At 39.9% G+C, this 130443-nt stretch overlaps 1 protein-coding gene, 1 non-coding gene and 1 pseudogene across 3 annotated transcripts; 2 read left to right on the forward strand and 1 right to left on the reverse strand.

The window, feature by feature from the left end:
* The first annotated feature begins 11256 nt into the window (after nucleotides 1–11256).
* Nucleotides 11257–91445, forward strand: IDE (insulin degrading enzyme). 2 transcript variants are annotated; one of them, XM_045567808.1, is made up of 25 exons: nucleotides 11257–11428; nucleotides 37219–37403; nucleotides 38405–38612; nucleotides 40678–40847; nucleotides 43993–44115; nucleotides 49900–50012; nucleotides 50533–50695; nucleotides 51373–51465; nucleotides 51905–51996; nucleotides 53054–53134; nucleotides 54726–54829; nucleotides 62534–62636; nucleotides 65652–65774; nucleotides 67949–68031; nucleotides 71809–71953; nucleotides 74722–74832; nucleotides 75727–75847; nucleotides 78236–78327; nucleotides 79408–79519; nucleotides 82093–82260; nucleotides 83673–83945; nucleotides 85260–85321; nucleotides 87622–87694; nucleotides 88397–88464; nucleotides 89137–91445. In XM_045567808.1, exons 1-25 carry the CDS (start codon nucleotides 11331–11333, stop codon nucleotides 89230–89232), a joined length of 3060 nt encoding a protein of 1019 aa, XP_045423764.1. In that variant the 5' UTR covers nucleotides 11257–11330; the 3' UTR covers nucleotides 89233–91445. The 2 variants fall into 2 exon arrangements, with proteins under 2 accessions (XP_045423764.1, XP_045423765.1); XM_045567809.1 differs by lacking the exon at nucleotides 71809–71953 and adding an exon at nucleotides 72423–72567 and having other exon boundaries at nucleotides 11279–11428.
* Nucleotides 17896–18299, forward strand: LOC123649648 (annotated as a pseudogene).
* Nucleotides 91446–118652: 27207 nt separating the features above from the next.
* On the reverse strand, nucleotides 118653–118793 carry LOC123650536. The gene has a single exon (XR_006739396.1). It is a non-coding gene; the product is annotated as a U4 spliceosomal RNA (small nuclear RNA).
* Between the last annotated feature and the right edge of the window lie 11650 nt (nucleotides 118794–130443).

Here is a 130443-nt window from a genome sequence, read left to right on the forward strand (position 1 = left end):
CTGGGAAGTATCTTTAAAAAATAATAATAATAATAAGATCATGTCCTTCATCTGCTTTTTAATCTTACATTAACTTCTCACTTGTACTTGGAATGAAATCCAAACTCTTTACCATGCCCTGTAAGGCCCTCATAATCTGGCCCATATCTATACCATCAACTACTGCCACTTTCTACATATCTCACTACCATGCTTCAGAGCTTCTAAGCTTTTTCCCGCGGCTGGGCATTTGTTTTCAATATACCCTCTTCCAGAACTCTCATTCTTTTCATGGCTTGCCCATTCTCATCCTTCAGATATCAGCTAACCTTTCTCTTTTTAAAAAGGCCTTTCCTGACCACCCTATCTAAAGCACATTCCTGTTATAATTTTCTATCTCAGAACTCTGTTTATTTCTTTCATAATACTGCAATCTATAATTACACTGTCAATGTGTTGTCTGTCTCCCTGAATAGAATGTAAGTTTCATTAGAGACCCTGTCTTTTTGTTCAGTATTGCTTTCCCAGTGTCTTGAACAGAGCATTACACAAATTAGTCGTTAAATAAATAAATATTTAATACCTGAAGGAAATTATTTAACCTCTCTCGGCTTTGGTTTTCTTATCTGTAAAATGGAGATAATAATAATTACAATTATTGCAAGGATTCAAATAATAACACATATAAAGTGCCTGGCACATAGTAGGCAAAAAAAAAATCTTTATTTCTTCTTTTCTTTCTCATTAGTAAATATCTAAACAATACTTACATTAACAGTCTTTTGGACTGATGCAAAAAATTCCAGAGTCTCCATTTGCTAATAAATATAGCTACCATTTATCTAGGGTTTACTTTGTGTCAGACTCTATGCTAAAGGCTTTGTGTACATCATCTCATTTAATCCTCAGAACAACTTTCTGAAGTATGAACTATTATTTTCCACTATTTTATTGGTAAACAGGCCATGTAGGTGTATTGTCTGTAGTCATACAGCTATTAAGTAGCAAGGAACTCAGAATTCTTTGTAATTCCAGTCTCAGGCTGTTAACTACTATCTTCTCCACCTAATTTTTTTGTTTGTTAAGTGTACATGCATCTACTTTTATCATCTCCTTATTGAGTGCTTACTGTGGGCCCAGCAATGAATACACAGGCTGAATTATCATACTTGCCCTCTTAGGTAAAGGAAAAGATTAATGGAATGGCCAGGGTCTTATGGACATTTATAAGAGTTTTGTTGCACCTAAGCAGGTGGCTATCTCTGAAATGTCATTTTACACTGCCTTTATAGAGCTCAAACTACTCAAGCTAATAAACAAAAGTCTTAAGAAGTCTGCCCACAATTAGAAATGACTTTTAATACTTTAGTAATAGTTAACCTGGATTCTACTAATGCAACATTGTTGCCTATGTGTTTGGTGTGGCATTTCTCTTTCAAGAGTGTACTTCTTGTACAAATTATTTTAAATAGATTTTTAGTTTTCTTCTTCCTTTTTTAAATGTAGAGATAGGGTCTCACTCTGTCACCTGGGCTGGAGTGCAGTGGCCCAATCATAGCTCATTGTAGCCTCGAACTCCTCAAGGGATCCTCCCGCCTTAGCCTCCTCAATAGCTAGGACTACAGACTGGAGTCACCACACCTGGCTAATATTTTTATTTTTATTTTTATTTATTTGTGGAGATGGGTTTTCACTATGTTGCCCAGGCTGGTCTCAAACCCCTGGGCTCAAGTGATCCTCCTGCTTCCTACCAAAGTGCTGGGATTATAGGCATGAGCCACTGTGCCAGGTGATTTTTATTTTTCTTAAAGTAAAACATAGACATCTTGTTTTAAGTTAAATAGTTCTAAAAGGCTTATAACAACAAAAAAGTATTTCTCTGCCTCATCCCGCCCCACACCAATGCCTCCAGACTTCCACCCCAGAAGCCCCACTTTCAACTCTTTTAGCTATTTTTTTCTAGCATTTACATGTTTCCATGTTTGTAAGGAATTTGTATGTACTGTTACCTTTTGATTAATCAATTTTAGACATTTATTGAATCTTATGGTAGATGAGGAATTAGTTCTCAAACTTTATCATCCTCTCTTTCCCTTCCCCATACACCCAATATTACAATTTTTGATTAAATTAACAATCTGTATTTAGGTTCTTTTTTTTCCTAATTTTATTTGATTTTTTTATTTTTTTGAGACCCTGTTGCCCAGGCTAGAGTGCCATGATGTCAGCCTAGCTCACAGCAACCTCACACTCCTGGGCGCAAGCAATCCTTCTGCCTCAGCCTCCCGAATAGCTGGGACTACAGGCATGCGCCACCATGCCCAGCTAATCTTTTTTCTATATATATTTTTAGCTGTCCAGATCATTTCTTTCTATTTTTAATAGAGACGGGGTCTTGCTCTTGCTCAGGCTGATCTCGAACTCCTGACCTTGAGCAATCCTCCTGCCTCTGCCTCCCAGAATGCTAGGATTACAGGCATGAGCCACTGCACCGGACCTGTATTTAGGTTCTTATGCCTATTTGTAGCTGGACATTTCATTCTAGTGACTAGACTAGAAATTTTGCAATGATGTGCTTTGGTGTGCATCTATTTTCATCTATTGGGCTAAGCATTCAGTGAATCCTTTCAGTCTGGCAAGTCATTTCCTTTAGTTCTGGGAAATGTTTTTGAATTATTCATTGAACATTTCACTCGTTTTCTCTGTTCTTTCTTTCTGGAACTCCTATATATAGATAGTAGATTTCCACCATCCAGTGATTACTACTATTAATATTTTGATGTATTTCTTTCCAGTTTTCTATTTATATATTCTTAATAATTGAGATCATAATCGAATATTTAGTTTTGCATCCTTAATTTTTATTTAACATATTAACATAATTTAACATAACACTAACCATTCTTCTAAGACCTTAAAAATTCTTTATAAGTATCATTTTTATTTGTATGATCTTTTAAGCTCTTGAGCAACACCTATGCTATTCTTTAGTAAACGGTAGAGGAGTATTTGACTTTAGTCATCTGTTTTCATAGCTGTCAGAATCACGTTAGGTTCTGTTACTGTATGTCTGTGGGTATAAAGAGAACAATAGTAAGCATGTTCGCATGTGCTTATAACCTGAGGAAAAAAACACAGTTCATGAATTTGTTAAAATAGTCCAAAGATGCTTAAGTATAGAGTTTCCCCAAATCCAGATTTTGGTTGTGATTTTTAGTATTCTGACAGTAGAATCTCAGTAACAAAGACTAATTGGGGGAGAACGGGAAGGAAGAGGTTTTCAGCTTAGGGAGCCTTCCATCAGCTACTGAAGTATGCCAGACTCTTTCTTGTCCCAAACCTTTGTGCCTGATCTTTCCACTGTCTGAAGTTTTCCCTAACCCGTTCTCATGTCCTTCCTTAAGAAGGAGCCGCAACTTAAATGTCACTTCCTCAGAGAGACCTTCCCCAACCACTCTATCTGAAGTAGCCCCTCAAACTCTCTCATAAAATCCCCTTTTTTCTATCTCCACATAGCAAAAGAAGATGTTAACATTTTACTCTCTGTGCTTTTCTTTCTTTTCTAAACCTCAGGAGCTTTCCCTAGAGACCAAAGGCATTGAGAGGAATTAGGGTCCTTATGGGAGGAATGCAAAGAGAAAAAACAATATTTAGTTTTGTAACTTTCAAACGAGCTTCTTAGGGAAGGTCCTGAGAGAAGCCCTAAGCAAGACAGAGATAGAGGGAGAAGCAGATGACTGCCCTTCCCCAGCTTTCAAACTTTAGGTGAGAAACTCCTGGCTGGGATACTGGGTAGAGAGACAGGAATGTGAGGGGAAGAAGCTGATGGAGGTCAGGGGCCGTGAAGAGAAAGAAGAGTAGGGAGGGGGCATCTGAGCAGAGGATCTGGTGGAAAGTTATTCCATGAGATGGGCCATAGAAGGTGGCTTTCCTATGACACTGCCTATGCCAGCCAAACACTGACCCCTATGCTCTGAAATTTTGCTGAGCTCGCACCTAAACTGTGCCATGTGCACACTCTCGTTGTCAACAGCCCAGGACAGCATAATGCCATTAATAGAGATGGTGAGATCCTTACTGCCTCCCCTGCCTGTGAAGGACAGTAGTGATGATGGAGGGAAAGTCCCAGAACCATTACTTGGGTAAAGTCGGACAACAGGAAAACCCACCCTGGCTACTCTAATACTATTTTAATCACATTATGAAATTATTTTATGTAAGCATTAATTTACTTATTTATCTCCCTCACTATTGTGTAAATCCACAAGAATAGAAACCTGATTGCTCTTTTCTCTGGTGTATCCTGAACATTGACAGCAAGTCCTGGGCCTATAATATTTGTTGAATGGATAAATTGAGTAGTCTTAATTGTGGAAAATATGCATTATAGATTTTATATTAATATTTCAGGTACTGTCCATAAAGTAACTCAAGCTTATCTTTAAGGACTAGCAAGTATGAGTCATTTAGGAAAACTCTTACAAATTTATAATTAATAAATCACTCATCTATAAACATTTTTAAAAATTCATGTGGCTTTTAGGTATTTTATTACCATAGTACTGTACTTAAAACAGATATACATTTTAAAACTTCTTATTATGGAGAAATTCAAACATTCAAAAGCAAAGAAAATAACATTATATAATAAAAATACCCTAGGCAAAGTATGATTTTATAATCCTGCAGCCCAACAATGTCAATAAATATTCTATGATTTGGGATAAAAGTATTTTGGAAAATGTGATTTTAGAATTCCACAGCCAAACAATGTTAATAAATAAATACCCCAGGGCATCCATTATCCAGGTTCAACAATTATCAGTTCATGGCCATTACTGTTCTATGTTCTTCCTCCTATGCCCTCATCTTCCACTAAATTATTCTGAACCAAATCCCAGCATCATATTATTTCATCTCTCTTTTTTTCTTTGGGAGACCAGGTCTCACTCTGTCACTTGGGCTAGAGTGCAGTGGTGTCATCATAGTTCACTGCAACCTCAAACTCCTGAACCTCAAACCCCTGGGCTCAAGTGATCCTCCTGCCTCTGTCTCCAAGTAGCTGGAACTACAGGTACACACGACCACACCTGGCTAAGTTTTGTAGAGACAGGGTCCCCCTACTTTGCTCAGGCTGGTCTCGAACTCCTGGCCTCAAGCAATCCTCCCCCTTCCACCATCCAAAGTGCTAGGATTACACGTGTGAGCCATTGTACCTAGTCTACTTAATCTCTTAATATTTTAGTATAGGCCGGGCGAGGTGGCTCACGCCTGTAATCCTAGCACTCTGGGAGGCCGCGGCAGGCGAATTGTTTGAGCTCAGGAGTTTGAGACCAGCCTGAGCAAGAGTGAGACCTCGTCTCTACTAAAAAAAACAGAAAGAAATCAGGTGGACAACTAAAAATATATATAGAAAAAATTAGCCGGGCATGGTGGCACATGCCTGTAATCCCAGCTACTCGGGAGGCTGAGGCAGAAGGATTGCTTGAGCCCAGGAGTTTGAGGTTGCTGTGAGCTAGGCTGACGTGAGGGCACTCTAGCCAGGGCAACAGAGTGAGACTCTGTCTCAAAAAAAAAAAAAAAAAAAAAAAATTTGGTATATATCTCAAAGGACTGAAAAAAACCCCACATCCCCTAACATACTTAAAACATTAACATAATTATTTAATATCATCAAATAACTATCTAGTCAATGTTCCTACTTTCCTGATTGTCTCATAAATGTTCCTTTTTCACAATGGGTTTGTTGAAATGAAGATCCAAACAAGAACAAGAACCAAACATTTCATTTGGTTAATATGTCTCTTTTTGCTGTTTCGTGTTTTTTGAAGATTATCTTTTTTTTTGAAGATTTTATTGAAGTATTGCAAACAGAAAAGTAAACAAATGAAGCTCAATGACTTTTCAAAAACTGGGCACACCCATGTAAAACACACTCCAGAAGCCCCTATTATTCTTCCTGTCAGTCACTGCCACCCAAGGGTAACTACTAACCTAAACTCTAGCACTAGAGATTAGTTTTGTATAAATGGACTCATATAGTATATACTCTTTTGGGTCTGGCTTTTTTTACCATCTGTGAGATTTATCCATATTTTTTAGTATAATTTTTATTTGTTCATTTTCATTACAGTACAATATTTCATTCTGTGAATATTTCAGTTTCTTTTTCCTGTGTATTTTATTTTACTATTAATAGGCATTTGGATTGTCTCTGGTTTGGAACTATTACTAATTATGCTACTATGAACATTCTAGTATATGTATTTTCATGGACATATGTTCACATTTCTGTTGGGTATATAGCTAGAAGTAGAATTGCTAGGTCATAGGGTTTGTACATCTGTAGCTTTAACAGATACTACCAAACTGATTTTTATGGCCTATCTATCTGCCCTGGTGTTAACATCATATCGTCTTCATTACTATAGCTTAATAATAATTCTTAATATTTTATAGTATAAGTTTTCCAGATTCTTCTCCAAGATTGGCTTGGCAGGTGTGGTGGTTCATGCTATAATCCCAGCACTTTGGGAGGCTGAGATGGGAGGATCACTTCAGGCCAGGAGTTCAAGACCAGCCTGGACAACATAGCAAGACCCTCTCTCAAAAATGTTTTTAAATTAGCCATATGTGATGATGCATGCCTATAGTCCCAGCTACTGGGGAGGGTGAGGCAGGAGGATTGCTTGAGCCCAAGAGTTTGAGGTTACAGTGAGTTTGAGGTTATAGCAAGTTACGACTGTGCCACTACACCCAGTCTAGGTGACAGAGCAAGACCCTGTCTTTAAAAAAAAAAAAAGACTGGCCTGGATCTTCCTGTGCCTTTGTATTTTCATGTAAAATTTTATAAAAAATGTGTCATAGTGTGTCAATTCTAAGTCCTCTTTAATCCATAGGTTTCTCCTTGGTCTTTTTTATTTTGCAATTTATTTGTCAAAGAAATTGAGTCAATTGTGCTGTAGTGTTCTGAACATTCTAAATTTTGCTGATTGCATTCTTATAATGTGATTTAAGATGTTTATACCTTATATCCCCTATATTTCCTGTAAATGGTAGTTACATCTAGAGGCTTGATAAGATTTAGCAAATATACATTTGGCAAACATTTACTAAGCACTGTGCTTGCTGCCAGGTGGGATAAAAAAAAGACTAAGGCATCATTCCTAATCTATTGCTTCTTACAAATACGGAAGGTTAAGATTCAAATAAGTGTCCTTAGAGAGTGGTAAACTACTCTGGCAGCTCAGATCAGGGAGTGGTTATTTCCAATGTGTGTGAAGAATGGAAATAAGGGAAAGTTTTGTGAAGGCAATGACATTTTAGCTGGGCTTAGAAATTGCTAGAGAACTGGCAATTTAGTATTGTCGCAAGCATCAATAGCTGTGACAACTGTGTGAACTGGAGTTAGTGGCAGGTGAGAATAGAGGCTGGAAATGTGGTATAGTGGGTTGAGTGGTGTCCTAATTTCAGGAGCCTGTGAATGTTACATTATTTGGAAGAAGTATCTTTGCAGATGTAATTAAGCTAAGGATGAGACGGGATCATCCTGGATTACCCAGCTGTGTCTTAAATCCAATGACAAATGTCCTTATAAGAGACAGAAGAGGAAAAGGCACATGAAGGAGAAGGTAAGGTGAAGATGGAGGCAGAGACTGGAGTTACATGGCCACAAGCCAAGGAAGCTGGCAACTACCAGAAGCTGGAAGAGGCAAAGAATGGATTCTCCCCTAGATCCTCTATGGGGTATGTGGCCCTGCCAACACCTTAATTTTGAACTTCTGGCCTCTAGACTATGACAGAATAAATTTGTTGTTTTAAGCCACTAAATTTGTGGTATTTGTTGTGGTAACCACAGGAAACTACTACAGGTGTGTTGGGTATAGAATGCAATATGGTGGAACTTTACCTCATACAGTACTAGGAGTCAAATTATAGATTTCTTTAATAAGTATGTTAGGCTCATGCAAGACTGTGGGGCAGTGGTAACTAGAAACACATTAGGAATGTCCCTTCTCTTTGGGAATTATCTTCCTCCCACTCCATCAAAAACTATTATAAAACTGACTTTAAATTTTTGTTCATTATTAATTACTTAGGTGTCCTTTCTCTTTAGCTATTACCATAAAATTTTTGAGCTGTTGGATCTAGAATTCAGATTTTGAATATATAACAAGACAGTAGATTAGATTAGTTCAAAAGACATTATTTTCCTGAACATTACCTATTAGGAAATAAGTGCCAATCTACCACAACCGGGCTTCCTTTTTTTCCCTTTATATATATATATATATATATATATATATATATATATACACACACACACACACACACACACACACACATATATATATTTCTTTCAATTCATTAGGAACTCCTGGCTCAGCTCTGTGGTAAACACTATTCTATCTGGGGTAATGGAAGGGACTTAGAGCACAGATAAATGAAAAAATAATTTATATTTGGCTTCAGGTATATTAGAATACTCATATTTGAATATGTATCTAATTTTCCCATCTTGAGCAAGGAATGATTTCAGTGCATTACTGTTTTCTGCTTCTAAACTAGTTCTCTAGGTGGTCTACACCTCATACTTGGGTTGTGTGAGGGTGGTCAAGGTTATGCCCCAGATCTTCACATTGCCCACTTTTTCTCTTCATTCTGGGCTCTGATTAAAAGTCATCTCTTCAAAGAGGCCTTTCCTGACCATCCCATTTAAAATAGCCCCCTACTATATTATTTCTTCTTCCCTTATTCTGTTTTTTTTTTCTTCATATCACTTATTTACTTACTTGTTTATTATCTGTGTTCTTCACACAGCTGGAATTTAAGCTCCACGAAGACAGAAACTTTTGTCTTTTTTATCTGCTGCTGTATCCCTAGCACCTTTATAACACCTAGTACTTAGAAGGTACTCAATAAATGTTTGTCAAGTCAACAAATCAGCATATGAAAGAATCACAGGGTTTGGAATCAGAAAGTCCTGGGTTCAAATTACAACTCCACTCTTTTTTTGCAGTTGTTGGTAAGTTACTTAACCTCTCTGAGCCACAGTTGTCTTATCTCTGGTAAGTGGGGAATATCCATTTCAGGGTGTGATTGTGAAGATTAATGAATGATCTATGTATAATGCAAGACACACAGTAGACCCTCAAAATTGTTAGTTTCTTTCCACCTCCTCTGTATTGAGACTATATTAATATTATCCTTTCATATCTAGTACATCCACTCCAACCAGAGGGAAATTTATCATGAAGCTAATGAAGTTTAAATTTCAGAGCCCCTCACTTGCACAGGCCCCAAACTGGGAGTTATAGAGGGGCAGCCAGTTGCACTCTGGAAGCACTTCTACATAAGCATTTCTAATAAATAGCCTAAAGGGATCTCAAAAGAAAGGGTCCCAAATCTCTAAGTCTTGAGTCATTTGTTGTGATTTATTTTCTCTACATTTTGTTGTTTTTGTTTTAGATAGTGTCTGGCTCTATTGCCAGAGCTAGAGTGCAGTGGCATCATCATAGCTCACTGCAACATCAAACTCTTGGGCTAAAGCAATTCTTCTGCCTCAATCTCCCCAGTAGCTGGGACTACAGGTACATGCCACCAAGCCTGGCTAATTTTTCTATTTTTTGTAGAAATGTGGTCTCACTATGTTCTTCAGGCTAGTCTTAAACTCCTGACCTTAAGTGATCCTCCAGCGTTGGTCCCCCAAAGTGCTGGGATTCCAGGTGTGAGCCACTGTGCCAGGCCTCTAAATATTAATTTTAATTTGATTGCTAATCTTGTATTCATAATTTGTATTCTATTTCTTAAAGAGGTCTCCCAAATTGTATGTTTAAGGCCCTACAAAATGGAATCCACCCTTGACCCATTTATAGATTACATTAATAAATGGAGCATAAATGTATTCAGAAATTCTGCATTAATACTCGGAGGAGCTGCTACAAGGTGATTGTCTAGTCTGCGTTGGGACCAGTAACTTAAAGGTTTTCAAAACTATGTATTTGCATATACCACCAGGAAGCCTGCAGTAATTATAAAAAAATTATTTTCTTAATAGATTTTATTACCAGATTTTTGTTGTTGTTGTTGTTAGGACAGTCTCGCTCTGTTGCCCAGGCTAGAGTGCCATGGCGTGGTGTCAGTCTAGTTGACAGCAATCTCAAACTCCTGGGCTTAAGCAACCCTCCTGGCTCGACCTCCCAGAGTGCTAGGATTACAAGTGCAAGCCAGCATGCCAGGCCCTAACTTGCAGTCATTTTTACCTCAGTTTCCATCCAAAGGTTTACCTTTAGGTGAAACTGCATTGTAAAAAAAAGGTCTCTGGGTACCTGTTTGATAAAGCATCAACTCGGTTAAGGGATTCTCCTACTGAATTTCCATTTGCATCAATAATAAGATTCAGGGCATTGTTTCTGGCTGCAGTCTTTGATCTGCCACTTGAGAAACCTAAAAGTACTTAAGCTGGGAAGTCATCATCGCTAATCACACTCTTCCTTAAAGACTCTATAAAATGCATGTTATGGCTCTAACTTTCCAACAACAATGAGGTTGTTCGTGGATGCAAAGCACCAAGGAGAAAACTCCTTGTCTTAGAAGTATGACTGAAGTAGGCTGACAATAGTAGCAGTACTAGTACAGAGTAGTAGTTTCTACTCCGGATTTGAATGTCCACGAAAGCCTTGTTTAGCTGTGGCGTGTCTCATCTCCACCTTCCTCTTAACTGTTGTTAGCTTCCCCAGTTTGGAAACTTCGTCCGGGTCCTGGCCTCCCCCTGGCAGACCCCAAGTCTGAATCACCCCCACCCCCCACCCCAGCCAGGTCCCTGGCGCCTTTGCCCTCGCGGTCCACGTCCCCACCGCGCTCTAGAGGGAGCCCGCGGGCCGCACGCTCGCCGCAGATTCGTTTCTGTGAGGCTGCTGAGATCAACGACCTCGTTTCAACACCTGCAGGGCCGGAGGCCCTAGCTAATAGGGGCACCTCAGAAAACCTGGCTCTGTGTGCCCTCTCCGTGTTCAAGAGCGCCACCCGACACCCTTAACAGCCAGATACACCCTGCGCCGGAGTGTGACCCAGGTGGCACCCTCCCCGCCTAGGAAAGGCTGGTTACTGGGCCCCTGGGGCTCCCCAGCCAACCCAGTCCCGCCCGCCGCGAGCTCAGGCCTGGGCCGCCCGTCGTCCCGCCGCCCCGCCGCCCCCTCCCTGTCCGGCTCCAGGCAAAACCCGGAGCGGCTACCTCTTGGCGGCTCCCAGGAGACGGCGCGGCGCGGTGGACTGGGCATGCGCAGTGCGCAGGGCCGGCTCTCTGCACAAGCAGGAAGCGTTCGCGGTGATCCTGGCGGCTGCGCTGGGGTATGCGGTACCGGCTAGCGTGGCTGCTGCAACCCGCACTGCCCAGCACCTTCCGCTCCGTCCTCGGCGCCCGCTTCCCGCCCCCGGAGCGCCTCTGTGGGTAAGCGGAGCGGAGCGCCCGGGCCCTCGGGGCCCGTAGGTCACGGTGGTTTGGCGCTCGGGTTGCAAAGTGGTGATTCAGCACTTAAAGCCGCCGCCGCCGCCGCCCCTCACGCCGCCGGTCCCGCCGGCCTGGGGCCCGGACGGCCGCGCTGAGGCCGCCCTAGCGCCGGGAAGCGCGGCTCGCCTGGCGGAAGCGAGGGTCCTGGCCCAGAGTGGGGGCGTCCCTCGGCCGGTGAGGACAGAAGGGGGCCGTGACCCAGGGTCACGGGGCGTGTGCCACAAGTGCGAGGGGCGCGGGGCGCGGACGGAGTCCCCTCGGCCTGCTCCCAGGGCCGCGCTGTGCCGCGCCACTGTCGGGGCGTCTGCCTGTGAGGGGCGGGGAGCTCGCGGCTGGCTCCCTGACCGCGGCGGAAAGGATTCGGGCGAGTCCTGGGACACCGTTTCTCACCTGGCTCTCAGCCCTGTCCTTGCGTATGGGCACCGAGCTTCCAGGACTGTGTGGAAATGCCCGCGTTGGGAATTGTAAAAGTTTGCCGGTCTCCGCTTAGTCGAGTAGATGAGTGTTGTGTTTCTTGTCGGGGGGGAATTTGGGAGCCGAAAGATAACTTGGGATCCTCCACAGCAGTTCCCTTGTTTTACACCTGAGTCAACTGAGCTTCAGAGATTGTGTGATTTCCCTACAGTTGCAGCGATTGTGGCAAAACCAGGATTAGGACGCAGGTTTTTTGCCGTTCGGTGGCGTGCTCCCTCCACTTTACCGCTGCTCTGTGTACTCGTATACTAGAAATTTGTACGAATACGTATGCTAGTCTTGTAGTGAACGCTAAATACCCTTTACTATGAATGCAGAAGGATTGGTAAAAACAGGCGGTATTATCTCGCCCTACTTGCACATTATTTGAACCCCTCCTGGTTTTAGTCAGTAATATCCAGGACCTACTAAGTGCAGGGCACTGTGATAGACCCTCTGTGTACGTATGTGGTCTGCCTTCCAAGAAATTTTGAGGAATGAGATAGCCAGCTAAAAGGGATGTGTTGAAGAGGGTCAGACGATGAGCAGTATGGGTGGTGTGTGCTTTAGGAGCACAGGTGGAGGGGCAGAAATAGAAGAGTGGGGCTAGGCTGGCCTTTGAAGGAAAAGGCAGAAGGAGTGGAGTGTGGCTACAGCGTGGGCGTAATCTGGCCTAAGTGTGCAGGCAGTTTGTGATGGGGGACAGTGAGCAGATTAGTCTGGTTGGAGCTTTAGAGAATTTCTCTGGGGGAATTATGAGGACACAAGTCCGGTATTATAAGAGTAGGATAATGCTAGCCTGGGCCTTGAATTTTAGTTGGGATTTTTCCAGTGAATAGTAGATAGGGAGCCATTAAGAGTTTTTAGCTAGGTGGGGGGATGATCTGATGAAACTGGTAGTTTAGGAAATTAGTTTGGTGCTGTGTGCAGGATGTAAGGGAGTGGAGAGCAACTTGAGGCAGAGAAACCTGTTGGAACTTTGTCTTTACTACCTGTGTTCTGATGGTAGCAAAGGTACTAAAAATGCAAATGAAGAATCTGTGGAACTTGTTTTCTCTCCTCTGTTTCCCACTAGAAAATCCACTACAACAGGCAAAAGGATCCCTGAACTTAGAAAAGTCAGAGTGGTGAGCATAGGCAGGGTTCCTCCTTTTGCCCTCTTTTGGCTCAGATCACTTTTGTTCATTGATAGGTTAGGCTTAGCTCCTTATTGTCCCCAGTGTACAGAATTTTTGATTTTTAAAGAAAGCATCAGTTTTAATAGTTTAATACAACTAAGCGGTTCGTATGTTTTAGTTACAGTTAGATTTTCTCTGTGTTCCCCATCCCCTCCAGCTATTCACTATGATTAAGTCCAAGGTGTAGGTTGACCAACAAGAGTTTCAAGATAAGGTTCTCAGAGGGGGAAGCTCTGGGGGATTCAAAGCATAATGAATGAGATAATCTCAATCATCTAGAATATTCTACCCTAAAAATGTTAAGGAAAATACACATCCAACTCAAGTGATCAGGGCATTGTTTTAGGAAGGAAAGTACTAACAGCTGAAGCTACCACATATTCAGATGTCAAGGAAGGTAATCAATCCTACTGTGCATAGTAGGAAGAATGTGTTCACAGAGATGGCCACACTTGCCTCATGCTACTGTCTTGCTTAGATACCACCAATGATTCTGTACTATTTCAAGATCAAGTCCAAATTTCTTGACCCGGCATTTAAACACCCTGTTGACTGGCCCTAGTCTAACTTTTCAATCTGCCTTTCCTCTTCTCCAGTCAGACTTACCAATATAATGTCTCCTATACATGACCTACTCATTCCCAATTTCGGAATACCCTTTCTCTCTTTTCTTCCTTTTGTATGACTAAATCCTTCTTTCTCTTGAGACTTTGTTTTACAGGTCAGTTATTGTTCCCTTTTCTGAACTTTTTTTTTTGAGACGGAGTCTCGCTCAGTTGCCCAGGCTAGAGTGCCGTGGCGTCAAGCTCACAGCAACCTCAAACTCCTGGGCTCAAGTGATCCTCCTGCCTCAGCCTCCCAAGTAGCTGGGACTACAGGCATGCGCCACCATGCCCGGCTAATTTTTTCTATATATATTTTTAGCTGTCCATATAATTTCTTTCTATTTTTAGTAGAGATGGGGTCTTGCTCTTGCTCAGGCTGGTCTCGAACTCCTGAGCTCAAACAATCCGCCCGCCTCAGCCTCCCAGAGTGCTAGGATTACAGACGTGAGCCACCATGCCCAACTTCTGAACTTAATAATTTTGAAACATCTATTTGACATTTAACCATATACTGCCTCTTATTTTTTTTTTACTTTTTTATATTTTTCAATTTTTTTTTTGAGACAGGGTCTTGAGCTGTCACCTGGGCTAGAGTGCAGTGGCGTGATTATAGCTCACTTTAGCCTCAAACTCCTGAGCTTGAGTGATTCTCCTGCCTCAGCCTCCCAGAGTGCTAGGATTACAGGTGTGAGCCACCGTGCCCCGCCTGGGTGGTTTATTTTTTTTCTTATCACAAATAATCCATGGTGTTGATATGCTTCAATAACCAATCTTTGGGTATTTTCTCTACCTACATGTGTTCATTTAGAGTTCTCATCCAATCATATTGCTTTCAGTGCTATCTATATATAGTTTCTCCAGCATGTAGCCACAAGCTGCATGTGCCTATTTAAATTAACTGAAATTAACAGTTCAGTTCCTCAGTTTCCCTGGCCACATTTCAGTCCAGGTGTGGCTAGGGGCTACCATATGGGGCAGTGCAGACTTGAACATGACTGTCATCACAGAAATTCTGTAAAATAGGCACGATCCATATTTTGACAACTCCCAAATGTATGTCTCTAGCCAGAACCTCACCCCTTAATTTCAGACTTAGGTAATAAACTTCCTACTCAACATTTTCCCTTGGATGTTCAATATATATTTTAAACTTATGTCCAAAGTGTATCTCAAGATCTTCTCCAAAACTACCTCCTCCCTCAGTGTTCGCCCCGTTTCAGTTAATGTCTGTCTCTACTATTTGTTTAAGCTAGTATCTTGGAGTCATTGTAACTTCTTTCTTGTTCTTATATCCCTCAGGCAGTTAGCATGTAGATGCAGATTCTTACCGCTTCTTACTGCCTCGCTGCCACCACCCTGGTCCATATTACTCACTTTCACCCAGATTAATATAATAGCCTCTTAACTAGTTTCTTTGCTTCTATACTTGCTTCTCTACATATAATCTGTTCTTGTCACCACTGGCAGCATGATCTTTTTGAAATCCAAGTCATGTCAGATCTTTACTACATAATGCTTGAAACCTTGCAGTTGATCCCCATTTTGCCCAGATTTAAAGACAAAGTCCTGACAGTGACCAAAGAGGCCCTGTGAGATCTAGCCTCTCATCACCTCTCTGATCTTGTTTCCAAAATAATCACTCACTCTACTCCAGTTACACTGGTCTCCTTGCTTGACTCACTCTTGCCTCAGATCATTGGCACTGTTTTCTCTCTGCTCAGAATACTCTTGTACCAGTGAGATCAGGGAGGGCTTCACAGAGAACATAGGATTTGAGCAAGTAAGTGTCTTTGAAGGAAATAAAAATTTGGATGAACAGAGAAGGGAAGTTGAGAGAATAGTTTAGATAGAAGCAATAGTATTAGCAAAAGGCTCAGAAGTAGGAAAATTCACTATATAATCAAAGGACAGTGAGATTTTATCCTGTAGGAAGTAGAGCGCCTCAGATACTTTTTGAACAATAGAATGACATATGAAAGCTGTGTTTTTGGGCAACTAATCTGGCTAGTTTTTGGAAGCACAGTTTGAAATACAGGCAGAAATTGATGCAGGACAAAGAAGTAGTACAAATGACAAGGAAAGGAGAGTGTCTGCAGGAGATATGTGAAAGAAGATTCAGCTGGCTTTGGTTACTGATTGAGTGGGAGGGAATGGGGGAATCAAAGAAGCCTAAGTAAGGTCTTGAGCCTGAGTGACTTTGAGATTACTGCTGAGGTGACCCTAAACTAGGAGGGGCCACCAGGGTAGGGAAGACTCTTGTGGGGAGATTCAGCTGCAAGCTGTAAGAAGAAGTTCAGCCAGGTGAGATGTTTGTCCTGCCTGGCAGGTGGCTGGCTTTCCAAAGGCATGCCAAGAGAACAGGTTGGTTGGGTACAGTGGTGGGGCACAGTGGCACGGTCTTGTAGGCGCTTTAGGACTGGCTGTTATTTTCAGGAAGTCATCCAACTTCCTGAGGATAGAGGACAGGACTGAGCAGTCCTTAAGCACTCAGAAAGGGAATGAACATGAGGATCTAGTTTGTAGGTTGGTAGCTCAGGGGAAGAGTTCAGTTAAAGTATCAGAACCATGTTGATGAATAAATACTGAGCTGCCACTAGGGTTTTTTTAATTTTCTCTGCTTAAGGATAGGAAGTGCATCCAGAGCCTAGAACAAGATTGACCTGTGGTAGAATCTAGGTAGATTCAGCTGTAAGGCTCTTCTTGCTGCTGCTACTATTAACCATAAAAGGTTTAGTACAGGGATGGGGAACCTTTTCATATTGGAAGGCTGCATTAATTTAGCTGTAATCACATTCCAGAAACTTCAATTAGATATACTTAAAAATGTACATTATTTTGTAAAAATCTAACTACTGTATACTTAATAATTTCAAAAAATGAAAACAATTTGCTAATTTTAAAGTTAACCAACCTTTTAATGACTTTGTTATGTCTGCTTTTTGTTGGAAAGTATTTGAATATTTGGTTGGAGCATGGAGGTCCAGCAGTTTCAGTTGATCCTCTAGATGGGTATCAATCATTTGTGACCTTAAGGGCGTCTTGATTTGGGTTAGGTAGATTTGCAGCAATAAGTGATTGAAAACAAGAAAGCATTTTTCAGGCATGATGCTAAAGGCATGGGTATTTTACTGCATTTTTCCATGTTTCAATTGGATCTTGTTTACTGTCAAACAGTGACTTTAAAATGTCATCTACTGAGAGCTCAATCAATTCCACCTGTAGTTCTTTAGGTGCCTTGGTGATTATCAACTAGGTGAGGCTGAAATGCTAATTTGGGTGTGATGTCATGAGTCTCAAAGTCAGTGAACCTTTCATTTATTCTCCAATTAATAGGTCTATAACAGCTGTGTATTCTTCAAGTGATTCCCATATATCATCCTGCTCATCAGTGACCTTTGCTAACTGGGGAAAATATTCACCTGAAATTTCCTTTTGAAGAAGAAGTGTTTTGAAAAAAGATAGCTTTTCTTGAAATGCTTGGATTTTTTGCCACATATCAGATATAGACTGAGTTTTACGTTGCAAAAAAATATTCAAGTCATTTGATTTGATGTGCTGCATTTCTGTGGAAATCTTCTTTCAATAATTCACCTGGCTGATTCTGTTCTTCGTGCAATTTAACTATCTATTCTCACAGAGATAAAATTTTGGCTAACACCTGTCCCTGCTGTAGCCAATGCACTTTAGAATGATAAAGCAAATCCACACTGAATACCTCATCATTCAACTTTAGCATGTTACCAAACTGACCATGCTGTGTTGCATTTGCAGGAATATAGTTAACAATAGTTATAACTTGTTGCAAAGTGCCACTTAAAATGGTAGCTTTAGCACAGAGATTTTGCTGATGCAAGATACAATGAAAAGAAATGAGAGCATCTGGATCTGTTAATACGTTTTTTATCTGTGCAATAAACCCTTCATGTTTTCCTGTCATGGAAGGTGCACCATCTGTATACTCAATAAATTTACCAAATTCAGTCCAACTTCACAACATTTATCTTGAAGGTTGTTGAGTGTATCTATTACCTGTGTTCTGTTTGCAAGAGTGCCCAAAGTGAGTAGCTCTTCGCAGCAAAGAAAATCTGTTATGACCCAAGTGAAGTATAAAACCTGTGTGGAGAGTTGGGGCTTGTTCTCCCTGAGGGGCTGCAAGAGGGGAGGATTGACCATGTCGTCCTTGATCAGAAAAGTGATCAGCCCCAGGGGCCATTAAGCTCCTACAGTCAAGCTGTATTAGTTGACAGGACCATTTATATTTCAGGACAGATAGGCATGGACCTGTCAAGTGGACAGCTTGTGCCAGGAGGGGTAGCAAAGGAGGTTAAACAAGCTCTTAAAAACATGGGTGAAATTCTGAAAGCTGCAGGCTGTAATTTCACTAATGTGGTAAAAACAACTGTTTTGCTGGCTGACATAAATGATTTCAATACTGTCAGTGACATGTACGAACAGTATTTCAAGAGTAATTTTCCTGCAAGAGCTGCTTATCAGATTGCTGCTTTGCCCAAAGGAGGCAGAATTGAAATTGAAGCAGTAGCTGTCCAAGGACTTTTCACAATAGCATTACTATAAAATTTTTATATATAAAAATTCCAGTTCCAATTTTTGATATCTTAATTTTTACAGTTGATATAACATTTTAATTAACCTCTTAATTTTTACAATTGATAAAAGCATAAGCTTGACTAAAATATCTGAAGTTATGGAAATACCGTATAATAGGGATAGTTAAGCATGAATTAAAGATTAGATAATGAATAAAATTGCTGGTGTAAGTTACACTTATGTACACCCATATGACTGAATGTAGGAAAGAGGTACTCATTATATAGTTACTCAGATAAGTAAAAGTAAAGGGAAATAACAGGTAGAAAAGAAGTTATTGTTTCTGAGAAATGATCAAAAGCACACCTAATCAAACTTACGATGTGAAATATTTAGTTCTCATGTCAGATTTGTGATTCTGCTTTTAGTTAAGTAAAATTAAAGTATTTAGATATGAATGGTAGAGGTCTAGGAAAAGGTAGTGGACCAAAATTTTATATAGATAATATTTTTCTAATGGAAATAAAATAGACATGCATATTTAAAAAAATAAAACCTGTGCTGAGTCAGTAGTATCAGTTGATTCATCTAAAGTGATTGAACAATATATATTTTCCTTTTGAAGTATTGCATGAAGTTGTTCTGTTCAATTGAAGGCTAAATCATGCTGCCGATCAGTTATGGTTCTCCTTGAAAAAGGCAGTTGTTTGTACTTTGAAACATTATTGGAGTCTAAGCATCCTATAACTTTGACAATGCATTCTTTCACAATTTCTACATCACTGAATGGCTTCACTTTTTTCCCAGGTATATAAGCTACTTTAAAAGTTGCTTTCAGTGGCATTATTTCCACATCTTATTGATGCTTGAAAGAACTGTCTTTGCTTTTGCTTTTCATCTTTTAATTTCTGCAATGTGACCTTTTGCGCCTCTCCCTCTAATTTAAAATATTTGTGGTCCTTACGAGTGTTATAATGCTGATGAGCATTGAATTTCTTTAATGTTGATATTGCAGTATCACAAAAAAAGCAAATTGTCTTATCTTTAGCAGAAACAAGATCATACTGCAATTCCCAATCCTCATTAAAAATCTGTTTTCTTCCTTCATCATTCTCTTGGTCTTCTTTGACACGGTGGGCTATTAAGCAGACAGAATTAAGAAATATTGTCAAGCTGTACAACTATTCACAAATTCCAGTTCAAACAGAAACCCAATGCACCTTTGTCAAAAGCTAATAACAGGCTGATGTACTCAACCCCCATAAACTCTCGCCAACCAGCCTCCTGTAGTAGTGGCACCAGTCAGATAGGAAGTTAGAACTAAATCCTGAGCATAGCAGCCATCAATTTAGCCCTTATGGCTTACTAATCTTCTAATTGTGCTGGTCAATCTGGAGGACAATTATTTTGTTGACACTTATTTTCTTTGGCATTTTAAATATGTTCATTTTAAAAATAAAAATATAAAAGACAAATAAAAATGTATTAATAAAAATAAAAGGATTTGTTCTGTAAGATTTGAAGTAAGTCAAAAGGCCACATTTAAGGACCTAGAAGGCCACAAGTGGCTTTAAGGCCACAGGTTCCCAACACTTAGTAGCTTAGTAGCTGATACTTATTGAATTCGTGTTATATGTTATGTGTTATATTAGGAGCTTTCCATGTGTTGTTTATAGCTACAGAAATTCTGTAAGAAAATGTTATTGTTGTTATCTGTTTTTTTTTCTTTCTGATAAGGAGATTGAGGCTCAAGGAGGTTAACTTGCTCAAGGATATGGGTACACAGCTAGTAAGTGGCTTAGCCAGATGTGAATTCATCTGGGCTAACTCAAGAACCTCAAGGGTTGACCATTATATTATCTACCTCCCTAGAGGTAGCTTGGCATCTCTAGTAGAGATGGGGAAGTCAGAACAGGGAGATAGTTTTGGGAAGAAAATACATGGTAGATGTTGGTGATAATGAGTCTGAAGTGATTGCTGGATAGCCAAGGGGAGATTTGCGGGAAGCATTTGAAATATATATAACTGGAACTTGGTAAAAAGATCTGAGCTGGTTTCTTAGATCTGAGTATAGAGTTGAAGACATGAATGGAAATACAAAAAATATGTACAGATGCAAGGGGTCCCCAACCCTGAGGAATGCTGACATTTAGAGATAAGGAGGAAACAGAGTTGGAGAGGTTAAGAGTTAGGTAGAAGATGATATCAGAAGTGAAATGGCCAGAGGTGTCCAGCCAGAGAGGTTTTGAGGAGAATGGGATCTTGAGAAAAGACGAAAGACCAGTAGAAATCTGCAAATAAAGGGGAGGAGACAAAAGCCAAATTTCATGGGGCCCTACAGAGTGATATTGAAAAAATAAAGTATTGAATTTGGAGAAATCAGATGGTAGCTAGGAAAGAGCAGACTTAAAAAAAAAACATAGGGGAAAATAGGGAATGTGGTGTGGATAGCTGAAGGGAAGAAGCTAGTGGAAGAGAACAGTGCCTAAGAGAAGGCCCCCAGAAAGTAGAGAGTAGATATGTGAGGGGTATGGGTGAAGAGATTAGCACTGGGAAAATAAATATTTATCAAGGTAGGTTTTGATTTGGAAGGAGCAGTTGCTTATAAAGAATTAGAAAAGGTAAATGACCCTTACCTTTGGGGCCTCACTATGAGCCTCAGTTTCCTTATTTGGGGAAAGGACCTTTCTAGTTGTAAGTTCTGCCATTTTCCTCCATGCTTTTATACCACCAGCAGCTGTTGCATATGCTGGATTTTTAGGGATGCTACCAAGGTCCAGCAGGGATTGTGGGTCCCCAGTTCAATTGACACTATGATCCTTTACCTAACTTTACAGGCTATTTATCTTAAGACGTGTGGAGTTATATTTGGGCCAGGAGCTCTGAAGGAGCAAGGGTCCCCTTATAATGGTATCTCTGACACCATTGCGCAGTGCTTGGTAGGGGTTCAGTAAGTATTTCTTGGATGCATTTGTCCATGGCCATGGGCTTCTGGGAGTAAGGAGCCCTCGCCATAAACACAATTCAATTTTTGTATACAATTTGCCATTTCCATATTCTAAATGTCATTGTAGCCAGTAATTAGTATTTGGGTGTGTGTTTCTCTTTTTTTTTATTTTTAAGTGAGCCTTTTTGTTCAGAATGTGTTTCTTCTTATAAAGAACTTAGAAGCCACATGTGATAGCTCATACCTATAATCCCAGCACTTTGGGAGGCTGAGGTAGGTGGATTACTTGAGGCCAGGTGTTCGAGACCAGCCTGGACAACATAGTGAGACTCCTTTTCTACAAAGATTTAAAGAATTGGCCAAGTGTGGTGGCACACACCTGTAGTCCTAGCTACTTGGGAGGCTGAGGCAGGAGATCACTTGAACCCGGGAGTTTGGGATTACAGTGAGCTATGATTGTGCCACTGCCCTCCAGCCTAGGCGACAAAGCGAGACCTGTCTCTCAAAAAAAAAAAAGAAAGAAAAGAAATTAGTAATTGGAGTATATTTTCAAGGGTTTTTGCAGTTCGGAGTTGTTCATGGGAATTAAGTTGGTTTGAAAAGGGTTGGGACAATGTGGTGGATAAGAGCTTTATATACAAATGCTCGATTTAACTGGATTCTAATCTTGGTTTTGCCATTGGCTGGCAGTAAGGTTGTGGGTGCCAGACCAGATCATCTTTAAAGTTCCTGGTAGCGCCATGAATCTGAGATGAAACATTTTTAACAATTCTAATTTTTGTTGGAACCTAAAAAGGATTTTTGCCTTGGTGTCTAGCATTACTGTGGTTCTGAGAATAGGCACAGTTTCTCATAATCAATTGAAGTCATGATGCTAGTATAATTGAATTTTTGGCAGCAGTTGATTACATAATTTGTTCATAAATTGAAGGGATGTATAATAAAGAATATTCCTTTGACATCTGATATCAATGTTTATAATCAATTGGTGCTCTTAACAGTTTTTATTTTCAAAATAGCTCTAGTTTCCTTTGTGATATAACAGCAAAGTTTCAGTAAAGATTAGTTTATGAGAAAGATAGTACTGCTTATTATGGAGCTTTTTGTCAAAAAGGATCCAAGTTTTCTTGCAATAGTGACTGGATAAAAAATATCCAGTGATGCAGTGACTAGCATGATGGGCCCTGCAATTCATCAATTGTTTTTTTTCCTACCCATACAAGAAAATGGCTTATGGGACAAACCTGATGCATAATTGACTTTCTGAAGGAATGAGATTCTGAATTGTGTTTGCATTGGTGATATTTTGAAGAACACATGACATCACATACACAATAAAAATCAAACATCTTGCCTTTTGAGGGAAAACATAAATGAATCTGTTTAACATATGGCTGATTTTTAAAATTCACTTTTTATGTTTATCAAAACAATACATTCAGCTGGGTGTGGTGGCTCACACCTGTAATCCTAGCACTCTGGGAGGCCAAGGCAGGAGCATCGCTCGAGGTCAGGGGTTCGAGACCAGCCTGAGCAAGAGTAAGACCCCGTCTCTACTGAAAATAGAAAGAAATTAGTCGGACAACTAAAAATATATAGAAAAAATTAGCCGGGCATGGTGGTGTATGCCTGTAGTCCCAGCTACTCAGGAGGCTGAGGCAGAAGAATTGCTTGAGCCCAGGAGTTTGAGGTTGCTGTGAGCTAGGCTGACGCCACAGCACTCTAGCCCGGGCAAGATAGTGAGAGTCTGTCTCAAAAAAAAAAAAAAAAAAATACGTGCAGAGTTTTATGAGTCAAAGAGTACTAAAAGATTTAAAGCAAAAAACAGCAGTTCTCTGCTCTTACTCTGTTTCTTAGTTCCTGTTCCCCAAAGGCAACCACATTCAATTCTTTATTTTGAAATTTATCTTAATTTTCCAAATAACATGCTATACTGTTATTTCTTAATTTCTCAATTTTAGAAGTTATCTGCTGATTTGTTTCTATAGTAGGTAAAAATTTAACTCTCATCTTTATTTCCCCATCTTATCAAAATCAGATTTTGAATGTAACAGTATTTGGTTTTTACCATATTATGATTTTATAAATATTGTTCACTGCTAAGTCACATAGTGTAATCTGATACATTTTTTATGTTCATCTTTTTGTTTTTGTCTTGTCATTTTCTTAATTTCCTATTTACATATATCTGATTCTTCCCACTTGATCCGACAGCCATTTAGTACAATTTCTTATGTGATCAAATGTATTAGATGATCTATTGGGTTCTATATTTTTTCCTTGGAGACTGTCCTTCAGGACACTTTTTCTCTCTTGTTGTAATTTGGACTAATTTTCTCCAGGCCTGCCACAAAGTCATTTTATGGAATTTCCCTTTGCTTCTCTCCTGTAATGGATCTCTTTCTTGGTTCTCAATTTTTTTTCTTTCTTGGTTGGCTTCTTCATTCAAGAGATACGTGGTATATTTAGAACACATCTTCTAGTATCTTCTTGAGGAAGAGCACATGAGAGAAAATCTTTTAAAGATTCTCTGATGATTTCCTGAACAGAAAAACGTAGATCTAGGTTTTAGTCTGAATCTATACATTTGTAGAATAAGTCTACAAAAGTGAGAGAGATGATCTGATGGTTTCTGCTACTCCTCCTTCCAGCTCTAGAATTCCAGGATTTTATGTACTTGAGAATTTAGTTGTTTTGCAGATTATCTAGGAGATAATTAAAGCAACAAACTTTCGAAGATATCCTTTACAGGACTTTGACCAAAAAAGACCTATGACTTTTTTTTTTATTGCAATAATACAGTCCACCCGCCTCTGCCTCCTAGAGTGCTAGGATTACAGGCATAAGCCATCACGCCTGGCCTTAGAAAATTTTTTTTAATATATTTTATTTAGGTTTCACTGAGCTTTTTTGATCTATAAGTTTTTGTATTTCAACAATTGTAGAAAACTCTTGGCATCTTTTCTTTATCTAAATTGGTTTTCTATTGTTGTTTTGCTGCAGTTCTTTATATATTCTGCATATTAACTCCTTATTAGGTATTTTCTCCTACTCCACAGGTTGCCTTCTTACGCTATCCTTTGCACAGAAAATTTTAATTTTGATGTAGTTCAATTTATTTTTCTTTTGTTGTCTGTGCTTTTAGTGTTATATTCAAGAAATTATTATCAAATCTAGTGTTATGAAACTTTTGTCCTGTTTTCTTCTAAGAGTTTTATAATTTTATCTCTTATATTTAGATTTTTGATCCATGCCCCTGCATTTTTTTCCTACACCAAAATTAAAGAGAAATTCAACCATCTTTTCTTCCAGTCTGTGTATGTTTTCATTATTTACATTTTGTTCCCTTACTTAAGAGTTTATTATTGGGGATGGTGTTAAATATAGATTTAGCACTATCTTTTTCCAATGGCTACTCAATTGCCCAAACATTATTTATTAATGTCAGATAAGTCTAATCCCGCACATATAGTTTTTCTTTTACAGTGTTTTTCTAGCTATTCTTGCATGTTTATTTTTTCCATATAAACTTTAATAGCAATTTGTCTAACTCCATAAAATAGCTTTTTGGTATTTTTATTGGGATTTCACATTAATTTTTAAACTGTACTTATCAGAGCCTTAGAGAATTTTTGTCAGTATCACTGCCACTGAGGATCCCTGAGATGGTGATGGTAGTGGGATATCTCTGACTTCCTCTTCCCTTCCTGAACCAGAGTAATTTTGTTTTATGAATTAGACTTCTATAAGATTTCAGTGGGAGGCTGGGTACAGTAGCTCATGCCTCTAATCCCAGTACATTGGGAGGCCAAGGCAGAAGGATTGATTGAGGCCAAGAGTTCTAGACCAGACTGGGCAACATAGTGGGACCCTGTCTCTACAAAAAAAATGAAAACAATTAGCCAGGCCTGGTGGCAGCATGTGCCTGTAGTTGTAGCTACTTGGGAGGCTGAGGTAGGAGAATCACTTGGGCCCAGGAGTTTATGGTAGTAGTGAGCTATGTTCGGGCCACTGCACCCCATCCTGGCCAACAGAGCGAAACTCTGTCTCTCTTTAAAAAAAAATTTCATTGGAAGAAAGCATAATTCTTCTTTAAAAAATATTTTGAAAACCATATCCTAGAGTAGCCTATTCTTGAATACTTGGTGGTATGTTGCTCCTGACATGACCTAGTCGGTGAAGTCTATTCTCATTGTTAGATTGGTTATATAAGCATCAGTTGCTGTTCTTATACCGTCCACCATTGAGCCTAGTTTTACCTGCTGTGGCAACACAAAGTGGGTTCACCTTTTTACCTAATAGTCTTGAATATTTGAACATTGCTTTTATGGCTTGGTCACAGTGTTGTGGAAGAGTCCATTTACAGATCTTTTTGGGGCTAGAGGAGCATGTAGGTTCTTTGGTTTGCGTTGCTACTAGGATTCTGGAGCAACAATGTTTGGACTTGAATCCTGGCTCTACCATTTGCCTATGTGTGACTTGGAACCCATTATTTTTCTTTTCAAGTCCGTGTTTCCTTATCAACAAAATGGGAACAATAATAATATCTACTCACAGGTGTATGGTGAGAATTCAATGAGGAAATGCATGTAATGTGTATGTCTCTATTGTATAGTAAACGTTCAATAAATGTGGACCAATAACAATGCCACCATTACTATGAAGAGGAGAAGAAGGTGTTACATATTTTATTTCTGGATGGAACAGCCAGGGTATAATTTCAAAGTTGTAGGCAGCTAGCTAGATGGGGTCTGAAGGAGTGACTTTTCTTAAATCAAAGTCTGTACCTAAATAAAGAAACGGAATAGCATTTGTTGTTTAAAAAAAAAAAAAGAAGAAGAAGAAGAATCTAGGCTGTTACTTTTTAAACTATCTGAAGTTATACTATGTGTGGAAAGAAGCAAAATGGAGCCTAAAATTGACAGCAACATTAGGCCAAACCACATTAGATTAGCAATTGAATGAGGAAGTAGGTTCTGGAATTGGCTGTGGGTTCTGTGCCCATTGTCTGCTTAAAGCTTTCACTCCACATCACAAACCATTTAAAAAATTCTTTTGGAAATTGCCTCAGATGTGAGCCAACAAGCTGGTTTCTTAAGGGAACCAACTTGTCAGCAACAACAGTGAATGGAAATGGAGTCCAGATTTTTTTCTCAGCCCTATTATATTGTGATGTACCTCATTCAAGTTTTAAAAAGTTTATTTTGGGTTTACAAGTTTAGTAAGGATAGCCTAGTGCATTTGAGTCCAGTAAGTTTATCTTTTCAAAGATTTTTTGTGTACTATACAGAAAAGTGCAAAGAATAAAGATTGCCTGATTGACTACTTAGGTAACCATCCTCAACATTTCTGTGAATATCCTTCCAGAAATTTATAATCTGTGGATATAAGGTAAACTTTTAACTTGGTGAAGTGGTTAAGAACATGGTGCTTTGGTGTCTAAAGACTTGGGTTTGAATCCTAGCTCTTCTATTTAATGCCTGTGTGATTCTAACCAAATAACTTTTCTGAGGTTTAATTTCCCCAGGCAGGACAAAATGGGAATAATAAGATCTACATAAGGGGTTCATTGAATATGTAATCCCTAAAAATGTGTATGTGCTATGCAAGATACTGAGTATTCAGTAAGGATCTATCCTGGCACACTGGCGTTGCTCCTTTCTAAGGCTGACCCCTTTACTTATGCACTAGATTGCTTACTCAAGGACAAGTTTCCTGCAAACCTCCCCTCTTTCTCCTTCACTATCAGTTTTTCCCCTTGCTTCCTTTAAACTTCTTCTGATTTAAATCTTTGTTTATTTATTTATTGATACATACATAGATAGGAGTTTCATACGGATAGCTTTCTGTATTTTGATAAAGCTGCCTCCTGGGTTTAAGTGGATAGAATTGGTTGCAATGAATGATTCTCATCCACTATTTTGGGGTGATAAAGTCAGAATTGTAAACCAGGGTCTTTCATCCTTGGTGCTATAGACATTTTGGGCTAGATAATTGTTTGTTGTAGGGGCTATCCTGTGCACTGTAGGATCCTTAGCAGCATCCCTGGCCTCTACTAACTGCATGTCAGTAGCACCCTTCAATTGTGACAATCAACAATGTCTCCAGACATTGCCAAATATCTCCTGAGGGGTGGGGAGGGTTAGTCACCTATTGAGAACTACTGACTCTGAACATTGGCTCACCTTGTGCAGTTACAAAGGGATAATTATTTACTTGTTTTCCTGATAGTCTTATAAAGTATCATCCTGTTACCAGCCTGCCCAGTGAATGTTTTTGACCTCTGGAAATGACAGTATACAACTGGAATTGACAAGAGTATGTGTCAAGAATGCTAGTAATAACATCAGTGTTATTGAGGTGGTCTATTTGCATCTCACCCCATAGGGCAATAATAATGGTGATGATTATAATAATACGGTTACCATTTGTGGATGCCTGCTATGTAGCAGGCACTGTGCCTTGGTGAAGTTTATTTAAACATATTTTACAGGGATAATCCTGTGAAGGCTGCCCAAGTCTGATGCAACCATAGATGCACCTGTTAATTTAATGGACCCATGTGTACTTTTCATCTGACTCTTGATTGGCAAAACTAGATGAGGCACCTCCAGTGGCATGTACTTAGTCCCAGCAACTTGGGAGGCCTAGGTGGGAGGATTTCTTGAACCCAGGAGTTTGAGTCCAGCCTGGGCAACATAGCAAGACCCTGTCTCCAAATCAAAACAAAACAACTAGATGAAGCCAAAAAGTCCAGTATGATCAGAGCAATCAGATAGTATCTAGAGCTGAGCACAGTGGCTCGAGCCTGTAATCCCAATGACTTGGGAGGCTAGGATGGGAGGATTGCTTGAACCCAGGAGTTTGAGTTTGAGGCTGCAGTAAGCACCACTGCACTCCAGTCTGGGCAACAGAGTGGGACTCTATCTCTAAAAAAGAAAAAAAACATATAGTATCTAGGATCTGAGTAGCAGAGAGGTCATTTGGTAAAAGTGAGGGTATGTCAGTACTAAACATGGTCTGGAAGTGGTCAGTGGATTGGTGTGGAACGTGAATAATCATACTAAGGCAGAGTATATGTTAAGTTTCCTAAACCAGCATTATCTGAGGTGGGCAGATTCTTATCTGTCAGAACCAGGGTATACATATGAATGGAACTGAACCATCAGGTGGAGATATACCCCTCTATAGAAATACAGGTTGAGCATCACAAATCTGAAAATTCTAAATCCAAAATGCTTCAGGGTTTGAAACCAACATGATGCTCAAAGGAGATGCTCAATTGGTAAGTGTAACGCAAATATTCCAAAATCTGAAAACAATCGAAATCTAAAACATTTCTGATCCAAAGTATTTCAGAGATATTCAACCTATATGAGTATTTATGATTTGCTTTCCTTGGAGGGCTATCTTGAGAGAATTAGTTACAGGTTGGTTGATAACTCTTTCCAGCCTTCTGTGGTTTGAATTAATCTTTAGAAACCATGGCAAGTTTTTATTTTATTTTTTTTTAAGTTTGGGGGTCTTGCTCTTTTGCCCAGTCTAGAGTGCAGTGGCACAGTCATAGCTTTTATCTGTGTAACATTTAGTTCTAAATTGGTTACTGGAAGTGTCAAGTTTTATTTTTAAATCTTAACTGGGGTCTAAAAGAAGTAATTATTAAAAGCTAGTTTTCAAATAAAATATAATAAGACCAAGTTAAAAGATCTAGCATACTTTTTAAAAAAAATTTTAATTTTTATTTATTTATTTGAGACAGAGTCTTGCTCTATTGCCCTAGCTAGAGTGCGGTGGCATCATCATAGCTCACTGCAACCTCAAACTCTTGGGCTTAAGTGATCCTCCTGCCTCAGCCTCCCTGGTAGCTGGAACTACAGGCACGTGCCACCATGCCCGGCTAATTTTTCTATTTTTTGTAGAGACGGAGTCTCACTTGTGCTCAGGCTGGTCTCAGACACCTGACCTCAAGTGATCCTCCTACCTTGGCCTCCCAGAGTACTAGGATTACAGGTGTGAGCCACCTCGCCTGAACTTCTTTCTTCTTTTTTTTTTTTTTCTTGTCTAAAAAAATTTTTTTTAAAGGCTAGTCAAGTGAAGCAGAAGGAACAGATGAACCTAACTGGTTGTGATCAATTAGTTGAAACACCACTGCACTCGGACCAGCCAGCATACTTTAATAACTTTGGTGACTCTTGCTGTCTTTAAATGGGCCTTCTATTTCCTGTGGCCAGGATTGCATCAACAGAAATAATTGTTTCAGGACACACCCAAGAAGGCAGCCTGTTTAGTTTAGCACGTGTTTGGTATGGATAGCTACTTCCCAGTATTCAAGTGGTAATATTTCTAGGATGACTTGTGGTGGTTGATATTTATAATATTAGCAATGCATATGTCTTCCTCCTCCTTCTATTTTACAGTGTTTCATGATCTTTTCACAACCTCTATTTTTAAGAACTTTTTATTGCAATATAATGTAAATGTTCAGCTTGATACAGTTTTACAAACTGAACATACCTGTATAACTAGCATGTGACCAGAAGCACCCTTCCATTCTCCCTTCTAATTACTACCCCTACCAAGGCCAAGGGTAATGACTATCCTGACATGAAGGCATAGCTTGATTTTATTTGTTCTTGTATTTTATATAAATGGAAGGGTACAGTATTTTTTCTTTTGTGTCTAACTTCTTTCACTCAACCTTGTATTACTGAGATTCTTCCTTATTGTTGTGCTTTATTCTATATTCCTTTTCACCGCTGTGCACTATTCCATTGTGTGAATATACAATTCATTTTTTCATTTAAAAAATTTTTTCTTTAGAGACAGGATATCACTTTGTCACCCGGGCCCAATCATAACTCACTGTGGCCTCGAACTCCTGGGCTCTGGTGGTCCTCCTTCCTCATCCTCTTGAGTAGCTAGGACTACTGTTACGTTCCACCACAACTGGCTGATTTTTTAATTTTTTTTGTAGAGACAGGGTCTCGCTATGTTGCACAGGCTGGTCTCAAACTCCTGGCCTCAAGGGATCCTCCCGCCTGGGCATTCCAAAGTTCTGGAATGGATTATGGAAAGGGCCACTGCACCTGGCCTCTTTTCACTGTTGATGGGCATTTGATCATTTCTAGTTTGGGTTATTTCAAAGTGTTGCTATGAGCATATAAATGCATTTGGGGTATATGTCTAATACTAGAATCATTAGGTCATATTGTGAGCTTTAGTGTATAGTGCCGGTTTTTTTAAAATGGTTGTATTTCTGCAGCAGTGTGTGAGAGTTTGAGCTCATGCCTGTAATCCCAGTGACTTGGAAGGCTGAGGTAGGAGGATGGTTGAGCCTAGGAGTTCGAATCTGCACAGAGCTGTGAACATGTCACTGCACTCCAGCTTGGGTAACAGAGTGAGACCCTGTCTCTTAAAAGAAAAAAGAGAGAGAGAGTTTGGATTGCCCTTTAACTTCTCTATCACTTGGTATTTGCCACTCTTCTCTCTCTTTCTTTTTTTTTTTCATTTTAGCTATTCTGGTGGACATGTAGTAGTATCTCAGAAAAATCTCCTGGGGGGGCGGGAGGGGGGAGGAAATTAGCTGAGAATTTGGAGCCTCTGGGGGCTTTTAATCTGTCACACCATTCTCATGCTGCCACCAAAGTATCAATAACTCTTCCCTTAGAGGCACTTAGTAGAGTTCCTCTGCTTGGGCCAAGCATGATCTTCAGTCTGCACTCAGAATTAGCAAATATTCCCAGAAAAGAAAATGGGTGATGACCATCAGCTCAACTCACAGGGCTCTCTCCTCTCTGGAATTCCAGTTTATCCAGTCCTCATTGCTTCCACAACTCTCCAGCATCTTTGACAATGTTGTAATTCTTTTAGTTGTTGAAGTTGGATCAGTTTGCCATGACCCTACTACATCCTACCCAGGAATGGAAGTTATCAGTAGATTCTTGAGATTGTCTGTGTACACAATCATATTGCCTGTGAGTCACGTTAGTTGTCTTCTTCCTTCCTTTCCCATCTTTATGTGTTTTGTTTCTTTTTCTTGCTTTATTGGATTGGTTAGAACTACCAGTGCAGTGTTGAATAGAATTGGTACTGGCATCCTGTTCATGGGGCAGTGGGGGTGTTTACATTATTTCGCTACCGAGTATGATACTTGCTATAGTTTTTGTAGATATTCTTTTTAAGATGAAGAAATTTCTTCCCTGTTGATTATAGTTTGCTGACTTTAAAAAAAAGACACAAATGGTTGTCGAATTTAAATACTTTCCTGCATCTACCAAGAGGATTATGATTTTTTTCCTTTTTTTCCTGTTTATGTGGTTTAATGTATATTTGAAAAATAAGTCCCCCTTAAAGCCACCATGTCTACTGTAGTAATTATTTTCATGTTCCCTTTCACACGAGATAGTTCTGTATAATCTCTCTCTCTTTATACCTATTATACATTTAATCCTGCCATATGTTTTCCTTTTTATGGACAATGTATAGTGAGATAATATGGTTCTCAGCTCAAGGACTCCTTTGGCAGATTAGAAGCATTCTTCCAGGTTCCTTCCACTACCACTATTTTATATGGGGAGGAAGGAGTAAAAAACTGAAAACTCTCCTTGGAGCATTTATTTTGACCTACTTTAATTTTTGTTTCCTGGGTTTTGTTACTTGGGATTGTAAGGGAAGATGAATGGGGTCAGGAAAGGACTGTGAGGGTGGTAACCAGGAGCTGGAAGAAAGCCACATGTGATTTCTTTCAGCGCCACCTCCTGCTCCTCCCCTTCCCACGCTTCCTCTTTCTGTAGTTCCAGCTTTGCCACACATCAGCTGTGTGGCTGTGCTTGGGCAAGTCATTTAGCCACTGAGCTTTTGTTTCTCATCTGGGGTTGAGAAGGATGACCATGAACAGCTGCTGTGACCCACCACTTAGGGAGAATGGAAAGATTAAATGAGCAGTTTATAAAGCATATGACACTTAAAAAAAAATGGGAATGATTGTTAGGATTAATTTTGTACAATGGCATCTATCCCACATTTTCTAACAGCCTAAAAACTCCATGTGAAACACCCTTGATCCCCCAGCTACAGCTGTAAGAAACTTTCTGTGATTCACTATGTGGCAAGAGGTATAAAATCGAGGTTTCATTCATTTGCGTAAACCTTAAAAAGTCTCTATAAAGTATTCTGTCTTAAGCTTGTCACTTTTGGAATTAACAACGATTGATATGTGTGCACCAAAACTAAAACAAAATTTGCAAAAGTAAAGGGATTCCTTTACATTGCCATCACTCTACTTCATTTAAAGGTTCATTTCTTGATCATAAATTTCCTTCCAGAGGTTTAGGACATAGAGTTGGAACTGCTGAGATTCTGCCTGAAACAAAGGCAAAGCATCTCTTCATGGGCAAATAAGAGTAACCTGACAGTATTTTATTTTATACCCACCTTTATGATATAGCTGGTGTATGAAAAGAAATGAGGTGTACCTGTTGCTATAACTAACTGAAGGGCCATGGTTAGATGGTTCCCTGAGACATTAATTAATAGTGCTTGGGAATATGTAGTCTTAAACGTTATTACTATATTAAGGCATCCTACGGCTTATACCACCACTACCTTGACACCTTTATTTACCTCTGCCTTCTACAGGGAAGTGGGGATGTTTTGTGGTGAGGTTCTGATTCCGAGTATTTTCTCTCTGGGTTCCTCCTCCACATGCAGGAGTGCCGTAGGCCTTGACTTCCACCTATGGTTTTTGAGAGTGGGTGTGTGGATTCCACACAAGGGAGGTTTTCATTTGTAATTCATTATTAGCATGATCACACACCTGTTCAGGTTTATAGGTTATCATTTCTAAATCAGGTCTAATTTTAAGTTTGTGAGGGGGATATGGGGGAGGGGAGGGAGAGAAAAGCAAGTAAAATTTTATAATCTGCTGTTACATAGGCTGTGAAACACTTAAAGAGATATGAGAAAAAGGCTGTAAAAGGTCATCTGAATAAAAGATTATTTGCATAATAAAATTTACTCTTGTTATGGAATTTGGAAATGACCTTCTATTTGGGAATTTGTTTTTGCAAACCTGATATGTAGGACTTTACGTGTCTTAGGCTGTACTCTTCAAGTGGAGGTTCTGATTGTAGTTCATTAACATCAAGATTCTTGTTTTTTCACTATATTCATCATGCTTTTTTCTAATTGCCAGGCCTTGCTCGGGTATTCCCTTCTACTTTGATTGTCCCCTTGCCTTTTAATTTGGCATGCTACTACTCATGCTACCTCTCCCCTCCTAGACAGGGTTAGGTACACCCCTTTTGTAACTCCTGTAGTGCCCCAGGGACATCTTTGTCACTACCCTTAAAATATAATGACCTGTTGTCATCTCTGACTCTGTCACTAGTCTAAGTTCCTTCACAACAAGGGCTCTGGTGTACTTAACTCTGTAGTCAACGTGCATAGTGCAGTGTCTGGACCTTAATGGGTCTCCTTAAATGTTTATTTGGATGTGGAGGGTGAGGCTGGACACAGGACTAGGAGTTATGACTTTATGTGGCATGATCTTGGAGGACTGATTTAAGCTCCCTGAGCTTCAGTTTCCTTGTAGGTAAGATAAGGGGACTAGCTCACCTGGGGGTCTTGTTAAGATGCGGATTATAGATAGATAGGTCTCTGGTGGGTTCTGATATTTTGCATTTATAGCAAGCTCCCAGGGGGAGCCAGTGCTGCCAGTCCATGAACTACAAAGGACTAGGTAACATAAAATGACTCTTCCAGCTTTTACTTTCTGAGATTATAGTTGTTTTACTTAACAAAATCACAAAGTATGTTGTAGGTTACTAAACATCTCTCCAGTTTATCAGAATGCTGAAAACAGACAATTCTGTGCTGCCTTATGAAGTTTCCAATGTATGATAATGTCCCTAAAATTGAAGATAATATTATTGCTCCTAAAATTTTGACTTTGACAGGTTAAAAATATCAAATAAATGTCTGGGAAAGCATTTGAGTTAGCACTAGCTTGTTATCTAAAATGTCAGAATGCTTGCTTATTGGAGAACATTTGCAATAAATAAAATTACTGAAGGATTTATGCTAATGAGGGAGCTGAGGTAGATAGACAAGTGATGTTATGAGTATAAATACAGAGACAGGCAAGCTGTTGATGAATTCATCAGAGGAGGAGGAGGTGGAGGAGGAGTTCCCAGTCATTTCCATCAGTTCTCCAGAAGGTGAGAAACAAATTGTTGTAGCAAGTGTTGGTGAATATGCTATAGGTAAAGCTGGACTGCCTGTGGATTGCTGAGAATGGGTCTTGTTTGAAAATGTTGCTACTGTTTCTTTTGGCATTTACTTCCTCAAGAAGTCATTTTTGATTTGGGAACATTGCCAGCTTGGAAATTTATAGCAGTTCTTGATCCCTTGTACAAATGTCTAAAAGTAGTTGGACCAATTTTTATGTGTGACTTATAGAATAAATTCATCTCTTTCAGCCACACCAGGGATATTAATCAGGTACAACTTTCGTGTCCAAATAAGTTGTTGTATATCCATGCCTGTGGTGGACTCTGGTCATTTATAAATGGTTCTTACTGGTCTGGAAATTCTCAATCTCTTGCTACTCTGTCTACCTACATCTTACTCTCTGTTTTACAATTCAATATTTTTTGTCTAAGAAAATTAAAATCTGGATAAAGGAAGTTGAAACCCTCAAAAAAGTACAGAATGTAGCCTTTAGTTGAGGTGGTTGTCTTTATATAATAGTTTTTAACCTCCCACAAAACAAGACAGTTTATACTACCAAAGTGAACTATATTTCATCTCCCCACTACAGTTGTGGTTAGGACGCAAGCTTTAGAGCATCACTGTCATCATTACATTTTAATCATTTGTAATCCTTGGTTCCCCTGAATCAAACTGGCAGGGGCAAGCACAGTAAAGGGAGTTGGTTACAAACAGTGGCAATGGAACCAAAGTAGCCCTTGGCTTTTGCTCCCACCTAGTGGAATCCATCACTAGAAGCCCAACCCGTTTCATCCTAGTAGAGCCTTGTAGAGAGGGAGTTTAGGCATTCTCTTTGGAGCCCACTGAGTTCTTACTGCCGCATTTTATTGCTGCCCTTCTTGCTGGAGGTCTTGATAGAGGCTGCCTCATGGCTTATTTAGTGTTTTATTGTTGCTGGGTTGGGACTCATTTTTTAAAATAGCAGTTTATATTAAACTTAAATGAAGGTTTCTGAAACAAACTATGTGCATGCTGAAGGCATTTGCTATAGTCTAAAGAGATTGTCCTTTGGGAAATATCTTAACCAGGACTTCTATCTGAGGTGCCTTATGCTCCTCTTTGGAGTCTTAAATAGACCATTTCCTGTCACTCTGAGAATTATTCCTATTTATTTATTTTTAACCACAAAACACCATTTTTTAGATTTTGCACTTAGATTTTTTTTTCATCTCTCTTTGACATTGAACTTAAGTGGCTTATGGTTAATGAAGTGGAAAAGAATTGTTAATAATGACTTTTCACTTCCAAATTGCTTTTGAATTTTCCACAGGTGGCCTTATATCCCCAAAATGTTAATATTTTATGCTTTGTTTTTCAAGAAATTGTTTTTACTATAAATAGAGAAAGACCATGAGCACTGTGTGTAGCATTATCTGTGTAAACCACTATGTGATTTTTAAAAACCAGTATTATACATTTAGTACGACCTACAATATTGATCTTTAAAATCCCAAATATTCTGTCCTCAAAAGAAGACCTAGGGGATAGTCTTAATAGTAACAAACCTCTTTGGTTTATCAATTATTATTCAGATTAGAAGAATAGTTACAGATGATTTCAGAGAGGAAGGTATTCTGATAAAAGCAAACTAGATTATTCCCTCTCTTAATCTCTAGAGATTTCTAACACAAAAAAATATTTTATCCAAAATAATTGTATGCCTATTTCAGCTGCCTGTTATTTATTTGCCTTTAAATCTTGCTATCAGTCTTTAAGGAGCAGTCAGATCCACTTCTTTTTTCTTCCAGATAGGAAGCAAATGTGCTAGCACAGGCTTATTTTTCCTCTGTAGTTTCAGATATGCTTTTGGCTTTGCCTGTGTGGTATATTAACCTGCCAATAATAGCAGGTTAACTTTTTGTCTCTTAAGCAGCCCTCCGTATAGACAAAACTAACATCTACTCTACTCTCAAAAAAAACATGCATACCCCAGACTCTGGAAAATCCCTTCATTGCACTAATATCAACCAATACTCCTACAGGATTCTGCGTGCTGGCAGTCCTTTCCCATTTCTGTAACTCTAGCCTTCCTAGAGAAGAAAGAAGACTATCAGAAGGCCTTGTAAGAGAATTTATCTAACATTTATGTTAAGATTGCCAGACTGTTCCTGTGCTGCCATTCAACTCTTACGCAGATTACAAAGATTACTTGGGGGGTCCTTCTATCTTTTTGTTTGTTTGATGTCCTTGCTTTTGCTGCTATTGTGGGGCAGCCCAGGTCTTTTACTTTGTATTAGGACTTCACAGGATTGTTTCTCAGTGGGGATTGTTTCCCGTGTTCTGAGCACGGGCATATCTACTCTGCTCTTCCAGATCTACTCTATCTTGGAATGTCATCGGGTTGAGCAATGTTTTGGCTGACCCAGTAATAATTCTTACACATCCTGTCACCTTGCTCTAACAGATATCTCTGAAACATGTATGAAAGAAAATTCTATTCTAGGTCAGCACACTGACCAACTCATAGCCCAATCCACCCAGTCTCAAATGTCCATCCATGTGCTCTTCTAGGTACAAATATGGCTCCACAAAAACAATATTGTTAGCATTTCTCAGAAAGAATTAGGATTAAGAGGCAGGAGAGGAATGACTGTAGATAGGCTATAAAAAGTTTCCTCCAGACATTGTTTTATCTGATGATATATTATTATGGGTTTGCTTGATGTTATTCTTTGTCCTTTAAAAAAAAAGCAGTCACAAACCAACAATTAATAATTTTTTTCTTTTCAGTTTCCAAAAAAAGACTTACAGCAAAATGAATAATCCAGCTATCAAGAGAATAGGAAATCACATTACCAAATCTCCTGAAGACAAGCGAGAATATCGTGGGCTAGAGCTAGCCAATGGTATCAAAGTACTTCTCATCAGTGATCCTACCACGGATAAGTCATCAGCAGCACTTGATGTACACATAGGTACAGTTTAAAATTGTGAATTAAACTTTGTTTAGTTTCATTGACCTAATGATGACATTTATTAGAACTTTTGATATGAATGCAAATAAAGACCCATTAGTTTTCAGTTCAATGTACCTTATTTTGTACCAGAACCCTTATATAGCTATGGTAAACTAAACTTGTCCAAGTCAAATAATCTTACATTTACTAAAGGCATCTTATTAGGTTCCCACCTAAGGTGACCTAGCAGCAAAGAAATTCATTCCCATCCTTTACAGTAAAACAGTTATGATTATTCACTTTGGTACACTTAATAGCATATTTCATATATTCTTATGTGCACATTTCTTCCACATTTAATCAGGTTGCTTCTTACCTATGTGTATAGTTAGTGGGGCAGTGTTTTCTTTTTTTCCTCTTAGAAAACTGTTTATTTAACTAGTGGCATTTTAGAATTGAAGAAATAAGATATTATTGAACACATAACTATTGCCTACCATAATGCAGAGTGCTTTGTAAATATCATCTAATTTGTACTCACCTGACCCTCTAAGATAGGTATTACAGAGTAGTGACTAAGGCAAGATAGGTAAAGTATTGTGGTTAATGTTTCACAGCCAGTAGAGCCACTAACCCCAAACCTGTGCTCTTAGCACTGTGCTATATGGTCTCCTGTAATACAATAAAACCATGACAAGAAAATTCTAGTTCTTATAAAATAGTGATTTCAACTCTTTACTTCCCTCCAGTGTGTGTGGAAACTAATGCTCAGAGAGGTTAAGTAATCTGCCCAAGGTTACCAACTAATTAATATCAAGAGCAGGGGCTGGAATCTAGGTCTTCTGCCTACTCGTATACCTTTCTAAATAATACCATTTTAGAGCTGCCTATGCTTAACTTTCTCTGATTGTATGGTTGGAGTTGTCATGTTAAGAATTCCAAATCATCCGTAATTCATCTGTGCTTACTAGCTTGGAACATAAAAAAAAGGTTCACTATATATGTATTTTCTCTTTCAGGTTCATTGTCCGATCCTCCAAATATTGCTGGCTTAAGTCATTTTTGTGAACATATGCTTTTTTTGGGAACAAAGAAGTACCCTAAAGAAAATGAATACAGCCAGTTTCTCAGTGAGCATGCAGGAAGTTCAAATGCCTTTACTAGTGGAGAGCATACCAATTATTATTTTGATGTTTCCCATGAACATCTAGAAGGTGCCCTAGACAGGTAATGATGAATGCCCTATGAATTATCCAATTTTATATACTTAACCACATTAATAATAATAATTAGTATTATTTTTACAAAGATGGCTTCACAGCTTTATAGTTTAACAAAAGGTATTTTAACCAGCATTTTTCCCTCTGTTTTATAAAAAAGAAAAAATAATGAATGATGTCACATATTTACTTTATGGTAAAGGAAAAATAATGGCATGACTTTAAATCTGTCTTCAGGCCTACAAAATATTTTATTGACTTATAAATTCTCACCAATCCTTCTCATTCTGATTGGTGTTACCTGTAAAGCACATGATGAAGAGTAACCTGTGATAGTGTCATGGATCTCTTTTCAAACATACTTCTCGTTCCAGAATGCTAGACCTTAAAAATATTCTATGCTCCTTTACTTCCTTGCTTCTCAAGGAGACTTAGTGGATACAGAATGTTTTGACCTGCTATTTCAACCCTGGGGATATTTTGAAAGCATTTTCTGGAGCAAGCTCCATTAGGCCAATTTAATTTTTTGGTCAATTTTTTATACAGCTTACAATTTCTAATTTTTTGTTATATTGGTGATTTGATTCAGTATTCAAAGTGTAGTTTATCCTTGGTGACTTTTTATAGTTTTCTCTGTTACTAAGGTGTAGTTCTGCAGCTTCTTTATGGGTCCATAATAAAGTTTGACTTCAGAGTTTTAGTAATTTTCAGCTTTATTTGCTTACTTATATTTTTTAAAAAAATTAACAGGGCAAAGGCATGGGTTTAGGACATGTGACCAGGTCGAAGTAGTCTGCTTCCTGCTTATTCTGTCTTATGTTTTAGTCTTTAGGCAGCAGCTTTGAGGTATAATCATCTTTTGTAAGTATTCCCAGAAGACTTCCATTAATGAGTTCCCTGGGATCATACACTGAATTTCATTTCCTGCTCTGCAAATGCTACAACAGATGTTCATATAATAGATATATGGTGGAGGATGTCTGTTACTTGGCTTAGAATAACTCACTTGAATAAGAGAATCATTTTAAAAACTTGATACTGTGTCATAAACATGACCCTTTATCTGGGCCCATCCAGCTTTGGTATGTAGCTATTAGGCACTTTCCCCAGCCTTGGTGTATTGAGATAGGTAAAAGGTTACATGTCCAGAAATTCTCTGTTTCCATACATCTTTGATTACAGACTACAGATAGATGGAGTTTCCTTTTGGATTGGTATGTATAAAGTACTTAGCACAGTATCATATTCACTTACTTGAAGTAAATATCAAGTAATGATAATGGACTCTTTGACAGCTGGACTGTGAGGTGTAGTAACTGAGATGTTTATAGACTCAATAGTCTCTTAGGCCCACTGAATAGTAGTCCCATTCAGAGCTTCCACTCTTGGCTTCATCTGAATTCTGAGTCGTGTTCTTATAAGGTTTCTTGAATTGGTACATGAAATTGTGACTCAAATTGCAACCTGATATAGGAGAATTAATTTATTATATTAACTAAAGATATTTTAGTTAAACTTTGGTGCTCTTAAAGTATAGCCTCAAGATAAGCATATTGGTTACTTATGTTAAAGTTATATACCATGTTATTTGTTGAATCACTGCTTATTAAAAATTTATAGACTGTTTCTCTTACTATTTTATAAAAGCCCATAATCATGGTTTAGTCAAACTACTATGTCATACCTCAGATCTCTCACTGCATTATTTTTTTCTACTAATTAAAGTTTGTTTTTCTCTGTAAGAAGAAAAAAGATATTCAAATTCAGTCTTTCAAAAGTTGGTTACTTAATTTGTTTGTTCTAAGGTGCCTGAGTTTTAGTGAAATTGCACCTAAGACTGTAAATTTAGGATTTGCTTAAGAACACTCATGTGCCTGCCTTTTCTTTGTGTGTGTGTGTGTGTGTGTTATATTTTTTGGTTATATTTATTGTTTGTTTATATAATTATTTAGCATCTCTGGGATAGATTAACTCCTCTGAATGGACATGTTTAATGTTTCAGAGATACTTTTAAAAGGCCATTCTTTTAAAATGACAGTTTTCAAGTTGTTAATTATGTTTTATACTCTTAGGTTTGCACAGTTTTTCCTGTGCCCCTTGTTTGATGAGAGTTGCAAAGACAGGGAGGTGAATGCGGTTGATTCAGAACATGAGAAGAATGTGATGAATGATGCCTGGAGGCTCTTTCAGTTGGAAAAAGCTACAGGGAATCCTAAACACCCCTTCAGTAAATTTGGGACAGGTTTGTCAACAGCTGCTTTCATGTATTAATTCTCTTTGACCTCATTTAAACCCATGGCCTCTTTACATAGTATTATATTTTACAGTTCAGGATAGAAGGTTTCAGAATTCCCCATTCCTGTTTATATCCGATTCAAATGGGGTCTAAATTTTAAGAAGCAGAGCAATTAAAGTTGTGAGTAGATATTAACCAGCATTTCAAAGGGAAAAGATCATAGATCCTTTTATTCTGAAGTCTACTTTCCCATTGGAAGTGCTTTTTTTAAAGGCTCAAGTAGGCTGTGCACAGTGGCTCGTGCCTGTAATCCTAGTACTCTGGGAGGCCAAGGCGGGATGATCACTTGAGCTCAGGACCAGCCTGAGCAACAGTGAGACCCTGTCTCTGCTAAAAATAGAAAAAATTAGCTGAGCATGGTGACATGCACTTGTAGTCCCAGCTACTTGGGAGGCTGAGGCAAGAGGATCACTTGAGCCCAGGAATTTGAGGTTGCAGTGAGCTATGATGACTCCACAGCACTCTAGCCCAGGTGACAGAGTGAGACTCTGTCTCAAAAAAAAAAAACAAGGCTCACTTAAAGGCTTGTTGAATCCCCCTACCCTTTTTGCCTCCACTGCTCCCCTTCCAGGTACACAGCTTCTGCCATGGGAATAGCTCTGTGGGTGATAGTATACTGTAGAAGACAAACAAGGGCCTTGGTCTCAAAGTGCTATTATTTCTGGAAGATAAGAGGTGGGGGTGACAGGAAGCAGAGTTAAATAAAAGTGGAAATTTTTGACTTTATAACTGTATCCTTTTTCTTAATTCAATTTTTTGTTAAAAAGTACTTGTTTAATAATTATTTAAACAGTACAAAAGTATTTAAAGTAAAAAATAAAAGCAAAACCGTGACATCTCTCTCTTCCTCATCCACTCCTGCCAGTCCCACTCACCAGAGGTAATCATTGTTAACAGGTTGCTATGGTTTTAAAATATTGCTTTGGGTATTATAAAGTTGCATAAGAATAATGATAGATTGTTTAGTGCATTTATAAATGTATGCTTGTTTTTAAAGTTAATTTTGGGAACTTTTAAATAGCATAAATAGAGCTTTCTTTTTTGGATACCATTCTAATATATCTAACAGCAGCCAGAGAAATTAGTGTGGCTTTACAGAATTAGAAGGAATTTTCAAAAATTACAGACAGAAGCAGTGATATTATTTTATTTAGAAATATAGTACTTGGCACTCAGTAATAGCCTCATTGAATGAATACTGGGGTCCCTAAAATGTTTATGTAATGCTGAATTGTTTGAAAAGTGCTTTTTGTGGAGAACATTAGCATACATGGTATGTCGAGAAGGGAGCGTGAGGTTTTTTTGTTTTTTGTTTTTTTAAAGAGACAGGGCCTTGCTCTGTTGCCCATGCTGTAGTTCAGTGGCATGATCACAGCTCACTGCAGCCTTGAACTCCTGGGCTCAAGTGACCTTCCTGCCTCAGCCTCCCAAGTAGCTAGGGCTAGAGGTGCATGCCACCACACCCAGCTAATTTATTTTTATGTTTGTAGAGACAGGGTCTTGCTATGTTGCCCAGGTTCGTCTTGAACTCCTGGGCTCAAGTGATCCTTCAACCTCAGTCCCTTGAGTAGCTGGGGCTACAGGTGTGTGCCACCACACCTGGCTAATTTTTCTATTTTCTGTAGAGATGGGGTCTTGCTCTTGCTCAGGATGGTCTCGAACTCCTGGCCTCAAGCAATCCTCCTGCTTCTTCCTCCCAAAGTGCTAGAATTATAGGCCTCTGGAACTGAGGCTTTTAGAATCTTCATTTGTAGAAAAGAGAGGCACCATCAATACTCAAATTTCACCTTGATATGAGAGAATTTCAAACCATTCCCCAGCAAAGGCTCCCCCCCTACCCCCCAAGTGGATATATTTAAGAGCACCTGAACCCCTCAGGTAGAGTGAGAGGGTGTCTCAGGACCTCTCTGGGCCCTAGAGCAGATCTGGGATTGAACTGAGTCTTTAGTGAGAAACTGAGAGGACTTATTCAGAACCTGGAAACTTAGATGGTAGGCTACTTCTAGTGAGTATGAATACATATGCTTGCTTTGTGACTAGAAAAAGATTAATGAGCATTTGCCAGGCTGTTTCTTGAAAACTCTGTCTTCACAGGATCTGTTGATTTAAGCATTCTGGGGCATGAATCCTAACTGAGTACTGTGCAGCACTACTGAGCTAAAGACTGGGTCTGAGAACGCCATCTGGTGGCTTTCTGTAGACATCCAGTTTAGTGAAAAAAGAACTTTCCCAATGCCAATTCATCAGACATTATAAACCACACAAGGAAAAAAATAAGCCACATCAAGAACATGTTCTACCGTAGTTTTATCTCTGCAGAAGAAAGACAAGATTTCATGTAGTAGTTAGTGTAAACAGGACCAATAATAAAAATTATCAGGCCAAGATCTTAGGATGTGATGCCATTTTGGAGAGCCGCCAATCATTGTAATTTCATCTCTCAGTCCCTAGTTTGCAAGGTCTTTATTAGAAAGGTATTATTTAGAGAATTTGACAGTTTCTTTTGATGTGAATATTTTATCCTAACTGAATTAGTTATTAAAATTTCATGAGAGCTCTTAGTGGTACATTGTATATATCACTTGAGATTTATAAAAATAGCATTGTATCCTATTTTTACCAGTCTAGATCACATCCATGAGAATTCACATCACAAATTTAATGCTTCAGCCCAAAATAGTAAGTTTCTTTCCGTGAGTAACTTAGCAAGTTCCAAAAAGATCCCTCAGTTGCTCTGTTCAATTAATTATGGAGCACACAGGGAATTGAAAATTAAAGTAGTGTGAATGGAGGCCATGTGGATCACATTTTATCCTGTAAGTGCTTATAATACCTATTATCCCATAGGGATTTTAAGAAGTATAATTTTTATAAAGCACTTTTAGTTCCTTAGGGAAAATTCTGTAGTTTTAAATGTTACTGTTCGTACTGTACTGTCCTGTTTATCCACCTTATAGTCAAACATATTTGACTAATTATGTATATTAGTTAGAACTGGTTTTTATCTTATTAGCAATGTCAGTAATAATTATAAAACTTTAAAGTCCACATAGTTTGCTTTTTCTAAGTATTGCCTTTTCTTCCCTTTCAGGTAACAAATATACTCTAGAGACTAGACCAAACCAAGAAGGCATTGATGTAAGACAAGAGCTACTGAAATTCCATTCTACTTATTATTCATCCAATTTAATGGCTATTTGTGTTTTAGGTCGAGGTAAGAACCTTTAAAATTTTTCATAGAATTGAATAATCTAAATTTTCCGTTTTGTTTTTTTCAAAATATTGGAAGACAGATGTAAGATACAGCTGTTTCTCTGCTCAGCGTCTTTTGAAAATGATCTTGTTGAAGAATACATGGGTGGGGATTTTTATTTTTAACTCATGTGTTCCAAAAAGAAGTTTAGGTGGTTTTAAATGGAGACTTGTCATTGATATTTACAGAGTATTCTTGGGTGAACTTTGTAAGCCTATGATAACATCCATTTTTATTGCTTTTATGCCTCACTGAATGGAATATATTTGAATTATCTTAAGTATTTAATAACTTAATGGTCTTATGGGATTTTGGATCAGGGTATAATCTGTTTTATATGTCCCTAGGTTCTAAAAGGGTTTTTTCTCCTTGCCTTCTCAAATCTATGGAATGCCATACTGTCTATATCATGTTACCTTAGGGAATATTTCACACTATTGTTTCTGTACTTGTCCATTAAATAAATTCCCCTTCCTCCCCCCAAAAAACAAAACAAATAAATGGAGACCGGAAGAAAATATAAATTACTACTCTAGTAGATCCTATAAGCAAATAAAAGCAAGGGAAGGAAGTATAAAAGAAAAGATTGATAGATTTGACCATATAACAACACAAAAAAGTGGAAACAAACCTAAAAAGTAGATGATGATAAACTGGGGAAACTATTTGGAATATAAACAGCAAAGGTTTGATTTTTAAAATGCAAATTAACTAATGATAATGTATTGTTTCCCCCTGTTAAAGTCTGTACTTTTGGGGTTTTTTAATTTGTTTTGTTTTAAGTAATACCCACTATGGATATGGGTGCTCTTTTGTATTGATTGTAGCGGTATCGATTGTGCTAGTCTTTCTGCAATTTAACAAGATCATCCTTAAAAGGTACATACACATTTTTACTTCTAAAGATATTGATACAATATAAGGAAATAATCAGAGTTCAAGTGTGATGTAAAAGGATGTTTCTGTCAGTATAGTATATATTAGTGAAAAGTTAGAAATAATCTAAATATGTAAATAAGAGATTGGTTAAGTACTGATTTTATAACTATAAAATGGAACATCTTGTAAAAAAAATAGCATCCGTTCTTCTACTATTCTATCTTCTTGCTATATTCCTTTCCTTTTCCTTTTCCCTTTCCCTTTTCCTTTTTCCTTTTTTCTTTCCTTTCCTTTCCTTTCCACAGGGTCTCACTCTGTCACCCAGGCTGGAGTATGGAGGCGTGATCATAGCTGACTACAACCTCAAACCTCTGGGCTCAAGTGATCCTCCCACTTCAGCCTCCAAAATGGCTAGGACTACAGACACATGCCACCACACCTGGCTAACTTTTTCATTTTTTTGTGGAAGCAAAGTCTCACTATGTTGCCTAGCTAGTCTTGAACTCCTGGCCTTAAGTGATCCTTCAACTTTGGCCTTACAAAGTGCTGGGTTTGCAGGCATAAGCCTACCTGCTTTATTTTTCTTTATAACATTTATTACCACCTGAAGTATTAAATATTTGTTTTTGTTGTGCACTCTACCAAAATATAAGTTACTTGAGAACAGAAACTTCGTTTTGTCCACTGCTTTATCCTCAATACCTGAGTTCATCCTTGGCATGTCATAGTTGCTTGGTAAAAAATACTGAATGAACAAACAGTTTTATGAAAGCATTTTCATACCATGGGAAAATAGTCTTAATATATTAAATAGAAAACAAAAGCACTTTACAAAAGCACTATGTGGTAGATGGTTCCATTTTTAAGATTTATAAAAAATTCTAATAGATACATGGTATAGATATAAAGCAAAAGGGAGTCTGGGCACAGTGGCTCATGCCTATAATCCCAACACTTTGGGAGGCTGAGGCTGGAGGATTGCTTGAGACTAGGAGTTCGAGACTAGCCTGGGCAACATAGTGAGACCCCCATCTCTACAAAAAATTTAAAAATTAGCCAGGCATGATGGTGCTCACGTGTAGTCTTAGCTACTCTAGAGCCTGAGATGGGAGAATTGCTTGAGCCCAGGAGTTTTAGGTTGCAGTGAGCTATGAGCACACCACTGCACTCCAACCTGGGTGACAGATCAAGACCCTGTCTCAAAAAAAAAAAAAAAAAAAAAGCACACAAAACAGAGAAACATATATGAGAAAGTTAATATTGTGATGTAATAGTTAAGAACTCATACGCTAGAATCTAACAGCTTGGCTTTGAATTCCAAATATACTACTTAGCTATGTGGCTGTGAGGTAACAAAGTTACTTCGGTTCCTTAAACTTTAGTTTTTGCATTTGTAAAATGGAGGTGGCACCTCATACCTGTTTTGAGGTTTAATTGAGGTAATATAAATAGTGTTTAGCATGGTACTTGGCTCATAGCAAATGCTCCATAAATGATAGCCACTCTAGCATCTCATAATTGTGAGATTATGGTACTTTCGTCATCTTTTTGCTTTTGTTTCTAAGTTTTCTGCTATTGACAAATGTTATTTTTGCAGTTAGAAAATAAACTATCTAGGCCAGGTGCAGTGGCTTACACCTGTAATCCTAGCACTTTGGGAGGCTGAGGTAGGAGAATCACTTGAGGCCAGGAGCTCAGGACCACCTGGGTAACATAGTGGGACCTATCTCTACAAAAAATAAGAAAAATTATCTGGGTGTGTTGGCGCACACCTGTAGTCCTAGCTGTACGGGAGCAGTGAGCTTTGATTGAGCCACTGCACTCCAGCCCAGATGGCAGAGCAAGACCCCATCTCTTAAAAAAAAGAAACAAAACGATATACATTTTAAGTTGAACCAGGATATAAAATGAATTCAAGGAGTAAGGCCAATTTAAAAAAGCAGACTTTATAAAACTGTGTGCTGCTAAAGGTAGGTGGGCCTAGAATGTTAAATATCACTTGGTATTTAAAGCCCAGTTCTGGGAATAAGTGCCTAACCTGTATTTTTTTTCTGTGTTGTATTTCAGATAAAACATATGATTTCAATAAACATTTATTGGACAAGTGACAGTGGCAACAGATGAATGAAACATGAGCCCTGTCCTTAGCGTGTTCTTAGTTTGGTAGAAGTGACAGAATATGCATCTAAAAGAAATAAGATGTTACAGTTTCCTGATCCATACATGTCACTCTTCTATTGTGACTGACTTCCTGCACTAAGCTCAGGAGACTTGATGAAGGCTCTGGGAGAGGTGTCTTTACAGTACAAAGGCGTGAGGAGGAAACTGGATCTCTTAGACTAGAGGATTAATAGATAATCTGTTCATCTTTCTCGGGGTGGCGGGGGCGGGGGGGAGGGAGAGGAAGAGTAACCATGTGGAAGGATTTCTGTCACAAGGGCACAAAAAAGTTTTTCTCTTCTCTCCTGGAGCCATCCCTCTAGTTGTGGCAGCACGAGTTGCCTGAACACTTGGTAACTAGGTAACAGTCAAGTACAAACACTGAGGTTTCCAAGCTCTGATGATATGAAGATGAACAGAACTCAGTTCCCTGATCTCTGGTACTTGGTTTAGTGGGGAAGACAGATTGCAATATTGTTTAGCTCCCCTACCTTTAAAAAGCTACACTATGAGTTTATGCTTTTAGTATAGAAATATGCAAGACAAAAGGCACATTTGGTAGAACCTTACTCTAAAGGGCCTTGCTGTCATCAGTACTTCAAGTCAGCAAACCTTTTTTGATAGCTTACCTTGTTTCAAGTCATATGTCTCATCTGTGCATAAAGATGTCTCTGACATCTCTTGCTCCAAATATATGCCGTCCATTCCTAAGTTCACTTGTCATATGACAAGCAGCCACTGATCTGCCTTTTATTTGGCTCTTGGACATGTTGGGGTCCTTCATACATGTCACAAAAATTGACATAAAAATAGACATATTTTATAAAGTGCAAATGTCCACATTCATAGGCATAAAACATTTCATACCATATAAAGGCAATTCTCAAATAGAGATTAAGTGTCCTCTAGAGAGTTCATGGAAAAGTTCAAAATGGGTCATAGACTACCAAGGGAAATTTCTTATTTGATTCAAATGCTTAGTGACAGTAACAAGGGATGAATGTTTATACCATTTATGAATAACCTATTTTTGAGTAGACAGAATCAAGGTGAGTGATTATCTTGTTTATAAAGAGATAAGGTTTTTTATACTCTTTTCTTTTTAGAATAACAGTAATATGTGCACATGGAAAAAAATTTATCCCACACAGGCATAAAATGAAAAGCAACTTGTTCTTATTCCATCCTATAACCACTATGCCCTCTCCCCAAAGACCCTAACTCATTTCTTGTTATACTTGCAAAAGTTGAATTTTGGTAATATGTTTTTACATATGTCTTTTAAAAACATTATATTACGTGGCATTGTTTTATAGCCTGCAGTTTTCACTTAATAAAGCTTTGAGATATTTTAGTATCAGCACATACAGATCTATCCCTCATTAATGGATGCATAAAATCCCAATGTATCGATGTTTCATAATATACACATATTTATAGATGTTTAGGTCATTTCCATTTTTTGTTATAAACAGTTCTGCTACATATATTTATATATGTATAGTTTTGCAAACTTTTGCAAGTAAAACCCTTTATAAAAGAATATATGTAGGTGAAAACATAAAAGAACATCACTTAAGTGGCCGTATAATTTTATCAGTAATTGAAAGTCTTTGAGTGACTTTGGCACATTATGGTACAGAATCATATAATGTTAGACCTTGGAAGAGACTTGTGATCATCTTACCCAATTTCCTTATTTTACAGAGCTTGGAGTGGTTAACCAGTTTGTCCAAGTAGTCAGTTAACATGGGTAGTGAAGCTGGGGTTAGAATCCCAGATCCCTGGGATTCTCCCCTCTCAGGATTCTTTTCACCATTATACTATTTCCCCACAAAATCAACCACTTATAAACTCTAACATTTGACTTTTAACAATGTGCTTAGACTGTCTATTTGTAAGGTGTATGTTATAATCTCTCTTCTAATAGTTCAGTAAATGCCTGTTGGGAATCATAGTCAGTCATTTTTCCAAATGCAACTAATTATTATATTATTGTCTCTAATATTTTCTATTTAATTTAATTTTCTTAATCTTTTTTTTTTTTTTTTTTTTGAGACAGAGTCTCACTCTGTCACGCAGGTTAGAGTGCAGTAGCATCATCATAGCTCATTGGAACCTCAAACTCCTGGGCTCAAGTGATTTTCCTCCCTCAGCCTCCCAAGTAGCTGGGACTACAGGCACATGCCACCATGCCTAGCCAGGCATGTCTCTATTTTTTGTAGAGACAGGGTCACGCTCCTGCTCAGGCTGGTCTCAAACTCCTGGCCTCAAGCAATCCTCCCACCTCAGCCTCTCAAAGTATTAGGATTGCAGGCATCGGCCACCATGCTCCACCTTAAATTTATTATAAGATATCATTTGTGAAATTGTATTGTGAATAGTATTTGTGAATATTTAATTTTAAGACTATAAAAAGGTAGATATTTACAGAACATCAGAGAAGAAAAAGTAAATTTTAATTTTAAAAAAGGCAGCTATGTGTGAGGCACAATCATCAGTATTGCTTAGCAGCTTTCGAAGTTATATAGGCACTGATAGGATTTAACGGAATGATTTATCCTTATTAAATGCAATTTGTAAAAAGAATTCCAGGTTTTCCTTTTAATAGTCTGGACACTTTTGAGGACAACCTAGGGTCTTAAATACTACCTGTCATATGTTATGATTTGTTTAAGTTCTGTTTTATCTGTTTCTTTTTTGTAGAATCTTTAGATGACTTGACTAATCTGGTGGTAAAGTTGTTTTCCGAAGTAGAGAACAAAAATGTCCCATTGCCAGAATTTCCTGAACACCCTTTCCAAGAAGAACATCTTAAAGTAAGTGCATGTATTTCAGGTATTTTGTCTTTTTAATTTATGGACATAATATATACCTGGTTTAACAGAGAATAAGTGAAAAATTTTGGAGGTTTCATTATTTATGTAGTTTTTAATATTTGGCAGGATGATCAAATCAGTTTTACGTTTATTAGGAAAATGAATCACCAAAACAATATCAACATGTTCTGATCTTTGCATGCTAAAAGTGGTTTTGGTAGCTGTAGCCCTGGCAGAATGTTGAAGCCATTGGCCAGTGCCAGAAGGCAAGCCGCCCAAACTATAGTGGTATGGTCCAGGAGACCACACATGGACTGCATGCCAGTGGTAATGAAATTCCACTAGGAGCCTGGTCATTTATTTCTTTGTGGCTGATATGATTTTCTCAGGCAATTGATTTGTTCCTAAATTTGGGATTCTTCCATGAAAATCAGTATTATTCTTAGTTTGTAAATATTTTATTCAGTAGAAATTGTATACAGCTAATCTTTTATGATTTCTTTGGGTTTTTTTCCCCCAGCAACTTTATAAAATAGTACCCATTAAGGATATTAGGAATCTTTACGTGACATTTCCCATACCTGACCTTCAGAAATACTACAAATCAAATCCTGGTCATTATCTTGGTCATCTCATTGGGCATGAAGGTCCTGGAAGTCTGTTATCAGAACTTAAATCAAAAGGTAAGTCTCCTGGCCATAGCTTCTGAGTGTAGTACACCACCACATCTTTTTACTCTGGCTCTCGTTTTTTCCCAAATATTTTCCTGTGAATGTTTTTAGGTGGAAGTGTTTTGGGTTAATGAGGTGGTGGTTGTTGGTGTGCTTTTGTCTTTGGGTTTTTTCCCATAATTTGTTTTACCCTCAGTATCGAACAGTGAAGATTAGATATTAGATACTTCAAAAGGTAATCATAATGCATGTTTTAAATGAGAAAAAGGTTAAAAAGTAAAAGCCCACGTTCTATATTCTTTATCGTCTCTGTGAATGTCAGAATACGTTATTTATTTGCTTGCCCTTATCCGTCAAATTAGAAGGGTTTAATAGGATCTAATCAATAGATGGTTCCCAAGCCTCCTCTCAAGTCGTGCTCTTTGCTTTTACATAACACTTAAGCACAGTAGTCTACTCCCAATTGGGAATTGATTTGAGGAGTCTACAAAAAAGACCCCAACCCCAGAAATCTATTAGTCTTCCACATTATCTAAAACTGCTTTTCTGAACTGATTTTTTTCCCCCAGTCTTTTCTACAAGAGGTTCATTCTGATCTCTTGGGTACATACTGTAGGAAATTTTGAAAAATTTCTTGTCTTGAAAGAAGCCACACATGCAATCATGTTGATTTCCTTTGAATGTTGCAGGCTGGGTAAATACTCTTGTTGGTGGGCAGAAGGAAGGAGCCCGAGGTTTTATGTTTTTTATCATTAACGTGGACTTGACTGAGGAAGGATTATGTAAGTATTGATTGACCTTTTTGCTTAATTGACTTTGTATGATTTATTTTTTTAACTTCTTTATGCTGTGGATCTGTTTTATGTTGAAAAGCTATAAACACTTTAATTCATACAATTTATCCATTATATTTTTCATGTGTAACTTAGCCTTTGTTTCATGGATGATTTTCCCCCCTTAACAACCGATCATTATGGTGTGATTGTTAAATGTGTACTTGACTTTTTATTTGCTCATTTACTGCCCCAACACCCCTTCTGTCACATATCCATGAGCCCAGAGGGCCATGAGTGGGATACCTAAAACCAGTCTCAGGGAGGTGAGGACTCCATTTTCTAAGAGGGACCATCTTCCACTTACCTGACTTTACCTTAGGAGTGAGCTCACTGCTTTGAAGGATTCAAGGACTGAATGGTTTTTAAGTGTGCCCCTTTTTTCCAGTACATGTTGAAGATATAATTTTGCACATGTTTCAATACATTCAGAAGTTACGTGCAGAAGGACCTCAAGAATGGGTTTTCCAAGAGTGCAAGGTACTTTTGTTTCACCAAAGTTTTCTTAAGGAATCTATTTTTCAAAAATAAATACCTGTGAATTAATTTAAATTTAAGGCCCAGTTAAACTTTTAAAGTTTTTTTTTTTTCCTAATTAAACTCTAAAATTTTGCAATGCATAGTAGTATTAGTTAAGGCTTAGTTGTACAAGTCTGATTTGGTACTTGGGGCACAATTAAGGGTTAAGGCAACATGTAGCCTTTTTTAGGAGGGAAAAGGGAAGAAATCAGATTGCTTTTCCATCCCTCAGAAGAAAACCAGCAGTTTCCCGAGCTGGTATCTATCAGGGCTTATGTTACTCCCTGGCTAAAGCTGCATGAGCTATGTCATTTTCAAATCTGTAAATCTGTAGCAAACTCTCAAAGAAATAGTGAATTGCTTTATGTATGATTGTGTTCTTAAAAGTGATTTTTATTATTGTATGTATGGAAAAGCCTCACTATCTTTTTTTTCTTGCATAAAACTAAAGGTGTTTGTGTTCCGAATTTTTAAAGGCTTCTTTTAAAAGGGCTCTTAAAAACATATACTTTCCTATCAAGATTCTAAAATGTATTTTAGGATGAGAAACATCCTTTTTAACTAGGTAAAAGTTTAAAGATATAATCTCTGCTTGTGAAAATTATGAAAATAACTTAAAATGTGGGTGCAGTTCTCTGAATGGGTCACCAAAATCATCATCTATGGAATTGTTGGATCTCACAAGGTTCTTCCACACAGTTTTTCTAATTCTTTCATGAATAGTTTCAACAATGTAGGCTATAGAATCATATATTGTGTTTGTTTTCATTCAAAATTATTTACCTGTTTTGCTTTTGATCTTAAGCCTAGGTTGATGTGTTAAATTTTATACACATTAAGAAGGTTTTTTTTTTTTTCAGGTTTTATATATTGCTAAATCAAGCATAGCCATTTTTTCAGAGAGTATGATAAAGTTAAATATGGAGTAGAAAGTTTATAGTACAAACCAAACACTAAAAAAAAAGTATTTCTAAATAATAGTTGACTTATGTCTAATTGGATTTATTTTCTGTTTTAGGACTTGAATGCTGTTGCTTTTAGGTTTAAAGATAAAGAGAGGCCACGGGGCTATACATCTAAGATTGCAGGAATATTGCATGTAAGGTTGTTGTTATTTTACTGTATAGATGTGTAGAGTATTCCAGTGATCTTTCATATATTTCTGAATGACATGAATGATGAAAATTGAAGCTGAAGTATAAAACTTTAGACTTTGTAGCAACAGGGCAAATTTTGATGTCAAGACATGTATAAAATTTTAATTTTCATTATCCTAAAAATGATCATCTGTAATATTTTCATTACAAAGGCATTTTGTTTATTGGCTTTAAATATTTTTCAGTTGTACAGTGTGTCAAATGTTACCTATGTGAAAGCTATAGATCATCTACTTTTCTCCGTTTCCATTGCTACCACCCACCCTAGTTTGAGCTACCATCTTTTCTTGCCTGGATTACCATGATAGTCTTTTACCTAGGATTCCTGTTTTCCTTCTTCTCCCCCACTGTAGTTTATTTTGCCAGCCTCAGTGATCTTTTGAAAACTAAAATCCAATTGTTTCACTCCTCTGGTTGATGTCCTTCAATGGTTTCCCATCAGAGTTGGCATAAAATCCAAAATTTTCCTTGGCCTACAAGGTGATCCAGCCCCAGCCTGTCTCCCTGGCTGCATTCCATACCACTCTCCAGCCCACCTTTCCATTTGCATTCTACTCCAGGTATACTGGCTCTGTAACTTTCAAGCATTAAGTTTATTCCTCCTTCTTAAAGCCTTTACATTTGCTGTTTTTTCTACATGGGACAGTCTTCCATCTGATCTTTGCATGGCTAGGCTCTTCTTGCCATTTGAATCTCCACTCAGATGTCTACTCTTCAGCAACACTTTCCTTGACCCCCCAATCTAAAATAATGCCCCTATGCCTGCTCCTTTTTTATTTTCTTTTTAGTGCCTGTTACTAAACTTATAGTATTTGTTATTCTCTGCCTCCCTCCCAGTTAGAATATATATATATATGCTTCTTGGAGGACGGTGACTTCATGTGTCTTGTCTATTAATACTACTATATCTATAGTACCTAGAACAGTGCCTGGCACAGAGTAGATGTTCATTAAATATTTGTTGAATGAATGAATCAGTCAATCTGTGTCAGAATATTGGAAGTTGCCCTTACTAAAAAGTATCTTCTACATTATTTTTCTATACTAGCCAAAAATATAAGCCATTTTTTCCCCACAACAACTTTCTAAATGCTTGTCTGATTTCTTTTATAGAAATTTGAGAGTAAATTCTGTTCATAAAAATGTGTGTACTTTTTTAAAAAAAAACCTGTAGATGTCAGCATTTTGCTACTGAATTTTCTTCACTAACAACTACTCAGTTTTTAGCTAGAAATATTCCTCATGTTTTTCCTCAAAAGAAATCTGATTTTGCTTTCTAGAATGTAATTATGTTTGGGGATTAACAGTTTATTTGGCAGAATCATCATACAGTATGAAACTGTTTAAAGATATGGTAGGAAAGAGAAAAAGATTCAAGGAATTAGAAATTTTTCCAGTAGAGTAAAATGTAATTGAAAGGGAGACCAGGGTATAAAGTAGTGGATTTAATGTGCCAGAAAGATGTTTGCTTTCCCAAATTAGACTCTGTAGTAACCTTATAAATTTAATTTTTTATATTTTTCTTTTTAAAAGTATTATCCCCTAGAAGAAGTGCTCACAGCTGAATATTTCCTGGAAGAATTTAGACCTGACTTAATAGAGATGGTTCTTGATAAACTCAGACCAGAAAATGTCCGGTGAGTCACCCTACAGATCTTACTGTTACTAAATTTTCAGTAATGATTAGAATATGAAAATTTGAAATTGTGAATACAATGCTTTTAAACATTTTATCAAGCATAATCACAAAGGTAGTATAATGGACCAACACTAACCTTTAACAATCAATACATGGCCAGTCTTTTTTATCTATATCCATCCCTCTTCACTCATCCTCCCTTCACCCTAGGTTATTTTGAGGCAGTATCCCTAAAAGATGAAGACATTTTAAAAAACATAATTATAATTTATTATGAATAAAATATAATAATCATCTTAACCTGGGTCTGTCCTAACTCAGATGCCCACTTATCTGGCTCTTAATAAGCAAGTGAGGGCACCTCCTTTTTTTAAGCCATAGTATGGATTACAATCTTAGAGTCTTCCTGACTGAGCTGTGGTTAACCAAAAGTTCACACTCTTATAGTAGTAGAGGTGTTGCTACTATATAGCAACTTGATAATCTAGTAAATGTTTTTTGTAACAGTTATGAATAAAATTAACAATGTAGTAGAACTTTTTTTTTTTGACAGAGCTATTCTATTAAAGTCTTTTTCCTAGTTACCGTTGTTTGAACTTTTCCAGACATATTATTAAAAATCCTTTGGCTATAACTGCATGTATATGACTTGCACAATACTGTTTATGTTGAAATAATAATTAATGTCTTCTAATGTTCAGATAGGCTTGACTTAGCTATTGTCACTCTGGTGGTTACTGGACTTTGGTGACTTTTTTGTAGGAAAGACTGCTAGCCAAATTTTACCTGACCTCATGCTAGGATTTAGTTAAATATTTTATTTTATGATAGAATGTGTGGATGAGTATAGATAACTATCATACTTCTAAAATTTTTAAACTGTTATTATTAGATGCCTTCACTTTGAGATATAAAAAAATACATTAAAGGTCAAAATTTGGAAATCTTCCCCAATGACAATAACTTCTAAAATCATATAGAAATTAAATCTCTGGTTTCATGTATCCAGTCATGACAGGTTACGATATGTCTCCCACTCAGTTTTTTGCCAATATTTTAAGTCCCTATTTGTTTCCTAATTCTTAATTAGTCAAGAACTGATTATGATATGGAAAATCATACTGGAAAACTAGAGGAAGTTACCAAAAGCTGTGAATTCATTAGAGATTGATGAGCAAATTATTCTACCTTTGGTAGCAAATATTCTTTTTCAGCTCTAGATAATTTATTTGAATACTGAGGAATTGAAAAATGAGGAAGGCTTTTCCTTTCTAGTCAGTGAACAATAGAAAAAATTAAAGATTAAATAGCTCTATAACCTAATATTTTAAGTTATCCATGCTTGAAGTAGTCTAGTTGGGGATGGGAAATATAGTTTACATAATTTAAATGATTTAAAGTCATATATGCATAAATGACATGCTTGTATATGTGCAAAATTCTAGATAATCTACTCCGTCACCCCCCCAAAATCAGAAACTAGTGAGTTTAGCACAGTCAAAGGTTATAAGGTCAATATAAAAATCAATTTCATTTCTATATATAGCAACAAAAAATGGGAAAATTAAAAGAAATATTTATAATAGCAACAAAAACATAAAATTCTTAGGAATGAATTTCACCAACAATAAGCAAGACCTCTTCACAAAAAAACTACAAAACAGTAGAAGAGAACAAACAGTAACCAAGAGAAATTAAGAAGACCTAAATAAATGAAAAACATACCTTGTTCATAGGTATTGATATTAATGTCTCAGTTCTCTCCAGTCTGATTCACAGACTCAGTGTAATCACAACCAAACTTCTGATAGGCTTCTCTCTTTTTTTTAGAAATGGGATAGCTGATTCCAAAATTTTTATAGACATACAAGGGACCTAGATTAGCTAGAATACTCCTGGGGTGGGGGGAAACCAAAAGTTGGAAGACTTAAACTACTGGATATAAGGACTTAGTATAAAACTACTGTAGTACTACTGGTATAAACATAGACAAAGAAATCGTTAGACCAGAATAGAATGTCCAGAAATAGTTCCACACATATACGGTCAATTGATTTTTTTTTTTTTAAGAAACAGGGTCTTACTCTGTCACCCCATCTGAAATGCAGTGACCTTATCATAGCTCGTTGTAACCTCAAATTCCTTGGCTCAAGCAGTCCTCCCACCTTAGCCTCCCAAGTAGCTGGGACTATAGGCAAGCGCCACCACACCCAGCTAATTTTTAAATTTTTTGTAGAGATAAGGTCTTGCTCAGTTGCCCAGGCTGGTCTCCAGCTCCTGGCCTCAAGTGTTCCTCCCACCTCAGCTTCCCAAAGCTCTGGGATTAGAGGCTTGAGGCATCATGCCCAGCCTATTGATACATTTTTTGTAGTAAAAAACACAAAATTTACCATCTTAACTATTGTTAAGTGTACAGTTCAGTAGTATTAAGTATACTCACATTGTTGTAAAACAGATCTCCAGAACTTTTTCATCTTGTGAAACTGAAACTCTCTACCCATTAAATATAACTTTCCTTTTCTCCTTCCCCTCTGATAACCACCATTCTACTTTCTCTTTTTATGAATTTGACTACTTTAGATACCTGATATAGGTAGAATTATACAACATGTCTTTTTGTGTCTGGTGTATTTCACTTACTGTAATGTGCTCAAGGTTCATCCATGTGGTATTATAGCATGTGACAGGGTTCCCTTTATTTTTAGGACTGAATAATGTTCCATTGTATATATTAATATATACCACATTTTCTTTATCCATCCACTAGGCCATTGGTCAATTGATTTTTTTTAATAAAGGCACCAATGTAATTAAATTGAGAATGGAAAGTCTTTTTCAACAAATGGTGCTCTTCCACTAGCTGCATATCCATATGGGAAAAAATGAAACTTGACCTTCACCTCACACCATTCACAAAAATTAATTTGAGATAGGTCATACCCTAAATAAAAACACTAAAACTATAAAACTTCTAGAAGAAAACATGGGAAGATACCTTCAAAACCTTGAGATAGGCAAACATATCTTAGAACAAAAAAAGCAGTAACCATTAAGGAAAAAACATTTATAAATTGGACTTTGTCAAGATTAAAAACTTTCATTTAGTGATATATGCATTTACTTTATTAAAATACATGGGAGAAAAACATCTAGAACACACATTATCTCATTTTAAGCAAGTAAAACAGTCTAAATATTTGTATTTTCCTTAATGTAGCTATATATTCTAGGAAAGAAACCTAAATTCTGTAGAATTTTATTATAAACCTTCTAAAAATGAAGCCACTTATCAACATGGGGAGTAAGAGCCTTGAACTTAATAATAGAACTCACTAGACAATGTTTAAGTTTCCTTTCAGTGACTAGTTTTGTCACCAACTAGTCATGAGATCTTGGGTATATCGCTTTTTTTTCTTTAGCCAGTGTTTCTTGAATAACTAATGTGAAACTTCACAGTTCACAATCCTGGAAGGGGGACTTATGAAAAATTAACTTCATATAATGTCATAAACACTGGTTCTCATTTGATTTCCTTGAACCTTGCCCATCTGCAAAATGGGGATAATACTTTATCTTTCTATCTGATGCAAAATGATTCAGCAAAGTTGAAAAGTATTGTACAAACACAAGTTAATGCTATTCAAGATTATTTTATACAATAAGGATATGGCTTTTTCTTTTGGCAAGAAAAATTATGATTTAAATTATAATTCTTGCTGCTTTAGAGTCAGTAATTGACACAGCAACACTTTGTGGGAGTGAATTTGTTGGAGCATACATTTTACTTTTGATTAAATGTTTAAATGCATGTTTCTAAATTTGATATCTTACATAATTAGAGTTAAATACCTCTTTTTCTCTTTACTATCACATTTAAAGAAAAAGTGGTTTTTCTCTACAGGATTGATGTCTGTAACTGTTATAATTGTAACTGCAGCAGGTCAGTGATACAGTGCAGAACAGCTTGTGGTAGTATTGCCAGCTTCCAGGCCAGACTAGGGTAGCTGGAGGGTAAGATTACTTTCTTTAATACCCACTGAGATAAGTTTAACATTGCAACCAGGTAGGGAAATAGATGGGAAAATCCTTAGAATGAAAGGAAACTTAGAGGTCATTTAATCCAACTCATTAGATATATAGTTGGCCCTCCTGGGTTCAAGCCATCCTCCTGCCTCGGCCTCCCAAGTAGCTAGGACTACAGGAGTGCACCACCACACCTGGCTATTTTTTTTTTTTTTAAGAGATGGGGGTCTTACTATATCGCCTGGGCTGATCTCAAATTGCTGGCCTCAAGCGATCCTCCTGACTTGGCCTTCCAAGGTGCTGAGATTACAGGTGTGAGCCACCATGGCTGGCCTCTAAGCCTTTTAGCTTCGTCTTTCTTGATTCCTTCTTACTGTAAGGAAACCCTTTTAAAAAATGATTTTTAGCATTTTTCATGAGCCTCAATTTCTTTAGCACTTAAGCCTATTCTTTGATTTTGAGTCTCATCAGTACATTTTTTTTAAATCTTCTTCTGAGGTTATCTTTTAAAAAGCTAATTTGATATCATGATATTGTAGAATTCTACTAGTGGAAGGACAGAGTTCATCTAATTTGAATCTCTATTTAAAAAGTAAGTGAAACTGAAGTACAGAGAGGCTAAGCACACTTCTTGCCTGACTTAGATCTTAAACTGGGATTTTGGCAAGATGTCAAAGAAAGTGAGTCAGAGTATCCACCAGAATCCAAGTTTCCTATTGCCTGGTCGGTGCCCTGTCTACTAATTCTGTTTGAATTCATCACAATTACCTATGAAGCCTTTTCTCATTCTTTGGATGTCTTTTCCCCTTCCTCTCTCAGAAATTATTTGTACAAATATCATGAGAATTCATTCCTTGGGAAATATATTGCTTTTTAATGTCTGTAGTGAGGAGCCTTTTTGTTTCCATCCAACTTCCACATCTACATTCCCTCTGAACATTTTTTTAAAAATTTAGGTCACGTAATAACACTGATTTTTAAAATTTTTATTTTATATATATTTTTCATTTAGCCTCCAAACATTCTTAATGTGTTGACTTAGAGTCAACAGTCAGCATTCATTCTAGCCTACTATTTCCTTTTCTCACTGTTGTAAGTTACCATATGAAAAGGTCATTTTCTCTCATGTTTCTGAGGATCACATCAGTGCCATATCGACAGCCCACGCCTCCTCCCTTCCACTCAAGAAAAAACTATCATCAAAACTATTTTTAGTATAATTAGATTTTTAGCAGATAGTCTAAAATGTTACATCTGTGCCTGTTTTTCTGAACTGTCTGTAGTTACGTATATTGTAGTTATCTGTAATTACTTCAGTTATTGTGACTTGTCTTTTTATCCTTTTCTCCTAATTCAAGTGCTCGTCCCTGTACTTCCACATTCTGGTTCATAGATTTCTATATGGGTTTGATGCTTGTATATTCTGTCTCTACTGTTATTCCCGTCCCTACTTTTATTTTTTAATACACACCCTCCCATTGTATATTTCAGTTTTGAATTCCTTAATGATATACTAATTCTTGGTCTGCAAAGCATGTCTTTGTTAGTCCAGTATGCCTAGTTTGAGGTATTGTGTTTGTCTACTTCCTCATGGATAATATTTCAAATGTTACCCATGGACTTGACTTTGATATATAACTATCTAAATCCCTAAGAATTATACTTGACAAATGTCCTTTCTCCCCCTTTTTAAACCTGCGCATTACTGCACAGCCTTCAGCTTTCTGTGTCATATAGTCATCCTCCAGAGCATCTGGCTTGGCGGCTCTCCCTGAGCTGCTTTACTTTATCTTTCAGGACCGAGTTCTAATTTTTCTTGTTTCAGAGGGCAGGTCTACTGCCAAATGAATGCTTCAGTCTTTGCAAGTTGTAATCAGTCCCTGGCCCATTATTCTGATGCCTGGGCTATTATCCAGAGAAACCAAAACCATCTATGTAATGAACTCTTCCAAAATCAAGCATCTCATGGAAGAGAAGATAGGAATATCTTCTCTCTACCAGGTCCTTCTACTTCTTAATATGTTTTTCAGAAGTCTCTGAGAATCAGTCCATTCATTCTCTGAGAAATCAACAAAGTGGAAGCAATTCCTAGGGCTGAGTCTTAGGCTCTGGCATGTATTGAATGCCCTTAAGAAACATAGTGCACCCTTCATGTGGCTGTATCGGTTCTGCACACACCCTACACCTACCCCTTCGAAAGGGATTTATGGACTGCCAACATGGATCACTTCCTTCTGAACATAATAACAGAACTCTTTCATATGCTAAACCCTATGATTCCTCTCTATGTTTCTGTGGAACATATTTCTTATTTAGCATGTTTTCTAAGATTGATAGTGGTTAGTGGCAGATAGGCCAGACGAGGAACACTAGGAGCTGGAAGATTAGTCAGTTAGTTATAACTACTGACAGGTCAGTTTTGTTTTAGCATATCTACCCAAAAGCAGGTGATAAGACCAAGTCCAGTCAGCCAGGTAGAGTATTTTGTCTAGAATGAAGGAGAAATAGATAGTAGTTCAGATAACAGTTGGAGTTGGGTAGCTCCAACAAGGAGCAGGCATTTGGAACACAGATTGGGATTTTGGAAATGGATGGGTATTCAGCAGAGTGGAGGTTGGATTACAATTGGCTTTCAGCTGTGAGGCCGACATTCAGAAGCTAGAACCAAACTCCGGGGAGGATAGATGAGGACAAGCAGGAACAGACATGGACCTAGTTATTTGAACTGGGACACAAGGGAGTAGTAGAACCAATAGCAGGACTGACTTCACACCATATCATCCAAGCTAATTGGTGAGAATTCCTAGGTCCACAAGATTTAAAATAGAATTGGTTCCTGCCTGTGGTTGAGTCTTCTGGTGGGGGTATAGTGATTCCAACTTAGATAATTAAGAGACAGCAGAGGCAGAAATGTCCCTGATGATGCTCCACAGGAATGTCTTAAGGAGTCCCACCGGTACAGAATTGCTTTTGCTCCTCTACTCTGGTAATCTTTTGTTCACTTATCTTTTGACATCATTTTACCTTCCCTCCTTGACTTTTTTTTTCCCAGTCAGACTTCAGGGCTGTTTCTACTGTCCCATCAAAGAAAGCTTTTAATAAACCAGAAGATAACCATTTCTTGATCTTGTCCCCTTCTCCCCCAACAGCGGGAGGCCAGTGTACATGTAGTAGATATATCTGATGCTAGTCTCTGGCAGGAAAAACCATAGAGCACAGTAATAGTAAAAGTTCCTTTGGTGTGTTTGTGGGGTTTTTTTTATTTCTTGATGAGCCAATAGATTTTCTTAGCCATTCCTGTTAACTCTGGGCCTGAACTGTTCCTAGGAAAGAATACTTCTTTGCTTTTTTAAGGACTGTTTTTCAGCTGACCTTGTTCCATGTTTTCATTAGCTACTCTTCTTTTTAAATTTCAGTCAATAGCATACCTAGAAGAATTTCTCCTGTAAGCTCTTTTTCACACTAAACATAGTAGACTGTAACCACAGGATCATAGAGACTATGATCAGAAAACTCTATACATATATTGCTCGTTTGGGCTAAGCCTTAGAGGATTTGCTGGATCTTAAGAGGCCCAACATATTCTTGGATATTATTTACATTTTCATAAGTCAGATTCTCTAAATCTGCATGTACAGCATGAGTTTACAAGTTTTTTTTCTGCTTTCTTTATTTCTAGGGTTGCAATAGTTTCTAAATCTTTTGAAGGAAAAACTGATCGCACAGAAGAGTGGTATGGAACCCAGTACAAACAAGAAGCTATACCAGACGAAGTCATTAAGGTAGGGTTAACTCATCTGTGAATAAGCCTGATGTGTGAGAATCACAAGAACATGAGCTCTCTAGATCCACAAACCCCAGGCCCAGAGTGTGGAGAGTGATGACCTCGTTTTGACTGTACTGTCCTAAGCAGAGTGAACAAGATGTTGAGCTGGAGTTTGGGTTTTTGCATGAAGAAATGGCATGCTAGCCACCTTCTTATGTGTCTGTCAAACCACCAGGGCTATAAAATTTCTCCCAGCCCCGTGCAGTCAAAGAGCATTGAAGTACTGAGAAGCAAAGACACTAGAAAGTCAAGGAGAGGTGGAAGTCAGGAGCATGAAAGACAGGTGCAAAGGCTCCAGAGAGCTCACAGTATTACTGTGAACACAGACTGGGAGCAGTCTCTGGGATTACTGTCTTCATGTTAGGAGGTGTTATATTTTATGCTGATATTATATCGTTGCTCTTTTTGTCAGCATTGGGTAATTAAGACTTATTTCAAAACAGGTGTAAGACAGTACTTTACCCCATTCATCAGTAGTTAAGATTTCGCTTGTGCACCATATCTACTTATATAGGACTTTTTCTTTCTCTTTTGTTTCTTACCAGCTATGTGCCTTTGAGATTGAGTCCTTTATTCATGGAAAGATACCAGAAAGCCTTACTCTGGCTAGATTCTAGTTAAACTTGAGTAATGAACATTTTAAAAATGTACCTGTGTAGGCCGAGTGCAGTGACTCACACCTATGATCCCAGCACTTTGGGAAGCTGAAGCAGGAGGATCACTTGAGGGCAGGAGTTCAAGACCAGCCTGGGCAGCATAGTGAGATGCCATCTCTACAAAAAAATAAAATTTAGCCAGGCATGGTGGTGCATGCCTGTAGTCCTTGTTACTTGGGAGGCTCAGATGGGAGGATTGTTTAAACCCAGGAGTTCGAGGTTACAGTACACTATGGTCTATGATTGTGCCACTGCACTCCAGCCTGGTTGACAAAGTGAGACCCTGTCTCAAAATAAATAAATAAAGTATTTGTGTGATGACAATATAGAAAAAAAGAAGAAATAGTTTAAGAAAGAAAATCATCACTGGTACTGAAGTATTCACAATACAGAAGATAATTGAAGCCCTCCAGTGTGTGAAAATATCCATCTTTCTAAACTGTTAGGAAATCTGATCTCCTACAAATTAGTGCTGCATGTGAAATAATGCTAAAACAGGAGAAAGGCCCCTATTCACCAAACCCTGACCATAACAAACCTGTCCTGAATGGGAATTTTTTTTTAACTTTTTTAATTTTTGAATTGTAAAATAAAATATAAATAGCTCATACGTTGAAAGGAGGTCTCATTTCATGCACAAAATCTATTGCATGCCTGGCTTCCTTAATAAAACTACTGTTGAACATTTCCAATGCCAACTGAATGGGAATTTTTTTGAAAAAAATTTATCTGGGAGCTCAGTAGTGAAATTACTTGCTGAATGTTTCCTAGCTCCTACTATTCAGCCATTCTGGACACTTAGGTTGCTACTTAAATAGTATAGTCAACATCCCCTTCATCCCAGTGCCAAAAGACACAAATACAGGAACCAAAATAGACCTGCAAAATCTGCAAGGCTGTGCCACATCAGCTAGAGACCAAATTACTGAACCCAGAATTATTGGCAGTCAGTTGCTCTTTTTTTTGAGACAGTCCCACTCTGTAGCCCCGGCTAGAATGCAGTGGTGTCATCATAGCTCACTGTAACCTCCAGCCTCCTGGGTTCAAGTGATCCTCCTGCCTCAGCCTCCGAAGTAGCTGGGACTACAGGCGTGCACCACCACACCTGGCTAATTTTTCTGTTTTTTGTAGAAACAGTTCTCGCTCTTTTTCAGTCTGGTTTCAAACTCCTGAGGTCAGGCGATGTGATCCGCATTGGCCTCCCAGAGTGTTAGGATTACAAGCATGAGCCACCTTGGCTGGCCCAGTTGCTTTTTTTTTTTTTAAATAATGAAAAGTCTTATAAATTAGAGTTCAACAATCAATAGCCTGTGGTCTGACCCACTTAGCTTTGGAACTAGCCCATGGAGCACATTCAACCTGCAGGTTGTTGTCAATCCAGACTTAAACGTCAACTTTCTTCTTAACTTTGTGCTTTAATTACTGGTTCACTTGAGAATTCACATGATCATCTAGAAGTGTGGGCCAGGCCTTAAGAAGTACTAGGCCGGGCACGGTGGCTCACGCCTGTAATCCTAGCACTCTGGGAGGCCGAGGCGGTTAGATCGCTCAAGGTCAGGAGTTCGAGACCAGCCTGAACAAGAGCGAGACCCCGTCTCTACTAAAAAAATAGAAAGAAATTATCTGGCCAACTAAAATATATATAGAAAAAATTAGCCGGGCATGGTGGCGCATGCCTGTAGTCCCAGCTACCCTGGAGGCTGAGGCAGTAGGATCGCTTAAGCCCAGGAGTTTGAGGTTGCTGTGAGCTAGGCTGACGCCACGGCACTCACTCTAGCCCGGGCAACAAAGCGACACTCTGTCTCAAAAAAAAAAAAAAAAGTAGTACTAAAGTAAAAGAGGTTGCCTTTAGCCTGGATTCAAGCCATACATCATGAATGTAACTTAGTATAGTTGAAAGTATGGCTCTTATAAAAAATGTTGTCTAGCAGTTGTGGGAGTATATTCCTGTACAGATTATTCTTCTCTCTTTAAAGAGCTAGAGCATCTAGCTCTTTATATGGACCAGTCAGCTTCTCTGTGTTCCACAGTCTCAAACCTCAGGTTGTTCCTTAATCTCAGCTGGTCATTTTAGAGATGTGGAGAAGATAGATAGATAGATGAGTACAAAATCTTTATTATTACCAGAAAGACCAACTCAAGTTTTATGAAAATCCATCGATAGATCTTGGTAGTAGCTCCTTTATATATGATGGACAAGAATGCCGTGTGACATTTATCCACTTAATATTTGCTTGGGTATTGAGCAAAGACACTGTTTAAAACTCTTGAATCAGACTCTGTTTGCTTATGTGTGTTTTTCATTATTCATCCAGAAATGGCAAAATGCTGACCTGAATGGGAAATTTAAGCTTCCAACAAAGAATGAATTTATTCCTACAAATTTTGAGATTTTATCGTTAGAAAAAGAGGCGACACCATACCCTGCTCTTATTAAGGTAACGTATTAGAATCACTGCTTTTAAATTTACGGGACAGACCTATTACATGGAGGGCTAAAGAGGTGATTTCTTATATTTGGTACTGTGTTGATTTGGCCAGGGGTCACATCCTAAGAGGTAACAAAGTCACAGAAAGAATACAAGAAATATTAGAAGGTTAAAAATATTAAAGTAAGCAAACAAAACTACTAAACAACATAGAATCTGGGGAATTGCTTTCTTTGCAGGAGAAACCAGTTTATAACCACAAGTCTATGGAAAGGTAGGGGCCTCTTTTCCGTGTCCACTGAAGATCCAATAAGGAAGTAGGTTTATGCTGTGTCATGAATGTTAGAGATAAGAAACGATCTCTAAAGCCAGTAAGAGAGTATGTCCAAGGGGAGCTATTGGAATTCTTGCCCTTAAAAATAATTTTCATGACACAGTGGCTATATGAAATTAATGAAGTTATAAACCAGGGAGAAGGATTATTGGGAAGTGGGCTTTTTCACCCCCTTCTTGTTCAGAATGTTCTTTTTGTGCCTTTATTTCAGACCTTGGCTAAAGTATGTAGAAAAAATGGATCAAATTATTACAGCACATTCTCCTTTTTAAACTTGCAAACTTTAACTCTTCCTAAACTCATGACTATAGACACACATCTTTCTTTTTATCATCTTCAAATGACCTAACATTGAGATTAACCCAATGAGATAAGAATCAGTATTTAGGAACATGAAATGTAATTTATCTTTAGCAACTAGATTATTAAATGAGAGAACCATTTTTCTTCAAAAATGATATTTTAGGCCGGGCATAATGGCTCATGCCTGTAATTCCAGTGCTCTGGGAAGCTGAGGCAGAAGGATGGCTTGAGGCCAGGAGTTCAAGACCAGCCTGGGCAACATAGGGAGACCCCATTTCTACCAAAAAAAAAATTAACCAGGCATGGTTGTGCATACCTGTAGTCCCAGCTACTCAGGAGGCTGAGGCAGAAGGATCACTTGAGCCCAGGAGTTTAAGGTTATACTGAGCTATGATCGGGCCAAGGCACTCCAACTTGGGCAACAGAGAGAGATCTTACCTCTAAACAATAACAAAAAAAGACATTTTAGTGAGTTATATATTAGTTATTAGCTTCTTTAAACAGAAAGTTTATTTACCTCTTCTGTTTTTTTCTTGTTTATTTTAAATAGGCCTTCTCAGAGTAAACTAAGAAAAACATTAAACCATTTATATCTCTTGCCAGGGTTTCAAGGTAGTTTCAAGTGAACATCTAAAGCCATACTTTGTATAGCATGAATGAAGTGGAGAGTCAGGATAGGGGCTTATTTGTTTATCTTTGGCTGTGTTAGTTATCTGTTGCTGTGTATCAAATTACCCCAAAATTTAGCAGCTTAAAACAATAAACATTTATTATCTCACACAGTTTCTGAGGGTCAGAAATCAGAAGTGGCATAGTTGGGTAGTTCTTGCCCAGGGTCTCTCATAGTCAAGCTGTTGGCCAGGGCTTCAGTCATCTGAAGGCTCAACTGGGGCTAGAGGATTCTCTTCTAGGTTCAGTTGTGTGATTCCTGGCAGGCCTTAATTTTTCACCACATGCACCTCTCCCCCAAACGTGTCATCACAGCTGGTTCCCCAAATGAATGATGCAGGAGGGAAATTGTGTGGTCAAGATGTAAGCCACAGTGTCTTTTATAATCTAATCTCAGAGGTATCATACGATCACTTCTGTCATGTTTTGTCAGGCTGATCGACCCCGGTCCAGTGTGGGAGGGGGACTACACAAGGCTGTGAATCTCAGCAGGCAGCAAATGCTGTGGGCCACCTTGGAGGCTGGCTGCCACACCCTCCCAAAGGACTCCTGCATCTCTCTGCCTCACAGTATCCAGAAAGATGAGGGCAGGACACTTAGTATTGGTTCTCCAATCTGTCTCTTCCTCCAGTGTGCCCCCATCCCCTAATCCAGGGGACACAGAAGGCTGATTTCTCTGCTACAGGATCAGTAGTCGTCTTTATCCAGCTTCCTACCTGCTGACCCTATGAGTGTGCTTCAAGGCTGTGGGACAGCAGCCTCCAGGACAAAACTCTCAACTAAAGCCTGTGTCTTCCTCTTCTTAAAAAGTGATTTGGTTGAACATTTTTGTGGAATGTGCCTCCATTTCCCTAACCAAATTGTTTCTCCATCACAGGATACAGCTATGAGCAAACTCTGGTTCAAACAAGATGATAAGTTTTTCTTGCCGAAGGCTTGTCTCAACTTTGAATTTTTCAGGTATGTAAGATGAATATAGCTATAACTCTTCTTATAAAAATCAACAATTACATTTCTAAAAACTTTCTGTCCTTAAGTATCTATATCTAGACATAAGAGGAATTAGAGTTATTTCACCTAGATAAGGGGAGTCTGCTGCTGTTAAGAGATATTGTAAGAACCAAGGTTGTTAATTCTTTTTTCTTTCTTTTTTTGATAAGTAATCCTTTAACTGAAATGTCTTATCTCAGTTATTATAAGGAGAATGATCTTAGCCTTCAGGATTTTGGATTCTGAGGAAGCTATAGATTTACCCAGAATAAGATTCGCTGAGAAAAGAATAAATAATTTGGGGGTATTTTTGTGGTTTTAGTTTTATATTCCTGGACTTGCCCAGAAGAGAAGGTAGTAGTTATAACATTATCTTGAGTCCTGTCCAGTGCTTTAATTGTCTGGCACCCTTAGATATTCCTTTCTCTGTTCTTGGCTTGGTTACTTAAAAATATTTAATAAAGAGGGAGAAGATGTTTAGTAAAATTTATGAATAATACAACTGTTGCAATGATTTCTCAATGCATCTTCATTTCTGTCTTTTTTACTTGTGTGGTAATGTATATCACCCTGTATTTCTAAAATTCAGTGATCTACGTTTGTGAAGTAAACCTATCACCATTTAATAATGTTCAATATGATCAGCTTTTTCATTGATTTTTATTTGATTGGTTTGACAAAATTAAAGCTAGGTGTAGTTTAAATGTTTTGGAAAACAGAAAAAGAATCTCTAAATAGAAAGTTAATATTCTCTCAACAAATATGTTGAGATTGTAGGGATATAAATGTTGTTTTATAGCATGAGATTCACAGATTATCTAGAACTGTGCTGAGATTTTTGTATTTTTTACACGAAACATGGGCTGTCAGGTTGTGGCTTATTGTTGGTCAAGAGTATTACAAAGCACTACAGAGCATTTTATTTTTTGAGAGTGGAGAATGATATTTTTAACACTCTAAGCAGCTTGTCACCACTTTCCCATTTGACCTCTATGATTATGGATTTCTTTAGAATACCTTTTGAGAGACCATTTGACATTTCTGTGTTCTCTAAACTGCCCAGCACTGTTCCTAGAATGGAAAATGTCTGCCTCCCACAAGCCCCTCTCTCTGTGGTGTGGTTTTCCTAGAGATAATCACTGTTCACTTTCTTGTATATTTTTGCAGACATTTTCCTGTGCATATCTTTTTCATCTTTTCAGAAAAAAACAAAAAACAAAAAAAACAAAAAACCTTGTGATTCATATTTAAACATACAATATCTGCTTATAGAATAATATATTTTTTTTTGTTGTTTGTTTTGTTTTTTTCTTTTTCTGAGACAGAGTCTCACTCTGTTGCCCGGGCTAGAGTGCCGTGGCATCATCATAGCTCACAGCAACCTCAAACTCCTGGGCTCAAGCAATCCTTCTGCCTCAGCTTCCCGAGTAGCTGGGACTATAGGCATGTGTCACCATGCCCGGCTAATTTTTATATATATATTTTTTTAGCTGTCCAAATCATTTCTTTCTATTTTTAGTAGAGACAGGGGTCTCGCTCTTGCTCAGGCTGGTCTTGAACTCCTGAACTCGAGCGATCCTCCCGCCTCGGCCTCCCAGAGTGCTAGGATTACAGGCGTGAGCCACCGCGCCCGGCCAGAATAATATATTCTTAAATTAACAAATGAAACAGAATTTAGGTATTCCAGTTGAATCCTGCCAAAAGTTAGTTCAGGGCCCTTGCCACTTCACTACGCAGCTGATGTGGATGCAACATTTGGGGACGCTCCTTGGAATTGGATTCTGAGCTTGAGCCGTGTGGCTTTGTGCTCCCAGACTTGGCTTTTCTGGCTTTTCACTTCCACCAAAGAAAGCTATGCAGTTGCCCATGAGGCTGAGCTGGTCATAGCCTCTCTTTTGTTTTGATGATTTTGTTTTTGTGAATTGTGCCTTAAGTTTCTGAACTGCAGTTTACCTAAAGGAGAAAAGCCATCATCATGTAAAATATTTTTACAAAATTAAATGACAAAGCATTTATTTAGATTTTCCAGTTGGAGAATGTTTGGATAGCTATAGAACTTTCTCTTTGATTTTAGTTCTAAGTGGCTAAGCATTTTACCCCTATATTTGTTTTATTATCAGCTTTGATAAAATTGTTGGCTTTGTTATCAGTACATTAGTGATATTTCCTATACTACAGATAGAGTGAACCTTTTTTTTTTTTTTTTTTTTTAAGAAACGGGGTCTTACTCTATCATCCAGGCTGAAGTGCAGTGGCCTGATTATAGCTCACTGTAACTTCGAACTCCTGTGCTCAAGAGATCCTCCTGCCTCAACCTCCTAAGTAGCTGGGACTACAGACATGTGCCACCACACCCAGCCTTTATTTATTTATTTATTTTTGGTAGGGACAGGGTTTTGCTATGTTTCCCAAGCTGTTCTCAAACTCCTGGGCTCAAGCAATCCTCCCATCTCAGCCTCCCAAAGTGCTGGGATTACAGGCGTGAGCCAATATGCCTGGCTCAAATAGAGTGAAGTTTTAATTTGCTGCCAAGCAGGCACCTGGCTCAGGTCTTTAGCACTAGCTCTTTCTTCAGCCTGGAAAGTTCTTCACTCCACCTCTTAGATACTCCCAGGGCTCGCACACTTGCTCCCTTGTTCCTGGGCCCAGGTATTGAGGTGACCTTAACTGACAATCTCATGTAAAGTAGCAATCTTTCTGCCCGGCTGCCACCACGCCATCATTCCCTGTTCTTCTTACCCTGCTTAATTTTTCTCCATAGCACTATCACCAACTGATGTATCAGATTTCAATTTATTATTTGTTTCCTCCAACTAGACTATAAGCTCTGTGAGGTCAGGGACTTTGCCTGATTGGTTCCCTCTTTATTTCCAGTGCCTTGAGAAGAGCCTGGCACTATAATAAGCATATCATGCATATTTGTTGAATGAGTAAATCTTTTGCTTCTGATAAAGGTAAGCAGGGTTATACAGTCTGATGAACAGGTCATTTGACTTGTGTTTGAATCCCAACTTTGCCGCTACCAGTTCAGGTGACACGAGGAACATTGTGTTTCTTATTTGAGAAATGAAGATTAGTTTATCTCTGTGGTTCTGTTTAGCTCTTGCACTCTATAATTGTTTTTTTCTCTTTTGTTGTTCTTTCTCATTTAAATATTTTCCAATTTTAATATTTTTTCCCAGTTCTGGCTGCAGTTATAGGAAGTATCAATTATTTTACTGACAGTGCTGTAGCTTTATTGGTTTTAGGGAAAGCTCAGGGATAAGCTAACATTTTCACAGGTCTCAGTTTTTCAAAGTTCATATAATTACCACAGACAGATTTCTCAGTCTCTTACTCCTGTCCACCAAGGGTGTGACTTGCTTGGAGAGAGAAAGTGGACATGCACATGATGTATCAGTTCTATCAGCCATGCCTCCTCCTGTTAGCCTAGACAGAAGTATGAATTTTCGCTTGTCCCCACTCCTTACCTACCCTACATTTCTAATTCATCAGTCCTACCACACCATCTGGGGTAAGCAATTCCTTTTCCCTCTTCACCACTACCAGCACACACATACAGCTTATTTCAGGCTTCTTTTTCATATATCTTGTTTTTTTCCTAATGAGAAGAAGTAGCCTCACGAATTCAACCATATCCTCAGGAAATTATATTAACAGATGTTCAATATCTTGATCCATCTCGAAAGGCCATATTGCATTGGGAAGTAATAAATCAGCTATTTTACTGTCAACATTTTCTTCCAGCCCATTTGCTTATGTGGACCCCTTGCACTGTAACATGGCCTATTTGTACCTTGAGCTCCTCAAAGACTCACTCAACGAGTATGCATATGCAGCAGAGCTAGCAGGCTTGAGCTATGATCTCCAAAATACCATCTATGGGATGTATGTAAGTACTCACGCCTTAGAGCCTTCCACTCATCAACATTTTTTATATTGATTTGATGGAAGCGTTTTCGATCGAGGGTATGAGTTTAATTTCTTTTTTTTAATCTTTATGGCTAATCATATTTTCTCATCATTTAATTTTTAAGTTAGCTCTTATTCTGAGTATTCAGCTACATACCATTCATATTATGCAAATTTTCCTTGATTTCTTTTTTTTTTAACATCTTTCATCAGATAGTTATATTTTTCTACTCAAGCAAAATTTGACCCTGATTTAGGTTTAGATCTCACCCATTCTGTATTTGAATGAAGTCTTCCTCCTTTTGTAAAACCTAAGGTTGGCCTATACTATTTCCCTAGAAATCCAGATCATGAGGCTGCATATCCATACTCTTCGGTCATGTTTCTTCATTACCATGCCACTGCTTGAGGTATCAAAGCATTTCTTTTTTTTTTTTTTTTTTTGTTAGTCGCTACATTTATGCTGATCCTCTCCATTGCAACATGACATACCTGTTTATCAGGTTATTGAAGGATGATTTAAAAGAGTATACATATGCAGCACGCCTCTCAGGTTTGAGCTATGGCATTGCATCAGGAATGAATGCAATACTTGTAAGTAAAATGAAAACCAAAGAAAAGGCACCACACCGTTTAAGCATTATGTTGAGCTTGGGAAAACTATTAACTTCTGCGTTTTTTTTTTTTTAAACAAGAAGGTCGATGGTTTTTTTCTTTACACCTTTTTAATGATTGAAGAACCCAAATTAGTATTAGTTCCACTAATGAATGATTAAAGTTTACTGCATCTTATGAACATGTATTTGTGCTACATTTATTTGCATGTTCTTTTGCTTGAGATACTTAACATATTAATTCTGAAAGCATGTTCTTCCTATGTATTTGAGTATATTAATATCTGTAAGTGAAAGATATCCATAGTTATTGCTGTGGTGCTTGAATTTTACTTATGTATAGGCTTCCTTTATTTCTGCAGACAGTAGTAGAGAGTTCCCGTGTTCAAATACACCTGACATTTTTAACTTATTTTGTAGCATGCCTCATTAGCTTTTTTTAATGTATATTTTAAAATAAGCACTATTAAATGCATCCCAAGAAATAACCTTCTCTCGAAAGTGTTTCTGATATGTTTCCAAGCTTGCTTATATCTCAGTTATAAATTTACATACCATTTATGGCCCACATTAATCTTCACTTTTCTTGAAAATATATTACAATTTAATAAAAACTCAAATGAGAGCATTTCTGGGTACTCCATATTTAAATTCTTATACAAAAGATTTTAGGGTTTTAAATTTTTATTTATTTTGCAATGACTTTTTTTCTTCACATAAATTCTCTGGTAACTTTTTTTTAATGAATAAGAATGTATATAATCTAACCATTCTCAGAGTCCACAGAAATTTGAAGCTCAAAGATCAAAATTAACTCCAAATAGAATAGTAATAATCTATTTTACATTTTTGCTGGTGAATTTTAGTAGCATATTACCATTAAAACAAATAATTTTTATGTATAGTAAAGTGGGTTTCCCGCTAATTTTTGATGTACATGATGTGCTTTCTATGGCCAGTGAACTTTGCTCCAACTGAGGTTCTTGCCTATCATTCTTCATGGGGTAGAGACCGTCATAGGTATTCTAGCTGCAGTGTATCCTCTACTGCGGTGGGTGCCACCATGTGGAAATTTAATAGACATTCCTCATTCCCTGCTTTTGTAAGTGGTAGGCTTTCAGAGACAGAGTAAATTGTCCTAAGGGAAAATCCTGATGATACATTCAGTGTATCCTTTCCACATATTTGCTTTGCTGTTGCCTTTGAGACATCAGCAGAACTGATCAAATAAGCAAGTGGTTAGAATTGTGGGTCTTTATTGGGCAACACTGGAATGAAAAAGTGGCAAACTGCCATATAATTCAAAATTGGGGCTGCCTGATTTCTCCAAAGATGATTTTTAAAATATTTAAATATAAATAATTTTGGGACGTGTCTTAATAGTTTGCTAGATAACACTCTCCTATGATTTTTTTTTTTTTAAAGAGACAGAGTCTTACTATGTTGCCCAGACTGGCCTGGAACTCCTGGGCTCAAGTGAGTCTCCCATCTCAGCCTCCTAAGTAGCTGGAACTGTAGACATATGCCACCATGCCCAGCCTCCCCTGTGATTTTTTACCTTCTTATTACACCTATAAAAACCTTAAGCCTACCATTCATTAGAATTTCCTTTTTTAAGAAGAAACTTTACCACATTCTAGGATTAATTTTGATATAATGAGAACTTGAATTTTGATGATGTAGCGTGTGCCACCATAGTTTGGCATCAGGTGACTGTACGTGCTTTCAATTTTGTTTAGGAAAAGTAAAATTATGCTTTTGGGTATTACTTAATATTATGTAAAGATAGTTAATGGCTAGTACGGTAGCCTGAGCCTATAGTCCCAGCTACTTAAGAGGCTGAGACAGGAGGATCACTTGAGCTCTGGAGTTCAAGTCCAGCCTGGGCAACATAGTGAGACCTCATCTCTAAAAAAAAATGAATAAATAAAATTGTTTTAAAAGATGGTTACTGTTATCTTCCTTAAGTGTTAAACTTTGAGAAGTTAAATTAATTGAATTTCTTGTTTCATTTTTATTTTAATACACCTGGCTCTGGGAATTTCCAACTATTTAGAAATTCAAGCTTAAGTTGTTTATTTGGAAGTGTTTCATGATATTTTTAGACTTTTAATACCCTGAACTCTTTCTGTAGCTCTCGGTGAAAGGTTACAATGACAAGCAGCCAATTTTGCTAAAGAAGATTATTGAGAAAATGGCTACCTTTGAGATTGATGAAAAAAGATTTGAAATTATCAAAGAGGCAGTAAGTTTTCTGAACTCATTTTTAAAATTTATTATTTTTTATTCATAAGATAATATTGCCATATTATGAAAATTTTTGGAAAAGGGGAGAGGAGGAAAAGAAACATTGATAACTGTATTGCATTCATCTCACCCTATCTTTGCTAAATCCCAGAAAGCCTAGGAGACTCTGGTGGACAGCTGGCTCCTTCTGTGAGCTCCAAGAGCTAGTGCAGTTACAGCACTGACTTTCAAAGAGAAGCACCTAGTGGCTGTCAGGGCCTTCTTGAGTGTTTCTTCCCAGCTTCCAGTTTGGAAGAACACATAATTCAGCAGATTGAAGTCTGCCCTACCACAAGAACTTTGTCACATTAGGGCATACCCTTTAGATTGGATGTATCTCCCACCCACATTTGGCCAAGTATGGGATGGATAGTTACTTTTAAAGCTAAGCTGTGACCTCTATTGTATACCATAAGAAACTACCAACAGTCTTCAAATAAATATCTAATATCATATACATATACACACCCATCTGTGTTGCTCGCTTATAGAGACTTTTGGGGTGGCTTTATAGTATAAAATCTAAGGATTCCAAAAGATGGGGGCCCTGAAAACTGGGGATAATTTCTGAGGGATGAAAGATGTCCTGTACCGAAGGGACTTAGAGTTCATGTCAGATGCTAGGGGTAAAGCAGCAACCTGGACAGGGAAAAAGCATGCCCTTTTGTTTAAGGATCAGAGAGGAGTGAGCCCCATTCTTAATTATATAACTTCAGAAAGGAGAAAGGAGTAAGTATTCCTGCATCTCGGTAACACATAATTTATACAAAACAAGATTTGATTATAGGTGATCTTTTGAAATGATTTCCTAAAAGATGTATGAAATTAATGAACCCATGTCTCCCTTCACCAGTATATGCGATCACTTAACAATTTCCGGGCTGAACAGCCTCACCAGCATGCCATGTACTACCTCCGCTTGCTGATGACTGAAGTGGCCTGGACTAAAGATGAGTTAAAAGAAGCCCTGGATGGTGAGACTCATTTTTTACTTAAAGCCTTATGTTTTCTTCATTTGTTTTTTTAAATCATTTTGGTTTATCCTGATACCAAGTATTTATACTTTCAAATAACTGATAGTTCTGTTAAAGCCAGCTGTGTGTTTTTTGTAAAAACAGTGGTAGCTTTGAAGTGGCTTTTGCATTCAGGCACTTTAGCCACATTTGCTGTTTTCAACTGTAACCTACAACATTTAATTATTATTCTTCCTAGATTTCTTCAGATGACTAACTACTCTGATCCAAGTACTTACCTTATTAATATCAAAGCTTTCAGAAAAGGAAAAATGGGCTGAATTTGAAAGTCTTATCACACAGAAGTGCTATGGCATTTTTTTCCTGCTCTGGCATCCTTGGATTTGTTCTAATTAAAACATCTGGTTAAAAATTGAAAAATGTATAAAGCCTAAAGAGTTGTCTTTTATTGTTTTTTTCCTAAAATCTTAAATCTAGTTTCCAGGAGTTTGGCTTGAAAGTCTGATATTCCTTGAGAGCAGTGATTATGCCTTCCTTTTATCCTCTTTATCTAGTATAATAAAATATTATAGTATCTAGTATAGTATCAGTACAATATCTAATGAATGCCTATTGAGTAGGAAAAAATTACTTTCTCAGTTGCCTTATTGGAAAAAATGTAGATTGGCATCACCCTTCATTACTGTTTTATATTTTTTACTTCCCAACATTATTTTACCAATTAATCTTTCTTTCTATGTGCTCAGCAATAAGAATTAAAATGCAATTTAAAGAAGAAGTCTGTTGAATTTTTAATAATCTTTTATGACAAGTCCTTACTTATTAGGTAACACTGTGCTTTTGATGTCTTCAGTGACAAATCAAGGGCAAAGTATTGAAAGTCATTATTTTGTTAGTTGCCTCAGGCATTGGGTAGGAGGCTAGATTACAAAATTCATTAACTAGAACAGATGCATTTTTTATTTTGGACAGTTAGTGTACTTTGCAAAATGTTTGTAGTCATGTGCAATTAATAGCAATAATTATACCTTTTAAAAAATACCACGTAAGTGATTTTAAATGTGTTTTCAAAATATTGAACCTGCTTTCATAATGATCAAAAAGCAAAGGTTTGGGGTGGTTTGGGGTTTTTTTTCCCCATTTGTTAGAATCTGGGTCAGATAGCATGTAAATTTTAAGCAGAGTAAGCGCTAATGTATCTCATAGGCATATAAAGCCTCCCTAAAATGGGGAGTACTTTTTTGGTTGAAATTCTCAGCTGTAATAAATAACATTCTGTTTTGATATACTCCTGCCATAATGCAGAATGCCAATATGGTTTAATTTGGAGACAACTCAGTGTGAGAGGCTTGATCCGCCATGACTCTGAATCATTCAGATATCCAGAGTCAGTGTGGTCCAGAAACATTTATTGACTGCCTAGCTCTAGACTTCAGGTGTTGGAGATTTAAAAACAATCAATTAGATGGAGTTTCTTGTATCAAGGAGCTCCAGTCTAGTGGCGAAGCATAAATGTAAATGGATCATTTCAGTAGAGACAAGGGGGGGCGGTAAGTATTGTGACAGCTGCAGAGAGTGCTGAGGGAGTCCTGTGAAGGGGGCTCCTAAGGCCATGCAGTGGAGTGGAATGAGTGTCCACTTTGGCATTAGACCAAGGATCAAGTCCCAGCTCTACAACTTACTAGCTTGATGATTTTGGACAAGAAACTTAAATTTTCTTCACTTCAGTTTTCTCACCCTTAATATGGAGATAATTAGTGCATACTTTGTAGTTTGAAAGATAGCATCTGTAAAATGCCTGATCCATAGTAAGCACTTGTTACTTCCCTTCCTGTGTTTCTTCTAAAATTTCAGGCACTAATTTTAGCATCTGATGGTGGATCTTGCCTGTAGCAGTTATTACTATGGTGTCCTAATGGAGAAGGGACAACTCTTCCTTATAGAACAATTAAATCAATACATGTAAAAGGAATGAGGGAAATAGAAAAATTACCATTAGGACACCTTAGTAATAATTGCTACAGTCACACCAATGGATGTTAAAATTAGTGTAAAATTTAAGGAAAAGCAGGATAAGTGTTTGCTCCCAAATGAATATTTATTAGTTATTATGGGAAAAATCGGCACTGATAGGCAAGTGGGCTTTTCCAAATTGCACGTAGAGCATACATGAGTTACTCAATTATAACCAAATAATTGAATAGTACTTTTACAATGAGGACATCTGGCAGACACCGTCTTTAACAAGTGGTCAGTGCTAACATCACTAGTCTACAACATATCAACCTCATGTTTCCCCTGTTATGATGCACTGATAAGGTACATACCTTTGTGGTATTCTTCTAACTCATAGGTAGAGCTCAGTATTTCTTCTTGACACCTTTACAGATGTCACCCTTCCTCGTCTTAAGGCCTTCATACCTCAGCTCCTGTCACGGCTGCACATTGAAGCCCTCCTCCATGGAAACATAACAAAGCAGGTGGGTGGTTGAGGTTGTAAAAATCTTTTGTGGATCAATGCAAGAGATTTTTGTTCCTCTAGTCTGTCTCAAGACTGTTAACCAGCACATTGTGAAAATAAACAGAGTAGAGTTCACTGAACCTTCTCTGCTCTATAGAGGAAGGTAAGTGAGGGCACAGGGGAAGTAAAATATGGCAGTTAACTGAGGACCTACTTTCATAGCAGCCTCCTCTGTGTTGCCTGCCTTGTGCAATCACACGAGGAAATGGGAATAATAATCCCTACTCTCTATAGAGTGGCAGGACTATTTAATGGATAAGAACACATGATGTGGAATCAGACAGCTTAGATTTAAATCCTGGCTGTGTCACATACTAGATATATAATCTTCTGAAAATGTAGATCTGTCACATACTAGATATATAATCTTCTGAAAATGTCTTAACTCTGTGCTCAGTTTTCTTATCAGTAAAATTAGTTACAGTAGTGCCTACATCATGGGTTATAAAGGTTAAATAGTACATGCCAAGTGCTTAAACACATGAAAAGCACTACAAAATATCCATGGCAGTCTGTCTCAAGATCCCTCAGTCTTTACTGCTCTGTTATACTGCCTCTAAAACAATATGCCCACGATTAGGTGCTAATAAGTGGCAGAGACAGTATTCTTACCAAGGTCAGTTTTATCTACAGTAAAGGCTTATGCTCACCTCCTTTGCTCTGCTATGACCTCAGGTGTCTGCAGTGTCATTTAACCTGGGACCGACTTTGCATCCCCAGTTCCTGTCTAGCTTTGGCAGTGCTTTTTTTCCAGCATCGTCATCAGTGTTGATGATTGTCTAGGTCTGTTTCTCTTCACTGCTACCATGTTGACTATATTGCAGATTAATCATACTGACAAATTAAATTTTTATCCATTCGAATAGGATCAAATTTTTAAGATTTAAAAATCCATTTTTATGATAAACTAAGCTAGTTTATTTTACAAACATATTGTTTTCATATTGCAATGGACTACCATCCATTATACTGTTTTTATCTTCACAGACAAGATGTGTTTATGTTTTTGTAACGTGCTGGGACATATATTTTTCCCCAGGCTGCGTTAGGAATTATGCAGATGGTTGAGGACACCCTCATCGAACATGCTCACACCAAACCTCTTCTTCCAAGTCAGCTGGTTCGGTATAGAGAGGTTCAGCTCCCTGATGGTAAGTCGAGATGTTATAACTTAAGAGTGGACTATCTTGACATAATAATGTAGGTGATTATAGGTGGGTTGAATTCAGTTGGATGATAATGTGTAGCTTTATGGCAAAGATCCACTAGGATCCTTTACTATTTATAGAAGTATGATTAAAGATAGATAATTAGGCCAGAAAATTCTCTGGTAGGAGGGCCAAAGAGGTGAAATTAGAGGTAGGCAATAATTTTGAAGAGAATGATGCTGGAATCGACTGGTACTTGAATATAGGGGAATTAAGAAGTAAAAATATTACAGAGGTAAAGAAAGATTGACCGTCAAGCATGAAATACAATTTATTTATAAAAAATAGAAACTAGAATCATAATATTTAATTAGAAGTCCATAGGATTCTTTGGCAGAAATAGTTTTAGGAAACCCACTGGTACAGATAACATGTATTCATTACATGGCTTTTGTTTTTTGTTTTTTTAAAAAATACGGTCTTGCTCTATTGCCCAAACTGGAATGCAGTGATGTGTTCATAGCTCACTATAACCCCAGACTCCTGGGCTTAAACAATCCTCCTGCCTCAGCCTCCCGAGTGGGGGCCACCATGCCAGGCTAATTTTTAAAAAGTTTTTGTAGAGATAGGCCCAGGCTGGTCTCAAACTCCTGGCTTCAAACAATCCTCCAGCCTCGATCTCCCAAAGAGTACATTTTTTATAAGAGATTAGCATAAAGAATTTTTTATAAGACATTAACATAAAGAATTGATTTTATTTAATTTATATATTGGGGTTTGCAGTGTTGGGTTATTTGTACATTAACAATGATTTTTTATATATAAAAATTCATTAAACATTGTTGTCAATATTGTTCAAAACTATATAATGATTAGCAAGTAACACTATTGCCCCCCCACCTCCATAAAAAGGTATATGATAGAACGTATACTAGATTGAGAAAGAGAAGCAATATTTTTGGCCAGCCTTGATTGTTGGCTATTCTCCATGCATGTGCCATTTGTGCTTCTTTTTTTCCCCAACTATTTTATCCTCCCAAAATGGTGTTCCCCTTTCCCTCTTCTTCCTCATGGACCTATACCCTGCTTATCTTTACAAGCCTATTTTATAAGCCACCTACTCCACTACACTTTTCCTAAAACTCCCAGCTAGAAATAATCATTTCTACTTCTGAGCTCTCAGCACACTTTTTCTGAACCTCCCTGTTTAAACTACTCAGCACTTCTACCCTCACATTAGGATTGAAGTGCATCTCCATCTTCTTGTTAGACTGTACACTCCTTAAAGCCAGAGTCTGTGTCTTGCTCATTTGTGTAGCTGTTAAAGTAACTCAAACATATTTCTTGTTAGACTGTACACTCCTTAAAGCCAGAGTCTGTGTCTTGCTCATTTGTGTAGCTGTTAAAGCAACTCAAACATATTACTACCTCAGGATATCTTTGTTGAATGCTTAGAGATACCTTGAGCATAGTTCTGTTGTTCTACCTGACCAGTCATCACAGACCTGTAGTGGTTTATTTCAAACTTCCGCTAGTTTGTTCCTCAGTTTGTACAACCAGGGCAGAGAGGAAGAATTAGGATCTGCTGTGCAGGAGACATAGCACTTGTCTTCAGGCAAAGTAAGGCTAATCTAGAAACAAAATTTCAAAGTGAAATGTATCATCCCTCTTTTCACTCTACTTCTTTCTTTCTCTGTCCTTTCCTAGGACCTTATCTTTTTTGCCTCCTGAGTGCCTTCCCAAGTTGCCCCATGCTCAAAAATAGCTCAGGGCCAGGCGCGGTGGCTCACGCCTGTAATCCTAGCACTCTGGGAGGCCGAGGCAGGCAGATCGTTTGAGCTCAGGAGTTCGAGACCAGCCTGAGCAAGAGGAAGACCCCGTCTCTACTAAAAATAGAAAGAAATTAGCCAAACAACTAAAATATATACCAAAAAAAAAAAAAAATAGCCGGGCATGGTGTTGCATGCCTGTAGTCCCAGCTACTCGGGAGGCTGAGGCAGAAGGATCACCTGAGCCCAGGAGTTTGAGGTTGCTGTGAGCTAGGCTGACGCCACGGCACTCACTCTAGCCCAGGGAACAGAGTGAGACTCTGTCTCAAAAAAAAAAAAATAGCTCAGTTCACATCTCATTCTCAAAATGCCAGGTGTTAGGAAATCATTCCGATTTAGCCAACTGATCAGATGTGAATACTTTCCTTCACTTAACTCTCCAGGGGAAGGCATTACATTTTACAAAGAAAAGTTTCAGGCATTGCAAAGAAGGAGACGTTTGGAATATGTATGAAAAGGCTGGAAGTGTATGGGACGGGGCAGGAAGACTCACAGCCAATATTTTCTTCACTGTTGTTAAAAGAGGGGACTTAGTACTGCCAGTTTATGATCAGAAAGTTTGACTGCTGGTCAAACTTGGACCTGGTCAGAAAAGGGAAATAGATGAAATACAACTCTAGGCTTCTCTGCCATCCTTTACTGTTGATGTCTAAATTATCATCTATAAAAGTGAGTAAACATAGCATTGACTTTATTAAATCCCAAATAAGTTTTTGAATTTATTGCTTTCTTTTTGAAACTTCGTAGGAGGATGGTTTGTTTATCAGCGGAGGAATGAAGTTCACAATAACTGTGGCATCGAGATATACTACCAAACAGACATGCAGAGCACCTCAGAGAATATGTTTCTGGAACTCTTCTGTCAGATTATCTCTGAGCCTTGCTTCAACACCCTACGCACCAAGGAGCAGTTGGGTGAGAGGGAAGTGGGGGATGGTGGGACACCATAGACCTTGATGAATGACCGTTGTTCTCAGAGAACATTTTCTATAGGTAGAAGCACCTGGCACTGTGTACCAGGCATGCTCTATTCAGGGAGACTTGTGAAAACCTTGTTTACAGAGAATCCACTTCTAAGAGATAAGCAATCAATATCTTATGGACATTAATGCAGTTCTTAATGAGATGACACGGTATTTATATTATATACATATCATCAATAAAGAGGACATTTTAGGTAGTAGGGAGAGGATGCTAAGGGCAGGCTCACGGGTAGCAAGGTGGAAAGCAGGCCATCCAGAGGAGCTTAGATTCATCAGGCTTTGAGTTCCCCGAGGGCAGGAATTATCTCGTATTCATCTTTACGTCCCAAGCCTGGGATATGCAGAAGGTATTCTGTTAAGTATTTGCAGAGTTTTGGGCACTGTTTAAAGTCTTGGAGATCCTGGCAGGTTTGATCAATGAGGAAAGAAGTTCAAAGAAACCCCAGTAATGACGGAAGAATCAACGAAAAAGGATTTTAGTGAGTCTCTCCAAGTACCTATCATTTTTTAAATAACCACCATGCTAGGTGCTGGACATTGAAAATGGATGTCATAGATGGCCAGTCCTTTCAGGGAGCTCACAGTTAAATCAGGATGGCAAACCTGTAAAAGAATAATTATAGTACAATGTGGTCGATGTTATTATTAAGAGTGTTCAAGCTATTATATTAAAGACTGTATTAAACATCGTGATTTCCTCAGAAGTAGGATCCAGAGGTATCACAGCTGTCAGAGGTGGCGGATCAGGGCAGAGCAGCTGAAGGAGGCATGACAAGAGCTTGGCTTAGAAAAGGTGTTGAAGGGAGGTCGTGCATGGGCTCATGAGATGACAATGAAAGTATGACCTTTAGTTAGCTTGATCTCTAGAGAGTTGCAGTCTGACTAGATAATCCATTAGATAATCCAGGAATGAATTATCTAACAAGAAATAGATCCAAGTTCATGTAAGGAACATGGATGTTAAAGGAAACAGAACCAGGACAGTGGTTAGGGGATGAAAATGAGGCTAGTGTTTTGTGAGAATGTGAGCAACTTTAGCATAGATTGAAGGGTATTAACTAGTGGAGAGTGAGGAGTTACTGGCTGTGAGTTTCAATGAAGAATAAGGGGTTTTTTCTTCCTAAGAAGAAAAAGTCATCTTCAACTTTGTAACTATTCTTCAGAGAACTCTTCTACTTTGTCCTTAGAAGCTAAGATTATCTTAACTGCTCATATTTCTTCAGCAGTGAATAATCTAAAGCTTAAAATAGATTTTATTTGCTCTGACAGGACAGTTTTTGAAGGATTAAAAGTGACCCAAGTCTCGAATGCCAAAGTCCTAACTGGCTGGTGTTTGTGTTTCAGGCTATATTGTCTTCAGCGGGCCACGTCGAGCCAATGGCATACAGGGCTTGCGATTCATCATCCAGTCAGAAAAGCCGCCTCACTACCTAGAAAGCAGAGTGGAAGCTTTCTTAATTACCATGGAAAAGTCCATAGAGGACATGACAGAAGAAGCCTTCCAAAAACACATTCAAGCATTAGCAATTCGTCGACTAGACAAACCAAAGAAACTATCTGCTGAGTGTGCTAAATATTGGGGCGAAATCATCTCCCAGCAATACAATTTTGACAGAGGTAAGGTAAAATGAAGGCCCCAACATTAATGGCATTTGAGTGTAACATTTGAGGACATTGAAGCCGTTCTACAAAATGGTATTCATTTTGTAGGTGATGTTCCATTACTGATTTTGGTGGTTGGCACTCCTAAAGAACCATTATAAGGCATGGTGGCTCATGCCTGTAATCCTAGCACTTTGGGAGGCCAAGGCAGGAGGATTGCTTGAGGCCAGGAGTTCAAGACCAGCCTGAGCAGAAGCGAAGCCCTGTCTTTACAAAAAGTAGAAAAATTAGCTAGGCATGGTGGCATGCACCTGTAGTCCCAGCTACTTGGGAGGCTGAGGCAGGAGGATCACTTGAGCCCAGAAGTTTTGAGGTTGCAGTGAGCTATGGTAACGCCACTGCATTCTAGCCCGGGTGACAGAGTGTGACCCTGTCTCAAAAGAAAAAAAAAGAAAAAGAAAAAGAGAATCATTATTTAATATAACAACAATTTCCAGTTTCACTTTTTTTGTTTCATCATTATACTCCTGAGATTCTGAACAGAGGTATATAAGTATCTATTTTTCGTAACACTGAAAAAGTGAAAAATTTGCAAATTGAACTCCTGGAGACAAATGCTGACCTAAAAGCACAGGCATTCAAACATTTGTCTTTAGGGATCTTCAAAGATTTGTCACTGCTTTCAGATTTGGGAGCACTGTGCTTCCTGAAGTCTCCTGTCTTATGAGTTTCCTTTCACCTTTCTTTTAGAGCAGAGATTATCAACTAAGTGTGCTAAGCCGTACTAGAAGTCTGAGAACTTGGGTTGTGTTCTCATTCTGATACCAACAAGTTAAAGATCTTGGTCAAGTAACCTTTTTTGGACCTCAGTTTTCTTACTTATAATTTTTCTAGCAGGTGGATTCACTATTAATGATAATAGTATCCGGCATTTATTGAGCATTTACCTTGTGTCTAGCATCACATCATCATCATATATCATTTTCTTAATTCGTGCTGCAGCTGCATTAAGTAGTTATTATCTTCCAACTTCCAGATGAGGAAACTGAGGTTCAGAAAAGTTGAAGTGACTAGCCCAAGACCCCTTCAATAGCTCATAAGCAGAGAGCCAGGATATGAACCCAGGCTGGCCTATCTCCTGAGTCAAGGCTCTTACCATTGCACTATATCCACTTACTTACTTGAAATCTATTTCCTTGTAGGAGCAGATAGTCACTTAAAAATGTGGACACTTAAGAGTCTTAGAGTGAAGTATATTGTCATTTATTGTAGTATTCTGAGCTACTAATATGGAAAAATTTGTAAATTATTGTTTGATTACTTTTTCAGATAATATAGAAGTTGCATATTTAAAGACACTTACCAAGGAAGATATCATCAAATTCTACAAGGTAAGTTGGATTCCTACGTTTAAATATTGACCGATAAGGAAATATTTTATATGCCCTGTTGTATATTGATGCCTTGAACCTAATCAGGCTGGATTTATGAAGGTATATTTATTGATTGAAGTTATTTTTTTTTTTTTTTTTGAGACAGAGTCTCACTCTGTTGCCTGGGCTAGAGTGAGTGTCATGGCGTCAGCCTAGCTTACAGCAACCTCAAACTCCTGGGCTTAAGCGATCTTCCTGCCTCAGCCTCCCAAGTAGCTGGGACTACAGGCATGCGCCACCATGCCCAGCTAATTTTTTCTATATACATATATTTTTTTTTAGTTGGCCAGATAATTTCTTTTCTATTTTTAGTAGAGACGAGGTCTCACTCTTGCTCAGGCTGGTCTCGAACTCCTGACCTCGAGCGATCCACCCGCCTCGGCCTCCCAGAGGGCTAGGATTACAGGCATGAGCCACCGCGCCCGGCCGATTGAAGTATTTTTGACACAAACACCTATTACTATTAGAAGAAAGATGGACAGTTCTTTTTGAACACACTATTGTTTTCCTCTCCCATGAGACCAAGGACTGTGACAGCCCTTCTTGGCTTCCAAATCCACCTCTGTAGGCTGCCCTTTTGTTTCTTCTCTCTGTTCCCCACCCTGCCCTCAAAGAATATTGCTGAGCTTTGGTGGGGAGGAAGAGCAAAGAAAACAAAAGAGCTCAAAAATCAGATTATTTTCCAATCTCTGACAACTATAAATTGTCTCTAAAATTTAGGTGCCACTGTGCCTGCTTTTTTAAATAAATAATTACTCATCTTTGAATAGTATTCAGAGATCTTATGAGTTTTGAATGCTTGTGCTTAGAATGTTTATCAGGAGAAAAGACTGGGCACGATGCTCACACCTGTAATCCCAGCACCGTGTCTTAGTATTTTTTTTGTTGTTGTTGAGACAGAGTCTTGCTCTGTCATCTGGGCTAAAGTGTCATGGCATCAGCCTTGCTTGCAGCGACCTCAAACTCCTGTGGCTGTTGCTTGTCATAGCTACGTGCCTTATAGAACAACAAAAAATAAAAGGGTCGGAGAAAGGGAACTGGAGGTTGCTGTGAGCTAGGCTGACGCCACGGCACTCTAGCCTGGGTGACAGAGCAAGCCTCTGTCTCAAAAAAAAAAAAAAAAACCACAAAAAGAGTAGATCTTTGGAAGCAAACTTTTTATTCCAATAAGAAAGAAGTTCTCAGATGAGGTACTACCTGTTACTGGGCTGAGCTCCTGGAAGAGGCTAGAGAGGTCAGGGCAGGCCTGTGGGAGAGCCTAGGCTATCCTGCCAGCGGGCGGGGAGCAGAGGAGACCATGGTCAGGTTTGCTGTGCAATACCAATGGCTTCCTTTGCAGTCACACAGGACCAGGCTTGTAATAACTGCAGTGCATTTGCTTCAGCTGATGATCTCTCCCCTCCGAGGATATGAAACATTACTTCTGGCTAAGGCATCAGAGGAAATGTCCTCACAGTTTGTACTCCTTTAGAAAAGACAGTGACGGTCCCATATTAGGAGTAAGGTCAAGAGACACTTTCCCACAAGATCTACCTGCCAACCGAGGACTGCTGGCATTCGTGGCAGTAAGGGGAACCCCGCAGAGCAGCGTGGGGGAATGGGAAGAGCAAGCAGACCTAGCTTCCAACACTGTCATTTACAAGCTGTGTGACTCACACAGCCATTGTCTCTCTGCATCTTAGAGTCTATATCGCTAAAATAGACATCATCATGGTGCTTAGCTTTCAGAGAATTAGTTGAGCTAGCGTAGGAGAGTGCCTGATACAAGGCAGGACTCAATAAATGTTAGATTCCTTTCTCTTTTGGTAGATGAGGAACCACAGTTTACAAATAGTACCCATTCCAGAATCTGAGGAGGTTCTTAGAGGAGCAAGTGTTGTGGTTGTCCCCTGCTTAAGCTCAGGCCATTGTCTCTGTAGACACTAAAGATCACTAGGTGCAGCCCTGTACGTCACATCCCAGTGAGTACTAGGCCCGGTTTTTAATACCAGCTTAGGCGCTTATTAGCGGTAGGAGTTTGATCAGGTCGCTTAACCTCCTTAGGCTCAGTTTTTCTCTTCTGTAAAACAGGGTTAAGAAAAATTCTTTCCTACCTGGCCAAATCTTTGTAGCATTTAAATAAAATAACATAAGTGAAAGGGAAGCATCTCTTCTGTATCTGGCTGGGTGACAGCTGATTCTTCATAGTCATCAGAGAACACCTCATTTTAAGCTCTCTAGTGGGCCAAAAGGGTGACCTTGCTCTTCTTTCTGCCTAGGAAATGTTGGCAGTAGATGCCCCTAGGAGACATAAGGTATCCGTCCATGTTCTTGCCAGGGAAATGGATTCTTGTAAGTATTGAATATGACTTTTTTTAACGTCTATTTTTAGGCTCATGTTGAGGCACCTGATGGCTCTTCTTCATCATAGCTACATGCCTTATCGAACGCCAGAAAATAAAAGGGTTGGAGAAAGGGAACTGGAGATACTCTATCGAAGCAAAACCAAGGGGGAAAGGGAAATGCGGCACTGCAGGAGGAGCCAATGCCAGGCGATACGGTGCCCAGCTAGCCACAGCGTGACAGGAGAACCTAGCGGGTTGCTACAGGGGTGTCTTCACAGAAGCTGTGTGGAACCACTGCATTGTGGGGAGGACAAGTAATCAATTTATTTTCCCAGTTCTTCCTGTCTGCTGGCTTTATTGGCCAAAGTTTGCCCTATGACCATTAAGCCCTCTGGCCTGCTGGGTGGTTTTGCTGGGTCCTTCTGGGTGCCAGAGACCCAAGATCTAGTGGGATCAAACCTGGCCACTAAAACTGCTGCAGTGAAGGCTTTGTGACCTTAATCACATCATGAGCCATCATTGGGAACACTCCCGATAGAAGCCAGGACACGTGCCCAAGGCCTTGGGGAGCACGAGAGGATCTGAGTACATGAACTGGGCCTGGTACAGTTTTTTAATGAACTGAGTCTGGTTCAGATTTTTTTTGAGAGTTGTTCTTGTGTGCTAGTATCAATAAGTGCAAAGCATTAAACCTTTCATTTTCTCATAGGTCCTGTTGTTGGAGAGTTCCCGTGTCAAAATGATATAAATTTGACACAAGCACCAGCCTTGCCACAAGTAAGAAATGTAACTGTTATGTTAGATTGCACTGTCGGAGGACTTCCTATTTAGAAGGAGCCTGTTCATCAGGATACATAAGACCTACAGCTTTTAGGTCACCAGGTGTTTGAGCTTCTACTTAGTTCCCCCCTTGAACACCTGGTCACTCAGCCTCTGCCCTTGTCTGCCTTTGTCTCTTGTTTGAATAGCTGTGTTATTCTCCAGTGAGTCATGTCTGGCCACTTCTGTTCCCAGCATTGAATATTGGAGTGAGACCTCTCAGCCCCTCCCTCGTTGCCTGCCTACATATTTTAATCATCTAGAAAGACTGGCATTTCCTTGCAGGAGGAAACTGGCAGTGTAAACAGGCCCTTGCTGGGTGGGCCTACCAGCCTTTGCTACTCTGCTGAAGCCTTGGTGCTGAGCCTCTGATGAGCCAGCCCTTGTTTACCCAGGGGAAAGCCAAGAGTCTTCCTTCTGGCCCAGAGTCCCACTGGGAATGCTCACCATAGGTTTGCATAGACCAATCCGTGACCCTATGGCTCTACTGATCCAGAAGAAAGGTCAGAAGATCACAAGACATGGGGTAGAAACTAATATGTATACCCCACCCCCGGAAAAAAAGTTGATGTCCTGCTTCAGTCTTATTTTTAGGTTAAATACACTAAAAGGAAACTTTTTTCTTTGCAGCCTGAAGTGATACAGAACATGACCGAATTCAAGCGTGGTCTGCCACTGTTTCCCCTTGTGAAACCACATATTAACTTCATGGCTGCAAAACTCTGAAGATTACCCCCAGCTGGGAAAGTGCGAGTGGATGCATTCCTGAGTCTTCCAGGGCCTAGGAAAACAATCGTGGCCACTTTAATAGCTTCTAGTTCACTATTAGACAAACAGAAAAAAAAGAAGTTGTCAAATCTCATTATGTAGAAATATTAAAAGTCCAAAGTAATTAAATTACAAAATCTTATAGATGTAGAATATTTTTAAAATACATGGCTCTTAAATATTTTAAAAGTTTTCTTTTCATTCCTAAGAGAAATTTCCCTTATATAAGAATGCTTAAAATGATGAATGATATTCCTATAGAATATTCCTTCCCCTATTCTGTAAAATAGTCACTTGTTTAAAGAAAATAAAAGTTAGTTTTTTCTAAAAAGCCTCCTAGGTTGACATAGAAGGCTTCAAAACATTTAGAAAGGTAATGCCTTTTTACAGTTGATCCTCAAATTGGCTTTCTACCTGATGGTTTCACATACATCAGTGGAGGACATCACATTCAGCAGATGGTAAACACAACAATGTAATTTTGTTTGTGAAATTGCTGATTATATAAGGCATGGTTTTAATCTTTTTATAAAATTTGAACATATTTTTTATTCCAACTAGTAAAATGCTAGAAAACCCTAGAACAGCTTACTTATTTACAGTGCTAGAAATACAGATTTACCTTACATCAATTTTGTCCTAAACTGAATTTCTCAGGATTACTGTGGTTTCTTTCTTTCTGACTGAATTATGTTGGCATTCTTGTTCATAGTTGGTTTGCAGCGTTCTGTCAGTTTTACTTTTTCTCATCAACATGTTGCTGTATTTATTTAACAAGTACAAATAGGGTCAACTTCAGATCCTACTGAGTGTGTGACATGCTTTTCCAACATCAGCTTTGGAACCACCTATAACTTTTTGCTGTGGTGAAATTGCAGTCAGTATGCGAACCAAAATATTTTGCCCTGTTATGAATTTAAAAGGCAGCAAATACAAAGCCACCTTTTTTGGAGATACAAAATAAAGCCTTGCATTCTTAAATGGCAAGTCTCCATAAGACTCTAAAATCTCTTGTTGCTACCAGTCTAATCTTGCCTTAAGTGTTAATTTATTTTTTGAATATATAAATATAAACAAACAAACACACAGATGATGACTGGAGTGGACTTTTAAATTAAAAGTATTTTTTTCATGAGATACTATTTTAGGTGAAATTGTTACTGTAGATTTAACATCTGTTTAAAAATATTTACTGTTATTAAAATTTGCTTCAAGAGAAATGGTGAATATATTTCCACATACAGGCACTAATAACAATAGTGGCCCTGTTGTCCGCTAACTCAGGCAAAGTAAAAAATGGCATTTTCCAACGACATTTTGCCTCACCTTATGAATTGATTTTCCAGGACTGCTTTCTTTAAAGTCATGTCTTTTCACATCTTAAGTTTTCACATTTGCCATTTTCCAAATCTCGATTTGGGGCAAGAATGATACAGTCACAACTACAGGAGCTGCTTTCACAAGTGGGGCTCCATTTCTACTGTCAGATCAATGTGGTGCTGTAACTGTCTTTTTATCTGTACCTTCAAAGAGCCTCCTTGTAGGAAGCTAGTCTTTGTCCATCAGAAGGTGTGTGAAGTCGTCACTACCTTCTGGTTTTATGCATTTGTAGACTATGCAGCTTTTCATCGAACTACCAATACATATAAGACAGATCTAAAATGAGTCCTGAGTGTTTAAATCCACCACTGTAAGAGTAAATAGAAATCCACCTACCTTTTCTGTGGATAATTATGTGCTATTGAATAACTTTTAGCTCTTTTTTTAAAATGGGTGAAATTTGGGAGTGTCATTTTTATAAGAAAGGCACACGATCTGAAAGCAATCTCACGTATTCTTCATGAACCTGCGATTGTTGTTCAGTGTGCTTCAGCGTTTTCCAGTTTCCAAATTGGATCTAGAGCTCCTGTTGCGTCACTCAGGCCTACTAATGGATTCATGTAGATGGGTCCAAGCTGCAGTCCATGAGCAATAACAGACCACCCCAGATACTGCTATTTACTCCGTGCTTAGTAAATGAGATTTGTGAAACAGACAAAGTTATTAGTTACCTGGGCTTTTTTAAAAAACTCTTCCTTTTGACTAGTTGATGTGAAAGAGGGAGCATGTGACACAGCCAGTACGATGGACTGCTAGGGTTATTCTGTTTACAATAAATCGCCTGAACTTAACCTCTGGAGTTTGCATTTGTGTTATTTTTACGGTTTTATGAAATAGTCCACTGGCCAATCCTCAGCCTACCTCTCAGTGTCCCAGTTTGACAAAGTTCCTTGCTTTCATTGTTCCTAATCCAGAAAGCAATGAATTCTAATACATTTTCTGGAGTGTATCTGGGTAAGAGTGATTTTGTCAAATAAATGGCTCAATTTCACACTCTTAAGAATAGATCACTTTTGTAAAACAGTAACCTCGGTATTTGAGACTGAACTACTTGCTGTGAGTATTGCCACTGATCCCAAATCCCGAAAGATTTGTCCCTGGCCTTACAGGGAGGAAAATAAAAAGGATAGAAAAAATATTTTTGTCCTCTACAGTTAGTCTTTACATCTTCCTGCCACATCTCCAGCTACAGATTAGGCACATATATATTTCTTTTCTTATTTTATTTTTATCTAATCTCTATCCTCTGACCCCTTGTCAAATATACCCCTTCTTCTCATGTAGTAGCCAGCTGGTGCAGACAGGCGTTTCAAGAGGAAATCTGCTTGTTCCTCCGTTTCCAGCCTAGGACGGTGTTCCAGCCCACACAGCACTGTGCTCAGGGATGATGCAGCAGCCCTATCCAGAGGCCAAGAGTAACCCCAGCTTTTATGGCTTGCAGCAGTCTTTATTTAGTTCTTTTATTGTATTCTCTAATACAGCTTCTAGGAGTGCTTGTGATGGAAACCAAGGATTCTCACATCCTTACCTCCCTTTTGTAAGGGTGACTCCTGCCCTCTCAGTCCTTCCCTGGCAGGACCTCTGACCAGCTGACTCCTGGATCCCTAGTCCTCTCTGCTGTCTGTTGGATTAAGTTCATTGTCCTTGTCAGCTCAAACATTGTACGCTCCATGCTTACTTGTGGCATTGGTAGTACTGAATTGCTAGGTTTTTCTGGACAGCTCATACTCCAGACTAACAACTAACAGTACAAAGCACTTTGTAGATTAGAGAACACCCTCACAGACATCGTTTCATGATCCTCCACAACAATCTTTTGACATTGGAGGACAGTAATCAAAATTTTCATTGTTATCCCAGATTTTTAGAGGTAGAAGTAGGGTCAGAAAAGCTAAACAGTTGGCCCAGGATCATGCAGGAAGCACAGATTCAAACTCCACTCAGATTTTTAGACTGTAGATCTCATTGCTCCATGTGGATTGCTCATAATAAGAGCTTCCAAGTCCCATTAACGTACTGGTAAAACAAGTAGAAAGGCAGTCACTTTCATTTCTATGTAACTTTGCCTTTTTCACATGTACCATCTTGTTCTCTCAACCTTTGCCTGTTTTGGAGGGTGTGAGACCGGATCTCAGAGTCCTCCTCCTTACCTGCCGTCCACTGTTATTTCCACTCTGCGCGGCTACTTTGAGGCCAATTTTCACCGCTACCTGCAGGATCTCCCTCCTTTGTGGGGTTAATCTAGACCCACGCCTCCTGGCCTGCTAAGCCCTTAAATCACCTTGAGCTCTCCTTCCTGTTGCCCTGGAATGGTAGAAAGTCTCTGGGATCCTTCAAGAAATCCGGCAGAGGAGTATGAAGAAGAGTCAAGTTCACCTGTGACTCCACCACTCAGAGACAGCTGCTGTTCGCATGTTGTTTCTTTGCCGTCTTTTTCCTGTGCGTGTAGAAAGGGGTCGTGTTTTCAGTGTTGTAACTTTTCTCCTCAATAGTCAGTACTGTGCGTCTTCCACATGGATACCCTTTAAAAAACCGTGTTTTTTGTCGTCGTCAGTTCTTTGGTATCACATATTGTAGTTTGTTTACCGAGTCCTCTTTGTGAGATTTTTTAAGGTGTTTTCAAGCTTTGATGTGTGATAAACTTCCTTATGCAGAGTATATGTGTGATTTTCTGATTATTTAAATTGCTGGGTTATAGAATATGAATATATTATTTAACTTTATATTTTGAAAAATTTTAAATCTAAGAAAAGTTATTAAAATAGTACAATGAGTTCCCCTATACCCTTCACCCTGAATTCACCAATTTTATGTTTCACATCTCTTTCATATATATACAGATATATGTGTGTGTATATATATAATTCTTGGAGAGGATCAAACCATTTGAGAGTAAGTTGTATATGTCATGACATATACAAATTAACCCTAAATACTGCATCAAATAACAAGGTTGTGTAGTGAGGAATTTGGCCTCACCCAAAGGGAGGTCTGGCCTTCGTCCCCTTTATCACAGATAACCATATACCAGCAAATATGACAACTTAGCTCAGGTGGATATGTTCCTTGAAAGACACAAATTATCAAAACAGACATGGAAAGAAATAACAGGATTTGTATATTCCCTTATCTATTAAAGAGATTTAATTCATAATTAAAACCCGTCCTGCAAAAGAAAATTCCAGGCCCAGATGGCTTCACTGGTGAATTCTATCAAACATTTAAGGAAAAAATACCAGTCTTACATAACATTTCAGAAATTAGAGGAGAGGGGAGGGGGACACGGCAAAAAAAAATAGAGGAGGGAGCCCTTCCCAACTCACTTTATCACACCAGCATTACCCTTATACCGAAATCAGAGTTATCTCAGGAAAAGAAAGCTCCAAACCAATTACCCTTAAAAACAGAGTTCCAAAAGTCCTTAACAAAATATTACCAATTTGAATCCAGCAATGTATAAAAGGAATTTTTTACACAATTGATTTTCAAATATTATACCAACCTTGCATGATGACTAAGTGGGGTTTCCCAGGGATGCAAGGTTGGTATAATTAAAAATCAATGGTAACAGAATTAAAGAGAAAGCACCATGTGATTATTTGAATAGATAACAGAGCATTTTGCAGGATGGGTGCGGTGGCTCACACCTGTAATCCTAGCACTCTGGGAGGCTGAGACGGGAGGATCACTTGAGGCCAGGAGTTGCAGAAAAGCCTGAGCAAGAGTGAGACCTTGTCTCTACTACAAATTTAGAAAAAATTAGCTGGACGTGGTGGCGCCCGCCTGTAGTCCCAGATATTCGGGAGGCCAAAGGAGGAGCATCACTCGAGCCCAGGAGTTTGAGGTTGCAGTGAGCTATAATGGTGCCACTGTACTCCAGCCTGGGCAACAGAGAGAGATCCTGACTAAAAAAAAGCATCTTACAAAGTTCATAATAAAAGCTTAAGCAAACAAGGAATAGAGGGGAACTTTCTCAACCTAATAAAGGGAATTTATGAAATACCTACTGGTAACATTTAATGATAAAATATTGAACACTTACCCCTTAGATCTGCACCAAGACACCACTTCTATTCAGACTTGTATTTGAGGTTCTAGTACAGTAAGTCATAAAGATTGGAAAGGATGAAGTAAAACACTATTCACGGATGACATCACATACGTAGAAAGTCCTAAACTCTACAAAAACGCTACTACTATCGTAACCAAATTAACAAGTTTGCAGGAGACAAGGCAACATTAACAAATCAGTTGTGTTTGTATATACTAGCAACAACATTAAAATATTTTCAATAGCATCAAAAGGTGGAGTATTTAGGAGTAACATTTTAAAAACGTGTAAAACTTGTACACTGAAAACTTCAAAACATCGCTGAGAGAATTTAAAAAGACTTAATATTTGCATCCTATTTCAATGGATTGGAAGATGGCTTAGGGGAGGAAAAATTTTTTTTTCTCACCCATCCTGGGTTTATAGCTGAGGCCCTGTGATATTGTGATATAGTAAGAAATATAAATTTGGTCTCTGACCCCAGTGCCTGACACAGAGCTCTTAAAACCCTTGTAGATTGGTGCTCTAGGAAAATCTTCTGTTCTAATATTTGGTCTTTGATCTGGTTCCTGACACAGAGCTCCTAAGACCTTTGTAATTTTCTGAGTGATGATAGGAGCATCAGACACAGAGCTCTGAAATCCCTTGGAATTTTCTGGGTGATAGGAGCATCTTTTGTACTAAGGAGGTACCCTTGGTGGGCTCTTGAATATCCTCCAGGTGGGGGCTGGTTGCCAGGGGAACCAGCCATGGGATTAGGGGGTTGGCACTTTCAGCCCACAAGGGGAGAGGAACTGAAGGTTGAGTGGATGACCAATGGCCAGTGATGTAATCAACAATGCCCACGGAATGACACCTCCATAAAAACCCAAACGAGGGCTCAGAGAGTTCCAGTTTGCTAAGCATGTGGAGGCGCTGGGAGGATGGTGTACCCAAAGAAGGCATGGAAGCCCCACATCTCTTCCTGCCCCCATATCTTGCTTGCCCTATGCGTTTCATCTGGCTGTTCATCTGTATCCTTTGTAACATCCTTTATAATAAACCAGAAATAAGTATGTGTTTCCCTGAGCTATGTGAACCATTCTAGCAAGTTCATGGAACCCAAGGAGGGCATAGTGGGAGCCCGGATTTATAGCCAGTCAGAAGTATAGATGGCAGTGTACTACTTATGATTGGCATCTCCAGTGGAGGGCAGTCTTGTGAAACTAACCCCTTAATTTGTGGGATCTGAGTCTAAACTCTAGGTAGAAAGTGTCAGAATTGAATTATGGGACACCTGGTTGGTGTCCAGTGGAGAATCACTCGGTATGTGTGGAAAACCCCACATACGTCTGACGTCAGAAGTTACATATTGAGTGTGATTACAGAGAAAAAACTTTTTCATTAGACGCCCCTATAACAAAAAACTAACAAGAGAAAAGCATATAGATTTAAGTTTTATGTGACACTGGAGACTTCATAAGGAAACGAAGACCCAAAGAAACAGGTAAATCCATGTGTTTTTTTTTTTAACGCCAGATTTGATGAAGCGTCATGGAGAAGTATGATTGGATTAAAAATATGATCTAATGGTGATGCACTATAGGACACATAGCAATGTTTGTTCAGATTCTTCCCCATGTCTCTGTGTATTCAGAGATAAGGATGTTCTTTTCCTCCCCATATAGGAATGTTTGCTCATCACTTGTTCCTTTTATACCAGTTTTTGTAAAGTCACAGTTCAGTATACTGAATGCTCTCGCCAACCTGAGTCTCCTCTAATAGCAGCCAGAAGGAGGAACAAGGAATGAAGTGTCCTGGTTACCCTAATCTACCAACAAAATTGCACTTCACCTCCCAACCGCCAGGCCTCCCTAATCTTGATCTTCCCATCACTGCTTTGAAGCAAGATAGAAGCCCTTTTAAAAGCTGTCACTTGGTATCTGTTTCTAACCAGCACTGCAGCTGTAATTGTAATGATTGTAGTTTAATCAAGATGGGCATTTTCCTTCCTCTCCATATATTTTATAAAGCATAGAGGCTGCAATATATCTGCTTTAGCCAAATCCCAAAGAGTGACCAGATTGGTCATTAAAGTGAATTTTTTTTTTTTTTTTTTTTTAGAGACAGGGACTCACTCTGTTGCCCAGGCTGGAGTGCAGTGGCCCAATCATAGCTCACCTCAAACTCAAACTACTGAGCTCAAGTGATCCTCCTACCTCAGTCTCTCAAGTAGCTGGGATTACAGGCACACACTACCACTCCTGGCTAATTTTTTTTTTTAAGAGATGGGAGTCTTGCTACGTTGCTCAGGCTGGTCTCGAACTCCTGGCATCATGTGATTCTCCTGCCTTGGCCTCCCCCAAAAAGCTGGGATTATAAGCATGAGCCACCACATCTGGCTTTAAAATTTTTCTTATTGGCTAAATTAATGCTTCAAAGCCCTTCATTTATTATAGGTAATGAGCACCTTTGAACTAAAATCTGAACTCTGTCTCAGTTTCAAACACCATAAAGTCCCTAGTTTCCCAAAACATGAAACTCATTAAGGAAATTTAGGTTTTCCTTAGATCTGTTTCATAGCCAAGTGGGATAAGCTTCCATAAACGGGATTCTTCATTTTGGCTTTCTGGACCTATTGAGCCAACATACAGCCTAGTCTAATTAATAGTATGCACTGGAAAAATGATTTCTTTTTGGCCATAGCTAAAAGTTCGATCGTTGGGTTCTTTTTTTCTCTGGTTATACCTTCCATGTGTACCAAAAACATAAAACTACATGCAATAACAAAATGAGTCTTGAAGACTGTAAAAACTCTCAGCAGGAACACTCTGTTTGAACCCCTGCACTAAGAGACTTGACCAGACATTAAGGTGTCTTCTAGAAGCCTAAGGCTGCATCCCTGGGACAACCCAGCCCTCTTTTGAGATCCTGTCTGGAAAGGCTCAGGGATGTCAAAAGAATTTGCAGTTTGTTCTAGCCCATGCCTGATGGTAGCCCCACCTCCCTTTCCTAGAGTGTTTACCAAAAACAAGTTACAATTGCGAATTCTGTGTCTGTCCCTTTGAGATGTGTGTATCTCCTACAACCCAGGAGTGTCTTTTTCAAGGACCTGAAAGCCATTCCTTTGAAATGGAACCATCAGGAAGGATTGGGCTTCTCCAGCCCAGTCTCTGTGCGAGGACAGAGTCCTCACTGCCACAATGGCCAGCTCGCAAAGGCAGCTGACTCAGTCACATCTGCACTGCCCAGCCCTCTGGACTGTTCCCCTGGAGTCCCCACCTGCTCCCCTTCCTACACCCTCCTTCTCCCTCTAAAACACCTAGTCAACTCTGTGTGAGTCAGAATAGAGCTCAGCTCTTTCCGCTGCTGTCAGTAGTTACTGAATAAGATGTTTTTGCCACTTGTTTTAATGTCCAGCTTTATCTCTGAAAGCCTGTTAAAAAATTTATAGGAGCCTATTGTTTTGATCAGCACAGGAGTTTTTTGGGTTTTTTTTGTTGTTGTTGTTGTTGGTAGCAAAATGCTGTGTATTTTGAGCATCTGGATGCAGATGGGTGGAGGCCGAAAAAGGTGTCCACCCAGCACAGGAGTTTTGACTTGCTCTGTTTCCGACCTGGGCCGGTTCACCCCTCCTTAGGCACCCTGGTGGTCCCCCACTCCCAGGAGGTCACCATATTGATGCTGAACTTGGTGCGGACACCCAGTCAGCATAGCACACGATGGCCCAGAACTCCTGGGCCTAAGCCATCCTCCTGCCTCAGCCTCCCAGAGTGCCAGGATTACAGGCGTGAGCCACCACGCTCGGCCATTGGTCTCTCATTTTAATGACTGAATTTTATTCAAATAATGCAGGCATCATGGTGAAGACTGAGCCATTATCAGTGGGAATTAGTTTGAGAAGCTTTTTAAAAGACAATGAGCTGAGAAAGAAGCAGATCCCCACAAGGTACATTCTCCTGATGACAAGATGGAGGACAAGCAGAGTCTGAGTGTGCAGCTTCGGCACTCCAGGGCACTGTGAGCTTAGGTGAGTATTGGCGCTCATGGGAAGAAGGAATACCCTCCTTAACAGGTTCTTTAGAGAATTAAATGAGAAGATAGGTAAGAAAGCTGTCTGTAAACACATAAAGTATCAAAATCAGATTGAAACTTCTTGACAGTTTTGCCCAGGGACAAGTCCGATTGTGTGTGTGTGTGTGTCTTTGTTCAGCATATTGTACCTCATCATAAGGAGAATTGCACAGGAAGCAATTTGGATTTGTTTTTTGTTGTTATTTGTTTGTTTGTTTGTTTGTTTGTTTTTAGAGACAACGTCTCACTATGTTGCCCAGTGTGGTCTCAAACGATCCTCCCACCTCGGCCTCCCAAAGTGCTGGGATTGCAGGTGTGAGCCTCCACGCCCAGCTAGATTTAGATTTCTTATATTCCTAGCAGCTCCTTGATGATTTCCCCTCTGGAAGTTGTAAAAGGACCTTTGAAAGATTATCATTTACCTACATGGATTGCTCTTTTTACTTTATGGCAGCCTTATAGAAGCAATGATTGTTCAGTATTCATAACTAACTTAGAGTTTCTTCTAACTTACTGGTTCTTAACCCTAATTGCACATTAAAGTTGGCTACAGATCCTTAAAAAAAAAAAAAAAAAGATTTCTAACCCTGGGTCCTACCCAGGGCCTTCTGATGGAATCGGTCTGGGAAGTGGCTGGGTATTGCGTAGTTTGCAAACAGCACTCATGATCCTAATGTAAGAACTGCTGCTGCTGTTGCAAAGACAACGTTGTCCACCAGATGGAGACAAAACACTTCTCAGTGAAAAAGGCCCCCGACAAAACCCTCATTCTCTGACTTTATATTTACACCAACTACAATTTATGTGATGTACCAAACAACACAAAAATGTGGGAAGATAGGTGAAAGTGTCTTTGATACTGTTGCTTGCCAACCAAAGAAATTCTTGCCACCACTGAAGAAAAATCCAGGAACTAACTAAGAAATGACACATGGCTAAAAAAATATCTTATTCACCCAGTTACCTGAACTAGCGTCTAGAAATATTTTCAATCGTTTTCCTAGCTCACTTTGATAAAACAGAACATATAAACGAGGAGAGTAATGTTGTTCCTATATTGTAGAGTGGAAAATTTGGAAATGAGATCACTCTGAGAATTATGCAAATAGAAATCAACTTAGCACAAGTAAATTAGCTTAAGATAAGTTGTTCACAGGATTTTAGGAAATATGCAGATGTAATAATGGGGTTTAGATTTATTCTTAAGTCTGAAGTACTTGATTGGCAGTTTCCACTTTCATTTCTCCTGTATTTTTTTTTTTTTTTTTTGAGGCAGAGTCTACTCTGTCTCCTGGGCTAGAGTGCCGTGGTGTCATCACAGCTCACTGCAACCTCCAACTCCTGGGCTCAAGCGATCCTCCTGCCTCAGCCTCCCGAGTAGCTGGGACTACAGGCATGCACCACCATGCCCTGCAAATTTTTCTATATTTAGTAGAGACAGGGGTCTCACTCTTGCTCAGGCTGTTCTCGAACTCCTGACCTCAAGCGATCCTCCCCGCTTGGCCTCCCAGAGTGCTAGGATTATAGGTGTGAGCCACCACACTGGGCTTCTCTTTTGGCTACCTCTGTCATAGAAGATATAAGAGCTACAAACGCCATCTCTCTGTCCCCTTGTAGATGGAGATGGTTAATGAGATGTAGGTGAAATCACTAGGGAGGGCATCCCTTCCTGAATAAAATGACAAAGGCTTAGATCAAGAAATTTATTTTCTCCTTTGTCCCCCCTCCCTCGCCACCCTCTTCCTGGGGACGTGAAACTTGGGGGTGAGGCAGCCACCACTGTCCATGTGATGACAAGTGAGAGGACAAAAGCCCGTGTAACTAAGGATGGCAGAAAGGACAGGCATGAGGAGCCCAGGTTCCTCTGTGATGGTGACTCTGAGCAGCTACTAAGCTAGTTGGGGACCATCTGTCTCTGAACTTGTTATGAGGAAGGAAAAGCCACTGTTGATCAGGCTTCCTGTTGTTCACAGATAAATTTATTACTAACTAATCTATCATTGAAAAGTTACTATATTGGCACATACACTATAAATACAAGATATTTATAATGTTGACTTTAGACATCATCCTTTCTCAGGAAGCTCTGTGGGCTTTAGACAAAGCTCAGAGTTTAGAAGCTCAAGTTCCTTTTTTGTTTTTATTTCTAAAAAAGCATGTATTAAGTGCCTAATTTTAAGTGCAGGGCAATCTGCCAAGCATTCCTGCCCTAACAACATTTCTGAGCCAAAATGCATAGTTTGATATATCACCTGATTATGGAGTAAATATTTTCAACGTACCTGTGCTAGAAAATCCAGGCTGTCCCATCACTATCCTTGACACAGCCTGTGATTTCTTCAGGGTAGGCAGCAGGTAGGGCACATGGATCACTGCTGTGGCCAAACACACAGACAACAGGACAGAAACAATAAACCAAATAGCAACAGTCAATTAGGCATTTGCATCAAGATAGGCCTAATTTGAACTTAAGGGTAGACAACAAACAAAGGTGTCTAATTGGAAAAAGGAAGGAGAAAGAGTGAGATTTCCCCGTATTGATTAAGCAGAGTAATTTGCTATTTGATGGTCAAGGTATTCAGGATAGTTGCTATTGTGTGGTCTGGGGAGGAGCAGTTCATGGAAGAGGATTTCTGTGAATTCACAGACTGTTTAAAGAACTAGAGAGACCTGAGGGGGAATGGGAAGTTATTATTCAGTGGGCACAGAGACTCTGTCTGGGATGATGAAAAATTTCGGGAAACAGATAGTGGGGATGGTCACCCAATGTTGTGAATATACTTAATACCACTGAATTGTAAACTTAAAAAATGACTAAAATGGTAAATTTTATGTTATGTATATCTTACCAGAATTTTTTTAAACTTCCAATTATTCATTAATAATATATAGGAAAGCAATTGACTTTTGTATATTAACTTTCTACCTGCAACCTTCCTATAATCATTTTTTATTTACAAGGGTTTTTTGGGGGGGGTGATTCTTTGGGATTTTCTACATAAACAATTGTGTAATCTGTGAACAAAGACAGTATTATTTCTTCCTTTCCAATCTGTATATCTTTTATTTCGTTTTCTTGCCTTATTGCATTAGCTAGGACCTCCTGTACAATGTTATTAACTATGATGTTGGTTATAGGGTTTTTGTAGATATTCTTTACCAAGTTGAGGATGTTTCTTTCTACTACTCCTAGTTTGCTGAGAGGTTTTTTTTTAAATCATGAATGGGTGTTGGATTTTGTCAAATGCTTTTTCCACATCTATTGGTAGCATCACATGATTTTTTTTCTTTGTTAGCCTCTTGATGTAATGGATTATAGTATCACATTTTCAAATGTCAAACCAGCCTTGCAGACCTGGGATAAATCCCACTTGGTCATGGTGTATAATGTTTATATATATTATGTTAAATTATGTTTAAGTCTGTGTGTCCTGCTATAACAAAATACCTGAGACTGGGTAATTTATAAAGTACAGAAATTTATTTTCTCACAGTTCCGGAGGCTGGGAAATCCAAGATCAAAGGACTGGTAGGTCCGGTTGTCTAATGAGGGCTGCTCTCTGCTTAGCATCTTGTGGCTGCATCCTCCAGAGGCAAGGAACACTGTGTCCTTCTATGGAAGAACTAACAGAAGTAGAACAGGGTGAAGGTTGTGTGAAGCCTCTATCCTAATCACCTCTTAAAGGCCCTACCTCTTAATACTGTTGCATTGGGCATTAAGTTTCAACATGAATTTTGGAGGGGACAAAAACATTCAAACCGTAGCAGGTTCCATGTACTAATATCTTGTTAAGGATTTTTGTATCTATGTTCTTGAGAAATACATAGTTCTGTCCTTTTCCTTGCTTGTAATGCCTTTGTTTTTGTGTTAGAATAATGCTGGTCTCATAGAAGGAAGTATCTCCTCTGCTTCTATTTTCTGGAAGAGATTGTAGAGAAGTGGTATTATTTCTTCCTTAAATATTTGTTAGACTTCACCAGTGCAACCAGGTGGGCCTGATGCTTTGTTTTTTGGTAGGTTATTGATTCGTTTTCTTTTTTACATTTATGCTGTGCTTTATATTTACCTATGTAGTTACTTTCACCAGTGTTTTTTCTTTCTTAATGTGGATTCAAGTTACTGTCTTGTATCTTATTATTTCAGCCTGAAGGACTTTGTTAATCATGCATGATTGAACAACAGAGAGATGTCCTGAGAAATTTGTTAGGCAATTTCATCATTGTGCAATGATTCAATTTTTAAAATAGACATAAGCCTATTAAGATTATCTATTTCTCTTTTGGTGAGTTTTGGTAGATCTGTTGCTAAAGGAACTGGTCCATTTCATCTAAGTTATCAAATTCCTAGGTATAGAATTCTTCATATTATTCCTCTCATAAACTTTTAATGTCTGTGGGATCAGTAGTGATAAACTTTTTCATTGCTGATACTAGTAATTTGTGTCTTCTCTCTTTCTTGGTTAATCAGGCTAGAGGCTTATCAATTTATCTTTTCAAAGCATCAGCTTTTGGTTTCGTTGATTTTCTCTTTTATATTCCTGTTTTCAATTTTATCAATTTTTGCTCTAATTTTTTTTTCTTCTGCTTGTTTTAGGTTTATATTCTTCTTTCTCTAGCTTCCTAAGGTAGAAGCTTAGGTTTTTTTGGTTTAAATCTTTCTTCTTTTCTAATATATGCATTCAAAACTATAAATTTCCCTCTAGCACTGCTTTTGCTGCATCCCACAAATCTTGATAAGTTGTATTTTTATTTCCATTTAGTTGAAAATATTTTTAAAAATTTCTCTGGAGACTTCTCTGCCCCACATGTTATTTAGAAGTACGTTGGTAATTTAATTACCAAATATTTGGGGGTTTTCCAGCTATCGTTCTGTTACTGACTTCTAGTTCAATTCCAGTGTGGTTGGAGAGTATACTCTGCAAGATTTCCACTCTTTTAAATTTGTTGAAGTGTGGTTTGTGCCCCAGAATGTGGCCTATCTTGGTGAATGTTTCATCTGAGTTTGAGAAGAATGTGTATCAGCACTTGTTGGATGAAGTATTCTATACTTGTAAATAGGTCCAGTTGGTTGATACTGCTACTCAGTTCAGCTGTTTCCTTACTGATTTTCTGCCTCCCGGATTTGTCCACTTCTGTTAGAGGGGTATTGAGGTATCCAACTATAACAGCAGATTTGTCTATTTTTCCTTGTAATTCTATTAGTTGTTGCCTCAGATATTTTGATGCTCAGTTGTTAAGTTCATACATATTAAAGATTACTATGTCTGGCTGGGGGTGGTGGCTCACACCTGTAATCCTAGCAACCTACGAAGTCAAGGAGGGAGGATCACTTGAGCTCAGGAGTTCAAGACCAGCCTGACCAACCTAGCAAGACCCCATCTCTACTAAAAATAGAAAAATTAGCTGCTTGCAGTGGGGCATGCCTGTAGTCCCAGTTACTGGGGAGGCTGAGGGAGGAGGATCTCAGGAGGATGATGCCACTGCACTAGGGCAACGAAGCTAGACTCTGAATCAAAAAAAAAAAAAAAAGATTACTATGTCTTTTTGGAAAATTGATCATTTTATCATTACCCAATGTCCCTCTTTATCCCTGATAATTTTCCTTGCGCTGCCTCTGCTGCCGGAAGCTGTGGCTTGCCCCTTGCCAAGTCCACCTCTGAAATCCCTTCATCCCGTTGAGAAGGGGACGGACAGTCCCTGGTTTTGTGAGGTTGGTTGACATGACCTGCTGTTATCCACAGAGCCGCAGCTGGGACTAGAGATGAAGTGTCAAGTGTCCGGGCAGAAGGCGGGGCCTTATCTGTGTCCACGTCAACTCCCGCGACCCCTTTTGCCTTCGCTCACAGTTAACGGTTGGCCACAGACTCTTGCCAGGCAATGTGCAAATGAATTCTTCTTCGTGCAAAAGCTCTCCTGGCGCTTCAACGCCTCACGCAGCCCGGCCGGCCGGACCCCGAGGCCCCAAGTCCCGGGAGCTGGGGCTGAAGGCGCGGGGCTGCGAGGACCTTCCCGGCTGCAGCGACGGACACCCGACACCAGGACACTCGGCCCCTCCGCGGCCCCCGCGCCCCAGCGCGGCCGTTAGGGATGTTGATCCGTCACCAAACGGCTGTCTAGAATGGAGTCACGATGTGACCAGAAACCATTGAAATATTGTAGGAGAAGGACTGATTCTTATTTGGGGCACTACTTTGCTCTATTTAATATTTGAAGGAGGGTGAGTTTTTAAAAATTTTTTATTCTGTACCAAAAAATGAGACTAATTCCTAGTAATGAGTGTGCAGGGCCAGATTTGTGGATGGCAACCCGATGAGATTACTACAGAGCCACTAAAGTCTTATGGTGTGGGGACGTGGGCTCAGCCTTTGCAACCAGACAGACTGGTTTGGATTCTGGCCAGGTATTTATCACTTGTGTGATCATACAACCCCAATTTCCTCCCCTTTAAAGTATGGATGGCTCAATTATACCCATGCAAAGGGCAGATGGATCTTGGTGAATGGCAGTGGATTATTATCAATTTAATCAGATTTAGCTGCTGTTCCAGATGTCATGTTGTTTGGTTGTTGGAGCAAATCACACATTCTTTGGCCCTTGGTCTATCAAAGTTGGAAATAACTTACCTCTTTGATTTTGTTTACATACATAAATAACATGTCATTGTAAAAAATTAAAAACATATTAGCAGAAGAAAACAAAGGTAGCCTGAAAGCTGCACCCTAAATTAACCACCAATATTCTGGGAGCCCAGTGCATAAGTGGGCCAGAGGGTCTCACTGTTTGGGATGTAGATTCTCACTTATTCCCGCCTACAGGGGTGACTCTGTCCCTAAAGTCCAGAGCTTTCTAGAACCAACATCTCCAGAGAGTAAACCTCCAGTCTTCTGCCAGTGGGGAGGGGATATGGGTTTCTAACCATTCTGTGTTCTGACTTCACCCCACCTGTTCCACCACGGGGCACCTGCTGCCTCCAGTCCAGAGCTTTTGAGGGATCTGTAGCAGGAGTGAGCCCACCTGTGTTTCTGCTGCTGCTGGCTTAGGTCTTGGCTTTCTCATGTTTGCTAAAAGTTACTACTCAAACATCTGCATTCTTGCTTCCAAAATTATATTGCTGTTGCCTTCTTGCCACTTCTATTTATTCTGTGGTTTGACCTTTTAAATTAATCCCTTTATGATCATTTTGGTAGAGTTATAGAAGGGAGTAGAGGTAAATGTTCATGTTCATTTTTTGATGATAGGTGGGAAGTATAGAATTCTTATTTACAGTTTTATACACTGTTTATGTTCAACCTAATGTCTTCTTAGAGCAAAGTAACCGTATGTGTGTGTGTGTGTGTGTGTGTGTGTATGTGTGTGTAGGACAAGAGTATATCAGCACTAGACTCAGATGCTTAGTTGAGCTTTAGTTTTATGAATTTTACTCCTTTTCCCCTCATATTTTATAAATAAGTTAAGTTGTTAAATCTATTATTTCACTTATTCACATTAAATCTATGTTGATGTTTCTTCCTTTCCAGGAATGAATAATATCTGCTTTGCCTGGAACTTAAAAAGTTTTTCAAAATACAGTAGGACCTCTTTCTCTTTTGTTAAACATACTTGTGTCCCACTTACACACATTAGGGAAAACTAAAACTTAAAAACTAAGGAAAAAATATAAAAAGCAAAATTTATTAATGCTCTCCCAGATGTAGGGCCAGAAAAAAAAAATCTGCAATCATTTCCATTTTTGTTCCCTGTTCCCTTCTGATGTGACTTATGTCTCTATCCCAAACAAATACAATCAGCAAATGTTGAGCGCCAATTTTATTCAAGTAGTTGGTTTATTCCAGACTCTCTCGGATGCCAGTGACAGAAACTCATGTCAATCTAACTGAAACCCAAAAGGTAATTTATTTGTTTAAATGCCTGGAAATTCCAAGGGTTTTTGGAGCTCTAGTTACAGCTGGATCAAAAGGGGTGTCCAATGATACTGTTAAGGGTTGGGTGTTCTATCTACATATCTATCACAAACATTGCTTTATAAAAATTTATCATGCTATTGACAATAATATTTAAACAAATCTCCAAACAAGTGTTGTTGTCATTTAAAGTAGTTCTCTGAAGAGGGTAATTTTTCTTTTGTAATTTCCTTCTGGTCATATGCATTAAAGCCCACAGAAGGAAATCAGTCTAATAATGTTGTATCATAGGGTGTTCACTAGTCCAGATCTGACAAACTTTTTTTTATGGACACGTGATTTTTTTGGTCTATGTAGCATATGAAATCACTTATATGTTTGGGATTTCCTCGGCCTTATTAGCCATAGTGGGAAGGAGAGATTGCCTCCCCCAAGGGGAGATGAAAATGCCAAACTCCAGCCAGGTGCAGTGGAAACTGATGGCCTTCTCTTCTGGGTCATCTCTCCCTTAGTTTTATATTTATTAACTTAAATCTCATATTTCTCCCATTGGCCTCTGTTACTTGAATCTTCTGGTATCAGCTGGAAAAGGGGGTCTGGGAGAGAGGTGCAGAGAAGAGGACATAAGGCCATAGTGGGCCTGGGAGGCAGAGAGAGCCCTGCTGGAGGCGTCAGAAAGCAGCCAGCTGACGGCCAGTGCAGCAGGCACAAGCTGCCAGCCACAGGGACATGCTCCTCTTCCCACCTTTGCTTCCATGACCCTGGGCACCTGGATTATGGCACTATTTCCTAGTGTCTGCCTACTTCTGTCCTTGATCCCCTAAACACTTGATCAAATACAGGGGTATTGTTAAAACGTAAGTCAGGTTATGCCAATTCTCTGTGAAAGCCCTCCAATACCTCCCCGTCCTCTCAGATTAAAAGTCTATGGTGGCCCCAGCAGAGAAATAAATTGAGGGACACGGGGCCACCACCACCCAAGTGCCCATGATCACCCACTTTCACACCGGCCGTGAGGTCCACAGACTGGGAACCACTGTGCCTCGCTTGTCCCCAAGCCCATGGAGGGGTGGCGCTGTCAGGAAGGGAAGGTGAGGAAGACAGAAGAGACAGTGGGGTGGGGTGGGACTCACCACTGCTGTGAACTAGCTGGTGGCAGAATAATGCCAACCAGGGGAAGCCGTGGGGAAGAGAAAGGGCGGGTAGTGGCGCTCTGAATAAAGCGCCTGTTTGTCCCCTGTGAACTTTGTCTACTGTACAGCGCCATCTCCCGTCCCCCACGGAGGCCGAGGCAGAGGTTGAGGCGACGCTGGCGAAGGCCGTGGAGGTGCCGGCTCTGCGTCCCCCGGACCCCGTGGAGAGGCGGCCTGGGGTGAGCCACGCGTCCTCCCGGCCCCCCAGTCCGCTCGCCCGCGGCTCAGGTCCACGCAGCGCCCCGCGGCGGCCCGTGCCCAGCCGGTGTGCGCCCAGCCTGTGTCCGCGCAGCCTTCGCCTTGGGGACAGTGAGCACGTCTTGCCCTCGGAAAGGCTCTCACGCTTTGGTCACCACCTCTGCTGGCAGCACGTGAGGTCTCAGTGTCCTCTCTGTCTTCGCTTTCAGGGTCAGTCAGGTTCCTTCTAGCAAACCCGACGCGAAGATTTCTTCCTGTAAATGTGAACCTGAACTTGCTGAAGAAGCTCAGAGTGGTTCCCTGCTGTCGTGGCCTTTGCCAGAGGGAGAGGCTGGTGTCACACCGCTGCGCAAAATTTCTGGAGCTGGCATCTGCCCGGCTGCCCAGCGTGGCCAGAGTTTCCTTTGGACATCGGGAGAGACTGGTCCCATCCCCGCTCTGCCCGCTCTGCTGGGACCTGGGCGGAGCGGAGGCCGCGGGGACTCTCGGGGGCTGTGCCGAGGGGTGGCACTTCCCAGCTGCTCTCCGTGGGGTGCGGCCCAGACTTGGATTCCTGGAGCCGGTGCGCTGGGGAGAGGGGAGGGGGTGGGAAGCGAGAGCCCTGGAGGCCCCTGACCCTGGGCGGTTAGGCTGTCTCTGACGTTCAGGGTCGGGGTCTGGCCAAGGCTGGCTCTCTCCCAAAGCGGGGAGTCCCTGCTCTGATTTCTGTGGGTGGAGAGCTCCCTGTTCAGGAGGGGACAGGGACGGTCTTCTCCCCCCCACCAGGCCGGGTAGGGGCTGGCAGGCGCATTGGCTGTGCTGCTGGCCTCCGGCCCTGTCTCCCGACCCTCCTCGAGATCCGTGTTGCTCCTCTGAGTGTTCTTAGAGTAGCCGTGGAGGGTGGGAATGGCAGGCTGCTGAAACTCCACTGCTTGGGGTTGGCAGAGACCCTGTGCTGTGCCTTGGGATGGGAAGGCGCCACTGCTGGTAAGATCAGCTGAAATGGGGGTTTGAGGGTGACGGGGTAGCCCTCCACCTCCTGTCTCTTAGAAATGAGGAGCAGGCAGTTGACCACTGCTTCATTGTACTTCTGGCCCATCAGTGAATCCCGCATCTCTTTGTATCTATAACCCACAGATGCCAGGAATTAAGTCTGCTGGCCGTCCTTGTAGCTAGAGAGTAACTCCATGTGGGGCTTAAGTTCCTCATGTTCATGCCCACATCTATCCACGGATCCTTCACAATGTCCTCTAACATACACCTCTCCCTGGGATGGAGAATGAGAAATCTCTTGAGCAAGTTTTCACCCTCCATGGACATGGAGGAGGGAATAGAACATATTCTGCTCAGCACCTGCTCCCACAGCTCCTTGAAGTTCTGTCCATCAAAAGGCAAGAATCCATTTACCCGTGTATGTGGAATAACTCGCAGACTCCATACATCCACCAGGTCAGACTTTTGGCCCCAGAAGGATTCTGGGGCAGCATAAGGAATCTTCCACAGAAGGTATTGAGCTTGTTGTGAAAGGTGAATTTGTTGCTGAAGCCAAAATCTGATGTTCATGTCAGCATCCAAGAGCAGTTTTTCTGCCATTATGTCTCATAGACAATACAGTTCTGGTGACAGCTTGCACAGCAGACACTGTTGGTAGAATCTGGGCTTCTTTTTCTTTCCTACTCCCATGAGCTACTAGGTACTCAAATACATCTCCTCTGACAGTGTACTTCATGACAAGGCAGAGAGCTTCCTCAGTGTCGATCACAGCAGATATCTCACTACCGTGGGATGTTCTGAGTCTTCATGGTTCCTACTTTGCAGGATGGTGTTGAGGCCGGAGGAGTTCAGTTGAGCCTCATTGACAAACCTCACAGCTGCTGCTTTCCCAGTTGGGATGTGCTGGACCAGCTTCACCTTGGCCACGTTACCCCTCATGGTGGTCTCCAGGATCCTAGTGGCCATTATGGGTCTGTCCTCAGCAGAGTTGGCTGAGAGGCCCTGCAGCATCTTGGACTTTACTGTTGGGCTTGGAGTCCAGGTGTCTCCAGGTCAGCTTAAATTTGAGAAAAGCTGGTGAGAAGCTTCGTCCAAACCACTTCAAAAGAAAATCACTTCCAAAGTTCACCTGATGAATTGATCTTCATTGTTTTTTTTATTTCAAAATATTAAGGTGGTACATGTATACCATGGAGTACTACTCAGCCCTGAAAAAGGATGAATTAATGCCTTTTGCAGCAATTTGGAAGGAACTGAACTGATCTTTATAATGGAATCAAAACACAATATCAGACAAAAATAAACATAACAAAGGCAAATAAAGACAAACTAAAAAGGGAAAATTGAATAAAAAGAATAAAGAAAAAATAAAAGACTAAAAGCTGGAAGGACCAGTAAGCTCGGCCCAGCCAGGGACTTGTACAAGTGCTTGGAAATGCAAAGTAATAGCTCCTTATGAGATCATAGGAGGAAGTAAACCTATTAACAAGGCTGGGAATAATCTCCAGTCGTTTTCTCACTTTTTGGTCTCAAGAATCCCCTGCTCTTTTTTTGTTTTGTTTTGTTTTTTGAGTCACAGTCTCACTTTGTTGCCCAGGCTAGAGTGAGTGAGTGCCGTGGCGTCAGCCTAGCTCACAGCAACCTCAAACTCCTGGGCTTAAGCGATCCTCCTGCCTCAGCCTCCCCAGTAGCTGGGACTACAGGCATGCGCCACCATGCCCGGCTAATTTTTTTTCTATGTATATTTTTAGTTGTCCAGATAATTTTTTTAATTTCTATTTTTAGTAGAGATGGGGTCTTGCTCAGGCTTGTCTCGAACTCCTGACCTCAAGTGATCCACCCGCCTCGGCCTCCCAGAGGGCTAGGATTACAGGCGTGAGCCACCGCGCCCAGCCAAGAATTCTCTGCTCTTTAAAAAAAAAATTATTGAGGATCCTAAAGCACTTTTTGTTTATGTGGATTATAGTTACCAACATTTACCTTGTTAGAATTTAAAACCTGCAGGATGCTTCAGTAACCTTTTCATTTCTACTTTGAAAAGGTATAATAATTTTTGGCTTTTAAAGAGCCCATGATATCTACACTTAAAATATTCCATTTTTTTCCTTGAAACTCTCAATGATTGGTCTCAAAATGATGCCACAACTTGACTAGCATTATGATACAATACAAAAATGTTCTGTTGCACAAGACACAGTAAGAGTCGTTATTAACATGTATAATGCTTGGGGGAAGATGTCAGGCTTTCTTATCTACAGTTTTGCCCAGTTTCTTTGGAATAGATCCTCCGTTGCATGAGCCAGAGAACCTGCTATGTCCACTTCAGTATCTTTAAATATAGAGGTTGTAGCTGTGAGTTGAGAAAGAGCATTTTCTTACTCTTTCTTTTTTAAGCCAAGAATCCACAGTGCTCCATGTGCCTCTCATTCAGCACGGGAGGGACTTCAGATACTGGTCATGTCACTGGCCCCTCAGGGGAGGGAACCAAGATGCCCCTACATGATTTTTCAAAAAACGTTTTCTTGAAGTATCATAATAGATACAGAAACGTGCACAAATCCTCAGTGCGCAGCTTGGTGACTGTTCACAAATTGAACTCATCTATTTAACTGGCATCCAGATAAGGAAACAGGAAAATACAGCTCCCCAAGATCCCCCAGCCCCATTTCCAGTCACTGTCTCTGCGGTGAGAACCACTATTCTGCCTTCTATCTGCATAGATTAGTTTTGCTTGTTTTGAACTTTATGTAAATGAAGTCGTATAGTATTGAATCCTTTGCATCTGCTTTTTTGCTCAATATTTTTTTAAGATTTATCTGTATTGTTTATTATTCCAAATGCCCAATGTGTGACTGTAACACAATTTGTTTATCCATTTTACTGTTACTGAGCAGTTGGATAGTTCTCAGTTTGGGGATGTTAAAAATAGTGTTGTTATAAACATTCTTGTGCAGGTTTTGGTAAGCATTTACATGGTTTTCTGTTGGGTGTATGTACATACACATACACCTAGACATGGAATTGCTGGATTATAAGGTACGCATATTTTTAGTTATTATGAACACTCCAGTTTGTACCAATTTTACACACCCACCAACAGTGTATGAGCTCTGTTTCCTAGTATTGTCTGCCTTTTAAATTTTAACCTTTTTGTGATATGTAGCAGTGTAGCATTGTGGTTTTAATTTTCATTTCTCCGATGCCTAATGATGAGGTAGAGCACCTTTTCATACGCTTTTTGGCCATTTGCATTCCTGTGCCATGCCTGTTCAAGGCTTTTACCCATTTTTCAAGGCCTGCATTTTTCTTATTGGTCTATAGGTATTTATACATTTTGGGTACGAATTCTTTGTTGGACATAGTCCTAATATATATTTCCCCTCCTCCCACTCATCCCTGTTAACTCTCTGACATCACCTCCTGCTATTTTACCCACTGATCATCCCTCTCCAGCCACTGAACTTCTCTTGTTCCTTAAACATGCCAGGTACACTCCCACCCAGGGCTCTGTGCTAGCTCCTACTTCTCCCTAGAACATTCTTTAACCAGAGATCCACGTAGATCTCTCCCCCACTGCTTTCAAGTTTTTGCTCCATTGATACCTTCTTAGTGAGGCCTTCCCTGATCTACCTGTTTGGTCTCACACCTCCCTTGCACAGCCCAGCTGCTGCCCCAGCCCATCACCTTCTGTAAAAAACAAACAAAACAAACAAACAAACAAACAAAAACTTTGTACTATGGAAAATTTCAAATATACATAATTAGATTAGTATAAGGCCCTTCCTGATATATCTATCATCCAGCATCAATAATTGGCAACATTTTTGCCATCTTATTTTTATCCATAAATACTTCATTCTGCATCTTTAATAAGTACTTTTTTTTGAAACACAGACACCATGCTGTAATCAGAGCTAACAAAATTAATTGTATCATATAATAGTCCACATACAAATTTCCAGTTGCCTCAAAGATGTCTTATTATAGCTGATATGTTTGAATAAAGGTCCAAACAAGGTATGCATGTCGTGTTGCTTTATTGTTTCCATAGCAATATCACTATTCAAAATACTATATATTTTACGTATTTATTTGTCTATCTCGCCCATTAGAATATCAACCCCATGTGTGCAGGACTTTTGTCTGCTTTGTTCTTTGCTATATCTGCACCTAAAATGGTTCCAGGCACATAGTAGCCTGGAAGAAATGTTTGTAGATTCTGTGAATGAATAAGTGAATGAAGTTGGCAACACGGATTCAACAGTCCAAGTGGTATACTATGCCAACATCATCAAATATATTGCTTTCCAGCTCTAAAACTTTGGGCAACTTTATTTTTTTTGGGGGGGGGCAATGGAAGGTAGGGGCAACTTTCTAAGCTTCAAATTTCTTATCTGGACAATGGGACTAAATAACACCAACTTTGTAGAGTTGTGAGAATTAGACAAAATATGTGTACAGTGTCTAACATCTATGTTCTCAATGTAGCTATTTGTTTTTTGTTGTATCTGCCTTTGTAAAGCATAAGCAGATGAAAGGTGTATAGTTAAGAATTTAGCTTTACCCAAACAGTAGTCTGGGCTTTATCCCTGGTTCCTAGGAGTTAACCTCTAAACCCTTGAAATTTCTTGAGCGATAGGAGTGTCTTTATTATTCAGACACTGGGCTCCTCAGCCAAGTGACTTGTGGTAGGCCCTTTAGGCCAGGTGACATCAGCTTGACCTCCAGAGATTGGAGTGGAGGCTGGAGACTGAGTTCAACCACCTGGTCAATAAATCCATCACTGGTACCCTATGTCATAAAGCCCCAATAAAAACTCTGGACACTGAAATTCAGGTGAGCTTCCTTGGTTGACAATACTCTATTCATATTGCCACACATCAATGTCAGGGGGCCAATCCATTCTGAAGACAATGGGGTGCATTCAAGTAGGACATGTGAATGCCCGTCAGAAGAACTCCCTTCCAGAATTGGAAATTGCTTAGAGATGGCAAGTGGATATCCTGGCGTGTTCACTTCAAGTGCTCACCTTGGTCCATGAAATGAGTGGATATGGGGCTATTGCAGCAGTGCAGAGATGGGCTGACTCTAGACATGTTTCTCCTCCATGCACTCAGGCACAAAATGCCAATAAGAACTGTTCTGTTTACCAGCAAAAGACAGAGACTGCAGACCGCTATGGGGCAGCTTCCCTGGTTGGGAGGCATTGCACGTAGCTGGCAAGGTGGGATGATGCCGGGATCCCAGGGAGGCTACAGTTGATGCTGACAGGATTATTTGCTCTGGTCCAGGCTTTGCTTACCAGGTGGTAGACGCAAATGTCCAAAATACTATGAAGGGACCAGAACAGAAAATACTGCACCAATTTGGGTAACTGAGTAATTTCTTCAGACCAAGGAACACATTTTGCAGCTCATCATGCCCAGCAATGAGCAGAGAGAGAGATCCTCAGAGTAGCAGTTTGGTAGAGAATTGGAACGGACAATGGAAATATCTATTGTCAAAACAGGGGCAGATGAAGACACGAGGGGCTGGCGCACACGCCTTCATGAGTGCACGCTTACCCTCAACATGAGGGCAACAAGGGGAGACCCCCACCAGGGAGTTTACTGTAATTTTCTGGTGTATTTGGGGAAGAGGGGGTTGGAGAAGAGTCTATACAATTCTTCCCACAGTGGGAGGATGCTGGTATAACTATATAACTCTTCCCATGGGGGGAAGATGGTGGTGTGACTATACTTCTTTCTTCCCCATCCCACATCATCTCAACTTTCTTTTTCCCTGCCTGATGCAGCAGTCTCAAGACAGGGGCTGCAACTGCAAGTGCTGGAAGCAGGAATGGTTCCTAAGTAAGAAACTGTAACTATGCCTGTAACCTCTATGTCAGAATTCCCAAGGGCCGATGGAGGACATCGTGCCTTCACACCATGTGGCGAGTTGGGGTTGACAATAAATGTACTGCATGGCTTAGGGTAGAAATAGCCTCATGGCCCTGAGCGGGAGGGTTATTATGCCACTTTCACAGACGAGGAACCTGAGGTCAGAGTGGTTAAGTAATTTGCCCGAACACACTCAGACAAGGCAATAGATTTGAGTCCAAGTCTTGCGGACCGGAAGTCTTAATCAGTCACTCTGTTGCACTCTGGGCCTCTCTGCCAGTGAGGTGGTAGATTTGAAATAGGGGCTGGTGTGGTGTGGTATGGCGGATCGATTAGGGCCCCAGTTTTTCACCCCTCCCTATCCATACACTGTGCTGTTACCCTCCCATACTGACTGTGAATTTGACCTCATCACTGGCCCTGGCTGACAGAATGTGGAAGAAATGGCGGGTATGTCCACTTCGAGCATAGGCCTCACCTCAGGAGGCCTCGCATCCTTATGATCTTTCTCTGTCTGGGGCCACGACCACAACTTGCCACAGGATAATCCTGGGAGGCAGCCTCAGTCTAGGCCATGCTAGACCAGCCTGCAGCTAACCACACCCAGCCAAGATCCGCAGATCCCGAGGCTGATAACAGATGCATAAACCAGCCCAGGCAAGACCAGAAGAACCGTCCAAAAGCCCTGTAGACTTGAGAGCAACAGTTGTTCCAGGCCACTGGGTTTTGAGGTGATGTGTCATGCTGCAATAGCTAACTGAAACATGAGGAATACCTGGTCACAAGGGCCATCAGATCCTTAGAGAAGTTGGAAAGAAGCTTCTAACGTCCTTAGTTCCTTTGATTTCTTCTCTGGGCCTGTAAGACTCTCCTTCCCTGCATTCCTTACACCATCTCTCCCCCAGTTCTAAAGGCACCTCGCCTGTCAGCCACTGGGATGATGGCTCCAGCCCCGTGCACCGCTGCTCACCCCGCGTCCCTCCGCTCACACACCCTGAGTGCAGGAAGAGCCAGGCCTTTCAGTGCAATTGTCTGCCAAGGGCTTTGATTAAATTGGTCTGCTGGTTTATAGGCTGACGTGAAGCCAGTTTCCCTTTCTCTTTCCCTTAGGGTTGGGGAGACCAGGGTGGCCCCCAGGGAGAACACTGGGGTCCCAGAAGCAGACGCCTGGGAGAAAGGTAAGCCCCAACGTTACCCTCGGCCTTGGAGCCCGGGCCACATTTCCACTCCCGTCTCTGACAGGCCTAGACAGGCTGGTGCTGCTCTTAGGGCCTGGAAGTGGCTGGCAGCCCAGGCCTCTGGAAGCTCAGTCCCAAATCCAACTTCCCCCTTGTCCTTTTCAGACATTCCCAGCCCTTCTGGGTCAAGGAACCGCCGTCGCTGCAGGGTCTGGCCTGGCTGCAGGTTTAGCAACTGCCTAACTGTTTTCCCTGGAGGGTTTGTGCAGAAGCAGAAAGTGATCTCACATTTTCACAGCATCCCTCTGGCTGCTGGACAAGGAAGGGACCTCAGCCAAGCCAGGGCAGGAGCAGGGAGGCCGGGCAGGAGCGGAAAGATGACGGGCACCTGCCCGCAGTGAGATGCGGTTGGATCCTAGACATATTTGGAGGGTTGAGCCAGCAGGATTTGTTGATGGATTAGATGTAGGAGAAAAAGAAAAGGGCTTCAGGATTTGGGGACTGAGCAGTTGGAAGGGTGGAGATGAACTGAGGTGGGAGGAGCAGGCTGGGACGAGTTGGGGGAAAGAGCTCAGGGTGTTGGGCTGGGAACCCAAAAAGAAAAACCCCGGTAGCAGCTGTGCCACGACTAGTAACAACACCCATGAATCACTTACGTATGATGGGCCTTCTTCCTGGCACTTCCACACATCATCTCGAGCTCGTCACAGCCCTCTAAAGTGGATTTCGCCATCCTCATTTCACAGAGGACAGGAAACAGGCTCAGGAGGGTAAGTGACGCAGAGCAAGGACTCAAACCCCAAAGCCCGTGCTCCTAGGCCAGCACAAAGCTGCCTCCTGGATCCTATGTCCACTCTGACTTGCTGGGCTCCAGTGTGTGCATCTGAAGATCAAGGGGTTTGGGGTGCGGATCTCTATGTCCCGGCAGTATAAATGTGCCCAGTGTGGACCTGTGACTCCCTTTCTGACTGAGGACATTTAGTGCCAACACTGAGCACTCTGGCTTTGAGAAAGAGCTGCTGTGAAGAGTAGGACAAAGAAAATGCCCAGATGACCCACATTCTGGTGTTGAGAATATTGTGATGTATTATGAATGGGTCCTTCTGAAGTGTGGTTTGAACACCTAGTTAAATAATAATTCATTCCCGCGTATGAGACATTTTGAAGGATAAGCTCTAATGAAATAATATTATGAGTTTTGAATTGGAATATTAAATTAAATATGACTTACATTCTTTTCTGTCATCTCTAGCTTTCTTCTTGGGAAAAAAAAAATGAATTTCTATGGGAAGTAGAGGTTCCTGAGCCCCTCACACGGATTTTATGTGTCATTAACAGGCCAATCTTTAGGGGATGGGAATAGGAGGAAAAACAATCTTGTTGCAGGATTTTCACTCAGATATTACTCCATGGCCTCCACTAGTGTAGTCTGTTTGGGCTGCTATGACAAAAATACCACAGACTGGGTAGCTGCAACAACAAACATTTATTTCACACAGTTCTGGAGGCTGGGAAGTCTAAGATCAAGAAATCTTAGCTTACACAATAGAGGGAATGTATTAGCTCTCCTATCTCCAACTTGTATCTGAAAAGCCCAGGGGAATTTCTGGCTTCAGGGCCACTTGATTTAGAGGTTCAAACAAGGTCACTGGGACCTGCTCTGTCTCCGTCTCTCAGCTCTGCATGTCCCAGGTTGGCTCCAAGTACCCTGAAGGGCCCCTTCTCCCACCTCCCAGCTCCACCCTCATCTCCCATTGGGTCATCTGAAAGCCAGTAACTGTGGTCAGAAAGGTGGGAGAGGTGAGAGTGGAGAGGGGTGACTCTCCTAAGGAGAACCAGGATGGCTTGTCAGAAGATTAGGGAATAGATACTAATGGGAAAAAAAAAGAAAGAAAAAGAAGCAGCAGATAGGTGTGTTTGCTGCATGGGCTTCGGAGCAATAAGCTACCAGCAGATCTGGTGTCTGGAGAGGGCCCACTTCCTGTTTGTAGGTGGCCACCTTCTCGTTGTAGCCTCATGTGCTGGAGAGCAGAGAGACAGGAAGCAAGCTCTCGTGTCTCTTCTTACAAAGGCACTAATCTGGTTTATGAGGGCCCCACCCTCATGACCTAATTACCTCCCAAAGGCCCCAACTTCTAATATCATCACACTGGGGGTTAAGATTTCAACCTAAGCATTTTGGGGAAGCACAAACATTCAGTCCACAGCTTTAGGGACGTAAGTGTTCAAAGTGCTGGTCTCTGGGCTGGGCAGATCTCTGTGTGAATCCTGGATCAACACTTGCTAGCCAGGCGACAGGTTACCTACCTCTGCTGAGACTGCAGGACTGTTACAGATACAATGGCCCTTCAGAAAATTTGTCCCTTGTGATTTCTCCTTTAATCCATGAGGCACTTTAAAGTATATTGTTTAATTTCCAAATACTTATAGAATTCCTAAATTTCCTACTGTTTTTTATGTCTAATTTAATCCTACTGTGGTCCGAAAACAGAGTTTGTGTGATTTCCCTTCTTTTATATTTCTTGAGACTTGTCTGTTTTTCATCCTGTTGTTTTATTCTATTTTTTATTCAGCCTCTATAGAGACTGTTAAAAATTGCCAATGCCATCTATATTGCAAGTTGTCACTGTGGAGTATTGGGAAAGGTTTTCAATTAGCAATAATCTGGCCTCAGATAAACCTCATTGGCTATGATACTGACGCTGTGGAAAGACTATTCTAGGTGTGCTTGGAAAGAATGTATCTTCTGCCATCATTGGGTGGAGTGGCCTATAATGGTCAGTTAGGTCAAATAGTAGGGTGTTCTATATCATTACTCATTTCCTGTCTACTTCTGTTTCTTATTTCAATTCTATCAGCTTTTTCTCCATATATTTTGATTCTCTATTGTTGGGTACATGTACAATTCCAGTTGTTATATTTTCTTGATGTATTGACCTTTTTATCCCTATGAAATGTCTCTCTTTGTTTCTAGTATTATTTTGTGTCTTATAGTCTATTTTATCTGATACTAATATAGCCACTCCAGCTTTCTTTTGGTTGCTGTTTGAACGGTATATCTTTTTCCATCCTTTTACCTTCTGAGAAAGTCTGCATTTCCCCTTCACTTTTGAAGGATAATCTTACAGGGTACAGAATCCTAGGTTGGTGGGTTTTTTCTCTCAATATTTTCAATATTTCACTCCACTCTCTTTTTGCTTGCATGGTTTCTGAGGAGAAATTGGATGTAACTCTTGTCTTTGCTCCTCTACAGGTAAGGTGTTTTTTCCCTCTGGCTTCTTCCAATATTTTTATTTATGTTTGATTTTCTGTAGTTTGGAAATAATATGGCTAGGTATAGTTTTTCTGGCATTTATCCTGCTTGGTGTTCTCTGAGCTTCCTGGGTCTGTGGTTTTGAGTCTGACATTAATTTGCGGGAAATTCCCAATTATTATTGTTTCAAATATTTCTTCTATTCCTTTGTCTCTATTCTCTTGATATTCCCATTATGTGTATAGTTGTTCTACAGTTCTTGGATACTCTGGAGGTGTGTTTTAGACTTTTTCCTCTTTGCTTTTCATTTTTGGAGGTTTCTACTGAGCTATCCTCAAGCTCAGACATTCTTTCCTCATCTGTGTTCAGTTTACTAATAAGCCCATCAAAAGGATTCTTCATTTCTGTCACAGTGTTTTCAATCTCTAGCATTTCTTTTTGATACTTTCTTAGATTTTTCCATCTCTCCACTCACATTATCCATCTGTTCTTCTTTTTTTTTCTACCTGAAATTAAGTGGTGATACCCATCTGTTCTTGCATGTTATCTACTTTACCTATTAAACCCTGGTCTGGTAATTCCAACATCCCTGCCATATCTGAATCTGATTTTGGTGCATGCTCTGTCTTTTCAAATTGAATTTTTTGCCTTTTAGTATGACTTGAAATTTTTTTTCTTGCTGGCCAAACATAATGTACTGAGTAAAAGGAACTGTTAGACATAGGTCTTTAGTGATGGGGTGGTAAGGTGTTGGGGGAAGGGAAGTGTTCAACTCCTATCATTAGGCCTCAGTCTTGTAGAGCAGCGATCCCCAACCTTTTTGGCACCAGGGACTGATTTCATGGAAGACAAGTTTTCCACGGGGTGGGGTAAGGGGCGGGGCAGGGCGGGGGGCGAGGCGGAGCTCAGGTGGAGATGCGAGCGATGGGGAGTGGCTGTAAATACAGTTGAAGCTTTGCTCGCTCACCTGCTGCTCACCCTTGATTGCTTCTTTGTTGCTAGTCTCATGTCTAAATTTAAAGCATAAGAGAGCCTGTGCCCCTGGATTGTGAACTTTACATGTGCTTCTAGTTCACTCCTCTCCCCATTTAGGTGGGAGGGGATGGCTAGAGTGGGCAGGAGTTGGGTATTTCCTTTGCTCCACATGGAAGGTTAGAACTGGCTGAGCTGGCCATGTACCCTTCCCCAGGTCAGGTAGGTTAAGTAGTTAACCAGTTTCCCCTGAGGGCACACCTTGTTAAGAAAAGCTGAATGCTCTGTGTATAGTCACGCATCACTTAATGACCAGGATATGGGGATATGTTCTGAGAAATGCGTTATAAGACAATTTTCTCATCATGTGAACATCATGGTGTGTGCCCACACAAACCTAGAAGGAATGGCCTCCTACATACCCAGGCTGTATGGCAGAGCCTATTGCTCCTGGCTGCAAACCTGCACAGCATGTGATTGCGCTGAACTCTGTAGGCAATTGTAACACAGTGGTAAGTATTTGTGCATCTAGAAATATCTAAACATGGAAAAGGTACAGTAAATATATGGCGTTATAATCTTATGGGACCATGGTCATATATGTGGTCTGTCATTGACTGAAACATCATTATGGGAAATTGACTGTATTTCTCTCTCTCTCTCTCTCTCTCTCTCTCCTTTCTTTCCTTTCCTTTTCTTTTCTTTTCTTTTCTTTTCTTTTCTTTTCTTTTCTTTTCTTTTCTTTTCTTTTCTTTTCTTTTCTTTTCTTTTCTTTTCTTTTCTTTCTTTCGACAGAGTCTCACTCTGTTACCCTGAGTGCTGTGGCATCAGCCTAGCTCACCATAACCTCAAACACCTGGGCTCAAGCGATCCTTCTGCCTCAGCCTCCCAAGTAGCTGGGACTACAGGCATGAGCCACCATGTCCGGCTAATTTTTTCTATATATTTTTAGTTGTCCAGCTAACTTCTTTCTATTTTTAGTAGAGACAGGGTTTTGCTTTTGCTCAGGCTGGTCTCGAACTCTTGAGCTCAAACAATCCACCTGCCTGGATCCTTCCGCCTCGGCCTCCCAGAGTGCTAGGGTTACAGGTGCGAGCCATCAAGCCCGGCTATATTTCAAAATGGTTCCTTTCTCCCTCTCCTGCCAGAAGCATGATGGGTTTTTTTCTTCAGTATTTACTGTGGAACCTGGTTGAGCTCGTAGAGGTAAAACTCACAAAAGTGAGGGGACCCCCTGGAGTTTTTGACGCTCACACTTGTGCACACTAAGCCTCTCTTCCCCGGCGCTGGTCCCTTTAGCGGTTTCAGCTCGTGCGTTGCTGCCACGGTAAGTTGTAACTCTCTGCATTTGCCTGTCTCTCCAGTTTGGGGGACAGTGGTTTGCCCTGTGACCTCACTTCTCTTACAGATCTAAGAAGAGCTGATTTTTCATTTTGTTAAGTTTTTTACTCGTTAATAGAGTGGTGACTTCCAAGCTCCATACGTGCCAGACCAGAAACCGAAGTCCTCTGCTCAGTTTTTACATTCTTATTGTTAATTTTTTCTGTGCAAAGCTTGAGAAAAAGAAAAAAACAAGGATAATTTTAGCCCGCTTCCTAAGGGACACCCCAGTGTCTGCATAGTTTAGTGGTCAGCCGTTGGTATGGGCACAGGTTGAGCCCATCATACCTTCACCCTCCACAGATGGGGCTGTGTGGAGTGGGGTGGGCATTCAAAGTTCAGGCAGATCTCTAGTCTGCCTTGCTTGTGACATTTCTCTGTGCCATCCCCTGTCTCCCTGCACCTGTGTGTAGTTTCCCAGTCTGCCAGAGACACGTGGAGAGCTTCTGTAGGCCTTCTCTTGCTCTATCATTTCTGGAGTCTTCAGGCCGGGCACTGTGGCTCACGCCTGTAATCCTAGCACTCTGGGAGGCTGAGGCCGAGGCAGGAGGACTGCTTGAGGTCGGGAGTTCAAGACCAGCCTGAGCAAGAGTGAGACCCCGGTCTCTACAAAAAATAGACAAATTAGCCAAGTGTGCTGGTGCATGCCTGTAGTCCCAGCTACCTGGGGGGCTGAGACAGGAGGATCACTTGAGCCCAGGAGTTTGAGGCTGCAGTGAGCTATGATGAAGCCACTGCACTCTAGCTCAGGCAACAGAACAAGACCCTCTCTCAAAAACAAAACAGAATCTTCCTATTGAAACTCTGGCTGATTGGCCATTAGCCCCAACTGGGGCCCCAGCCTCAGGCCAGCAGATTCCTACATTGATTATCTACTGAGCTTGCTACTTTCACTGACCACGCCACCAAGTGCGGCCTTTTCACTCTCCATTCCAAATCAAGTTTGCCCCTCTTGCAGCCATGCTGGTTCTCTAGTCTGGTCCCGCCCTGCTGAAATGACTACAGCCATCAAGCTGGGTGGCAGGATGGGACAAGTCTTTGGTAAAAAGACTGCAGCCTCCTGTTGTTCTTACCCAAACTTCCAGCAGTTCTTTATGAAAAAACATCTCTTGGTTTACTGTTTGCCTTTGGTTGATCTCCAGTGCTCTGAAATCATTCATTGTTTTGGATCGTTTTGTCCAGTTTTATTCTTATTTTTCTGAAGAGGGGATTTGCCTACCTCTTCATACTGTCGTAGTCAGAAATCTTCAGCAAGTTTTGACGTTTTTAACACCTGCAGCCAAACTTCTCTCAAAAGCCTTCCCTCCCTTTTGAGATTTCAAAGCACAGGGAGACAGACTTTCACATTTTATCTTAGTCCTACTTATCCAGACCTTGCCCAGTGCTAAAGAGTGCTTCATACCTGGTTTTCGTAATAAAACTCATGCTCTTTAATGGTAGCTCATGCTAACGAGCTTTAAAACTCATGCTAATATTTTATAAATCTCAAACAATACCAAAAAACGTACATGATACAGAGGAGGTCTTTCTCCCAACCCTTACTATCGGGTTCCAGTTCCCCACCCCAGTGGCAACCACTCTAACCAGTTGCTTGCACTTTCTTCAAGACATGTTCTATGTAGATTCAAGTGTGTGTGGGTGTATCACCCTTTTTTGACACAAAGGGTGGCATACTATTAATATTACATGTGGTTTTTCCCCTTGCTTTTTCATTCAGTAATATACTTTGGAGATTATTCCATATCAGTACTAATGAGCACTTTCATTTTATTTTTTAAGCTTGTCAATTTTGAATTTTGAAATAATAATCAAGGCTTAAAAATAAAGTCGCACAAGTAGTACAAAGAATTCCTGTATACCCTTTCCACACCTTTCCCAAATGTTAACATCATACATAACCACAGGACAATTATCAAAACCAGGAAATCAAAACCCTTTCCACACCTTTCCCAAATGTTAACATCATACATAACCACAGGACAATTATCAAAACCAGGAAATTAGTATTGACACAATACTATTAAGTAATCTACTGACCTTGTTGAAATGCTTCTAATTATCTCACTATGAGGGCTCTTTTCCCTGCCCAGAATCAAATCCAGGATCATACATTGCATTTCGTTTTCATGTTTCCTTAACAGTCTCTAGTCGGGGAGAGTTCCTCAGTCTTTTTTTTTTTTTTTTTTTCCTTTCCTTTCATGACCTTGACATTTTTGAAGAGTACTGTCTGCTAATTTATAGACTGGCAACTGGCTCTCAACTTGGGTTCGTATGATGTTTCCTCATGGGTAAATTCAGGTTGCGCATTTTTGTGCCCCCCCTCACTGCATCATACCAGGAGGCACATGACATTGATATGTCACGTTGCTAGTGATGAGAACTTTGAATAGTTAGTCCAGGTGGTATCTGCCAGATTCCTCTGCTGCAAAGTTACTACTTTCCCCTTTGCAATTAGTAAGTATCTTGTAGAGAGATACTTAGAGACTATGTAAATATCTTGTTGCTGTCATACATTTACCCACTACTTTTAGCATCCATTCACGATCCTTCCCCTTAGCTCATTCTGGCTGCTCTTACAAAATACGATACATTGGGAAGCTTATAAAAAACAAAAAGTTATTTCTTCTAAGCTAAGAAAGGCCTGGAAAGGAGGCTGGGAAGTCCAAGATCAAGGTGCCAACAGATAAGGTGTCTGGTTTATAGATGGCAACTTCTAGCTGCATCCTTACATGGCAGAAGGGGTGAGGTAGCTCTAGGAGGTCTCTTTTGTGAAGCCACTAATCTCATTCACGAGAGCTCCATCCTCATGACCTAATCACCAACCAACGGCCCCACCCCTAAGAGCATCACATTGGTGATTAGGTTTGAGCATACAAATTTTGGAGGGATACAAACACTTGGCCCATAGCATCCTTGCTTACGGCAATTATTACCATGGTATTTGCTAAGTGGTGCTTTTCTATTTCCATCATTCCTTATACATTTATTTAATCGGAATTCCATTGTAAGAAGCTTTCCCTTTCCCAATATTTTAAAATTTACCCAACTATTTCTATCACTGAGGACTCCTGGGTATTTATTTTCCTGTGGGCAAGAATCCATTACCATCATCATTACTTTTGTTGCTCAAATTGTACCACATTTGACTATTTTGGTAGCTCCTTCAAGCCGTCTCCTGACCCTCATTCTTTTTTATATTTTAAGCCCCCCAATGATTTTGAATCATAATTAGAATATCTTAAATTTGCATCTGACAATTTCTAAAGCAATTTCACAACTGTGTCATGTGATCCTTGTCAGATGAAGCTTATATTCTTCCTGTACAAGGTAGACTCCATCACCTGCCCCACCCAAGCCTCGTCAAGGTCAGAGCAGGGTGGATGCCTTACTCCACCTGAGCCAATGCACAGGCCAGCTAATCACTTACAATTTACAATCACCTGGCCCTGAGAGAGATGAAACGATCACACAAATGTGCTCTTCTGCAGCTGATCTGAAAGACTAAAAGGGCTATAGTCAGTTGTTGCTGGGCACACAAACCAGAAGGTAGGGCACAGATAGAGGAGAATGGTGCAGCACGGAGAGAAGGAGAACCATTCGAGAGCCACACCTACGATGCCCCCAGGAGAGACAATCGGAGAGAAAAGGTTCCCTCGAGGCCCTACCAGGCCTCACCTCTGGGCTTGGCTTGTGTGGGATCTCCTTGCCTCCACGCTTGGTCTCTGCACACTCACATCGTATGGGGTTGCCTTGAGCAAACGTAGACTTCTTGAACCCGAAAGACCCTGGACTAGAGGAAACCCCATTTGAAGGTGGAAAGCTAGGCCTAGGGACTTGAGGGGTCTTGTCCTGAATTCTGTAGCTGGTTGCTACGGAACAAGAAACTGAGTCCAGGGCTGCTGCTCTGTTCCCATCCAATCTCTAGAACAATGTGCAAGGGAGGTATTTCAGAGGATACTTTTAAAGTTCAGTCTGCAGTCTGACATGGTGGCTCACGCTGCAATCCCAGCACTTTGGGAGGCTGAGGCAGGAGGATTGCTTGAGGCCAGGAGTTTGAGACTAGTCTGGGCAACATAGTGAGACCCTGTCTCTACAAGAAAATAAAAAAATTAGCTGGGCATGGTGGTGCGCACCTGTAGTCCCAGCTACTCAGTAGGCTGAGGCAGGAGTATAGTTGGAACCCAGGAGTTTGAGGTTGCAGTGAGCTGTGGCCCAGCCATTGCACTCCAGCCGAGGTGACAGAGCAATACCCTGTCTCTAAAAAATTAGTGAGTAAATAAATAAAGTTCACGCTGTGTTCCTCTAAGCCAGGATGGAATGGGGAAATGTTTGGGGAATTTTCCTGGGCTGAATCTCATCATAAATGTTCTTTTCTTCTAAAAGACAACCATGGGTTATATTAATTATCAAGGTTTGGAGAGAAAAATTTGGTTTTAAAGATATGATAGATCCAATATATATCTATATTAATGATCTGACCAGAGAAATATCTTGATTTTCAAGTATTGCCAAAGCTTGTCTTCCTAAATAGGGTCAAGGTGTTGAGTCAATGGAATTTTCTCTTTGCCTGCGAGCCCCAGTGCCGGTAGGACAGGGAGCTGAGCCCATCACAGGGTAGGGCAGGCTGTATTGAGGCATGTCTTACTGGCCTAGGGCATGGTGTGAACCCCAAATCACCCTTCCCAACTTCCCCCCATAGCATCAAGGAACACCATTAAAAAACAAAAGCAGGCCAGGCATGGTGGCTCATGCCTGTAATCCTAGCACTCTGGGAAGACAAGGTAGGAAGTATTGCTTGAGCTCAGGAGTTGGAGGTTGCAGTGAGCTATGATGATGCCACTGCATTCTACCCAGGGCAACCGAGTGAGACTGTCTAAAAACAAACAAACAAACAAACAAACAAAAAGGAGAGGTTAGCAGCAAGTGAAGGTCCAAAGGGGATCTTGAATCTTTTACAATCATCTCCAGCCTCATCCGTAACCTCCTCAAACCATGCTGGCAGTCTAGGGAGATTTTAAACAGATTAGAAATTTTGCCCAGAACCTATTTCCCCAACAACATTGTTAATCCCCGCTTCACAGTAAAAACTGAGGTCAGAGAGGTTAAGTAACTTGTTAAAGGGACCCAATTAGTAGATGGCAGAGCTGGGATGTAGCATCCAAGGCCTTAAGCATGTTCTTAACCATTATACTGTATTTATTGTACCAAACCAGCTAGTGCCCTACCAAACCCCCTCCCTTCTTTTTGGGGAGTTGGGGTAATGGGTATGGCACTTTCCAATCTTTTTCCTTTACATATATGTATTTTAAAACAGTTTTTCTAGATATTATTGTATATACACATTTGTAGCCCACTTTTTCACTAAACGTCCTGTCATTAACATTTTCTCATATAAAAACTTTTCATAGAAACTATTTCTACCAGCCTGAGCAAGAGCGAGACCCCATCTCTACTAAAAATAGAAAGAAATGATCTGGACAGCTAAAAATATATAGAAATAATTAGCCAGGCATGGTGGCTCATGCCTGTAGTCCCAGCTACTCGGGAGGCTGAGGCAGGAGGATCGCTTGAGCCCAGGAGTTTGAGGTTGCTGTGAGCTAGGCTGACGCCACGGCACTCTAGCCTGAGCAACAGAGCAAGACTCCGTCTCAAAAAAAAAAAAAAAAAAAGAAACTATTTCTAATGGCCACCTTCTTCCTGATTCCCAAACTTTCTCAATGACTCAAAATATTTCTCTGTTAGGACTTGGCTGTTTTGTTTTACTGTTTTAATGTGAAATACTACAGAAAAGTCCAAATAACACCAATGTGGAGTTTAACAAATAATTAAGAACAAGCTCTCTTTTAACCACTTTCCAGGCCAAGAATCAGATGAAAACAAGCCCCCAGGATCCACCGTGGGCTCCCTCCCTCCTCCTGACTTGGAGCCACAACATTCTGAAAGGTCAGTGTAATACGATGTCCATGACCTAGTAACTGCACACCACATTGAGGTGCAACCTTTGTCCAAAAAAAGACAAATCCTTTTCTTGGGCCCAGAGGCACCTGGCCCCCAGAATTTGTTAAAAATTGCACATCTCTTGACAGTCATCCAAACACCGTAACTTTGCCCTGACATTCTTTTGCTTTAAAGCCTTTTCTAATGCCCGTTCCCAGTTGCCTAGATATGCTTGTCCTACAATCTGATCTCATGTCTCTAAAAATAGCCACCTCTTATATTTTATCCTGGCTTTTCAGCTCTCCCCAGCAGTCTCTCATCTGGGCCCTCGTCTTCCATCTAATTACCCCTGTCCTGAAACCTGTGCCAGGCGATTCTCCCTTCTCTTGTGATGCCAGCACTGACCCACTTCAGTGCCCGCTGATAAGAACCTTTTCCCTACCCAAACAGGGGTACTCTCAAAATCACATGGAAGGGGGTAGAGGCATTTTTATCATGCTTCCCTACTCCCAAATGTGCCTCCTACGCAGAGAAATGATGCTCTGGAATTATACCACTGGGAGTTATTCCCTTCAGTCCTAGAGAACTTTGAATCTTTCAGTATTTTTGTTATGGGTCTAATACTTCTGGAAGTGTAAATATCAGACGTATCCACCCCACAGTGCCACAGAAGGGGGTGAGCCTTGAGCCCAGTGCATGGATGGAGGGGTTCACACTGCCCAGCTCCACAGAGAGGACAAACACTGTAAATGTCAGAAACAAAGCTGCAGTGAGATCAGCCATAGAAACCTTGTAGCACAAATCAAAGCCATCTGGGACAGGGTAAAAGCAGCAACGCTTTCACTGAGGTAGAAAATGAACAGCCTGAACAAGAGTGAGACCTTGTCTTTACAAAAAATAGAAAAATTAGCGAGGCGTGGTAACATCCACCTGTTGTCCCAGCTACAGGGGAGGCTGAGGCAGGAGGATTGCTTGAGCCTGAGAGTTGGAGGCTGCAGTGAGGTATGGTGATGCCACTGCACTCTAGCCCAGGTGATAGATTGAGACCCTGTCTCAAAAAAAAAAAAAGAAAGAAAGAAAGAAAGAAAATGAAAACAAAAACATCTGTGAGCACTTTGGTGACATTCAACCTATGACACCTCTGCTTGTGGTGTATGAACCTCCTAGGCCCAGCCATATGTTTATTCTCCTTCAGTCAAGTGATCTTTTGGCCATGGTTGGTTGAGGGTTCATCCTGGGTAACTGATTATTTGAAAATAGTGTCCACATTAGAGTCATTCTTATTCCTCTTTTCCTTTCTCTCTCTGACCCCAGTTCTTCTCCCCAACGCTGCCTCTTCTCTCACTTGGTTCTGAATTCTTAGGAGAAGCGTGCACAAGAGTCACCAGAGTTGTAAGACGTGGTAGTCAGATTTGGTTGCAAGTGTCAGCAACTGGACCCAAGCTGGCTTACACAATAGAGGGAATGTATTAGCTCTCCTGTCTCCAACTTGTATCTGAAAAGCCCAGGGGAATTTCTGGTTTCAGGGCCACTTGATTTAGAGGTTCAAACAAGGTCACTGGGACCTGCTCTGTCTCCATCTCTCAGCTCTGCAGGCCCCAGGTTGGCTCCAAGTATCCTGAAGGGCCCCTTCTCCCACCTCTCAGCTCCATCCTCGTCTCCCATTGGGTCATCTGAGAGCCAGTAACTGTGGTCAGAAAGGTGGGAGAGGTGAGACCGGAGAGGGGTGACTCTCCTAAGGAGAACCAGGATGGCTTTTCAGAAGACTGGGGAATAGATACTAACAGGGGAAAAAGAAGCAGCAGATAGGTGTGTCTACTGCATGGGCTTCGGAGCAATAAGCATGCCGTAGCAGAGTGGTTTTCAAGTTATAACCCATGGGCTGACTATTAGATACATCTGGGCTCTTGCTTTTTTAACAAAATGCAGAGACCCACTGAATCAGAATGCCTGGGGGTGGGGCTTTGCGGTTGGAACTTTTGGCTGGTTTGCAGCCAGGTTGCGAACTGCTGCCCTAACGTGTAATGATGGTTCAGGACCAAGGATAGCGGTCCATACGCCCCGCTCCTCTGACAGACCATCTTGCGGGCCTGGCTATGCCCACCCTGGGTGGAAAGGGTGGCAGGGCTTCAGGAGGGGGAGAAAATTTCCAAAGAGGGCCTCTCCTGTAAAAGCTCCTTGTCAAGGCGATGCCAGATGAAGAAAAGTGAGGCTGTCTTTCTTTTTCATCCCAGCGTTCGTGTCTCCCTTTTTCCCTTCCAGAGCCTTTGTGCTGGCAAAACCAGGTGCTTGCTCTTGTCCCCTTTTGCAAGGCCTTACAAAACTTTTATCTTCATCATCCTTAAAATAGCTATAAATCTACAGCTGGTCCCTGGGAAAGAGGCACCACTGAGAAAAAGGAGTGCAGCTGCCAGCTTAACATTCCAGCATTGTCCAAAGAGTTGTGTAAGAGGGGAGAAAAAGGGTTTTAACATTCATCAGTTTGAACAGAGCAAGGATTTTACGGCAGAGGCCTCTCTCAGATCTCCCGGATGTCAGCAGCCCCTGAGAAATCCAACCTGGCATTTAAAAACCTGTCCTAGTGCCAACAGGAATTGTCTGTCCACGTGCCCCAAAGGCTGGTAGGAGGCGGCAGTGGGGGTGGGGGTGGGGGCAGAAGAGCCTGTGCTGGAATCCCAGGGATGCTTTTATGGGCATCCTAGAGTCCAAGCCTCTTCCTTCTGTGAGTAGCACCATGGATTCCTGTTGAGGAATCACCATCTCTTCCCCATGGGAATTGATCAGGAATTAATCAGGAATTAAGTATTCATTAGGGGCTCTTC

Source organism: Lemur catta, chromosome 14, assembly GCF_020740605.2.
Source record: "Lemur catta isolate mLemCat1 chromosome 14, mLemCat1.pri, whole genome shotgun sequence".
Lineage (NCBI taxonomy): Eukaryota > Metazoa > Chordata > Mammalia > Primates > Lemuridae > Lemur > Lemur catta.

What these genes read in the sequence shown, in the direction of transcription:
- IDE (XM_045567808.1), top strand. Translation starts at nt 11,331, where the DNA reads ATGCGGTACCGGCTAGCGTGGCTGCTGCAACCCGCACTGCCCAGCACC. An exon ending in AGCACTTGATGTACACATAG is followed by an intron (nt 37,404 to 38,404) that starts GTACAGTTTAAA and finishes TTTCTCTTTCAG; the next exon opens with GTTCATTGTCCGATCCTCCA. An exon ending in TTGAAATTATCAAAGAGGCA is followed by an intron (nt 74,833 to 75,726) that starts GTAAGTTTTCTG and finishes TCCCTTCACCAG; the next exon opens with TATATGCGATCACTTAACAA.